Below are 116,772 nucleotides of genomic sequence, written 5' to 3'. Positions count from 1 at the left end.
GATTGTAAAACTGCAGAGGCTGGGATTGATTATATTATATTGTCTTAAAGGTATAGCGGAAGATTTTCGTTTTCCGGGTGGATCATCAAGATTATTGGTCATCCCAGATGTCAATCATTCTGATTAGATGTTGACGTATAACCGTCGTACGTGCTCGCCTCTAGGTTCGCTTGCTGCACATGCGCACTTTCACATGTATGTGTGTTGTGCTACGGTTTCAACCATTCATTGAAGCTCGCGTTCTCGCTGTGTTTTTTTTTTCAAAATGTCTGAGGTTCGCAGGAGAAAAAGTGTCTACGAATTGTATGACAAGAAGAGAAAGGACTATAAAGAAAGAAACAAGACCAGAATGTTTATGGGAGAGCTAAAAGGACAGGTTGGGCTTCGCACGCAAAGTTTCTACTGGAAAGGTACATTTTGTCATGCTATTTGGAGAAATCCATTTAAAATCACTGCTAGTAAAAGTTCACTCTAAAACAAGTACTGTGTAAATATGAAGGAATTTTCCGTATTTATGTTTTACAGGCATTTATCCGTTTTTTTTAATAACATGTTGCATTATGGGTGCAATAACTCCTGCTGCAATCTTTCACTTTTGCCTCTCTTTCACCATCTCTGTTTGAAACCTAAAATTACAACTTGCTTGCAGAGTTATTTTCTAACATGGATGATGTTTAACTTCTAAAAAATGCTGTCAGAACAAGATACAAGTGTTGAACTATTCCAGCATTGACACATGTGATTTAGTAGACAAATCTTCTTTCTGAAGTGACGTGTAAGTCAAATGGATATTTACCACAACATTTATCACATTAAATCTCCAGTTTGTGTTTGTTTTAGATTCCTTTGAAGTCACCACTATGGTGATTAGTGTTCCCTTTAGTTAGGCTTTTGTCCCTTTACCTTCATAGAGCTGATTCTGCTCTTTCAGCATTGCAACAGTGTTTTTGCTTGTAGCAATTACAACTTGTTTCAGTTTGTTGCTTTAGGAAGGAGAATTGTCTATAATGTCATATAAGCTTAGTTGTTTTTATGTTATGCTGCCTAACATTTAAATATGAAATGATAAAAAAAGAATAAAGAACTGAAATGTATAAAAGAGACGCTCTATGCTGATCTAAAAACACATCGTCTTGAATAAGATGGCTGCAAATGTGTCAGCTGTGGTTTTTGCTTCAGAGACATCAACACTTTGGATACAAATGTCAACAATGGTGAGAGTAAATGTTAAGAGAGTTTTCTACAATCCTGGTACCCAGCATGCATTGCGGCATGAAGCTTTGTTGTTGATTGTCACCATTGTTGCGTTTCATAGGCAGATTGAAGTGCCCCTAAAGGTTACGGAAAATGTTCTGTAAATCTACGGACAGTGTTCTATAAATCTACAGAATGTTCAGTTGTTGAAAAAACGGAAGTGTCTGTAAACATAACGGAAAAAGTGCCGGTAATTTTCTGCCAGGACATTGTCCGTTTTTTTACGGATTATTTTTTTAGAGTGTTGATGTAAGCTATGATTAGCGATGCTAGCCCTGGCACAAGTCACGAAGAGAAGAACTGAGCTCCTGCATGCTCTCTCTCTGTCTCTGTCTCGTGCACGCGTTTAACAGGTGTTCCCTCTCGGGAGGAGGGGAGAGTGTTGCGTGCGCATTTTAAAAAAAAAATCGAGGGGCGGTTCTTTTAAATAATTCGGGAAAATCTTCCGCTATACCTTTAAATATATTGTACTCAAGGTAAGTAATTCTTAAAAAGAAAACAAATCATTAATCATCATTTACCTGCCTGTTGTTTTTCAGATCAACTGCTATTGACAGTTTTGAATCGGGAAAAATGTGGAGTGATTCGGAAGAAAACGTTTGCAACACATCCATTACAGGTGGCTAATTTCTGTCCTTTTGAGTTATTCAAGTAAAAACCCGTTTTTTTAATTGTAAAAAAAACTGTTTTTTTTTATTGTAAAGCTGTAAGGGACTTGGCCTTGTCATCCTTGCATATACCATTTGGCAGGGCTCCAGACTAACTTTTTTTACTAGGAGCACAGTGGCCCCCAACTGAAAATTTTAGGGGCGCAACCAGAAAATTTAGGGGCACACACGGTAAATCAACATGCTAACCAAATATTCACATGTCTACTAATTTTCACTGTATTACTAATAAATACTTTAATTATAGATTCAGAAAGTACAATGTGCTGTTTCAAATTCAGTGTCATATCACAAAAAAAGGTCAAATTTGCTGGTCGCACATGTGCGACTGGATGTAAAATTCAGTGGCACACTCTCAAATTTAGGTGGCAAAATGCCACCATTTGATGGCAGTCTGGAGCCCTGTTTGGTATCATTTCTGATTTCCTTAAATCTCCTTAAACAGAGGTGAACCTTACGTTTGCAAGATCACAATAGACAAACAATGGAAAATGATCTAGGTTCAAATAAAACACAATTATCAATGTAAAACATATCCTGTAATGCACACAGGTTGCTTCAGGGGTCGGCAACAGGCAGGAATATTTTCTGGCCCACCGGATTAATTTGAAGTCCGTTTTTTTATTTTTTTTAATCATACTTTTTTATTTTACAATACCAGTTTACAAAAATGGCCCCGTGTATCATTCCTTCATTCGTTTTTTTCAAATCAAAACCAACAAGAAAAAAAACGACTTGTTTTCTATTATTTATTTCCTGAACTAAAATAAAACGATTCGTTTTCTGAATGTGCGCTCAGATCAAAAATAAAAAAATAATGAAAACGGGTTCGGACAAATTTTTATAGAACACCTTAGCAGACATATACCAATGAAATAAATTTAAACAGATCAGGTAGCCTACTAACAGATTACATTTTAATAAGGGTTTTAATAAGGGTTTGAATAGCAACCATGCTTTCCTGTATGTCTCATTCGCTTACAGTCCGACTTTTGAACCTTTTTTTATTATTATTTATTCGCGTATAACACACTAATAAATAATATGTATAACCTGATCAAAAATATTTGCACTAAATGCTGCACAAAACTCTTCCTCTATCCCAGAGGTCCCCAACCACCGGGTCGTGGACAAGTTGCCACCGGCTTGCAAGAATGTCCTGAAAAAAAATGCGTATACGGGCCGCTCTTTCTCGTTCTCTTTCTCTACCAGCGCATCCGCGATCATAGGGGCTGTTTACACTTGGTATTAAGATGTGTTTTCATCGATCGAATCATAAGTGGACGAGAGAGACACATTACGTTTACACCTGGTATTTAAATCCGTCTCTTTTGTCCACTTTCGACCGCTTCTGTGCTGAATACTATGAGGGGGTGGTCTGTGAGACGGTGGGCGAGTCTCTCTGCTGTCATTTAAACATGAGCGGGAGTAATTATGAGTTTATATGGACGCAAACTAATATTTTGTCGGAGTTCGCTGCTTCTTTAGCAAGTAAACATGCTGCACAGTGTTTTGTACATGTATATGTTAGAGCTTTCTTTGAATTTTCAGCGCAATTGATGAAATAGGATCGCGCAACTTTCACACGCTTTCAAAACGAAACTACGGAGATCAGCCGCTTAGTTTTATCAATGAAAGGCTAAAAATAGCGCTGTTCACCGAATGTTCACGGCAGAAGTCAAAAAAGACGTAAAACTTGTGTTTAATAGGGCTTGGGCGCCGCGTTGCATTCTGGGACGTCGCGGCCATGTTGGTGGCCTCGCGAATGTAAACATACAGCAAGTTGAACGAGGAGAAGCGGCGGAGTTGGGAAAATTAAAAGAAAGAAAAAAGATGTTAAAATCCGGAAAAGGATGTGGAATTTACTGGGATACGTTAAACAGGGAAGCAGGCACCGGTATGTGGACAAAATCGGAACTATTAACGGTTAGGATCCATATGAAAAAAGAGTTAATAAAGAGCCTTTTAAGATAACAGCGTGGTTGTTGTGAGAGCACGATTTCACGCCAATCTGTAAGCAAAGTCACGTATGACCTAGCTTCACAACTAGCTTAGTTAATGCAGCAGTTTTTGCTGACAGCAGAGGGATAGCAACAGAAAGATGAATGTTGAAATTTTCCCGTATTTTGGGCGAGTAAACCGGGACAGTTCCCTTATGTTCAATGTTGACTTAAGCTATATAAATTAATATTCAGATGTTATACTTCACTGTCGTATATATAAATGTCATTTATATGTCATGTATACACATTACTGAGGGGTTGAGGTTAATGTTTGGTTTCCGATATTGAATAAAACATAATGAAGTTTTCTGTAATCTGTCATTTTGAATGTAAATTACTTTTAATGTGTTACTTTATTATTAATACAGCAACGGTTTACCATGGTTGAAAAAATAACGACAAATGAATTAAATTAAGACACACAATTGAGAGAAAGTATGTCTATAAACAGAGCGCAGCATGGAGCGCAGCATGGAGCGCAGCAGTAAAGGAGGCAACCAACATGGCCGCCACGACAAGTAATGACGTCACGACGCCCAAGCCCTATACCTCAGATTAGATAAATGGGCGGAGAGAAGGCGGTCGCGTGTGGCTGTTCGAAAGCAACCACATGTGCGTTCCGCAACTCCAAAGCGATCCGATCGAAAGTGGTTTCGACCACCTCTGGATGTGGTTGAAAGTGGTCGAAAGTGGACGAGCTCAAAACGTTTTGAACACCGTTTACACCTGGCATTAACGTCGTCCACTTGTGATCCGATCGACGAAAACACATGTTAATGCCAAGTGTAAACAGCCTCATAGCTGTCATTAGAGTTTGAGCATACTTCTAAAACACAATCGATCAAATAATTGCAGAGGTATAACTTCATGAATCATTTGTGAATTTACCTCGTAAATCATGTCAATGCGTCAGACGTGAAGACGTTAAACTCCGTGACATCGCAAATTACTGAAAAGTAATTGCAGGCTTTTAGAAATAAACTCTTTTACTGCAGTAATATTTTAACTGATACACTTTTAACGTAAATGTCAAAGGAATCTACTGTTCTGGGCTGGGTTTCCCGATAACGATTGAACTTAGCACTTAAAGGGGTCATATTATGACATATTTTTAAGATGTAAAATAAATCTTTGCTGTCCCCAGAGTGTGTATGTGAAGTTTTAGCTCAAAATACTCCACAGCTAATTTATTATAGCATGTAAAAATTGATAATTTGTAGGCCTGAGCAAAAGTGAGCCGTTTTTGGGTGTGTCGTTTAAAATGCAAATGAGCGGATGAAGTGCAAACACTGATCACAATGATGGTGGTTTGTTGTAATTGAAACTCAATTGTGCTGTCAAGTACTTTTTCCTTTCTCTCTTTCTCTCTGCACTATGGCAGTGCTGTGGTTGGATATTGCAGATAAAGGGGGCGGTATTATTGTAATTCGCCTTACTACCTACCTCACAAAACAGGCAAATTCTGAACGACCTAATTTTTCACATGCTTGCAGAAAATGGCTTACCCAAACAAAGTTACTGGGCTAATCTTGATTACATTTTCTACGTTGATAGAAGCACTGGGGTCCCAATTATAGCACATAAAAATGGAAAAAGTCTGATTTTCACGCTATGACCCCTTTAAGAGCGCTTTCTACGAGCTACTTAACAAACATTCGTTGTTCATTTACGTGCGTTTCCCAAAGATGCACGTGAAACGATCGCTCGCAGCTGGGTTTTAAGTGCTACTTACGAGTCGCTATCCATTTGTCAAGTGCTGAAATGTCACCAATAGAATGAATCGAATTTGTAGCAGAAGCTTGTTTAGGCTAATGATTTTCAGCCGATGTGCACTAATATTTTTAATAATATATTTTCATTATTGTTCAATGACTTTTAAAGTGTTTTAATAATTTATTAAATATAATTTTTTGTATTTAGTTAGGTCTCGTCCCACTGCGAAATGCCTTCTGCGTTTCTATTATAGTTTAGATTATTATTATTATTATTATTTGTTGTTTATTATCTATGTTTATTTATTATTATGGATTATTGCATTGTACCGTAAATATTTATTTGGTTTCTTTAATTAGATGCCATTTCCCTTCAAAACAATGTTTAGATGAATTATAGCAGCAATCGGTATGAACCATTTATCAATTTGCTATACCAACTTGTACCAAAATACAAAAAACTTATACCAACTTGTACAAAATACGTTTTCCTTCTTTATTAATTTATGTTGAGTCATTTAAATTTGATTTCTCATTTGAATTTTAAATATATTATATTATATATTTAATATAAAAGAAACAAAGAAGAACCCAATAAATAAATAAACATTTAAAACATTACATTATCGTCATTGCAGGAGTGCAATATGCTGGTTGTCCTGTTGGTGACCTTGTAACTCTGTTGTCTTACTATGTACTTATGAATGAACGATTACTCCAGAGCACTCGTAGATCTACGATGATTTTCAACTGCAACTTAAGTTACGAAGGGAACTTGGGAAGGTTTTGGGAAACAGCCCGTAATTCTAAGATGATTCACACGATCGTTTTTACGATCTACTTAGCCGTACGATGCTTTTGGGAAACCCGGCCCTGTTCTGTTGAACTTGGGGCTCAAGCCCGACCTAATTGGTTCGACCTGCCTCCGAGAACAGGAAGTCAAGTTCGTTTACCGTTAATTATAAAGACTAAATGGGCAGGTAAATTCGTTAAAAAAATGAAAGTAATCCGCCAAAATATGGTTTTACATGTCTATTAAAATAAAGCCATTATTAATTTTTCCTAATGCATAGTTCTTTAATCTTTGCCTCTGTTTAAAACGTTATAAATTTGGAAAAGGAGGATTTTCAGCAATTAGTTTGAACAGCAATTCTGCAACCAACTATGGTTTCGGTTTATGTTGGTTAGAAATTTGAGTAAGAGGCTTTGTCCTATTTAATTTATTATTTATATTTCATTATTTTTTCTGACATTTTTCTCTGTTGACAATACAATGTTAAAATATAATTTATATTGGCACGAACACAATTTTTGTATAACATTTATAATTGTTATAGGCTACTTCATCTCTCTCTTTTCGTTAGAGACATTTGAATGTGAGATTCTGGAAACGAGATCTAACGTTAAGTTTTGCGGACCCGTCAGGTCGGGAAATAAAGGGGGTGAACAGAGAGTGTATTTTAAGTGGTTTACTGAATAGAACCTTGTCGGAGCTGGACAAAAAAACTGTCCAGCGGAGACCTCCTTAAACCTTAGGTGTGTATGTGTGTGTCCCGGATAAATATTAATAAAAAAGGAATACAGTTCAAAAGTCGGACTGTAAGTCTTTCATGAGAGCATAAATGCCTGTAATATGTTACCACTATAGTACTATTTAAAATGATTTCATTGATATATTATGCCTATAAAGGTGTTAAATAAAAAAATTGTCTAATCCAGTAATTAATTTTTTGATCTGAGCACACAATCAGAAAACCGTGGTGGTTAATTTTTTCATTTTTGTTTTTAATTTGAAAAAAACGATTGAACAAATGATTCACAGACTCATGACCATGCTTTTAAAATTTTTCAATGCCGTCTTTTAAATAGGAAATAAAGACAATGTTTCTTGACAAAAGATCAGATAGCCTATACTAGGCTAATTAAAAATAAGACGCAAGTGTGCCAACAGCAGTTGGCCCACCATCTACTGGCTAAAAAAAATATTGGCCCGCGGCCAAAGTTACTTGCCGACCCCTGCTTTATATCATGAGCCTGTTCTAATCCTATCTTCATTCCCACTTGTGACAGATAAAACTGACACGGTTGATGAGGACACAGTCAAAACTTTAAAAGGTAAACTGAGAAGTTAACAAAACTTCCATACATGCATATCTATGCCAATTTATTTTAAACATGGATAGCCAAATGTTCATTCATTATTGGTTAATTGGTATATTCTGTTTCCTTTTCACAGACCGTGTGATAAAGCAGTCTTCAATTACGGTGTCTGAATTGCAAGAAGAAGTGACCCTCCACTTAAACATGTGACATCTAAACTGTTTTGTGTTTTGGTTCAGCTTTTAACAGGTTTATCTTAAGTTGGTTGAAGGCGGAGTGCACCATTATTGAAAGCCAATGTTAACATTTGAAATTACCTAAACAAACATGTCTCTACCCCACTAGAATCTGGACCTTCTTTTGATAGAGCCACCACACACATACGCAACCCGGCAAGGATGTCGGTTAGTAGACACGCCCCTTACTACTGGTTGGCCACAAGTGTGTTTTGGTAGTCGGCCCAATTTCCTTTTCCAAAGCGTTTTTCAAACATTGTGCACTCCGCCTTTAAATTGCACTTAAACATTTTTTTTCAGTAACTTTTTAAGCAGAGAATTACATTATGATTATAATATAATCATTGCTTATGCCTATTCAGTGATTGCATATTCATAGTGTACTTTTCATTAATACATTTAATGTTAACATTGTACAATTTGATAGCTCTGTAAAGTAGCTCTGTAATTGCATTTCTCTGATATTTGTTTTATATTGTTTCTCTTTGGTCAAAAGATTATTAATGTCTCTGTGCTTGCTGGATTAAAATTTACTTTAGATATTTTTGTAATGTACACAACACAATATGAAGTATATTACATTGTTCTGTATTCAAAATCCGTGTATGTGTCTTAATATTTAATGATTTTAATGTAACATTTTAAATATTAAAAACAGCTATATAATAGAATAGTAGTGTAATCCTAATACATTTCTATTAATGTAATGCTAGTATATTTCTAATATACTGAAGTACTATTAAAGTGTTCTTAAAGCACAGTTAAATTAAGCTTTAAATGTATTCTAACTGTATTTTTAAGTGTATGAGAAGTGCATTTCAAATGAATTTTAAAGAAGTACACTTAAATTGCACTAAATATATTTGAAGTTGTTCCAATTTAACACAATTTAAATATAATGCAAATAGATTAAAATTGACTTTAAATATATCTTGAAATGCATTTAATATATTTGAAGTGGGTTCAATATAATACATTTAATATGCATTTAGTATAGTAGCTTTTAAATTAAGTATGTCCCAAAAATACTCTTTAAATATATTTCTTTTTCACCTGGGATGGCGGGTACATGTGTGAAGTTTTGCTTTTAGTTAAAAGATTGGTAAATTCATATCCAAGTCACCCAAAACTGTTTATATTCTGCGTGTTTCTATAGGCTACGAGTAAAACAGCATCAGACGATTCAGTTTTAGCAGCGATCTGAACAATTCATTCAAACTGATTCGTGAACCAATTCAAAACTTTTGCCCATTTGCTTTGTAAAGAATCGATTCAAAAGACTCATTTATTTGCAGCACTTTGTAAGGAATCGACTCAAACGAGTCATCAATTCGCGAATGCCTCAGAAACACGAGACAGCAATTTAAAAATAAAATATAAATTTCGTAATTAATAAAAATACAGTAACAGAGGAACGCTGCACAATGTAAACGAAGTAAAAGTAAACATGTTTCCACCTCGGAAGCGCAACTTGAGTCGAGAAGGGCATATGGGCAGTTGCCCGGGCAACCTGAGCAACCCACCTGTGCACGTCCCTGGTTTTAGGAATGATTTCAAATTGAAAAGCTCATTGAAATGTATCTTTTTGTAAGAAAAGGCATTGGGCACAAAGTCAGAGAGGTGAAGACATTTAATCAAAGAGGGATAAAAACACTGTTAATAGACAGTTGTCAGTAATTATTATAATAACAAAGAATGATAATAAGACGCCAAATCCAGTCTGAAGACTTCATTTTTGTGACAACTGTTTCGAAAATACGATGGTTTAGCACTATAGGGGGAGTTGATCACAAATGAGCAGTGTCTTGGTCGGTTTTTACTATTATGGGGCGGTTTCCCGGACAGGGATTAGACTAGTCCTAGACTAAAATAAATGTAAGAGCTGTCCAAACTGAAAACAACTTGCACTTACATATCTTAAAATACATCAGTGCCCTTTGTTTTGCCTCAAAATGCACATAATAATGTTTTTAGTACTGTATGTTTCTTAAAACTAGTTATATTTCCCCAATTAAACTCAGGTCTAGTCCTGGCTTAAGCTAATCTCTGTCCGGGAAACTGCCCCTATAAGTTCAATAAACATTTATCATACTGACTGATAACGCTACAATTTTGCCTAGTTTTTATTTATAGACAGATTTAATGACAAACATGTGCATAATTAAAAGAGGGTAAAAGTCTTAATAATGATCTGTTTGCCCTAAAAAAACAGAATACACTTTGACTTAATGGCTTTAAGAAGTGCAAAATGTTTGGAGTGAGATCTTGTTGCTTTTATGTTTTCCCCAGCAGGTGTTTCAAGCACTTCAATAATTTCTGTGGCTTTAGCTTAAGTTCATTCTAGATTCATTTAAGGCCAATTGCAATTATATTATCATAAATATATATTACATGTATTTCGTAAAGTAATGTACTTTTAATCAGCTCTTAACTTTACAACAAAAATAATAGCCAACAGCGATAACAGAAATAGCTGCAGAGTAGCAGTTTACATAAGATTACCACAGATTTAAATAAAATAAGTTAATCAAAATGTCTTGATTGAGAGAAATCATGCAAATTAAACTAAAACACAGAGTAATGAAGGGTATATTTTAAGGTTTAGTTCAAGTGTACTTACTTATTTGGGTTAAAACAGCATCAGGTTTAACATTGTGTCTGATTGGATTTACTACGTTAACTCCCAGTATTTTATACCAAGATCAAGGGTTTGATATTGCATATGAAAAACATGTACATAATTAAGCCAAGTTAATCATTTTGTTCAAATAAAAAATTAAAAAAGCAAATTAAATCATCTGCTAAAGAAAAGTCTTCCATATTCAATTCAATTTTATTTATATACTGTAGCACTTTTCACAATTGTTTAATTATTTCAAAGCAGCTTTACATTAATAAACCTGACTCCCTAAACTCCTAGGAGAAAAAAAACCCTAGAGAGCCAGACATAGCTGATTATATAGAGAACTTACTATATATTAGATACTTTATTTTACAACTTTAAAATACAAAAACATTAAGAATTAAAACATTTTTTTTTATGTGTTCAAGGATGAGACGGGATCTGCATCAGATGTTCAGTCAGCGGTCTGTGTTCATGAAGTCTGAAATACAACCTGAAGATGAGAAAGAAAGAAAATGTCAACATTTAATTTTTTGTCATTATATTTATAGTATATCTAGAACCTTAAAGCCACAATATCAGTGGCGGCTCGTAACTGTTCATCCGAGGGACGCTAATTTAAAATAAGTGTTTGGAGTGTCATGTGAGTTGCTTGCGTTTTTAAAATATTTGTTTGTTGCGTCATGTGATCCATGTGCATCAAGTGTTTTGTCAAAATAAGTGCCTGCTGCACACACGTCAAAACCATTTATGATAAAAGAGACGCTCACGTTCACAAAATACAAGCAAGACACTCCCTTAACAGTAAACTTTGATTACGCACGAGATTATGCGATTATAGTTAAAAAAGCATTCATTCATACCTCCTTTAAACTCCATACGTCTCAGGATGATGAAAACAGCATCTCCAATCATTTCCCTCTCCTTCAGTCATTCAGCTTCATCCTTTTCATTTTTGTGTGGATAGTGCCCTGTAGAAAATGTACATTTAAAAGTAAACAATCTTACTATACAACTAACTACACAAAATAAAAAGCATGTAATCTGCAAAATGCAGTTTCCTTCTTGAAAAGGTCTGTTACCTCATTTTGTATACGAGTAGCTCTTCTTCGTCAGACTCAGTTTTAAACCAGTCATGATCTAAGATCTCCTTGAGCGTCGGACGATCACTTGGATTCTTGGACAGGCACCATCTTAACAGATCATAGATTTCTGTACAAGATTTATGAGAGAGCTGATTAGTCATCATGACACACAAATGGCAATAATGATCACGGCATAAAGAGACGCTTTTGTTGTCATTTAATAATACTGCAAAAAAGTCTGTCTGTCTGTCTATCATCTAAAGGGACCCTGGTTTAGGGCTGGGTATCGAACGTCGATACTTTTATGGTATCGAACGAAAAACTTTGATACTTTGAGTATCGAAAAATTATTTATCTTTCGGTGCCAAATTTCGGTTCCAAAAGCTAAGCGGCTGCGTCTATATGAGCCTGTACTTGCATGTAAGGACCTAAAGCGCCGACAATTGGCTGTCCACCACCACGTGACGGGGAAGATTTCGGAAGATACTCACAGTCACCCAACACACGTGTAAAAAGGATACAATATGAGAAATGTACAGAAAGGCTTTGTGACAGTGTAACCAATTCAGTGAGCGCAAGTATTGCCGTGCTGTCTCCGTGAAAGTCAACCAAAACGGCGTTTCTCCTAAAGTGACGAGGGGTCTCAATTTAAAGCACGCGCGCAGCCTGTGTCTCTTAATGCTTATGAAATACTCACGCCTGTCTCTCCGCATCACAAGACTTCATGCCCTCGTCTCCCAAAATGGACGATGCGTTTTAACCTATTTTTTTCAGTCTATGGTTTAAAGTTAAGCAGCCCAACACTGCTTACAAGCCTGGCTTGTTATTTAAAACAAACTAAAATTCAATTTAACGCATTTGCTACTCATTTTAAAAATCCCAAATGTAGGCTATTTAATATTTTGATAATTATGAAGTTGAGTATTACAGTTCTTTGTTTACAAAAACAAACAAACATGCATAAAAATCTTCCCAGTAAAACTTTTTACTTTTTGTCAAAGTTGCAGCAAAATGAACCCACTTATTTAAATTCTGCTAGTTCAAGCTAAAGACCATTTTCATTTCATAAAATAAAGCAGTGTTAGTTATATTCTTAATTTCTTTATTTTTGTTTCCTTATTTTCATAAAACAAAAACAGATAAGTGTGTCTGCTGGCACACCCCTATCCAAAAAGCACAACCAGTTTTATTAATAATGTTTCCCTGAATGAGAAGTGTTACCAGAATTTGTTTTAAATAAGGTGAAAAATAAAAGTTTTGTGTTTAATGTATTTTTGTTAATGTTTAAATGGATTTGAAAACATATGGTTTTGGGAAAAAGTATCGTTAGGAACCGGTATCGAAACGGAGGTATTGAAATTGGCACCGGATCGAAAGATTTTAAATGATACCCAGCCCTACCCTGGTCACTGACAGACAGTACCTCAGGTTAAGATGATGGCACAGTGATGTAATACATCAGCGAGCCACTAAATGACTGTTTAGCTAAACACAATAAAATCTAACATCTTGCCAGACAGACCGTATCCTCTGATAATAATATTTATTGTGGATTTGATCAGAGACTTTGTGTGTGCATGTTGATCAGTCATTTTCACTCACCCTTTGATAAATCCTTCTCAGTTGTCCCGAAATGAAAGTTCTTTAAATCATAGGGGTAATCTCCAAGCACCATGAAGTACAGCACAGAACCTAAGGCCCAGACGTTTGCTGGCACGGCGTGGTATTTCTGAGCCTTGTAGATCTCAGGCGGGGTGCAACATGGAGCTCCTGTACACAAAACATCGTGTTGAGTCATTTTGTAAAAGAAACAACAGTTTTCAATACTCCGCTATATAAAAAAATGCAGCTCACCCGTAAAGTCATCGGTATCACAGACATCATCATGCGTCAGATAATGTCCAAACCCAAAGTCAATTAACTTCAGGGTCATTGTTGATTGCTGCACCAAGAAGTTTTCGAGATGGAGGTCGGTGTGGAAAACTCCATTATCCAGACAATGTTGTACTGCCAGTACTGCCTGACGCATGAGATGTCTTGCTGTACTTTCACTAAGATTTTCTTCACGAAGAACAAAATCCCACAAGGATACGCTGTGCAGTGGGTACTCCAACATGAGCGTGTAAAAGTGTTTAGTCTCGTACCAGTCATACATCTGTATGACATTGGGGCATGAGGGCGCTTCTCCTAACTTAAGCATCAGCGCCACTTCTGTTATAAGTGGTTTGGGGTATCCAGGCTGGACAAAAAATGGTCAACAAATTACAATTAGATAAAACATCTTGTATTGGTGCGTAATCGCTATACTGTCTATTTTCTGTTTAGTTCAATTCATAAAATTTTATGACAACTTACAATCTGAATAGTGCGTTCATTCTTTCGTTTGTTTATTTGCTTGATGGCAACCTGTAAAGAGAAAAACAACAAAAGTTAATTTCTCTTGAGCTGACTAAAGCGGCTCACCTGACACTGCACACATAACTTTAAGGTTTGAGAATCTACAAACTTTAAAACATGGTTTAGATCAAGTGAACATACAAATTTCAGCAAGCATTGTGTTTAATATAAATACGAGTGCATTACCGGAGTGTCATCCGATATCCGGATCCCTTTGTACACTCTGCCACCGCACCCTTCCCCAAGCACTTGATACAAGAGTTGATATTCAGAATCAAAGGGCTCTGAAAAACACACAGAAAATGATGAGGTGACAGTACATGTTAACACTCATATACTCACAGATGAAAGGTACAGCATACATTTCCAGGTACAGAAGAATATGATGAAGAAACTTATTGGTGCAAAGTAGGAGTAATGAAGTCAGTACACTCACCTCTAAGCAATGAGCGATTAGCTCGTTTCTTCTCGCTTGGCGGTTCAAAAGCTTGTTGAACAACATCTATAACTTTTGGCCTGACAACTTTATCATCTTCTGGCGAGGGATCTCTGGGATTTTCAAGGTCTTTTGGTGGGGTAATTTTAAATTTAGTTGGGTTACGAATCCAACCTATTGCGGGTTTTCCAACAAATTTTCGTCTGCGAGTTTGAAATCTCACTGGGTTAGGATCCCAACAAAAACGTGTGCGATTTTTAAAAGCTTTTGACCTGACAACTTTATCATCTTCTGGCAAGGGATGTCTGGGATTTTCAAGAGCTTTAAGAGCTTTTGGCCTGGGATTTTTACAACCTTTTGCCTCAGGATTTCCAACATCTTTTGACCCAGGATTTTTTGCTTTATTTGGGTCAGGATTTCCACCACCTTTTAACCCAATATTCTCTGGAATGGCACCTAACGTCTGTAGCCTGGCATTGGCTGCAGCGATGCCACCAAAACTGGCCAGATCCACATCATCCATGGCACCAGGAATAGCTGGATCGGCATCTTTTTTCACTTTACTCTTCCCTTTTTTACTCCAAGGGTTGTGAAATGAGCGGCTCTTTGAAGCCTTTTGTTTTTGTTTCTTTAAGCCAACACTCTTCGATTGAGAATCTGCCAGATCAACAACTTCCCTGGCATCAGGGATAGCTGGATCGGCCTCAATCTGTGAAGTCGGCATCGACTCCACTTTGCCCCTCCGGAAGCATCCAAAGAAGCGTTGTGTCAATGTCATGCGTTTATCCGGACGAATCTTTGGTTTTGATTGGGGGCCGGCCAGAGCAGGAACATCCATGCCAACAGGAATATCTGAAATAGCCTTGGGCTGTTGAGTTGGCACAACAGTCACTTTTTCTCCCTGGAGGTTAGATTTGCGGCTCTTTGAAGCCTTTTCTTTCTGCTTCTTCGGACCAACGTAGGTCTTTGACTGTGATGCAAGATCAACAACTTCCCTAACATCAGGGATAGCTGGATCCGCTTTAAGCAGGGGAGTCGGCACTGACTCCACCTTGCCCCTCCAGAGACAGTCAAAGAATGCCATTCGTTGTTTTTCCGGTTTGATCTTATTGTTTAATTCAGAGCTCGCCAGACCAGCATCATCCTTTACATTAGGATTAGCTGAATATGCATTAAGCTGTGGAGAAGACCAGAGGTGGGTCAGACAGACAGATGGACAGACAGACAGATAAATGTTTCCATCCAAGGCTTTTTAGCAAAAAAAGCTTAAGCGCATAAACGCAATGTCAATACCTCAAAATACATATATATAAAAAAATAGCTTTAACGCAATAAATGTGATGTCACATGATAGATCTTCATCACGCGCAACCTCTGAAGGGCATAACAGCAAACAATAGGCGCTCTTATTGCAGCCTGAGACTTTCTGTTTTGATTTGCAGAGTCGATCCTCCATATACACAGAGGGTACGCAATCTGCACTGAACTTACTTCACGAAGTGCTGAAATGTCAATCACTTATCCATAAAATGATTCATGTTTATTCTCCTAAATATTACATTTTTTCTCCTCATAATTGGGTCATTTTGGTGAAAGCACACTTATTTTAAATTACCAAGACCACAAACATCAGACTCGACCTGGCTAAGCTTTTATTGTAAGAGCATTAGAGAAATTAGGTAGATAATTTGCTCAAGATCTGATTTTTTGTGATACACCAAAACTAATGTCGCTTTCATCATTCGTGATATCACCACGGACACCATTTTAGCACCATTTGAATAGAAAACCTTTTTTACGTATATTCACTTGGTCGATAACAAAACCTGGAAGGAAACATGTCTATAAATGGACAGATAGTTGTAGTAAATGTAATGATGTAACAAACCTCTGAAGGAATCAGTGTTTCCACTTTATCATTATGAAGGAATGGGCGCCTTACAATATTCCATCCCTTCTTTAATGATTTCAATAATTTATTCTCACATTTTTCTACACCAAAAAAGAAAAACAAAAACAAATGATAAACTATTAGAAAATTCATTATGACAAAAGAGAATGACAAAGAACCGTGGTCAGTAATAATACTTAATAAACACATTTAACAAACTGTCCACCCAGATACTATTTGATTAAATATGTATATGTAATTGAGTATCTAATTCTTTATAACAAATTCCTAAAAATACAGCAATGATTATTGCATTAACAATGCTGTTAAAAAATAAGAGTTTAAAACACACTAGAAAAATGGTCTAAACTTAATTTCTTATTGTAAGATGCTTTATTTTACTGACTTTAATGTAATAAGATATCAGTATCTGCAAGGGCCAACAAAACTATTGAGGAACAAACATGGTACAGATTTAAAGATTGTCAAGAACACAAAATTTCCATCTGACCTGTGGGGCTGTTCGCCTCCTCAAATGCAGGAGTAAACTCCTTTACTCCTCCTCGTGGATGTGAACTCCCGGCGCGTCTGTCTAACAAATGTCCGTTGTTTGGGACAATGTCAGGGACCGCACTTGGTAGGACAAAATCCATTCCACCATCATCACATCTCCATCCCAACACTGCAATTCAATAAATAATGTTATGAAATGAATGCTTTAACCAGTGCTTTAAGTGGCCCAAAAGAGGTGCCGGTACTCTAATTTTTTTTGTTTTTTTGCTGACTCGACTCCTATATTGAAGGGGTTTTATATTCAGCAGTCAACAGACGACCATGTAAAAAATTATAAATCATTTTTTAAATTTGTGTATTTGATTGAGCTAGAAATAGCTACTGAACATAAATAAAATGTGCAAAATGATTTTGAAAAAATACCATTAGAAAGAGCTACTGTAGAAAGAGCTTTTGAACATAAATAAAATGTGCAAAAGGTAGATATGTGAGTAAAATTTTCAGCATGGTTAAATGCTAAAACTAGTTGTTCAGATAGAAAGAGCTTGAAAAAAAACTTTAAAATGACACCAAAACCATGTCTATGGGGTCAATAATAACAAAATACTGGCCATTTGAAACTCTAAAGTAATTTATTTTGTCCCATTGTTTTACATTTTGCGGATGGTAAAACTACTGTGCACGTCGCTCAATTTCATTGAAATTTCGTTTACTTGTAGTTTAGCAATTAAACTAAATGTATATTATAATTTCAAGAATGTTTTCTGCACATCGCCTGAGGAAATCCGAAGTTGCGTCGAGGGGAACCAAACTGAAAGCCGCGACAGCGGAGATTATCACGTAGCCTACCTACAAGGCTTGCGTCTGACCTGCAGCTATCATTCTGGCTTGGTGGGATGTCAGCGAGTCCTCTGATTCTGACGGCGTTCTTTTACTACTCAGAGTCTAAAACAAGGAGGGCATATTACGTGTTCATTGTATTTTCATTTTAACCGAGCAGCTATGGTTGCGCGTTTCACACACAAACACACACCTCTCCAGAGCACGTTGACACTGACTGACGGACGCATGCGCTTTTAACTTGTAAACTCAAGGGTGTATGGGTAATGTAGTCTCTGCTCTCGGTGGGACGAATTAGGAAGCGTACATTAAGGGCGCCCTGAACAGCCGCAGCGCAGCCAAAGGATTAAATTAAACCTCTGATTTTTAAACAGATGTGCAAATGAGCGTTCCGGTACGCTAATAGCACGTTCTGGGCGCACGGAGAGGTGGTGGTACGCTCAAGAGCTATTTTTAGAAGTGGCGGTACTGAGTACCGGGGCGTTCCGTCCCACCTAAAGCACTGGCTTTAACTGAAGTGATCAATATGTGTCTAAAACTTGTCACTTATTTTAATCTATTATTTATTCAACTGTACAAAATAATTCAATAAAGTAATGCCTTCATTTGAAATTATAATTTTTCTTTTTGTCTAAATTGTATTGAAGCCGACAGAGAACATGCATTAATATTATTTTTGCTTGCTTGTTTTCTCGTGATCATGACTTTATTTTCTGGGGATCTCGAGATAACAAAAAGTTGTTATCCTGACAATCCAAATGTCATAATGTAATTTCCTGTCCATAATATTTAGTGTATTTTAAAGTGAACTGCTGATGCATACGTGTAGCTAATAATTACATAAAGACTTATAAGATATATGAATAAGAGCTGTCCAAACTGAAAGGAACTTGCACTGACATATCTTAAAATACATCAGTGCCCTTTGTTTTGCCTCAAAATGCACACAAGTAATGTTTTTAGTAACGCATGTTTGTTAAAACTAGTTATATTTCCTAAATAAATTAAGACCTAGTCCTGGTTTAAAGGGATAGTTCGGCCAAAAACGATATTAAACCCATGATTTACTCACCCCCAAGCTGTCCGAGTTGCATATGTCCATCGTTTTTCAGACAAACACATTTTCGGATATTTTAGAAAATATTTTAGATATTTCCGTTCACTAAATGTAATGTCGCGGGGTCCAGCAACAGTCCACGACCCTCAAGTCCAAAAAAGTGCGTCCATCCTTCACAAATTAAATCCAAACGGCTCCAGGACGACAAACAAAGGTCCTCCGCGGGCAATCCGCGCGGTGCTGCCGCAGAAATATCCACATCCAAAATGTCACCAACTCTACAAACCAGCTTCCGGTAGCGCCGCCATCTTAGACTCAGGAGAGAGGATTAGCGTAGTGTACGCACTTTTCTTAGTGACGTATGACAAATTCAGAGGGCGGGGGCACCGAGCAGCAGCAGAGAAACTCTGTACGCTGCGTAAGCTCTCATCCTGAATGCGCATCACTCCAAAATGGCGGCGCTACCGGAAGCTAGCCCATAAAGCCAACAACATTTCAAATATGGATATTTCCACAACAACACCGCACGAATTACCCACAGAAGACCTTTGTTTATCATCCTGGAGCCGTTTGGATTTAATTTGTGAAGGATGGACGCACTTTTTTGGACTTGAAGGTCGTGGACTATTGCTGGACCCCGTAACATTACAGTTAATGAACAGAAATATCTAAAATATTTTCTAAAATATCCGAAAATGTGTTTGTCTGAAAAACGATGGACATATGCAACTCGGACAGCTTGGGGGTGAGTAAATCATGGGTTTAATATCGTTTTTGGCCGAACTATCCCTTTAAGATATCTCTTCCTGGGAAACCACCCCATAATGTGTGTGAATTTAGGGACCATCTTCAAAGTAATAATGTACACGATTCTATCTTTAATAGTAATTAACAATTATATTAATAACTATATAAGTAAAAGTGTACATAATAGCCGACAACCATATGAAAACATTTGGGTTTGTGACTGTTTGTTGACTAAAAGTTATTCCATTTAAATGCTGTATAAAGTAGAAACGTGTATATTAAGGAGTAACTTTAGAGACGGTCCCTAAATTCACCACTATCAATTTGTCAACTACATACTGACGGATTGATTTCATCTTAAACGAATCCCTGATCTAAGTAAAACCTAATTTGTTCATCCCCTAATTTACCAAAATATACCTCTGCTGTCTTCAAACAATACAACCCGTTCATGTACATACATATTAAGAACCCAAGAGCTTTCATCACATCACAAAAAATACAACTTTTGTTAACTTGAGATAACGAGAAATTAAGTTGTGATCATGAGAAAACAAGCAAGCAAAAATAAAAATAGTACACAACATTGGCTTCAGTAAATGAACAAAACAGTCTGGATAACAACAGTATGCACTGCTACCTATTTATTATGTTATACATCCCTTATGAAAGTGAAACATTTACATCCAACAAAACATGGTTAACGGTACTTTATTAAAACCATTGTTACCACAAAATACCACTGGTTTTGCTAATAGTACTCAATACACCAATAAACATGGTTACTACACTTTTACCACATAAAACCATAGTTAATTTTCGTGAGGGATAATAAAAAACAAGACCTCATACGGCGTAATTCTTATCTTAAATTGTGAGGATGTTTTATTAATTTTGGTCGCTTTTTGTTAAATTAATGGAGTTAAAATTTGTTTGCGTATTCTGCCGGTCAAGAAAAACGGCGGGTAAAATATCAAGTACACGAGCACCACCTGGTGTGTCTACATGTACACGTGCATTAACAACACAATAACTTTATGTAAACTTATCAGCATGAAATTCAGACTTTTTGCTTTAACTCGCATCTTACCTTTTTGGCGTTTCGCCTCATGTGTTGGATAAACATCCACCATCTCCTCCTCCTCCTCTCCTCCTTCAAATAGATTTAAACCGGCAGCGCGCCCGACTTGTGACGAAAGTCCAAAATCAGGGACATAGTCAAAGTTCGGCACAGCATTCGGCAGATCCATATTTTCAACATCAGCTCCTTCCATGTCCTTGTCGGACAATGGTGTTACAGGACGAAACATGATGTGAAAAGATAACTGCAGACTTAACTGTGCTTAGACTCGGTTCACAGACGGTTGAAATCTAAGTAAACTGTCTGTCCGTACACAGTGCGTCAAGCAGTTTAAAGTTGCGAACTTTTTGAAAGTCTGCAAATTCACTTGATAATCTGTACAGTAGCGTTCGGAGTCAACCAAAGGCAAGCGTTCAGATCAGTCAAATGATACCAGTTTCATCTGGCTGAGCGTTTTATAGGCACCGATTGTGATGTCATAATGTCTCTATGACAACGATAAGTTCTACAGTATGGTTGTCATGGAGTTTAATGACTTTGTTCTGTTTACGGTTCAACTGTGATGAGTTACATATATATATATATATTTATGTCCCCTGTGTTGTTTAATTAAAACTATTTACAACATTTGGACGTTTTATTGTGTATATATATATATATATATATATATATATATATATATATATATATATATATATATATATATATATATATATATATATATATATATATATATATATATATATATATATATATATATATATATATATGAATAAAATCTCTTTAATATGTCTTAATGCTTATTACTACTTTTTAAAATGTATTTTACAGTATGTATAGATGCTATTTTGTATTAATATATTTAGACCTATTGTGTTATTCATTTACAACCACTAGATGGCGCTATGTTAATTACCAGTAATGTTAAAAGAAAAGAGTATTAGTCGAGAGTAAAACACAGACATGCTCAGATTGTATGGAGATTTTATTTAAATCATTAAAAAGCATCAAAGGTCATATATTTTAATGCATGATACATACAAAAGTTTTTTGTCATTGTTAAAAAATCCTTCACACATATCAAATAGTTAAACACTGGCAAAAACAGACATTAAGTTAGCTAATAATCCCTCATCCCTTACAGCAGTTGAAGCATCAGCAGAGTTACATATTGCTGGGTTTACTGCAGGGTTAAATTCACTAAACACTTAATATTAATTCCCAAACACATTAAAGAACATTTGACATGTTGACTGATGAAGAACCACCACAGAGACTAAAGGGTCATGGTGGTGGACAAATACTGTATGAGATGAGAGGAAAAGATCTTAAAAAAGGTTTCCACTACCAAAATTATTTTTTCTGCCCAAACCAATTTTATGCAACAATCTCCTATCATTGGTTAGATAACATGAAGCCTAAATTAACCTCCTAAGGATTTGTCTTTTTTTTTCAGATTTCTATCAGCTATTTTTGGGAACCAATAAATATAATAATCAAATATTTTTCTTTGAACATGAAGCAGTGTATTTGTCCATGTTTGTGTATAACATGTTCCAGTTACACAGAATTAAGTATTATGGTGCAAACAACAAAAACATTCATGTATACATATGTGACATCCAGGTCTTAGGAGGTTAAATGTGGCATAATACAACTGTAAATAGAGGTAGACCTTATTTAAAAATTTTACCTTATTAAAGATATCAAGATTATATTTTTAACATTATAGATTTTATGTAGAAATCTCTCAAACTTGCTTCACTGATACTCTGAACTTTATTAAACTACATCTAAACACAGTTTAAAAATTATCTTCATTCACTGTTATATTTACCTTTAAGCTAAAGAAGACTGTACCATATACCATTAATCTATATAAAGCACTGTACCATACCACCAAAAACATGTTGAAGTCATACTTTCTGTTAATGCTATTCATTTTTGTCACCACCAGGTGGCGACTGTAGATCAAACACATGTAGTTACTGTTTCATTTCTCTGCAAAGGTTTGAGTGGAGATGAGCACGTGGACCTGTGTGATAATAATAATAAGAGATTATTCAAAGACATATCGCAATGAGGATAACTTTAGTATAGGGATAAACATTCCCTACTGAAAAACAGCTAAAACCAACCTAACCTAGTTGACCTGGTCTCCCAGTTTGGTTTTAGCTGGTGTAGCAGGCTGGTTTTAGAGAGGTTTATAGAGTCCACTTTTAGCTGTTCAGATCGAAAATCCAGCTTTACCAGACTGAAAGCTTAGAAGAGTGGTCTAAGCTGGTTTACGCTGGTGCTGCACGCCTGGCAACGCTGCATACATCTGGTTTTAGTTTCTGTGAGCTTTTTTCCAAACAAAAAATGTGCACCTGGAGAATCCAAATAGACACATGATAACAAAATAAGAAAGAGCACTACATACTACATAACTATCAATTCAAAACTTATCTGCACACAACAGCACAAAACTATTTCAGAAAAAAAAGTACATTATAACAAATTACTTGTTATGTTGAATGTGGTCGCTTGGGAGTCGGGAATGGACTCCAGTCATTATCTGTTTCAGTTGAAGGCCTATTTTACATCGCAAGGAGAAAACACACACACACGTGCAAACGCTTTATAATTACAAATGCCTTATGTTTGCCAAATAACGTATGCTTATAATGCTCAAGATTGCTGGTAATACTCATATTTTCCCCCACATATCTTATTTTCTTGTTTTTATATATTTTATGCATCAGATTCATAAAGGGGGTGTGGCAGGTTAAACACCACTGTCGATTACATAAATCACTCAAGATATATATCATTTTTTTAATGTCTCAAAAATGGTCTTAAATAGAGACCACTTTTTTATGTTTTTGGTATTACGTCACGTTGGGGAGAAGTGGAGAAAGCCTCAGCCAGAGCCATAGAGATAGATGAGACATTTATTGCCGTTTAATACTTGCATATATCATTTGGAAATCATATATACATCGTAGTGTAGGGCAGATGGGCAAGAGTGTGTTTTTGGAGCAGGACCATAAAACAATAAAACAACATTCTATGCCTGTTCCCGAGAGAGGGTGTTGTCTCTGTCCACAGGGGTCACTGATACCCAGGAACTGACCTGTATTTCTTCCCCTCTCAAAGATCTTGTTGCTGGAAATATACTAAACACATGTAATATTGAGTATATCATATGTTGTGATGATGGAAATACTGTTACAACATGTTTGATATCTTTTTAAAGGTCATGGTGTGATGGGTAAAAAGAGGTCTAATTTCTTTGAGTCTAAGATAAGCGTATATTGGAGATTTAACTTTAAAACATATCCTTTGTCCTCTAAGAGGCGCGTCTTTTCTATAGGTGATCTTAAGTACAGATGGAGGGCGATCCCATTTGGTGACCTTTAGGGCCACGAGAAACTTAATGAAAAAACCATATTGACCATAACTCTGATTTCACTGGTGTATATAAGGAACATTGGCAAAGGACTCGGGGAAGCATCTGTATTTCAGAACTTCCCACACTGTTGTGTGTGTTTGATTGCCAGGTATGAATTTTACTTTGTGACTTTTCTTTATATGCTGATCTTTTTAATGAATGTTTGATTTGATGAATTTGAACAACTAAATAATTGATTTAAGTGTAACCTGCCTGGCATAATAAATTGTTAACTTTTCTTGTATTTTAAGTATTTAAGAGAATATACCGAAGGGGGCCTAGATTAGGAAAATTACCTCTATTGAAAATATGATGTGTATAATTGCCTCACTTTATAGGTCGGATGGAGAAAGGCCTCAACCTAAACTATAGATGGATCCTCTTATTTTCAATGTGTTTTGGAGAAACCTCTGATTTTAATTTAAGTTAGAAGGAGAATTCCTCTACGCCCAGCTGTACCTTAGCACCTTCAGGATTATAACTTATTCTCTATGTATATTTAAATAATTAAGAGAATGAAAACATAATAATGATAAATATAAATTACGATCAGCATCAGAATAATATTTATAATTTATAAATTGGAGTCAGATTATAATTTAACTACCGAGGTAAAATAAATAAATTGAAACCTAATAAATGGAATTATTATTGTAGAAGCGCTGAGGAAAGAACGAACACGAGACCCCTTCACCCACTCTACTTGCATCCGTCGTTGGGCTGGTGGGTGGTACCTTACAGTAGGAAATAATGTGGTATACTGCAAAGTTACCATGCTAATTATTGTTTATGATATATGTGGAGATAAATAAAACTTCGCAAATCTGCTGATTTGATCCATTCATGTCCTGACCACCAGGCTAGAGATTAGAGGTCGACCGATATGGCTTTTTCTCTGGCCGATGCTGCCGATATTTAGAAATCAGGGCAGCCGATGGCCGATATGTTTAGCCGATTTTCTACATGTACAACATAATAATCAAAATGTTCGCATCATTAGCAGATATTCTAAATGTAAAAATGTCACTATTTAAGTCAAAGTATTTTAAAAAATGATGACTGGTCTTTCTGAAGAGTTTTACAACCTCTTCTGCAGCATGCATTTATCAAACTTACCTGACACTCTGCTGTCATCATCTTTCATCAGTTTTTTATCATGGCTTTTATTGCTTTGTAGGATAAAATCCTTATTTGGTAGACCTGATAAATTATTTATTCATCATAAAGTTAACACAGTAATAAATGTCTATGTTTTTTAAGTTGAGACTGTTATTTAGGGCAAATCTTTCTAAACACATTTACATTCTCATTTCTGAGGCGCTATAAGTGACTGACAGTGACGTCTTGTGAGTTTAGTGTTGGGACAGATCTGTTGTTTCAACCGTTCATTCAAACGAGTCAGTTCAAAGGAGTCAGTTCGCGAATCGGACGCGTGGTGTTGTAATCCAGGCTGAGCAGCGCAAAACTGTAAACAAAGTGTTACTGTAACAACACGAAAAACATTTCCTCGGTGGATATGATTTGGTCTTCCGACCTTTCGCCATCGAGTCAGTTGTTTTGTTTTTTTACTTGGGGCTGTTGCCATTTAATGTTACACACACAATCTGTGACATCTCTCTGTTTCATTCAGAATGCAATAATGTTACTCAAATTCACTCTGGTGATGTCTAATCTCATCTGTAATATATCATCAAATGCATTTTGACCTGATGTTAACACTTACACACAAACAGCAGGGTCACACAATCTGGTAGAGAGTAACAACATCTTACCGAAATCTGTGACCTCCCTCTGTTTCATTCAGAATTACAATAATGTTATCCAAATTAAAATTTCATTTATTATTAAAAAAGATTGTAATTCTGAATGAAACAGAGAGAGGTCACAGATTTTGGTAAGCTGCTGTTACTGTCCGTCAGTTTTTGTGAGCCTGCTGTATGTGTGTAAAGGGGATCGCACACCGGCCGCGCTGCTCAGCGCCGCGCCGTTCTAAAATAATGTAACACATCGGGGCTTGTGTGACCCTGCTGTATGTGTGTAAACAGGTGGCGCCTGTCCGCGCAGCCCAGCTGTGACTCAGGAAGTTGTTCAAATCCCTGTCGCGCCACACAGCGCCACTAACATAGTTTAACGTTACATAACATCATATGTGTCCCAAATCATTAACAAGTAACATTGGCTGCTAACGTATATTTTACATTTTAAAGAAGATGCTATCTGACGAAGCTCACGCTATTTAATGTGCACTTCCGGTTTACCATACCTCCGAGTTCTCGTAGGCGCGACGCGGCGCTGCGCGGCTGGTGTGCGATCCCCTTCACAGCTGGGTGGCGCGGACAGGCGCCACCTGTCGTCGCCGGTGTGCGTACACTCATAGAAAACTCTAGCCGTTTCTCAATGTCAAGGAAGGATCCTCGGAAGCCAGAATTTCGAGGGTGCTACGTCATCGACGTCCGTCGAAGGACTGTTCCAATGTCAAGGATCATCGAAATTTCAGCCAAGGACTGAGTCCTTCGTTCGAGAAATATCCCATATACAGGAAAGGATGCATATTTGTATCCTTTGCGCTCTTCACGCGCTGAAATCACCCACAATCCTATGCGCGCAGCACCGAAAGCACACCTTTCAATCACGCAATGACGTAATGACGTGCACTTGTTAGCCTGTTCCATTTAACGTGTTCTCCGAATGCTTAAAAGGAGCCTCGTCTAGCATCTGAAGGAAGTGACTTGTAAGGACTAGTCCTGCCAAGGAAGTATCCTTGACATTGAGAAACGGCTAATGTGTTACATTTTTTTAGAAAGGCGCGGCATTGCGCAGGTCAAGATGCATTTGCGGATAAATACAAGATAAGATTAGACATCACCAGACTGAATTTGAGTAACATTATTGCAATTCTGAATGAAACAGAGAGATGTCACAGATTTCGGTAGGCTGTTGTTACTCTCTACCAGATTGTGTGAGCCTGCTGTATGTGTGTAAAGGGGATCGCACACCGGCCGCGTAGCTCAGCGCCGTGTCTCGTCACGCCTAGGAGAACTCTGAGGTATTGTAAACCGGAAGTGCACATTAAATAGCGCGAGCTTCGTCAGATAGCGTCTACTTCAAAATGTAAAGTATACGTTAGCAGCCAATGTTAATCATTAATGATGTGGGACAAATATGATGTTATTTAATGTTAAACTATGTGAGTGGCGCTCTGTGGCACGACAGGGATTTGAACAACTTCCTGAGTCACAGCTGGGCGGCACGGACAGGCGCCACATGGCGGCGCCGGTGTGCGTACACTCATAGAAAACAATGTGTTAAATTTTTTTAGAATGACGCGGCGCTGAGCTGCGCGGCCGGTGTGCGATCCACTTTAGTGTTAACATCAGGTCAAAATGCATTTGATGATATATTACAGATAAGATTAGACATCACCAGACTGAATTTGAGTAACATTATTGCATTCTGAATGAAACAGAGAGAGGTCACAGATTTCGGTAAGCTGTTGTTACTCTCTACCAGATTGTGTGTGTAACATTAAATGGCAACAGCCCCAAGTGAAAAAAACCAAAACATTTGTGATGTTCTGGTATTTTAGAACCTATTTCGCGTTATTTTAATCACGCGTTTGTTTCTCATGAAGTCTGACTGCTTCATTCATACGATAGACTAGAGCGAGCGAGGGTAAATGATGTCATCGCTCAGTGGGCAACTCCCTTGCCGCGCTTACGATAATGTGCACGGGCGCCCGGCGCGGTCTCGCGTAAACAATTGCTAAACAGCGACCTCTAGTCACAGAATTCGATAGGTCACAGAATTCGGCACACCACCGGTCCACCGGGAAAGTCCCGACTCTCCCGATTGCCACTCCGCTACAGGCTGGAAGTGAGTGCGTTTTGGTCCCTGGTAGGGCTGGGATAAACGATTATTTTTTAAACGATTAATCTAGCGATTATTTTTTCAATGCATCGATTAATCTAACGATTAATTTTATCAGTCCGATTCGACTTCGATTCGATTCGATTCTCGATTATCTCCCCATTAATTAACTAATAGCAATTTATACATGTTGATTTACATATCTGAATGTAAACATTTCAATATATGTTTATTGCTCTTAAAATGTCAAAATAAAAAAAGACTATACAAGTGCAAAATACTGCATTCTTAGTCAGAGGTAGCATTCAATAAAGCGTTTGCAGCTCATACTGTGCAGTTTAGTAACAGTATAAAAATCTCAAGTTCAAATTACTTTATTTTACATGCATTCCCTGCTGGAAAAAACAGCTAATACCAGCTTAAGCTGGTAGCTGGTTTAAGCTGGTCCAAGCTGGTCATTAGCTGGTCCAAGCTGGTCATTATCTGGTCCAAGCTGGTCATCAGCTGGTCCAAGCTGGTCATCAGCTGGTCCAAGCTGGACATCAGCTGGTCCAAGCTGGTCATTAGCTGGTCCACCAGCTCAGCCAAGCTGGTCCACCAGCTCGAACAGGTCCCCACCAGCTCAGCAAGCTTGTCCACCAGCTCAGCAAGCTGATCCACCAGCTCAGCAAGCTGGCCCACCAGCTCGACCTGGTCCCCACCACCTTGACCAGGTCCCCGCCAGCACACCCAAGCTGGTCCATGTCCCCACCATATATAATATATGTATATATAGCCATAGGTCAAAACATAAAACATGCAGAATAAACAGGCAACTTTTAATATGTTACAATACAGTAAAATACAGTATAATAATATAGATAACACAAGCCTTCATTCTACTTCATATTTAAGCAGAACGTTCTAAATGTTATACATGTGTAAGAACAGAATTACATTTGTTTGTGTGCGTCGTCACACTTTTTTATAATAAACAAACTCACAAGTTATACATCTATCAAAGCAAAATACCATATTACACCCTTTAATAGTTTTAAACATGTAAGATCAGAAAACAATATCATATTTGTGTAATACCCTTACACTCCTCTATAGTGAAGGATTGTCTTAAAATTGACATTTTCAATTACATTAAATATCCCTTTCAATTATGTTTGGAAACATGCAGATGTAGCTTTCATTTGTGAAGTTTTTGTGCAAGCATTTCTTTACTATTTCAGTTGGCAGAATTGCTTGTGTGTGACTGCAATCAGAAGAGCACACCAAAATGTGGGGAAGAAAAACCCTTGATCTCCCATTCTGCGAAAGGGGCACATCTTCAGGACAGATTTCCTTTAACAACACTATGCATTTCTCTGAATCATCAGTACCCAAAGTTAAGATCTTGCTCACAATGCCAAATGTTCCATTTTTCAGGCACACCACAGTGTCATTTGACCTGGCTGGTCGTAAGTAATCAATTGAGTGAATGACTTGAGAGTTGACAATGAGGCGGCTATAGATGTTACACTCTACACCAGTAGATACATTTGGAATAATTTGCCTCAAAGCATTCTCCTCCTCAGGACTGAGTGAAGCAATTACAACAGATCCAAGTAAGCAAGTATCACCAACTGTATGAGAATACCTTAGTCTGTCCGTTTCTGTCAAATCTCTGCAAAACTGGCTTGTGCTCTCACTGATTGTTTCTGTGCTGGCTAATATTGGAAGAGTTTTACTCATAGTAAACTTGTTAACAATTTGCAGTGGTGCTCCCTTTGCACTTTTTACAAGTTTTACAAGCTTCCCATTTCCATTTTCAAAGTTAAAGGCTGAGTGTGCCCACAGAGGTCCCCAATTTTTTACACTTAGTGCCAAATGATTTAGTAAGTGGACATTAAATGTCATAGCCTTTTCTCCATACAACATCTGGAAGCGAAAAACAAACTCAAGTAGTAGTAGGTCGGCTGCATTGACATCCTCTGTAGAAATGCTGTCACCCAAAAGTAAGTAAACAGCTTGTACTAGTAGCGAAAAATGGCAAAGATATTTTGATGGCAGAACATTTTTCAAGCAAGGTATTGCATAAAAAAGAAGCCAAGCTCTTCACTCAGCAGCTTTCCAATACTTTCTTTCACTGAGATCCCTTGGAAGTCTGGAAATATACTGAGGGGGCTTTATTTTAGACAACCGTGCATTCACTACACGCTGATTGTCTGGGGAGCCAATGTAAAATTCACTGCCATATTCTTCCAGCCACATTTTTGACAGTTGTTTAGTCACACCAAGTAGAACACAATGCATATAATCTGGCACAAATCCAGAAACCACATCAAAATAAGGTAAATTGACTAATGGGGATAGGCCTTTAACCCCTCGGACAGATTGTCCACCTCTAACAGCCTCCTCCATGTCATGGATCATTTCTGCTGCATTTCTGTCAGCATGTTGCTCTTCACTTACAGGGTATCTGATTGCTCCAGAAATGTATGCTCCTGGATGGTAACAAAACCCACAACCCTGATACCCATTAAACTGGGTGGTGTTTTGCATCAGAGGTCTAGCAACAGAATCAACACAACAACACAGCCCTACAATCCTACTTTTCATCCACGATTTTGCGACCTTGTTCCACCACATTACACCATCGGTGACCAGTTTCTTGGCTTGCTCAATAAATTTGTGTAGGAAAATATCCATCCTTGGCTCTCCTTTCCCATGCCACAGACCAGCAAGTATCATGTGTTTTCTACGATTTCGTTTATAGCCAGTTGTATTGGCCACATTGATGTGCCTGAGGCTTTGTATAAGGGACTTCCATCAGAATTAAACACATATGAAAGGTTATCATTTCTTTCCAGAATGCCACCTGGGCGTGACAGCTCTCTGTACATGTCCCCATCGTAAATGTCTTTTAGTACATTCTCCGATGTTGCTCTTGTAAATCTGAAATTGAGTGAATCTTTAAATTTCTCATTTTCAAGTAGTGACTGAACCTGTAAGTCAACTGGTAAAGTTACAAAGTAACTTTGACTCTTTAGATGTTGGGTACGGTTTGATCTTTGACAGTTTGAACAAACAAAGTGTTTCCTCTGACTGTCTTTTTTGTGACTGCCTAGATAAGACCGACAGAATGAACAGAGGAAATGAAGCTCTGTTTTTTACTGAAATGTTTGAATATCTTACTCAGCATATGCTTACTGGCTGGTAGCACAGTGCTGGAGAAAACAAAGTTGATCAGTTTCAACAGGTCAAGCAGTGCTGTAAATGCTAAATTGTGCTTTAGTATGAATGTTATGAGTAGCAGTAGGAGTTCAGCCTTTGTCAGTGTAAGAAATCTGCATATTGGAACATTTAGGTCTACAGTATCATCTGCACATGGCTGTCTTTCTTCATCTTCATCATCATGTTCTCCATAATCACTGTCTATCTCAGTTTCATCCACTTCACTACATACACCATCACTTTCTGTTTCACTGTCTCCCTCATGCCCTTCAATATCTTTTACACTATTTCCTTGGTCTAGTTCCATTCTTTCTACATTACTGTTTGTCTCACCTTCTTTTTCACTAAGTTCTTCAGTAACATTAACTAGGTTTCCTTCCTGTACATCACCCAGGTTTCCTACCTGTACATCACCCATATAACATATGCCATTTGTCTCACTTTCTTCACAGTTTCTTACACTGCCATACAGCACGTTTCTTTCCTCTAGTTCAGGATGCTGATTGAAAAGGTCAGTATCTGAGGGCTCAAGTGTGTTGCTGGGACTCTCTGATGGCTCAGGTGCATTGTTGTGACTGTCTGATGGCTCAGGTGCATTGTTGTGACTGTCTGATGGCCCAGGTGCATTGTTGTGACTGTCTGATGGCCCAGGTGTGTTGCTGTGAGTGTAGGGATGATTTGATCTAAATCTGGTTGTCCTTGGCAAGAGGTAATTGGCATTTGGCTCCAGGTACCGTTTATAACTCTTCATTTTCTTCATTCTTCCTTTCTTCAAAACAAAAACAATGTGAAATTGTTTTGGATCAATGAACATTGGCCTATACCCTGCAAGCAAGCCTTCAATTGCCATATGGTCATAGCCTTAGGGCCCCCAGCAGGTTTGCTCATTGGCAAAACGTTGGCCCCTTAGCGCTGGCCCTGCACGGGCAGCCCTCAGTTAGCCCACAAGAAGCCCTCACACAGCAAAATCTACAGAGTTAAATAAACACTGATGGATGTATATGAAGAGTTTGGTTCCAAAACGCAATAAATCCATTTTGACAAATTTTGGTAAAAACGTGTTTTCTATACCAAGAAAGTGACAAGATGAAAACAACTATGTTCTGTTACAAACTTTCACATAGCATCTTTAGGTTATAAAAACATAAAAAATTCAAATCCATAAGTTGATTTTCAAAGATTTATTATAAAAACGGATTATTTTTTCCACAAAATGCAATAAATCCATGACAAGTTTTTATTCAAAATGCTATAAATCTATTGAATCAATAGCCTATATAAATGTGCATTCATCTTTGCCATGTTATATTCATTTAGTTGACTAGTTGTACACACTAATTAAAAATATAAACATTAATGTCATTAATCAAAACACTTACTTTGTCATATTAAGATCACTGTCATTGCGGTTACTTGACGTCCTCGCTCTTTCACAGAGATCAGCTGTAAAATGTTTTTGGTCCTGCTCGATTTTCGTTGACTTTGAGTAAAATTATGGAAAGTTTTTCATAAGATCCTCTGGGGTCAATGTGTTAGCATGAGAAGCTTGATGCTGTCTGGAGAACAAGCACCCGTCTCCCGAGTGCCTCTTTAGGGAAAATATTAGATGTTGATGGCTTACGTTTCTTTCCCATCACAGAAAACCATCACAGGTTTAGCGATGCAATTAAAGTATTATTTTGTTTTGTTTGTTGATCACGAAGTACAAAGTAGATGAGGAAAACTAGGACTCCGTGGACTCAGCGCGTCCGCCATTGTTTGTTTACATTGCGTGACTGGTGGGCTGTAATATCAGAAATGGATTTATTGCGTTCTGTAAAAAAGGAGCAGTGGCGTTTGTCGCATTTTGGGAAAAAAGGGAGAAAAGATGACAGAATAACACGGCGGATATTGGATTTTGCGTAAAATTAAGAATTTACTTTTAACTACTGACCTGATATAATACTGATTTTGGCAGTAACTCATTTTTTTCAAAAATGGCGTTTATCGCGTTTTGGAACCAAACTCTTCATATATTGTCCCAATCTTACAGAGTGTTAAGAAGTAACACTGAAGCAGAATTAAAAGCTCTGTTATCCTCTTTCTCGCCATCTCTGTTTCAGACCTAAATTGCATTTTACATCTTACTTGTAGAGTCATTTTCTTAACTTAAGTTTAGATGTTGGCTGTTTCATGCAAAATCACCATTATTGTGATCAGTGTTTGTAAACTTGACTCTTGACTCCTACTGTTCAGTTTTTAAACAAATGCTATTACTTTGTCTGTATAAGACGTGTTTGTTATGACCAAGAAAAGACAACAATGCAATTCTTTGGTGATGGTTACTACATAAAGCCTAAACATCATCATCCAGAAAATGTATTTATAAATGGTATGCTTATCTAAAGTATCCTTTTCTGTTAGTAATGTGATACTATAAGATCCAGCACTCTCATGGCAGTTTGCCATTCTAAAGAATTTTGATACACTGGCACTTAAAAATTAAGCACTGTAAAATGTAGACACACAAACATCATGAATCAGAGTATGAATTGCAACAATGGTGACAATAAAATGAAATCTTTATGCTGCAATGCATGCCGGGTATCAACAAATTACAAATCTCATCCAGGACTCCCAGAATGCACAGCGGCATGAGTAATTAATGACAATTTTTACTATTTTCTTTGTCACCATTTTTGAGATTCATAATCTGATTCTTCATTATATTTTATTATTAACAGAAAATGATATTTCAGATGAGCAAGCAAAAACTAAATTAATAAATCTTTTCTAAAAGTTTTATTTATGATGATTGATATTATGTACAAACCACCACCATGGAAAGTGTTGCACTATTGTCTTTTCTTTGCCATAACAAAATGTTTTAAACACAGAAAGTTATAGCAGTCAAAAAACGAAGTCGGTAAAAGTCAAGAGTCAAGTTCAACCAAAACAAACACTGATCACAATGATGGTGACTTTAAAGGTGCAGTGTGTAATTTTTAGAAGGATCTCTTGACAGAAATGCAAAATAATATACAAAACTATATTATTAGGGGTGTATAAAGACCTTTTTATAATGAACGGTTATGTGTTTATTGCCTTAGAATGAGATGTGTTTATCTACATACACAGAGGGTCCCCTTACACGGAAGCCGCCATTTTGTGCAGCCATGTTTCTACAGAAGCCCTTAACAGACAAACTTTTTTACTAAGTTGTCTCCAACTATGACATGTTTGTCCAGCGGCCGCTACTGTAGCTTCTCTATGTGTTTCAAAAGCAAGAGGTGAGCAGTGGACTGAGCCATTGGTTGCATTTCACAACCTCACCACTAGATGCCGCTAAAATTTACACACTGCACCTTTAAGTCAAACAGTCAACATCAACCTAAGTTAAGAAAATGAGTGTAATTAAGTAAGATGTACAATGCAATTTTAGGTTTCAGACAGAGCTTTTAATTCTGCTTCAGTGTTACTTTTTACACTTTGTAAGATTGGGACAATATATAGCCTACATCCAGCAGTGTTCATTTAAAACTGGGGATTTTGCTGTGTGAGGGCTTCCTGTGCAGGGCAAGCGCTAAAGGGCCAATCAGCAAAACCTGTTGGAGGCCATAAGGTTAGCCCATAAAGGGCCTCTCTCTCTCTCTCTCTCTCTCTCTCTCTGTTGAACGTTTACTCACCACTATTCTCCCTTTATGTTCTACTATGCGTTAATCATAGCCTGTGTGGACCTGTGTCCTGTGTAAAAAGAAAGTTTTAAAACACATATAAGAAAAAAATTATGTTTAGAAATATATTGGTGTAAAATGTGCAGAGACAGCTTTTTCTTCATTTTTTACCATTCTCCCTTTGTAGAAGCTGCATGCTGCTTCCTCAAGGAAAAACTCTTCAGTCTTACGCTAGTAGGCTAAAATGTTATATAAAATATTTAATTTATATACTATTAAAAGAAGCAAATAGGAAAATATAAGAGAAAGTTTTGGGATATTACATTTCGAAGGAACATTGTAACGTCTCGAATCCACACAGCATACAGATGTGATGCGCAGACGTGTAAGTATCGCGAGAGAGATTCAAAACCTGTTGTTTCCGGTTGGTCTCGCGATACTTTAATCACAACCCCTGTGCCGCACGCCCCTCAGCTCAGGTGTTTAAACACGCTTTTTCCCGCGCACAAAAGCTTTTAACAGTTATTTCATATTACACTCAGCAGGTTCATATTCGTGTATACGCGCAATTTGACAGTAGTGATGGTGAAATGAAGCATCGAATCAAGCATCGATACTTCCCTTACTGTTTCGAACCATGATTCGAAGCCTCAACGAGGGTGTCGAAAACAGCGCCATCTTTTGGTTAATGAAACACATAGCAGTCGCTTCTGGAAGAAGCTCCGTCAGTGAAGCAACAAGCTGATGAAATTCAGATGAATATTAATATTATGTGTACAAATAAAGCTAAGACAACATGTGTGTCTAATGGTCAATATATTAAATGCATTTACTCAGTCAAATGTGGCAAAATTTTCAGTATTAATTAATAAGAGCTTATATTCATACGATTCAATACTGTATTTTATTGAATAATGTTCACACTCACAAGTATATGTACATACAATACTATCTATTCAGTATTATGTGGGACTAAAATGTGAATAATGCAAATAACTGCTTAAAACCTCTGGGGTTCGAACGTTCTGACACACAAAGCGAAGCGCCCACGTGACTGAGCAGAAAGTGAAGCTTCGTTTGTCATAGGTCACGTGATTTCTACGTTAACAACACAAGCTTCGAATCGATGCTTCATCTGGCACGCCCCCTTTTGCTCGACACAAGCTCCGAAGCCCCGCTTCAAATGTAACATCACTATTTGACAGAAATGTTCGCATATATAAATTATTTAGACGACGGAACGAAAGATATTGTTAACGTGAAAGACATTAAAGACTTTGAAAGAACGGATTTCTCCACAACTCGCACTTACTGGATTATGAGAAAAGGACAGTTCAACACAGGACAAATTTTTTTACTGAAATGTAAGTCTCTTTTTTATATTTTCATGTTATATATAACGTTATTCATTTTAATAACAGAAATGTCGACAACAGCAGTATAACGTTACATTTGATAAAGTGTTAGACAAGATATCGCGTAAAAGTCATTGAGGCCAGGTTCGTTAATTGACATTAATATAAAGTTAGAAGTTAACGTTACTTAGCAACTGCAGTTAGTTATAAAGGTGCTAACACTATTTACTTAACTTAGACCATTTAACAACGTTTGAGACGGTCTGACGTTTACTCCAAAAACAATAGGAAATTATCGCAAAAAATGCATTTTTACTGGCTTTTAAGCAGGGTTTGACTAAATTACCCCCTCGGGTAAGTTAATGTAACGTTAATGTTCACATTTACTGTACTTACGACTTACAGTATATTACAAGGTATGCAATTTTTATCAGCATGTTCCCTAGATTCGAACCACTGATCTATATAAATGACTGGATTGCGCATAGAACGCTTGACGTAACTGCGTGAGGTGAAGCCAGCACAGAGTTCGAGCCGCCATCTTGGTATACCCAACCGGCAGAGAGCGTCATTAGGTTTGTTCGACTTCATGCGGCGCTGCGCAGACCGATCGGCGGCTGACTTGAAGCAGTGCATTTTGGTTAGTACTTTTGTCCGACTTCAGCTGGCGCTGCAGGCACGTGACTGTGTCATATGGTTTTTAAGTACCGCGAGAGCGTTTCGAGAGTAGCCGGCTAGCTCAGCCGGTGCAGCTTCTCCAGAGCGGCTGCCCGGAGTTGTGATGACGTAACAGCTTTACTTGATTGGTCGCCTCATTGATGACAACGATCACGTGCGTTTCAAGTTTAATCCAACCTTTAGTTTCACTAATAAACATTATAATTTCATGTTTTAAAACAGGAAAAACCACTTTAATATCCTTATATGTTATATTGTGTCGTGTAATAAAATAAAAATGAAAATAACATACTCTATTGGTATTTTAATAATATATGCTTGTTTCCTGTTATTTTCGGGTATACAGTATAAGCAGCAATTAAAATATTCGATATAAAATGTTTCTGGTTGCAACTTTTTATTAAAAGGTTTGTTTTTATCAAATTCAGCATCTAAGTCACTTCATTTGCGATTACAAACAAGGAAACACGGCGCACACGTCACTACGGCAAGCAGCAGGTGTCCGGCTTGACGGCTCCGTCTTCAGTTCCTCCCTCGACCATAGACATCATATAGGTAGACGCCCTATCGACCGCTACTGCCTACTGGCGCGGCGAGACATGGGGCCGCCATCTTAGATCGGTCGCCCGCTCCACTCAGTGTAATCTGTATGGCTGGTGGAATGAGCTATCAGCGCATTTAATTAATCATATCTCAGTGAATACCGAACAGATTTTCACGCGGTTTTTTTTGCTGCAAAGGTCATTCATGGAGCTATGATACAGGACACATGGTTCGGCGTATTTTAACCCCTTATGTGCCGCGAATCCCGTTTGAGTGGAGAGTGACAATGTGATGTAAATTTTTAAATGAATATTTCTCTGGGATTCTTTGGGCTAGAAACCTAATCTTGGTCTTGTTTTAAAGAAGACAATTTAGGGTTTTTCACAAATGAGTTAGAAAGTAAAAATATTAAATATAAATATTTTTATAGCCGTTTACCTTTATTTTAATATATAAAATAATGCAGTAACATTAATTTATAAATAAAATTACATAAAAGTTAATGTTTCACACAATAAATAATGTTAACATGAAGCAATATGTCTCAAGTAGTTGTGATCCAAATTTCAAGTTAAAATCACAATAAAAAGATGTTTGTGTCACAATTTTAAACCAATGGTTTAAACAACAACTGCCACTAGATTTTGCTACACTCTTGTACTCGTGTATACTCACAAACTAATAAATTGTTGTCAACGGATTATTATTATTGCAACAAGGGTTTGAAATATTAAAACTACATTCTGAGAGCTTTCCGATAATATATAGCTTGTCATAATTTTTTAGTTTTAGAGTAGGGTTTTAGTGTTATATGCAAAAACAAATTTGGCCTACCTGTGGACCCGTAACATTTTAGAAACTGACTCTCACTATGTCATAATTTTCCCCAAATGGTAATGAAATATGAAAATTATACTCTTTGAGCTTTCCAACAATATATAGTTTGTCAAGATTTACGTTTAGAATATTAGTGTTACAAACACTAATGTGGACAGCGCCACTTAATGTTCATAGTAGGAATGAATGAATATTCACTAAACAGTAATAAAATATTCTGATTTAAGATATAAAGTGAGTCCAAAATCAAAATATGTGGTGTAGGATATAAGATATTTTATAAATCACACACTATAAATATGACAAAGATGCAGAAACAGATGGTTGCAGTAAAATAAGACTTTTTAATAAGGTGAAGAAACAATTTAAAATGATTTGTAACCCCCACACCCGCACGCACACCCCTGAAAGAGGACTGTTTTGAGCTTCTTTCCCGTGCTCCCTTTCTGTAGTTCAAGAGAGGTGAGTTTGGCAACATGGTGGAGCCTTATCTTTAAAAACACAGACACAAATGACAACGAGTCACTCAGACTGATAGTTATCGATTCCAAACCGAGTCTCCTCAATGTTCTCCCTACGAAGGAAAACATCCTCTGTTCCAGATCCTCCCGCACAACGTGCATGACTGTTGACATCTTAGCTTTTTAAAGCTCGGCGGATCACGCAGCTCACAGCACCTTATAATAATAATAATAATAATAATAATAATAATAATACACATTTATATAGCGCCTTAACAGTTACACAATACTCACAACAGAGAAACTCTTGTAATTATTATTTTACTTTACCCCACCTCTCCTTGCTGGTGCAGTAAACATAGCCTAGCGAACGTTAGCTGGCTACGATTTCAGTACAGTAATATCAATAATCCTGGCTCTTTCTCAATTTTCTGGTAATATTCTATTCACAAAATACAACCAATAATACCGCAATGTTAAAGTACTTGTGAAAATAATCCTGTGTGCTCTATTTGCGATGGTCTGCCGATTAGAAAAGGAAAATGCTCCACAGTGCTCTGGCATCTTATCTGCTGCCATGCAACGAAACTAGGAGTACGACCGGTTTAAGATGGCCGCCGTATTTCTCAGTCCCCAGCGGCCAATAGGGCATCTAGTCTTCTATATGATATCTATGCCCTCGACTGCAAGCGGCAAACCTCGCCGATCGGTCTGCGCAGCGCCAGATGATCTCGAACACACCTATTGACTTCCATTCAAAATCATGATCAAAATTTACCCCCTTTACAGCGTATCAGTTACACAAGGTTAATTTTTAGGATATGTGTACGTTAATTATTTGTTAATTCTGGTGTTATTTGCAATGTTTATGTTTTAATCGGGCAGGATAATGGATTTATAAAAAACCGTTGAGTGTGTCTGTTGCATTTGTTAATGACACGGGTATAAATAAAGTTTTGTTTGACATTCTGTGACGGTCAGCGTTATTTCTCTTAATAAGTTCAGGTAACTTGTAAGTTTAGATAACATAATTACAAAACTAGCAAATTATTGCATGCACATACGGTACAAAGCATGATTATGTATTTAGATTTCAGAATGAGCACGTTTATTGTCATTAATACTAAAAATGCTGCGGTCTGTCTGCTGATCTGATACTGTAATAAAGAAATAACTGATTAAAACGCAAAATGTACAACTTTCAGTAAATAACTATTTACATGGTTTGGACGTTTTTGTTGTAAAAATGTACAGGGTAACTTCACATATAATAACGAAGACGAGTAAAGGGATGTTTTATCATTAAAATCTGATAACGTCCATTGGTTTAATAGAACGTTTGGGTATACCAACATGGCGGCGCGGTGGCTTCACAAGTGTGACGTCATGCGCAATCCAGTCATTTATACAGATCAGTGATTCGAACCCATGACCATTTACCCTGCTAACACAATGCTCTCCCGCTGAGCATTCAGGAGCACGTCACCTCATACTAAAACATTGCTTCATGTGAAAACAATACATTAAATAAGTAAAAGGGCCACCTAATATACTGTAAAAAAAAGCCTGTTGTAATAGAAAAATACCAAAATCTTTCCTTGATAATCATCTTTTTTCAGACACTAAAGAAGAAATTGAAAACGTGTTGGCAAGGGGAAAAAGGGTTCGAGTGCCAAAGCTGCTGGATAAAGATCCACCGGAGAACCAATCATCCGAGAGAAAGGAAGCTAAAGATAAAGCTGTAGGTAAAATTAAAACATACTGCAGAATGAAATCTATTTATCTGACTTTGCTTATTATTTGCTTTCAGTCAGCCCAGAAGGCAAGCATTGAGGAAGGGAGACAGGCATTTTTGATGAATATTTTTAAGAAGAGACAAGCCTTGAAAAGGAACCAACCCATATATCCTCCTCATTCGACACCAAAAAGACGAAAATGTAATGTGGATGATGAAATATCAAGTGAAAGTGATGATGAACTAATTCCACAGTCAAAATTTAAGGAACTTGAGATGAAATACAAATCACTCTCCCGTAAATATCAAGATAATGTTGCTGAGGTGAAGGAACTGAGGAAATTAAACGTTGAACTTCAGTCGTGCTTGGTTTCCAAAATTCGTTCTGGTAAATAGCAATATTATTATTTGTAGTAACTGTAGGCTAGCTGTAATAGCAGCGGAAGTTTAAAGGAAAACACCACCATTTTTAAATATTTTACTATGTTCTTACCTCAACTTGGACAAATTAATACATGCCTACCTTTTTTTTAATGCATGCTCTTTTAGTCTTTGTATAGCACCTTGTGAATGTGTTAGCATTTAGACTAGCCCCATTCATTCCTTAGGATCCAAACATGAATGAATTTAGAAGCCACCAAACAATTCCATGTTTTCCCTATTTAAAGACTGTTACAGAAGTAGTTAAACGAGTAAGTATGGTGGCACAAAATAAAACATTAGTTTGGATCTTAAGGAATGAATGGGACTTGGCTAAATCCTAACACATTCGCAAGGCACTGTACAAAGATTGGAAGTGTACGCATTGAATAATGATAGGTATGTATTAATTCGTGTAAGTTGAGGTAAGACCATAGTAAAATATTGAAAAACTGGTGTTTTCCTTTTAATGCAATTAATGCCAATAACTGTCTCATATATATACACGTTTCAGAAAACAACACTTCAGGTTCTCCGAAATCTCCAGTCTTCATTCAACCTGCTCCAATGACAACTGGTAAGATTAAGTTTGCACTGTAACTAAAGAATGCCAATAAGAGTAGTTTGAAACTTCAGAAGACCATTTCTTTATTTTCTCGCTTTAAACTTTAATGCAGTAATCATTTTCCAGAAATGTTTGTAACAACCATATGTGGACCCCATTCACTTCCATAGTAGGAATAAAGAATACTATGGAAGTAAATGGGGTCTATGAATGGTTTGATTACAAACATTTCTCAAAGTATATTACTTTGTGTTCATCAGAACAAAGAAATTAATACAGGTTTGTAACAACATGAGAGTGAGTAAATGATGACAGAATTTTCATTTTACGGTGACCCATCCCTTTAAGTGGATTTAGTGAAAGTGATGAACATGTAACACGCAAAGAGAGCATTCGGTTAACATCATTATCTAATCTTTGACGGAGCTGCCGTTTAGCGGGTTTTGCATCTGCATTTAAAACCCAGACATTACTGTCAGAAACCAGTATAAATATTTAATTGCATGATAATTTCTGTGAATGTTTTGATTGATTGTATTTATAAGAAAGGCATGTGCTACATTTAGAAATCTACCTGAATGTAAATAAAGAAAAATGTATACATCCCTTTTTATCAATACTCTTTGGCATGAAATGATACATTTTATGTTCCAGAACGTAATGCCTTCACAACCAGAAAACAACTTTGCCAATTAAATCTGTTAAGACTTTATTCTAGTTTATGATTTAATAATACATTATTATCATAACACAAAGGAAGGTCCTGTCCTTTTGATTACCACATGGAATAGGTGAATAGTCAGAATACTGTCTTTCTTGCATTTTCTGCTTTCAGGGTTTAGATCAGGGGTGGGCAACTCCTGGTCCTGAGGGCCAGTGTCCCTGCAGAGTTTAGCTCCAACCCTAATCAAACACAGCTGAAAAATGTAATTGAAGTCTTCAGGACTGTTTGGAAATTACATTCAGGTGTGTTCGATTAAGGTTGAAGCTAACCTCTGCAGGACTGTGGCCCTCGATGCCCACCCCTGGTTTAGATGCTTTTTTAAATTCATATTTATTCATATACTTCCTAAATTGTTTTGTGTTTGAGGTATCATGAAACATTTGAGTAGTTCAGATGCAAAACCCTCTAAAGGCACATGTTTTCTTGTAAATTACTTGGGGTGGGACACTTTAGTAGTTCACAATCCGTTTCGTATTGATTTTTTGGGTCACGATTTGAGAAAAAAAGGGTCACCACCTAGAAATAGGGCTGTGGGGAAATTTGTGGGTGGATAGGATAAAAGATTAAAGGAACAGTATTTAGGATTGTGGCCAAAACTGATATTGAATCACAAAACCTGTGGCTAAAACTGGTACTGCAATCACACAACTGGTGGCCAATACACAAAAGGACAACATAAACATCAGTTGAGGGCTGCAACTCCACTTTTTAAATGACAATGAGTGATATAAGTATTTTTAAATGAAAATTATTTCTTAATTGTCTAGTGACATATCAGGGCCATTTTGTGATTAATTGATATACATTTCTTACAAACTGTTCCTTTAATGATCATTACTTTTTTGTGTTATGAATAAACCTTTTTTTTTTCATTTAAAAGCAGCAAACATTCAGCATCTCCTTTAGCATCACTAAATCTATTTCATTCCATGCCTTAGGGAGCAGCACCTCCTTGGACACCATCAAAACCCCCCAAACATCTGGTAAGACTAAATGTAATTGTGTGGTCAGTAAATGGATTATAAAATCAATGATATAAATAGTTTTATTATATTGTTAACTTTAAAGATACTTTATGGTGTAATAGCACTTTTGGGAGTACTTCGACTCGCCTGAAAAGTCTGCTCCCCTTCTCACTCTCATAATGGGAGAGGGAGGGTGTTACTGCGCCGAGACGAAGTACTCCCAAAAGTGCTATTACGCCATAAAATATAGTTCCTCTTTTAAATCCGCTTAGAAAAGCACTACGTTTTATTTTGTACCACCAAACTTGCTCGTCTTGAATGGGAGGGACGTTGATGTGTTTGGTCGCTTCTAACTTTATCTCTAAATGGTACCATTGAATGAATGGGGGTAAGCTAAATGCTATCGAAGCGTCGCGGCGCGCTCCGGCGCTTGCGTGCGCGCACACGGGTGGTGGAGGGATGTATCAACAGTTCTTAGTTAAGGTAATAACATATTTTAATATTGAAAATGAGTAGACTATTCCTTTAATAGCAGTGCCTAATTGAGAAAAACCTCGGCACATTATACCAAGGGGCTACCTTACTCTATAACTATACTTGTTTAAGTATAAATTTTATTCATATCTATTTATGCACTTTCCTGAATTGTGTTGTTTTTGAGGTATCATGATACATTTGTTATTTCATCTCATGCCTTAGGGAGCAGCACCTGTTTGGACACCATCAAAACCCCCCAAACACCTGGTAAGATGGGTTTAGTTATTTGGTCATTGAATGGATTATAAAAGCAATTATATTTATATTTTTATTATATTTTATGTTAATATTTTATAAGTCTTTTTCTTTAAAGGTCCTGTTCTTCCTATGAAGCTTTAATTGTGTTTACAGTGGGTTTATGTTTCACGTGTAAGAAAGGCGGTATTTTTCACACAATTTACTTATTTGTATAGCGCTGTTTCCACTGTCCTGAAAACGGGCTGATGTCTTCTTGTTCTCTGAAGTCCCTCCTTCAGAAATACGTATAGAGTTGTGATTGTGTAGTTTGTTTGGTGTGTTGTGATTCGACGAGCAGCTTAGTTTAGCTGAGCCTGAACTTTGAGCTTTATCATTTTACAGGTATTATGCTCTAACAGCAACATTACACACCAAGTAGTTTGAAAAATGGGATCAGGAAAAACAGGAACTTTAAAGACAGCGAAAAATCTTAAAGGATTACTACACTTTTCTCAAAAAGTCCTGACAATTTACTCACCCCCATGTCATCCAAAATTTTTGTGTTTCTTTGTTCAGTGGAGAAAAAAATAGGTACTTAAGGAAAACATTTCAGGATTTTTCTCAATTTAATAGACATTATTGGACTTCAACAGTTCAGTTGCAATGCAGTATAAAATTGCAGTTTCGGTGCAGCTTCAAAGGGCTCCAAATGATCCCAAATGAGGCAGAAGGGTCATATCTAGTAAAGCAATTTTCATTTTCGGCTAGAAAAATAAAAAATAGGCACTTTTAAACTACAACTTTGTGTGTTGCACCAGCTGTGTAATGCTTTAGTGCAGTGTTTCCCAATCCTGGTCCTCTAGTACCCCCTTCCAGAAAGTTTTAGATGTCTCCTCATTTAAAACACCTGATTCAACTAATCAGTCCCATTCCAGAATGGATAACATGTCTCCCTAACAAGCTGTTGAGTAATATCAGGTGTGTTATATAAGAAGACAGCTACAACTTTCTGGAAGGGGGTACTGAAGGATCAGGATTGGGAAACACTAGTGTGATCTGACGTAATGCGTAAGCACGCACATTGCGGACAATTTTCAACCAAAAACTGGCCCAAAGGCATTAAAGGCGCAAAAGAGAATGTTTCCGCCGAGTGAGAATCCAAAAACTGTTACTGAGTTGCAGTGTTTCCTCTAGGATTCTTTTCAGCTGTGGCGGCAGGGGGCGCCCATGATGATTATAAATGTACATTATTTTTTTTAAAAAGTAGAATATAGGCTACAGTAAACTAACATGTATTTTTTTTATAATTTTCATGCTGTCATTTACTTTTCCTTATATTTATAGCATATTGCTTTTCTATGTTTTGATCTAAACTGTATTTTTTTTAAAAAACGTTACATAGCTACTTACGTATAGTTCGGATATTTCATTGTAGTTTTAATGTAGTGTGGATTGCAAGTTCGTCCTCGTGTTTAGCGTTACAGAGCTGTTGCAAAGTCATGCAGTCCTGTTTGATAATCCGCACCGCTGTGATTGACAGAACAACCGACCAGTTATCCGACAACAGCAGCAATTTTATTTCACACCCGTACCATTTGACATAAAGACTGTGACCCCGAGCAGGTCACAACGCAAATCGCGCAGTTAAATATAAACCTTTAACGGTCTTCAGACAGATCTTAAACACAAATAACTTGGATGTTAGACCCGCATTTTACTCTTGTCTATTGAGTCCCGACCTGCATCTACAACACAAATGACACGCGAATAGTCTATTATTACACCCGTTAGATCAAATATTATGCGGTTCACCCAGCAGGTACTCCGACCCTGCTGTTTCGTCTGAAAACAGATAAAACAGTCTCACCTTCTGCCTCAAGTTTCTATTACCAACGTTCTTCTCTTCCACGGGAATAATGTAAGTTTCCTTGCAAACAGATTCGACTATTAATGTCTTGCAGTCGCATATAAGTAGTATTCAGTATTTAGCCTTTTGTTTTTTGAATATCTTATCATTTAATGTGAAACTTTGTGAGTGTCGATCTAAAGCACAGAAGATTGACTGACAGCTGAGCGGACAGCTGAGCGGTCAGCAGCGCGCTGCGCTTATAGCCTATATTCTGAATAACTAATGGCCAGATAAGTTGATAATATAAGTACAGTGATTCCAAATGAATGTCCAAAAAAACTCGTAATATGTTAAATCCAAACGTTTAATAATGTCTTTTCTCGCAGCCCTGCGCTGTGTTGGTGTAGATATGCGCCGGTGAACATCATATGCGTGATGACCTTGCAGCTTAAATTACCCTAAATTTATAGTCATAAAGATAAAAGTAAAACAACATTCGAAACTTCAAATGATGTATTTTTATTTGTGTAAACTCACAGTAAGGAGAAAACATTGTGCTTATTTATAATCATTAAAAACATGACGTGCTTTCTGCTGCTTTGGTTTTAGAGCGCGTCACAAAAAAAGAACAGAAACTTTTTTATTCGTTTTGTCAATTTCATAATTTAATAATTATTTAAGTGCAACATATTTCGTATAGGCTTATTTATTTTATTATTATTTCTCAAAACAGAGACGTAGCTTAATCATCCTCTGTTGATTTAAATCTATTTGTGCATGAAACTAAACCCATGGAGGAAATTATGATATTTTAGGAGATTTATTTATAAATGAGTGAACAACGCGAATCCAGAAAGGAATTTATTTCTAGACAGCCAGTCTGGCAGAGCGGACATTTCGGTAGCTTTTTTGCCTTGGGTTTTGTCTAGAAGGTATACAGCAAATGCCGAAAAGTTAAGGATTAGATTTGGAGGTAGGATTATTAGGATGAAAACAGCGGTTCTGGCTAAACTAGATACAAATACATCCTACAATCGTGTGAAATTTTGTGTTTAAAGTTGGGTTTGGTTGAAGGATTAGGATAAAACAGTGCTCATCCAACGAGATTTCGTTTAATGTATCCCTTCTATTCACAACCGCAGGCGTGGCGGGGATGTTTTAGGAGTGGCGGGCCGCCACGGTTGAATGTATATAGCGGAAACACTGAGTTGAGCGCAGACGTAAAAACAGCCCCCTCCTTCACAGCTCATTTCTAGGGAACGCCTTCCAAAACTCATGCACGAGTATTGGAACACGAGTGTTTGTTTACCACCGGCATATGCTGTGTCACTTCAGTGGATTCATTATGTGAAATGATATGATAATAAACACATAAGACGTTACGTCTTACACCTCTCTGTTCCTTCATTGCTCTTCAGCGTTGAAATGTTTCTCCAATAACAACTCTGGTTACATTATGTTCTTCTGACAATGTTGTCCTCTTCTTAGCAAATTAAAAAAAGTCTTTCTTCTGCGTCCTCCTTCTGGTTTTTTCTCTTCCATGGTGCAAATTCGAAGAGGAAAGAAGGAGCGACAATGAAAACAAACCGTAAGTAAAGACAGAGTTTCATGCAATATGCGCATGCGTTGCCTGGTTAAAGTTACTGGAGCATGCACGTCTCTCACAAGGATTGTAATGGCAGTTATTGACAAGCCAGAGGGCCAATCATTGATGCGATGACCGCATCAGCGATTGGCTGATGTTTTTAAGGCACTACCTTGTGCACAGATGACGTATATTAATATTATTACTTTCAGTGCACCTAATAAATAGTCTTTTATAAGTTAGTTAAGACAGTTTCAAGTAATACTGCAAAAATGTATAAAGCAAACATCCTCTATTGCATCTTTAATTTGTATCATTCCACGTAAAACAATCTTCGAACGGTCCTCTAATTCCACACTTGTAAACAGTGGGGTGGTAGTTTTGCATACGTCTTGCGTGACCTTTCGGCATGCTTATGTATTACATAAGGTCACACTGGCGAGTCACAGGGATAGTGCAAGACCAGAAGTTGTGATTTAAAAGTACATATTTTTTATCTTACTGAAATCTACAATAATTCTGATAAATAACACCCTTATGCCTTGTTTGAGATACCGTTCAGGTCCAATAAAGTCTATTAAATTGAGAAAAATTTTGGAATGTTTTTCTTAAAAATCTTAATTTCTTCTTGACTGAAGAAAGAAAGACTTCAACATTTTTGATTACATGAAGGTAAGTAAATTACCATTTTTTTTTGTAATAACAGTGTCATATTGGGCCAAACAATCGGCACATATCCATGGGCTACCCAACTTTATAACTTTCCTTAGTTAAATATAAATGTTTTTTTATTCATGCACTTTCTGCAGTATGTTGTGTTTGAGGTATCATGATACATTTGTTACTTCCTTCCATCCCTTAGGGAGCAGCACGTCTTTGGACACCATCAAAACCCCAGACATGCCTTGTAAGACTGGATTTAATTGTGTGATCAGTGAATGGATTTTGTATCTAGAGTATAAAAGAAAACAAAAAGGCTTAATAACAGTGCTAAATTGAAAAGCAACTCAGCACATATCCAGGGGCTACCTAAATTGTTTTGTGTTTTGTTTGAGGTGTCATGATACATTTGTTATTTCATTCCATCCTTTAGGGAGCAGCACCTGTTTGGACACCATCAAAACCCCCCAAACACCTGGTAAAATTTACTTAACTACCACATCTTACACACTCATCTACCACATATTACACACTCCTCTACCACATCTTACATGTCCTCATCTACCACATCTTACATGTCCTCATCTACCACATCTTACATGTCCTCATCTACCACATCTTACATGTCCTCATCTACCACATCTTACATGTCCTCATCTACTACATCTTACACACTCACCTACCACATCTTACATGTCCTCATCTACCACATCTTACATGTCCTCATCTACCACATCTTACATGTCCTCATCTACCACATCTTACATGTCCTCATCTACCACATCTTACATGTCCTCATCTACCACATCTTACATGTCCTCATCTACCACATCTTACATGTCCTCATCTACCACATCTTACATGTCCTCATCTACCACATCTTACATGTCCTCATCTACCACATCTTACATGTCCTCATCTACCACATCTTACATGTCCTCATCTACCACATCTTACATGTCCTCATCTACCACATCTTACATGTCCTCATCTACCACATCTTACATGTCCTCATCTACCACATCTTACATGTCCTCATCTACCACATCTTACATGTCCTCATCTACCACATCTTACATGTCCTCATCTACCACATCTTACATGTCCTCATCTACCACATCTTACATGTCCTCATCTACCACATCTTACATGTCCTCATCTACCACATCTTACATGTCCTCATCTACCACATCTTACATGTCCTCATCTACCACATCTTACATGTCCTCATCTACCACATCTTACATGTCCTCATCTACCACATCTTACATGTCCTCATCTACCACATTTTACATCTCCTCATCTACCACATCTTACATGTCCTCATCTACCACATCTTACATGTCCTCATCTACCACATCTTACATGTCCTCATCTACCACATCTTACATGTCCTCATCTACCACATCTTACATGTCCTCATCTACCACATCTTACATGTCCTCATCTACTACATCTTACACACTCACCTATCACATCTTACACACTCATCTACCACATTTTACATCTCCTCATCTACCACATCTTACATGTCCTCATCTACCACATCTTACATGTCCTCATCTACCACATCTTACATGTCCTCATCTACCACATCTTACATCTCCTCATCTACCACATCTTACATCTCCTCATCTACCACATCTTACATGTCCTCATCTACCACATCTTACATGTCCTCATCTACCACATCTTACATGTCCTCATCTACCACATCTTACACACTCACCTATCACATCTTACATGTCCTCACCTACCACATCTTACATGTCCTCATCTACCACATCTTACATGTCCTCATCTACCACATCTTACATGTCCTCATCTACCACATCTTACACACTCACCTATCACATCTTACATGTCCTCACCTACCACATCTTACATGTCCTCACCTACCACATCTTACATGTCCTCATCTACCACATCTTACATCTCCTCATCTACCACATCTTACATGTCCTCATCTACCACATCTTACATGTCCTCATCTACCACATCTTACACACTCACCTACCACATCTTACATGTCCTCACCTACCACATCTTACATGTCCTCATCTACCACATCTTACATCTCCTCATCTACCACATCTTACATCTCCTCATCTACCACATCTTACATGTCCTCATCTACCACATCTTACATGTCCTCATCTACCACATCTTACACACTCATCTACCACATCTTACATCTCCTCATCTACCACATCTTACATGTCCTCATCTACCACATCTTACATGTCCTCATCTACCACATCTTACATGTCCTCATCTACCACATCTTACACACTCATCTACCACATCTTACATCTCCTCATCTACCACATCTTACATGTCCTCACCTACCACATCTTACATGTCCTCATCTACCACATCTTACATGTCCTCATCTACCACATCTTACATGTCCTCATCTACCACATCTTACACACTCACCTATCACATCTTACATGTCCTCACCTACCACATCTTACATGTCCTCACCTACCACATCTTACATGTCCTCATCTACCACATCTTACATCTCCTCATCTACCACATCTTACATGTCCTCATCTACCACATCTTACATGTCCTCATCTACCACATCTTACACACTCACCTACCACATCTTACATGTCCTCACCTACCACATCTTACATGTCCTCATCTACCACATCTTACATCTCCTCATCTACCACATCTTACATCTCCTCATCTACCACATCTTACATGTCCTCATCTACCACATCTTACATGTCCTCATCTACCACATCTTACACACTCACCTACCACATCTTACATGTCCTCACCTACCACATCTTACATGTCCTCATCTACCACATCTTACATGTCCTCATCTACCACATCTTACATGTCCTCATCTACCACATCTTACATGTCCTCATCTACCACATCTTACATGTCCTCATCTACCACATCTTACATGTCCTCATCTACCACATCTTACATGTCCTCATCTACCACATCTTACATGTCCTCATCTACCACATCTTACACACTCACCTACCACATCTTACATGTCCTCACCTACCACATCTTACATGTCCTCCCCTACCACATCTTACATGTCCTCATCTACCACATCTTACATGTCCTCATCTACCACATCTTACATGTCCTCATCTACCACATCTTACATGTCCTCATCTACCACATCTTACATGTCCTCATCTACCACATCTTACATGTCCTCATCTACCACATCTTACATGTCCTCATCTACCACATCTTACATGTCCTCATCTACCACATCTTACATGTCCTCATCTACCACATCTTACATGTCCTCATCTACCACATCTTACATGTCCTCATCTACCACATCTTACATGTCCTCATCTACCACATCTTACATGTCCTCATCTACCACATCTTACATGTCCTCATCTACCACATCTTACATGTCCTCACCTACCACATCTTACATGTCCTCATCTACCACATCTTACATGTCCTCATCTACCACATCTTACATGTCCCCACCTACCACATCTTACATGTCCTCACCTACCACATCTTACATGTCCTCACCTACCACATCTTACATGTCCTCACCTACCACATCTTACATGTCCTCACCTACCACATCTTACATGTCCTCACCTACCACATCTTACACACTCATCTACCACATCTTACATGTCCCCACCTACCACATCTTACATGTCCTCATCTACCACATCTTACATGTCCTCATCTACCACATCTTACATGTCCTCATCTACCACATCTTACATGTCCTCATCTACCACATCTTACATGTCCTCATCTACCACATCTTACATGTCCTCATCTACCACACCTTACATGTCCTCATCTACCACATCTTACATGTCCTCATCTACCACATCTTACACACTCATCTACCACATCTTACATGTCCTCACCTACCACATCTTACATGTCCTCACCTACCACATCTTACATGTCCTCACCTACCACATCTTACACACTCATCTACCACATCTTACATGTCCCCACCTACCACATCTTACATGTCCTCATCTACCACATCTTACATGTCCTCATCTACCACATCTTACATGTCCTCATCTACCACATCTTACATGTCCTCACCTACCACATCTTACATGTCCTCACCTACCACATCTTACATGTCCTCATCTACCACATCTTACATGTCCTCATCTACCACATCTGACATGTCCTCATCTATATTCTGTTTTCCCGTAAATAACAGAACTGTGTGTGCACAAAACAGAATTAAGCATTACTGTAAAGTGTTTTAAAGGACAAGTTCTGTATTTTACACCTAAAGTCCTGTTTTCAGATTGTTTATGATGAAATAGAACGGTTTTGACTGAAATGTCGACATATGCGGCTGCCCCGAGAATTTTGTGGTGTTTGTGTTTCACCTCCCACCTTTACAATGGGTTTAATGGTGCACTGGAACAATCCTTCCTAAAATGCATTAAACTTTCGTTTACAAAGACGTGAAACCGAGTGGTCAGGTGTGTTCACTGGTATGCTCACACAAAAATCGCTGCAAAATACGCATTCCAACTTGTGTTTCGAGTTTGCCAAAAGAAGTGCACAAGTTTTCGAAACTACCCAAAGTATTCTAATGTTTTGGCCAAAGAATGATTAATTTGACAAATAAGTAAAGGCCATCTGGAATTTGGTTCAGAGAATGGGCTTTAGTGTTGTAGCAAATTAGGAAAAACTATAAGACTAAGAGCTACAAGAAGAGTCTACAGCACACAAAATTTTAACAGCTGATTTTATTTTGTATATTCCATTTACACTTTACTCCCCTTCCCACAGATTTCAAATCTGCAGCTGTGGCTTATCAAACCTCCGGAGAAAACCAAGAGGTTAGAAAATATAAGAAAAGCATATTATCATAATATTTACTCCACTACATTTCATTATTTAAATACATTACACATCTAGTATTTTTTATTTTTATTTTATTTAAGTACAAAGTACTTTCGTACGTTTACTCAAGAAAAGTAAAAGTACACAATTTTTAGGTAATTAGGTATTAAATCAATTTTAATATGCAATGTAAAAGGAATACACGGTATGACTCTATGCTTTAGAATGTAGTGAAAATTTTTAGTAAAGTAGATTTTTCCCAAGACAAACACTCTGATAAAGCAAAGATGCTTGGAAAATTGAACTGAAATATTTTAGTATACACCTGAATTAAACCTTATAAATGAGCATAATATTAAACATTTTCTGAATTGCTAAAACAATTTTTTCTAAACCATCACTCATTTTCTCAAAAACCTTAAACACAAATCCAAATTGACAAACTAAATTCACAGAACCCCTGACTCTTTGTAAATTGTACAATTCCTTCAAAACCATTTCACCTGTACTCAAAATCAAACTAAGCTTTCAAATAATACACATATAAGTCTATGATATAAAACACTAGAGAGCATCCATAACTATGCCTAAAAAATAGAAAACACAACTTCTGCAAGTAACGCAATTACTGCAAGTAATAGTCAGTTTTCAATATTACTGTAAGCAGCACTTATTTTGAAAGATGTCAGCAATCCAATTGCCAATTTGGCCAATTGCATCGTCTCTGGTGTCCTGTTCCTCATCGTACTCATTCATCTGACTCTCAGACAAATAAAAGTGCTGCTTACAGTAATATTAAACAGTTACTATTACTAGCAGTACTTAAAGTATTCACTAATTCACAGAACTTGTGATTACAGTAATATAGATTTTTTACTGTATTTTTCAAGTGTGTTGTTATATACAATAAACATGTATTTTTTGTAAGCAGATATCCTGAAAGTTGTGTTTTCCTTTTTTTAAGGTAGTGTCTAATGAATGCTCTGTAGTGTTTTATGTTATAAACTCATGTGTTCATAATTTGAAAGCTTAGTTTGATTTTGAGTACAGGTGGAATTGCTTGATTCTGCTAGTAGAGTCAAGTGTTCTGTGAATTTAGTTTGACAATTTGTGTTTAAGGTTTTGAGAAAGTGAGTGATGGTTTCAAAAAATGTGTTTTAGCAATTCAGAGAACCTGTATAAACTATGCTATGCATATGAAGTAACTGTTTTATAAAAGCAATAAGGCCCGCGAAGAAGTGGATTTCATAAACGGCTAATGGGCTTATTGCTTACCCCATGATTTACTCACCCTCAGCCATACATGATATACATTATTATCTTTATTTATTTATTTACTTATCTTTAATTAGAACACAATCAGTCACCTTTCTTTTCTGTGTGTAATCGTTTTTGTAAGAAAAATATCCATATTTAAAACTTTATAAATTGCAATAACTGGCTTTTGGTGACAGCAATTCTCTTGACTTCACGTTTGTCACTTTGTCACTACACATCGTACTACGCTGAAACTCTCTGGTAAAAGAGCATTGGCAGTTATTAGAATTTTTGTAATTGTGACAATTTCCAGTTTATTAACGAGTCACAAAGTTGGACTTGTTAAATGTGAACTTGAAAGATCAAGAAAGAAAATAAAAGTGTTTTCTGTTTTCTTTGCTAAATGTTTAATTTGTAAAATGTTTCTTTACGTAGGTTGAAATTGGTAAAGGTCTGGTGATAAGCATGGAAAAATGAAAAAAAATTCAATTAAACATGAAAGACAGCCTGTTTGTCAAGGAGTTGGCAGTCTGCATTTGGGGGTCGAGCACATTGGCCAACCGAAGCCTTGAGGGAAAAAGTTGCCCCAGCACCAAATCCACTCCTAGGCCCCCTTTAACACCCCACAAATACAGAACACTTGAAAGTAAGTGATGTTTGAACTTTAAATGATTATGTTAAACTTTTGATTTGTAGAAACACACATACTCATTAAACCTTAAGGGGTGGTTTCCCGGACAGGGATTAGCTTAAACCAGGACTAGGCCTTAGTTTAATTAGGAAATATTCCTTGATTTAAAAAACATGCCTTACGACAAACATTACTTGTGTGCTTTTTGAGGCAAAACAAGGGGCACTGATGTATTTTAAGATTTGTCAATGCAAGTTGTTTTCAGTTCGGACAGCTCTTACATTTATTTTAGTCTAGGACTAGTCTAATCCCTGTCCGGGAAACCGCCCCTAAATGTACTGCGAGTCACTTTGGATGAACGTGTGTCCAAATGCTTAAAATGTGAGTGCAAAACATATAAAAAGGTTTTGTGTATATCCATATCTTGTTCTAGGTTGCTTTCAAAAGTGGCTGGAGGGTAAAAATTTAGATGAGGAAGAACTCAAGAACAGAGTGGGAAAGCTGGGGCGATACGTCACTGAAAAAATACAAGACATCAACAAAAGGAAAAAAAAAGTTTAAAATAGTGAAGACTGCAACAATAAATAAGTTTAAAAATATATGTCAGGGAGCTACACTGCGACCAAAATGGTCGCATATGCGAACTTTTGAACTGCCGTTGCGACCCTAATTTTTAATGGGTCGCAAATGTGCTACCTCATGTTTTAGACAATATGCTATGATTTACTATGAGCATTTATTAAAACATAAATGTGGATTTTAAGAATACGTTTTATAACGTGCTCTCTGAGCCATCAACACGTTGGCTTCATTTTGCGTGAAAGCACGTCGTGTCTCTCCCCATCAGTGTGCGTTTGCGTGCTCAGCTGTTTCTCAATGAATTATTAGGTGCGACGCGAAGCAAGCGCAGTGTCTTCCATGTTTCTGAACTTGAGCAGAGGTCTTTCTTCACTGAGGACGCGGGACCCGTATGGTTCTTCTATGGTTTTAAATGGTCTGTCGGGTCCGGTTAGGTCCTAGTTTAATTACTTTGGGTCCCAAGTCTGATTAATATTGAGTTTATAACCCGAGTCGATCGGAAAACGGCCATAAGCGCTACCGCGCTAAAGCTCGAGTGCAGTTTAGCGTGCCTTCGGTTTCTATGGCGATGGTTCTTGTTACGACCACGCGCTGTGTTTTCTTTCTCACATGTTTTTAATAATCTTATTATTAATAAACCATATATTTTCTAAAACCATATCCATATTAAGTTTGCACAGATTGTAGCAAAAAAGCAGTGCTAATGTCAAGCCCATTGCACTAAACGAGCAAAGTAATGTAAAGTTTGTCACCGGGACAGCAAGTAGATTTGAAAATAAAATAAGTGGAATAATATTATTGAAATAATAAGTGGATTAAGCTTTTTAAATCGGCAAGAGAGAAATAGAAAGATAGAGCAGAAGCAGTAAAAGTGCCTATTTAATAGAAATTATTACCATTATAACATCAGTGTTGGGGTAGTTACTCAAAAAATGTAATTAGTTACTAGTTACTAGTTACTTCTTAAAATTGTAATGAGATTACTTTACTAGTTACTGCATTTGAAAAGTAACTTCACTACTTATTACTTTACTTTACTTTTTCTTAATTTACCACATAGATACATGGACATGGTTTAGGCGGGGTCGGCTGATGATGAGTGACTACTTTAAATGACCGGCCAGGGCTCTAGACTAACTTTTTGCACTGGTTGCACTGGTGCGCCTAACATTTTTTCTTAGGTGCACCAGCACAAAAGTTAGGTGCACCCTAATTTTTGACCCCATCGGATTTATAGTTCGCCCAAAAATTAAAATTCTGTATAACTTATTTGTAAATCAGGTTTGTAACTCTCATGTTGTTACAAACCTGTATAAATGTCTTTGTTCTGGTGAACATGAATGAAAATATTTTGAGGAATGTTTGTAACCAAACCATTCATGAGCCCCATTCACTTCCATAGTATTATTTTTTCCTACTATAGAAGTGAATGGGGCTCATGCTTGGTTTGGTTGTTAACATTTCTCAAAATATGTTGCTTTGTGTTTATCAGAACAAAGATATTTATACAGGTTTGTAACAAAATTTATAATTTATTTTTGGGTGAACTGTCCCTTTAACACCGCAAGTTTAGCGCCCATGGTGGTTTCATACAGAATATAAACATGTAGGCTATTTTATAATTTTCATGTTGTCATTCCATTTTCCTTATACGAGTCATGCACAGTCCTGTTTGATAACCCGCATCCGCGCGATTAAAATAACAGTTGACCCGTTATCCGACATCAGCATCAATTTATTTCATACCCGTTTTACATAAAGACTGCGACCGGCCGCACCGCAAATCGTGATGTAAGTAGAAACCTTTAAAGATCTTCATGCAGAACATTGACAGAAATAAGCACAGGACCATGCTTGTTCAAATATATTATCATTTAATGTGAAACTTTGTGAGGGTCGGCTGATTGACAGCTGAGCGGACAGCAGTGTTTGAACACTCATAAGCGCTGCGCTTATATTTATTATTACCTTATAAATTGATGATATGATTGCAGTGATTCCAAAGGGATGTCCAAAAAAACTCAAGTAGAATGTTAAATGTTTAAAGTTTAATGTCTCTTTCTCGCTGCCCTGTGTAAACCCACGCGGGTGATGGCATGAAACGCGTGAGGAGCTTGCATTTTGCATTACCTTAAATTATGGTCATATAAATAAAAGTAAAACAACATTCTAAACTGTAATGTGTAAATTTATTTATGTAAAGTTACACTCGCAATAATAACAAAACATTGTGCTTTTTTAAATAGGTAAAAAGTGTTTTGTGCTGCATCGGTTTGGGAGTACGTCACACAAAAATAAACTCATATAGGCTATAGGCTACTTTTGAATTCGTTTTGTTAATTTGCTAATTATTTAAGGGAAACACATTTCATATAGGCTTATTTATTTTATTATTTTTGTCACCAAAGAAAGACGTAATCATCACGTTCTATTCATTTTAATGCTTTTTGCGCATAAACTAAACCCTTGGGGGAATTATTTATAAATGAATCAACAACGCAAATCAAGGAATTAACTTATTTCTCTATTTAAGACAGTCTGGCAGGGCGGTAACAGTGATACATCAAACACCGAAAAGTTTATAGGATTAGATTTGGAAGTAAGATTATGAAGAAAACAGCGGTCCTGACTCCTGGCTTTTTTCTATAAATTGAGCGCACGCGACATTGCTGTTTGGGTTACGTTCAAATAATTTCTTTAAAAGAATTATGCTCTGGCTCTGACTCGATTGAGGTTCATTACCTAATTCCGTCTTCGGGTTCAGACCTCTCGATCCCTGACCGGTAAGTTAAGCAGGATCTTTCGCCACAAGTGTTGTTTTGCCATGCTGGGCTTACAAATGCTCAGACAGGTTGCTCATCGCGTTGTCAGCAGTTGAAAGACACTTGTCGTGTGGGCATAGTGTGCATTTCACACGAATATTTTTGTACTTTCGAGCAATACGCTGAAAGTAATGTGAATATCGCCCCAGTGGCTGAAACCCTCTGTCTTCATTTCCCGCTCCCCTTTGCACCAGCAGCTACGTCAAATCAATCTCTATGGCAACGGCACACGTACAGGGACACGCATGCACGCACCACTTAAATAGACAGAACTTTACACCCAGGCAAACACTGCTTGGGTAACGCAGGAAAGCGCGTTCCTATAGTCTAGTAAAGTAGTGTAGTTACCAATATTATTAGTGTAATGCGTTACTTTACTTCGTTACCCAAAAAAGTAATGTAGTTACTGTAATCCGTTACTTTGTAACTCGTTACCCCCAACACTGATAACATCAGTCATAACATCAGTCACATTTATAATCTATAGACCTGCACTGTCTATTAATATACTATACATCGTAATGTATTATATTGAGTTTGATAAAAGGGGTCTAATTGCTTCATATATCAGTGCAAAAACAGTAAGTGTTTTCGTGGTGCTTTGACAAACAGTGTCAGCTTTGTTAATGGCAAAGAAAGTTTGGAGTGTTTAGATTAATGAAATATAATGTGAAATTAATATTAATTTTCAATAAATCAAAGTATTGTGTTGTGTCACACATTATTAGTTCTTCGTCATATGTATAGTAGACCATTATTTGTCAGTGGGTAATGATTGCCCTTTTTACCGGTTACCACCACCAAGTAAATTTCAGATCTGTGGGAAACACTGACTGCAACGTTTAAGAAAACAAGGCGGCATGTGGTTTAAAAGATGGCAAGTAAAATAAAAAGCATATCTGTATGCAATACAGTTTCATTATTGTTCATTATTATCCAGAGCGCTTTAATATAACTTGAAAAAAATATGTGCGACCAAATCATATTTTGCGCCAGTAACTGAAAAAGTTGGTAGCGCAAGTGCCACCAGTGGAAAAGGTTAGTGTAGTTCCCTGTATGTTACTGTAATTTCTGTTAGCTTTACTATACGGCAAGTTGTAGACATTGTTATGTTAGTATTAATATATCTATATCTCTTTTTCTTTTAAAAATGTATCTTACGTGTTACACACACATACATGCATACATACATACATACATACATATAACATACATGTGTAACACATACGATTCATTTTTAAAAGAAAAAAGATATAGACAATATTAATACTAACATTACAATGTTAGTTTTATGTTTAAATATATAATTTATCATTTCATTACCCTATACATCGTATATTTAATATATTAATTTATAAATAAATACATTTTTCTTGAATGCATGTGCATGCTTCATTGTTTTATCATATGGTTTACTACTGAAAATAACCAGCTTGCTACACCAGGTAAAGCCAGGCTGGGAGACCAGCTTAAGCTGGTTTTAGCTGGTCTCCCAGCCTGGCTTTAGCTGGGGTAGCAAGCTGGTCAATCTGAAGGACCAGCTGAGCCACCAGCTACCAGCAAATGCTGGTTTTAGACCAGCTACCATGTTCCAAAACACAGCTTGAGCTGGTCAAGCTGGTTTTTCCAGCAGGGCAGTCATCATTTTTTAAAATACTTTGACTTAAATAGTGACATTTTTACATTTAGAATATCTGCTAATGATGCGAACATTTTGATTATTATGTTGTACATGTAGAAAATCGGCTAAACATATCGGCCATCGGCTGCCCTGATTTCTAAATATCGGCAGCATCGGCCAGAGAAAAAGCCATATCGGTCGACCTCTAATCTCTAGCCTGGTGGTCAGGACATGAATGGATCAAATCAGCAGATTTGCGAAGTTTTATTTATCTCCACATTAGGGGTGGGCGATAAACCGGTAGACATAATTAACCGGTAGAAAATTGTCAACCGGTAGAGATTTTGGACTATCGTTTCTATCGAGGTTACGCGCCCACGTCACGCTCCTATGCACGTGGTAGTTAAAACGTAACGTTTGCACACATATTTAAGCACTGCAGTTTTAAAACAAGTTATTTTAAGCCATTGAAACACAGACAACAGATCTGTATGCGAGCATTCTTTCTGTGTGTCAGGAGCGGACAAGTCGCGCAACCGCTGCTCTTTCTGTCTGTGAGGAGCGCGCAAGTCGCGCGACCGCTGCTCATTAAGCTTGTGAACATTTGTCCGCTTTATTGGCCTTAAATACAGATTGGCGTTAAAATGCTCGTCTTTGCAAGCATCCTCATAAACACGACCAGTTGGGTCTTAAGAGAAAGTAAACAGCTAAAAGAGAAAGCGCATGTGTAACAGTATATTAGATCCGGACTTGGTCTTAAATGGGAAGTTACCTAATTTTGCTCCTGTCTGTCACTCGTGTTAATCAAACAGCATTGATAGAAAATCTCTCACTGCTCCTGATTAAATCACTTTTCTACCTTAAATAAAAATATATATATAAGCCTACACATATATGCATAATTATTTATTATCATTCTTATTTCATTGACTGTTTATCTTCAGAGAGCTTAAGTTTTGTTTGTTTTTATCTTCTTTTTATGCTTGTATATGTTTTTGTGAGAATTATGAACATTTCTATGGTATTAAAGATTTAACCTTATTAAAACATAAAAAAAACTCTACCGTGATACATATCGTTATCATGATATAAAATTAATCCTATCGTGATAGAAGATTTTGGTCATATCGCCCACCCCTACTCCACATATATCATAAACAATAATTAGCATGGTAACTTTGCAGTATACCACATTATATATTTCCTACTGTAAGGTACCACCCACCAGCCCAACGACGGATGCAAGTAGAGTGGGTGAAGGGGTCTCGTGTTCGTTCCTTCCTCAGCGCTTCTACAATAATAATTCCATTTATTAGATTTCAATTTATTTATTTTACCTCGGTAGTTAAATTATAATCTGACTCCAATTTATAAATTATAAATATTATTCTGATATTGATCGTAATTTATATTTATCATTATTATGTTTTCATTCTCTTAATTATTTAAATATACATAGAGAATAAGTTATAATCCTGAAGGTGCTAAGGTACAGCTGGGCGTAGAGGAATTCTCCTTCTAACTTAAATTAAAATCAGAGGTTTCTCCAAAACACATTGAAAATAAGAGGATCCATCTATAGTTTAGGTTGAGGCCTTTCTCCATCCAACCTATAAAGTGAGGCAATTATACACATCATATTTTCAATAGAGGTAATTTTCCTAATCTAGGCCCCCTTCGGTATATTCTCTTAAATACTTAAAATACAAGAAAAGTTAACAATTTATTATGCCAGGCAGGTTACACTTAAATCAATCATTTAGTTGTTCAAATTCATCAAGTCAAACATTCATTAAAAAGATCAGCATATAAAGAAAAGTCACAAAGTAAAATTCATACCTGGCAATCAAAGACACACAGTAGTGTGGGAAGTTCTGAAATACAGATGCTTCCCCGAGTCCTTTGCCAATGTTCCTTATATACACCAGTGAAATGAGAGTTATGGTCAATATGGTTTTTTCATTTAGTTTCTCGTGGCCCTAAAGGTCACCAAATGGGATTGCCCTCCATCTGTACTTAAGATCACCTATAGAAAAGACGCGCCTCTTAGAGGACAAAGGATATGTTTTAAAGTTAAATCTCCAATATACGCTTATCTTAGACTCAAAGAAATTAGACCTCTTTTTACCCATCGCACCATGACCTTTAAAAAGATATCAAACATGTTGTAACAGTATTTCCATCATCACAACATATGATATACTCAATATTACATGTGTTTAGTATATTTCCAGCAACAAGATCTTTGAGAGGGGAAGAAATACAGGTCAGTTCCTGGGTATCAGTGACCCCTGTGGACAGAGACAACACCCTCTCTCGGGAACAGGCATAGAATGTGGTTTTATTGTTTTATGGTCCTGCTCCAAAAACACACTCTTGTCCATCTGCCCTACACTACGATGTATATATGATTTCCAAATGATATATGCAAGTATTAAACGGCAATAAATGTCTCATCTATCTCTATGGCTCTGGCTGAGGCTTTCTCCACTTCTCCCCAACGTGATGTAATACCAAAAACATAAAAAAGTGGTCTCTATTTAAGACCATTTTTGAGACATTAAAAAAATGATATATATCTTGAGTGATTTGTGTAATCGACAGTGGTGTTTAACCTGCAACACCCCTTTTATGAATCTGATGCATAAAATATATAAAAACAAGAAAATAAGATATGTGGGGGAAAATGTGAGTATTACCAGCAATGTTGAGCATTATAAGCATACGTTATTTGGCAAACATAAGGCATTTGTAATTATAAAGCGTTTGCACGTGTGTGTGTTTTCTCCTTGCGATGTAAAATAGGCCTTCAACTGAAACAGATAATGACTGGAGTCCATTCCCGACTCCCAAGCGACCACATTCAACATAACAAGTAATTTGTTATAATGTACTTTTTTTCTGAAATAGTTTTGTGTTGTTGTGTGCAGATAAGTTTTGAATTGATAGTTATGTAGTATGTAGTGCTCTTTCTTATTTTGTTATCATGTGTCTATTTGGATTCTCCAGGTGCACATTTTTTGTTTGGAAAAAAGCTCACAGAAACTAAAACCAGATGTATGCAGCGTTGCCAGGCGTGCAGCACCAGCGTAAACCAGCTAAGACCACTCTTCTAAGCTTTCAGTCTGGTAAAGCTGGATTTTCGATCTGAACAGCTAAAAGTGGACTCTAAAAACCTCTCTAAAACCAGCCTGCTACACCAGCTAAAACCAAACTGGGAGGTCAGGTCAACTAGGTTAGGTTGGTTTTAGCTGTTTTTCAGTAGGGAATGTTTATCCCTATACTAAAGTTATCCTCATTGTGATATGTCTTTGAATAATCTCTTATTATTATCACACAGGTCCACGTGCTCGTCTCCACTCAAACCTTTGCAGAGAAATGAAACAGTGACTGCATGTTTGATCTACAGTCGCCACCTAGTGGTGATAAAAATGAATAGCATTAACAGAAAGTATGATTTCAACATGTTTTTGGTGGTATGGTACAGTGCTTTATATAGATTAATGGTATATGGTACAGTCTACTTTAGCTTAAAGGTAAATATAACAGTGAATGAAGATAATTTTTAAACTGTGTTTAGGGTTTAGATGTAGTTTAATAAAGTTCAGAGTATCAGTGAAGCAAGTTTGAGAGATTTCTACATAAAATCTATAATTTTAAAAATATAATCTTGATATCTTTAATAAGGTAAAATTTTTAAATAAGGTCTATCTCTATTTACAGTTGTATTATGCCACATTTAACCTCCTAAGACCTGGATGTCACATATGTATACATGCAGGGACGTGCACAGACATTTTGAGGGGCAGGGGCTCAAGTGAAATAAAGGGCACCTTTCATAATTATGTATATTTTTTTCTTTTTCTTTTTAAAGCTGCGGTCTGCAACTTATTTTATCATATTTTTTGATCATATTCACTGAAACCAACACTATGCTTGGATAGAACAACATCAATTAGACTGTTTAAGAAAAAAATCCGCGCTTCTAGATCCACCTGGAGCCTGTTATTTGTTTTGCAAAAATCCACAGCTCCCGGTTCATTTGGTCCTATCAGTGCAGGCTGGTTCATTTGGTCCAATCAGCGCAGGGCTGTGTAAAATCTGCCTGTCAATCACAGTACCTGCACGCGCCACAGATCCCCATCCCCCTACAATATCACGTGCATCCGCCTGAATTCATAGTTGTTTTGGTTTGAACAGCGTGATGGCGGAGAGAACTTTCAGTAACAAACTTCAGATTTCTCGGTTAACAACTAGAGCTAGGAAAACAACCAATGAAAAGAAGGAAACAAAGATAGAAAGGGACTGTGACCGTATTAAAACTAGGATCAATATCGGACCGGCATTTGAAAGGAATCTACGAGATTTCAAGCTAGATGCAGAGCTTGCCACATTTCTTCTCGACAGGTAATTGTGCTTTATCAACCATTGATTGTATTTCGGAGTGTTATGTAAGTGATCTAAGTATTCTTGCTAAGTATGCGTTCACAATAATACTTTTGCACACGCGCTGACGAGAACAAGCTCTGAGGGAGGTTGCTCGGAGGTAGTGGGGGAGGGACATGAAATTGTAAACATTTGGAAACTGCTCAATCCTCCAGAGTTGCCGACGGCAGCTTTAAACAAAAAGTATATATATTAACACAATTCTGACTTCCTCTTTAAAAAAAAGATTTAAAAAGTTAATTAATTTTATCAAACTCACGCAATTGTTTTATTTTCAAAAGATGTCTACAAAATAATCAGTTCACACAGACACCATGGGCTCCTTAGTATTCTAGGTTTATAGAGAAGCAAAGGAAGCCATTACACAATGTGCATGTTTTGAAAACATTAGATTACATATTAATTACAAATTTGTTAAAATGCTAAAAACAAAGTTGTGACTGCTGAGTTAGCGCTACATGCCAATAAATGCTATATCATATGCTAGCGTTTAGCTGATTAGTTGTTAGTTGTTACTCAAAATGTATTTTTGTCTGATAAGGGCTCAAAATATAAGGTCTGTTTACTAATATGAGCTTCTGGCATGAGCCTCAGAGCTGAGCCAATCAGAGCAGAGCTCAACATTATTATTCATGACCCAAAAATAGACCATTTAATTCAAATGACAAATTCTAGGGTTGTAAATAGACATGTAAAAACGTTTCTGGATATTTTTTGCACTTAATAAAGCAACATACCTTCTATGTAATTGTCAAAGAACAATTTAACATATTATGACAACACATCCTATGGCACCTTTAATCTTAGGTTTCATATTTATTAGGGTTACACATGTAAGAAACAACAAATATAGATTAGGCCTATTTTATTTGTATTTTATATTTTACTTTTTTGTGATGTCAGTGAAAATTCAGACTGGGCAAGTAAAATACTGAACCATCAGATTTCTTCCCAATCTACTCCAGCACTCCAGTATAACACATTATACTTATTTAACAGCCATTACAAAAAACGCAAACCAAAAAGCTTACTACTGCAGTTAGCAATTATTTTATTGTTTGTGCTTTATTATTTTATGAGCAGTGTGTTTAAAATACATACACTACACTGTTTCAAGTTTGCAACTCTTCAGGTTAATATGGGATTGTCATGGAAAACAATGTCCCTGAATCGTTATGTGTAACAACGTGTCCCATATTTTGTGCATAAAACTGTTAATATAAGAATGTTTTCTTCCTCACACACTTACCGATAGCTGCCTGCATAATCATACACATGATCGCGTCTCGTTCATGCTGAGCTTTGGCGCTTGAAGCGCGAATGATGCAGCACGAGTGTAGAGAAGCCAATCGTAAAGCGAAGTAAGTTAGAGAGGCGGGACTAAGTTAAGGTAAAGCCAATCATATTAGCGATGTGAATTTTGGAGGCGGGACTCATCTGTTAACCGTTTGTGTGCCACAAATAGCGCTATTTTTCTTTATATAAGAGTTTAAATCTCATTTAAATGATTCCTGAATAAATTCATGTTAAATTAAATAAGCAACAAGTAAAAAACACAAGAAACAGACAGACATCAGTTGTTATATGAATAAAGATCATATTATTATTATTATTATTTTTTAAAAAGCACCCCAGAAAAAAGGGCACTTTCTCTCCAGGAATAAAAAGGGCAGGTGCTCAAGCCCCCTTTGATGTCTATGTGTGCACGTGCCTGTATACATGAATGTTTTTGTTGTTTGCACCATAATACTTAATTCTGTGTAACTGGAACATGTTATACACAAACATGGACAAATACACTGCTTCATGTTCAAAGAAAAATATTTGATTATTATATTTATTGGTTCCCAAAAATAGCTGATAGAAATCTGAAAAAAAAGACAAATCCTTAGGAGGTTAATTTAGGCTTCATGTTATCTAACCAAAGATAGGAGATTGTTGCATAAAATTGGTTTGGGCAGAAAAAATAATTTTGGTAGTGGACACCTTTTTTAAGATCTTTTCCTCTCATCTCATACAGTATTTGTCCACCACCATGACCCTTTAGTCTCTGTGGTGGTTCTTCAACAGTCAACATGTCAAATATCCTTTAATGTGTTTGGGAATTAATATTAAGTGTTTAGTGAATTTAACCCTGCAGTAAACCCAGCAATATGTAACTCTGCTGATGCTTCAACTGCTGTAAGGAATGAGGGATTATTAGCTAACTTAATGTCTGTTTTTGCCAGTGTTTAACTATTTGATACGTGTGAAGGATTTTTAACAATGACAAAAAACTTTTGTATGTATCATGCATTAAAATATATGACCTTTGATGCTTTTTAATGATTTAAATAAAATCTCCATACAATCTGAGCATGTCTGTGTTTTACTCTCGATTAATACTCTCTTCTTTTAACATTACTGGTAATTAACATAGCGCCATCTAGTGGTTGTTAATGAATAACACAATAGGTCTAAATATATTAATACAAAATAGCATCTATACATACTGTAAAATACATTTTAAAAAGTAGTAATAAGCATTAAGACATATTAAAGAGTTTTGATATATATATATATCTACAATAAAAAGTCCAAACGTTGTAAATAGTTTTAATTAAACAACACAGGGGACATAAATATATATATATATGTAACTCATCACAGTTGAACCGTAAACAGAACAAAGTCATTAAACTCCATGACAACCATACTGTAGAACTTATCGTTGTCATAGAGACATTATGACATCACAATCGGTGCCTATAAAACGCTCAGCCAGATGAGACCGGTATCATTTGACTGATCTGAACGCTTGCCTTTGGTTGACTCCGAACGCTACTGTACAGATTATCAAGTGAATTTGCAGACTTTCAAAAAGTTCGCAACTTTAAACTGCTTGACGCACTGTGTACGGACAGACAGTTTACTTAGATTTCAACCCTCTGTGAACCGAGTCTAAGCACAGTTAAGTCTGCAGTTATCTTTTCACATCATGTTTCGTCCTGTAACACCATTGTCCGACAAGGACATGGAAGGAGCAGATGTTGAAAATATGGATCTGCCGAATGCTGTGCCGAACTTTGACTATGTCCCTGATTTTGGACTTTCGTCACAAGTCGGGCGCGCTGCCGGCTTTATTAAAGTACCGTTAACCATGTTTGGTTGGATGTAAATGTTTCACTTTCGTAAGGGATGTATAACATAATAAATAGGTAGCAGTGCATACTGTTGTTATCCAGACTGTTTTGTTCATTTACTGAAGCCAATGTTGTGTACTATTTTTATTTTTGCTTGCTTGTTTTCTCATGATCACAACTTAATTTCTCGTTATCTCAAGTTAACAAAAGTTGTATTTTTTGTGATGTGATGAAAGCTCTTGGGTTCTTAATATGTATGTACATGAACGGGTTGTATTGTTTGAAGACAGCAGAGGTATATTTTGGTAAATTAGGGGATGAACAAATTAGGTTTTACTTAGATCAGGGATTCGTTTAAGATGAAATCGATTCGTCAGTATGTAGTTGACAATTTGATAGTGGTGAATTTAGGGACCGTCTCTAAAGTTACTCTTTAATATACACGTTTCTACTTTATACAGCATTTAAATGGAATAACTTTTAGTCAACAAACAGTCACAAACCCAACTGTGTTGATATGGTTGTCGGCTATTATGTACACTTTTACTTATATAGTTATTAATATAATTGTTAATTACTATTAAAGATAGAATCGTGTACATTATTACTTTGAAGATGGTCCCTAAATTCACACACATTATGGGGTGCTTTCCCGGGAAGAGATATCTTAAACCAGGACTAGGCCTTAATTTATTTAGGAAATATAACTAGTTTTAACAAACATGCGTTACTAAAAACATTACTTGTGTGCATTTTGAGGCAAAACAAAGGGCACTGATGTATTTTAAGATATGTCAGTGCAAGTTCCTTTCAGTTTGGACAGCTCTTATTTATATATCTTATACGTTTTTATGTAATTATTAGCTACACGTATGCATCAGCAGTTCACTTTAAAATACACTAAATATTATGGACAGGAAATTACATTATGACATTTGGATTGTCAGGATAACAACTTTTTGTTATCTCGAGATCCCCAGAAAATAAAGTCATGATCACGAGAAAACAAGCAAGCAAAAAAATATTAATGCATGTTCTCTGTCGGCTTCAATACAATTTAGACAAAAAGAAAAATTATAATTTCAAATGAAGGCATTACTTTATTGAATTATTTTGTACAGTTGAATAAATAATAGATTAAAATAAGTGACAAGTTTTAGACACATATTGATCACTTCCGTTAAAGCATTCATTTCATAACATTATTTATTGAATTGCAGTGTTGGGATGGAGATGTGATGATGGTGGAATGGATTTTGTCCTACCAAGTGCGGTCCCTGACATTGTCCCGAACAACGGACATTTGTTAGACAGACGCGCCGGGAGTTCACATCCACGAGGAGGAGTAAAGGAGTTTACTCCTGCATTTGAGGAGGCGAACAGCCCCACAGGTCAGATGGAAATTTTGTGTTCCTGACAATCTTTAAATCTGTACCATGTTTGTTCCTCAATAGTTTTGTTGGCCCTTGCAGATACTGATATCTTATTAGATTAAAGTCAGTAAAATAAAGCATCTTACAATAAGAAATTAAGCTTAGACCATTTTTCTAGTGTGTTTTAAACTCTTATTTTAACAGCATTATTAATGCAATAATCATTGCTGTATTTTTAGGAATTTGTTATAAAGAATTAGATACTCAATTACATATACATATTTAATCAAATAGTATCTGGGTGGACAGTTTGTTAAATGTGTTTATTAAGTATTATTACTGAGCACGGTTCTTTGTCATTCTCTTTTGTCATAATGAATTTTCTAATAGTTTATAATTTGTTTTTGTTTTTCTTTTTTGGTGTAGAAAAATGTGAGAATAAATTATTGAAATCATTAAAGAAGGGATGGAATATTGTAAGGCGCCCATTCCTTCATAATGATAAAGTGGAAACACTGATTCCTTCAGAGGTTTGTTACATCATTACATTTACTACAACTATCTGTCCATTTATAGACATGTTTCCATCCAGGTTTTGTTATCGACCAAGTGAATATACGTAAAAAAGGTTTTCTATTCAAATGGTGCTAAAATGGTGTCCGTGGTGATATCACGAATGATGAAAGCGAATTGTCAGATTAGTTTTGGTGTACCACAAAAAAATCTGATCTTGAGCAAATTATCTACCTAATTTCTCTAATGCTCTTACAATAAAAGCTTAGCCAGGTCCAGTCTGATGTTTGTGGTCTCTGTAATTTAAAATAAATGTGCTTTCACCAAAGGGATCTGAGTATGAGGAGAAAATTTGAATATTTAGGAGAATAAACATGAATCATTTTATGGATAAGTGATTGACATTTCAGCACTTCATGAAGTAAGTTCAGTGCAGCTCTGTGTATATGGAGGATCGACTCTGCAAATCAAAACAGAAAGTCTCAGGCTGCAATAAGAGCGACTATTGTTTGCTGTTATGCCCTTCAGAGGTTGCGCGTGATGAAGATCTATCATGTGACATCACATTTATTTGCGTTAAAGCATTTTTTTTTATATATTTTTTGAGGTATTGACATTGCGTTTTTGCACTAAAGCATTTTTTTGCTAAAAAGCCTTGGATGGAAACATGGCTTCTAAACATGGCTGGAAACATTTATCTGTCTGTCTGTCTGACCCACCTCTGGTCTTCTCCACAGCTTAATGCAGATTCAGCTAATCGTAATGTAAAGGATATTGCTGGTCTGGCCAGCTCTGAATTAAACAATAAGATCAAACCGGAAAAACAACGAATGGCATTCTTTGACTGTCTCTGGAGGGGCAAGGTGGAGTCAGTGCCGACTCCCCTGCTTAAAGCGGATCCAGCTATCCCTGATGTTAGGGAAGTTGTTGATCTTGCATTACAGTCAAAGACCTACGTTGGTCCGAAGAAGCAGAAAGAAAAGGCTTCAAAGAGCCGCAAATCTAACCTCCAGGGAGAAAAAGTGACTGTTGTGCCAACTCAACAGCCCAAGGCTATTTCAGATATTCCTGTTGGCATGGATGTTCCTGCTCTGGCCGGCCCCCAATCAAAACCAAAGATTCGTCCGGATAAATGCAAGACATTGAAGCAACGCTGCTTTGGATGCTTCCGGAGGGGCAAAGTGGAGTCGATGCCGACTTCACAGATTGAGGCCGATCCAGCTATCCCTGATGCCAGGGAAGTTGTTGATCTGGCAGATTCTCAATCGAAGAGTGTTGGCTTAAAGAAACAAAAACAAAAGGCTACAAAGAGCCGCTTATTTCACAACCCTTGGAGTAAAAAAGGGAAGAGTAAAGTGAAAAAAGATGCCGATCCAGCTATTCCTGATGCCATGGATGATGTGGATCTGGCCAGTTTTGGTGGCATCGCTGCAGCCAATGCCAGGCTACAGACGTTAGGTGCCATTCCCGAGAATATTGGGTTAAAAGGTGGTGGAAATCCTGACCCAAATAAAGCAAAAAATCCTGGGTCAAAAGATGTTGGAAATCCTGAGGCAAAAGCCCTTGAAAATCCCAGAAATCCCTTGCCAGAAGATGAAAAAGTTGTCAGGCCAAAAGCTTTTAAAAATCGCACACGTTTTTGTTGGGATCCTAACCCAGCGAGATTTCAAACTCGCAAACGAAAATTTGTTGGAAAACCCGCAATAGGTTGGATTCGTAACCCAACTAAATTTAAAATTACCCCACCAAAAGTCCTTGAAAATCCCAGAGATCCCTCGCCAGAAGATGATAAAGTTGTCAGGCCAAAAGTTATAGATGTTGTTCAACAAGCTTTTGAACCGCCAAGCGAGAAGAAACGAGCTAATCGCTCATTGCTTAGAGGTGAGTGTACTGACTTCATTACTCCTACTTTGCACCAATAAGTTTCTTCATCATATTCTTCTGTACCTGGAAATGTATGCTGTACCTTTCATCTGTGAGTATATGAGTGTTAACATGTACTGTCACCTCATCATTTTCTGTGTGTTTTTCAGAGCCTTTTGATTCTGAATATCGACTCTTGTATCAAGTGCTTGGGGAAGGGTACGGTGGCAGAGTGTACAAAGGGATCCGTAAATCGGATGACACTCCGGTAATGCACTCGTATTTATATCAAACACAATGTTTGCTGAAATTTGTATGTTCACTTGATCTAAACCATGTTTTAAAGTTTGTAGATTCTCAAACCTTAAAGTTATGTGTGCAGTGTCAGGTGAGCCGCTTCAGTCAGCTCAAGAGAAATTAACTTTTGTTGTTTTTCTCTTTACAGGTTGCCATCAAGCAAATAAACAAACGAAAGAATGAACGCACTATTCAGATTGTAAGTTGTCATAAAATTTGATGAAGTGAACTAAACAGAAAATAGACCGTATAGCGATTACGCACCAATACAAGATATTTGTTTTATCTAATTGTAATTTGTTGACCCTTTTTTTCTCCAGCCTGGATACCCCAAACCACTTATTACAGAAGTGGCGCTGATGCTTAAGTTAAGAGATGCGCCCTCATGCCCCAATGTCATACAGATGTATGACTGGTACGACACTAAACACTTTTACACGCTCGTGTTGGAGTACCCACTGCACAGCGAATCCTTGTTGCATTTTGTTCTTCGTGAAGAAAAACTTAGTGAAAGTACAGCAAGACATCTCATGCGTCAGGCGGTACTGGCAGTACAAAATTGTCTGGATAATGGAGTTTTCCACACCGACATCCATCTCGAAAACTTCTTGGTGCAGCAATCAACAATGACCCTGAAGTTAATTGACTTTGGGTTTGGACATTATCTGACGCATGATGATGTCTGTGATACCGATGACTTTACGGGTGAGCTGCATTTTTTTATATAGCGGAGTATTGAAAACTGTTGTTTCTTTTACAAAATGACTCAACATGATGTTTTGTGTACAGGAGCTCTATGTTGCACCCCGCCTGAGATCTACAAGGCTAAGAAATTCCACGCCATGCCAGCAAACGTCTGGGCTTTAGGTACTGTGCTGTACTTCATGGTGCTTGGAGATTACCCCTCTGATTTAAAGAAGTTTCTTTCCATGAATCTGCAGACAAATGAGGAGGATTTATCAAATGGTGAGTGAAAATGACTGATCAACATGCACACACAAAGTCTCATCAAATCCACAATAAATATTATCAGAGGATACGGTCTGGCAAGATGTTAGATTTTATTGTGTTTAGCTAAACAGTCATTTAGTGGCTCGCTGATGTATTACATCACTGTGCCATCATCTTAACCTGAGGTACTGTCTGTCAGTGACCAGGGTAGGGCTGGGTATCATTTAAAATCTTTCGATCCGGTGCCAATTTCAATGCCATATGTTTTAAAATCCATTTAAACATTAACAAAAATACATTAAACACAAAACTTTTATTTTTCACCTTATTTAAAACAAATTCTGGTAACACTTCTCATTCAGGGAAACATTATTAATAAAACTGGTTGTGCTTTTGGATAGGGGTGTGCCAGCAGACACACTTATCTGTTTTTGTTTTATGAAAATAAGGAAACAAAAATAAAGAAATTAAGAATATAACTAACACTGCTTTATTTTATGAAATGAAAATGGTCTTTAGCTTGAACTAGCAGAATTTAAATAAGTGGGTTCATTTTGCTGCAACTTTGACAAAAAGTAAAAAGTTTTACTGGGAAGATTTTTATGCATGTTTGTTTGTTTTTGTAAACAAAGAACTGTAATACTCAACTTCATAATTATCAAAATATTAAATAGCCTACATTTGGGATTTTTAAAATGAGTAGCAAATGCGTTAAATTGAATTTTAGTTTGTTTTAAATAACAAGCCAGGCTTGTAAGCAGTGTTGGGCTGCTTAACTTTAAACCATAGACTGAAAAAAATAGGTTAAAACGCATCGTCCATTTTGGGAGACGAGGGCATGAAGTCTTGTGATGCGGAGAGACAGGCGCGAGTATTTCATAAGCATTAAGAGACACAGGCTGCGCGCGTGCTTTAAATTGAGACCCCTCGTCACTTTAGGAGAAACGCCGTTTTGGTTGACTTTCACGGAGACAGCACGGCAATACTTGCGCTCACTGAATTGGTTACACTGTCACAAAGCCTTTCTGTACATTTCTCATATTGTATCCTTTTTACACGTGTGTTGGGTGACTGTGAGTATCTTCCGAAATCTTCCCCGTCACGTGGTGGTGGACAGCCAATCGCCGGCGCTTTAGGTCCTTACATGCAAGTACAGGCTCACACAGACACAGCCGCTTGGCTTTTGGAACCGAAATTTGGCACCGAAAGATAAATCATTTTTCGATACTCAAAGTATCAAAGTTTTTCGTTCGATACCATAAAAGTATCGACGTTCGATACCCAGCCCTAAACCAGGGTCCCTTTAGATGATAGACAGACAGGCAGACTTTTTTGCAGTATTATTAAATGACAACAAAAGCGTCTCTTTATGCCGTGATCATTATTGTCATTTGTGTGTCATGATGACTAATCAGCTCTCTCCTAAATCTTGTACAGAAATCTATGATCTGTTAACATGGTGCCTGGCCAAGAATCCATATCATCGTCCGACGCTCAAGGAGATATTAGATCATGACTGGTTTAAAACTGAGTCTGACGAAGAAGAGCTACTCGTATACAAAATGAGGTAACAGACCTTTTCAAGAAGGAAACTGCATTTTGCAGATTACATGCTTTTTATTTTGTGTAGTTAGTTGTATAGTAAGATTGTTTTAAATGTACATTTTCATCGCTACAGGGCACTATCCACACAAAAATGAAAAGGGTGAAGCTGAATGACTGAAGGAGAGGGGAATGATTGGAGATGCTGTTTTCATCATCCTGAGACGTATGGAGTTTGAAGGAGGTATGAATGAATGCTTTTTTTAACTATAATCGCATAATCTCGTGCGTAATCAAAGTTTACTGTTAAGGGAGTGTCTTGCGTGTATTTTGTGAACGTGAGCGTCTCTTTTATCATAAATGGTTTTGACGCGTGTGCAGCAGGCACTTATTTTGACAAAACACGTGATGCACATGGATCACATGACGCAACAAACAAATATTTTAAAAACGCAAGCAACACATATGACACTCCGATCACTTATTTTAAATTAGTGTCCTTCAGATGAGCAGTCACGAGCCGCCACTGATATTGTGGCTTTAAGGTTCTAGATATACTATAAATATAATGACTAAAAATTAAATGTTGACATTTTCTTTCTTTCTCATCTTCAGGTTGTATTTCAGACTTCATGATCACAGACCGCTGACTGAACATCTGATGCAGATCCTGTCTCATCCTTGAACACATAAAAAAATGTTTTAATTTTTAATGTTTTTATATTTTAAAGTTGTAAATAAAGTATCTAATATATAGTAAGTCCTCTATAGAATCAGCTATGTCTGGCTCTCTCTAGGGTTTTTTTTCTCCTAGGAGTTTAGGGAGTCAGGTTTATTAATGTAAAGCTGCTTTGAATGTGAAAAGTGCTACAGTATATAAATAAAATTGAATTGATATGGAAGACCTTTTTAGCAGATGTTTTAATTTGCTTTTTACTTTTTAATTTAATCAAACTGATTAACTTGGGTTACTTATGCTTATGTACATGTTTTTCCAACCCAGTCTCACGGCATTTCGTGATTTGGTCACGTAATTTAATCTATTTATTCGTGCCAGGAACACGTTTATCTCGTTATTTTCGTAATTCCAGCACGTTTTTTAAACTAATGTATTTCAATTGGGTGCATCTTTCGTGCATATAGCACGATTTTTTTCTGCCAGTCGGGCTGCAGTAGGGAAGCTGTTTAATCAACATTTATTCACAAGATCTTATCAAGACTGCAATATATAAGAATAAATAGGAATCGGCAACAATTAACGATCTATGCCAGCGCAAGTCAATATTTATCTGGTCATTTTCAACTGGTTTTTAATGTTAAAAGTCCCTCGCAGTCAACAGCTGTTTCCGGTGAGGTCAACTGCAGGATCAATAGCATTCAGCGGTGAGTTTAAGAACGCTCAAATGTGGGTAAAATAACATTCAGAGAGGAGTTTTATTAAAACAGCGTTCAACTGCATGTAAGACAACATTCAGAGGTGAGTTTAACAACGCTCCACGGCGCGTGAGATTAAGTATTTTAAGCGTTTTCTGATCATGTAGTGCTTTATTAGACGTGATGCATGCTGGGTGTTAAATCATTTTTATCAAATGATCGTTGATGTTAATAAATATAGATTTAAATATACATTTTACTTGTGTTCGATTAATTAATAAGTTGTTTAATTATTAATTTGTTTATTTAAAGTCCTGTAATAACCGTGACGTCATCGAATGAGACGAAGGTCCATGGCTATTTCAACTCGGAAGTTGAGATGAAGGTAATTCTTACATTTACACAGCAAAAAAAAAATGTTTAATCGTAACAATAAGTTGTGTTTGGAACATTATAATGTATACGGTAGCAATCTTAGGATGCTAAATAATAGAAGTCTTAACTTTGTTGCACCACATATACAGTAGGCTAATAGCAAAATTAGCTATAATTCATTCTGTCGCAAATAAGGTAACTAATCATGCAAGATTCAGGGGAATGCAAGATTTCAGTAGTGATATGTTACCTATATTACACTAGCTCGCAACTATTAAGCCAATTTATGCCAACATGATTAGACGAAGAACAGTGTTGCCAGATTGGTTTGTTTTCCAGCCCAGTAATTATTTAAAATCCACACAAAATTATACAATAAACGGTCAGATATGATCTATAATAAAACAATACAACTTAATTCATAACAGCACCATTATTGGGAATCATGTTTTAATATGAAATTATGAATAATTTAATTGCTCTTTCAGAGATTACATAGGAGCCTACAATTTACATTGCAACTGTAAAATTATTTTCCATTTCTGTCCTTTCCCTAATAATTTAAAAATTCCACCTGCCCAAACCCTTTTTATTGCACATAGTAGCCTACAACCCAAAACCAACCAAATGGGTGCAAATTGCAAAACTTCCCGTTTTACAAGACTGATGAAGAATACTTGTGAAAATGTAATATGTATTAATCTGAAAAGTTTTTTTTCTCTCTCATCAGGTCCTTCAAATTTGCAAATTTGCTTGCTCTTTAGCTTCTACACACACACACACACACACACACACACACACACACACACACACACACACACACACACACACACACACACACACACACACACACACACACAATAAAGGCACTTTTAAGAGCCATGTCTGTCTTTTTAACCTGTCTGTGCTCTAGTGTAGTGTACTTTTTGGTCTCTCTGTAGCTCCCTGTATAATTCTCTTTTAGTATGTTTACCTTTGTATTTGTTTTGTCTGGTCATCTTTGTCTATCTGTTTGTATTTGTGCATATTTTTGTGCATATTTAGTCATGACAAGGCCCATATCTGGTAAGCAGGAAAACTTTCCATGTCTGCTTTGCAAGCTTGTCCACCAAAAAAAAAAATCAGGTCACTTGATAGCCAGTGGGGGAAATCTGTCCTTAAAAGCAGAAATGCTGGGCGTATAAATAATTCTGCCTGTATTGCAGTAAGTGAAAGTGTTCATATTTTAAATGAAGTGCGCATGTTTTTCACATAATATAAGACTAGCACTAGGGATGCACCGATACCACTTTTTAGGAATATGAGTACGAGTATTTGCATTTCAGTACTTGCTGATACCGATACTGAGTACTTAATAATAAAAAAAAAACATGATTTAAATTTACAACAAGGGACTAGTTTTACAGTTTGTTGTAAACTCTGCCTCTTTGGACAACACACGAGGCATTAACCCCTTACACGCTGCTCAAATATAGACATTTCTCAGACCGGGGTATCGATCCATGGTATCGGGGGACTTTTAATGAGTACTTTAGAAAATGTGGTATCGAGGCCGGTATTGCATCCCTAACCAATATGGTCTGGCTTTTACAAACATAGGCTTATTTCATACATGGAAGAATCCATATTTAGCTAAATTGTGTTGAAGAGTATCAATAAGTTGTGTTCGCTGTCAAGTATTAAGAAAGTTATGATGTCAATGGTAGAATGAGTCTGGAATTAACCATTGATTATATCCACCTTATTTTTGATGTAAATGTTTGTGCCACCATCTTTATGGTATCGTATTGCAAGGGACACAAGTGTGCTGTTTTGACTTTGTCTTTTTAATGTTTGTTATGAAATTCAGGAAGACCGGTATAATTTTTACAGTTAGGGGTTGCCATAATAGCTGATACAAACACAGTAAATCTCTACAAAACATAATGTTGTATGTGGCACACGTGCACTCATGATCTTTATCCACACATCCATCCAGTAAAACCTTTCATAGTGCTAGTGAACAAAAAACACAATAATTGTTCAAAAACATCTTCGAAAATAAGGTTACAGTTCAAAAGTCATATGTTTTATAAAATAATCTTTTATGGTTACAGCTCATTTACTTTTTCATTTCAGGTGCGGAAACTTGAGGCTGTCGGATACAAGTCAATTGTATTTACTGGGAAACGGGAAAAAAAGGACCTGCCGGAGAGCCTCGCCATGGAGCTGCCGGAGAGCATCGTCATGGAACGGCCGGAGAATCTCAACAAGGAGTCTGAGGCTGTATTTGCATTAAATCTTGTTCCTCTGTCCTCTAGACTCTCTCCAACCTCTCTTGCTCCTATTACTTTTACAACTATTTTCCTCCACTTTCTTCCCCACCTCCTCTGACATGCTCACTGACACGTCTTTGCCACAGACAAAGACATCTACCTCTTCAAACTATACAATGGCTTCAAACTATACCATAAAGGGTTCCCCAAATCTAACCCTGGAGGGCCGGAGCACTGCAGAGTTTAGCTCCAACCCTGATCAAACACACCTGATCAAGGTCTTCATGATCACTAGAAAATCACAGGTGGGTAAAATTTATTAGGGTTGGACCTAAACTCTGTAGTGCTCCGGCCCTCCAGGGTAAGATTTGGGTAACCCTGGAATAAAGGGTAACTTTTTTCCTGTTACATCTTCCTCCACAATTTGCTCCTAATCAAATCTATCTTCATGTATATTGAATTCATTTACCTAACCAGGTAATTGTTAGCCAGTTTACAGTGTTTTAGAAGCCATTGTCCAAGGGCTGTGGTCAATATAAATTCCTGACTTAAGCTAAGAGGTCTTTGGGAATACCAACCCAATACATTTTGGTTGATTGACAAAAACAAGCACAAATTCATTTGACACTACTGGAAAGAACTGTATATCATTTGACATAAATATGGACTCATGTGATTGTTACAAAGCATGGCATTCATGTCTTATTAACATGTACTTGTCTCTTCATCATTTCAGGTTGTCGATAAAATAACTGGGCAGTTGATAAATAAGGTAAAATATTATTTATTAAGCTGAGTGCTGCTTGTCTCAGTGACTGATTCTGACCTTTCAAAGATAATATCCAGTAATTGCTTAAAGAGTTAAAATAATCATTACTTTTGTGTGCCTGCGTGCGTGTGCGTGCGTGTGTGTGCGTGTGTGTGCGTGTGTGTGTGTGTGTGTTTGTGTGTGTAGGGGAAAGCTGAATTGAAAGTTCACTGGTGACCGTGCTCTGTGTGGTAAGTTATGTTTTATTATCTTGTTACATTTATTCCATTGCAATGCAAATTAGTCCATTCCATAACCAATACAGTGTAGGCAGTGATGTCGGTTGTAAGATAAAGTTCCCTGGACATCCTGGCAGTAAATCAACCTTTGATGTTAGTCTGGATTTAAACAGGGAGTGAGCCTGAATGTGGAATGCTTGAAAGACTATTCCAGAATTTTGTAGATAAATGAGAGATTGATCTACCTTATCTCTATTTAGAATATTCTGTTAACATCTTGGAATTTGTGATTGAAGTGGATACAGTCAGGGTTCTCACGGTTCATGGAATTTCTGGAATATTATGGAATTTTATAGGTCTTTTACAGACATTGAAAGTCAGTCATGGAATATCAGAGATTTTTGTTTGTCGCTTTAAATTTCAGTTTCCATTCATGAAAATGTACTCCGCTTGTTAACTTGTGACGTAAGGAATACATTTTTTCGGGTCCAAGTCTAAGCTGACTACAATTTCAACAGCTGTTTATTGGCACTGTTTATTCATTTCACACATTGAAGCTACATAAATAAAAATTTATAAACTCACATCTGTACATTACATATAGATCATGGTAATTTAGACCCACATATGTTTTGTTTTGGTGCTGGTTTGCTGGTGACAACCAGCATAGACCAGCATGGAAATGATGCTTGTCTATGCTGTTTTATTTCAGCAGTGATGGCTTTTAATATAAAAGAACTGTATGGATATTTTAATTAAAAGTAACTACTACTTTAACAACAGACGCCAGAAAATGTGGAGAAAAATCTGCCAGTTAAGTAGTACAAGTACCTCACATTTGTACTATGTTTTCTAATGACATTATCTGCACTTTGATATTACAGTGGCAAAACCTGGGATGACACATGGGAGACCGCCAGCGAATTCCAACACAAGTCCCACATCCCAACCAGCTTTCAGCATGACGGCCTACACCTTTTTATTATCAAGCACCTTTCAATTGTTTTGGATTGTCTTTGCTTGCTGTTCTTTATTAAAATTTTCTCTTTTAGTGTTTTTTGTTTTTTTGTCTTTTTAAAAACTATTTGTCATGAACATGCAAGATCATAAGGTAGAGAGTTAGTGCTGTTTGTCATAATGAAATTCCCAAAGGCATTATATTTAAAGATTTTTGGAGTGCAGTTTAAGTACAGGTAAGTCTACTTGAACTATGATATGCCAGCCAGGAATAAGTACCACAAAAACTCCCAAAGCTATTTAAATCCCTCTTAAATGTTGCAGTCCTGATTGAAATGTCCAATTATTAGATAAGAGTAACTTTAACATTTATAATTGTTATTAAAAATGTGTTATTTACTTACATTTATTCAGAGTAAAATAATAAAATTTAGTCCTATTCAAACATATTTTATATTTGGCTATACAGAAAGCATCTTTTTTATATCAGCCTGCATGCTACAATAACTTAATTTTATTTTCTAAACAAACGTGAAACATTTTGAATATTTCATATACAGTATATAGATCTGCAACAAGTATATAATATTATTTACCTTCAGGTTTATATCAATGAAACCAATTATTTGCTTAGATTACTGAGAAAACCTTTTTTTCCGTTTCATTGAAGTGTGTGTTTGTGCGTGTATAATAAATATACACATTCATAATCGTACCTACAGTGATTTACACCCGTGCTGATCATTACATCCAGGAAGGACGTGCACGTGATTACCATATATAGACTTGGCGTTAGCAGTACACGCTGTGATTGGACTAACTATAATTCAAAATTAATAAGTGATCCGTTTTGCTGTGGTTATGACGTTGGTTATACTGTCAGTTGTTGTTAGGTATTGCTATGTTAAAAGAGATTACCCGTTTATCGAGATCCCAACCCTAACCCTATAGTGAACTACAATTTTCAGCGCCATGTTTCCCCGTCCCATCGATAGAATGACAATGGCTTATGGGCAATGTAGTTTAAACACGTTTAGTAATGAAACTAAATAAATGCAATCTTTAATGAACAAAATGGCATGTAAATATGTTCATCTTACAAACCCCTATGGCATATTTAAGAGTTAGAATGAAATTTGGTATTTTATTGTGATTACTTTTTAAAATGCTTTTTTAAACAGCTTTCCGTGCATGTCAGAAATCTCTGTTCAACATTATTTAGTAAACATATCAAAAAAAGTTGTCCTAACAATTTTTCTCTTTAATAAACTAATCAGACTTTGCTTTACAGCCATTTGAAATGTGCATTATTTTTGCATTTCCATGGGCTGTTACACATGTACCCCTTCATCATGGATAACAATCTGTGCTGAGTAACATTTTTATCTGAACAATATTTTTATTTCCCACATTTTCCAAATTCATATCTTGATTGTGTTAACTTTTGCTGATATTGTGAGACTATGTAATCACAGAAATACAGAAACAAAGTCAACAGATAAGTCAGGCAAGTCATAAAAATCATGCAATGCAAACAATCACAATATAAAAGACAATACTACTGCATTATTGTCACAAATGTCATTAACATAGGAATTGTTGTAACATCATGTGACAAAGATATATTTAATAAATAACACAGAAAGCAAATTTAATTCTAATTTTGAAAATAATGAGTCCATATCATAATGATTTTCAGGATTCAATTTTTATACAGCACACTACAGTTCAACTAAAGAATATTTTATTCTCAGCCACCAGCTGTTCAAACATCCCATTTCCCTCTGTCAATCTTAGATTATTATTACTCGTCCAAGATTATTTGTTGGTGTAGTTGAGGTGATTAGCTGAGGTTGTGTAATTATTTAGCTATGATGAGTTTCATTATGAATCAATCTGCCAATTAGTAATCGTTTGGTTGGTATAAGGTATGAACATTGTAAGAAATGCAGTCACAATTACACACAACCCAAAAATATATACCTTGATAAAAGCTGTGAACAGTTGAAAACTCTTTTATAAATATTTATTTATAAAAAAATAAATGTTTGAACATGACTTTGCATGCAGATGACGTTTCTTCCGAGGCATTTTGTTTTTATCAATATTTTATAAACTTTCGCATGTGAAGTTTTTCCCAATCTAAATGGCAGTGGAATATTAATAGAAAGTCGGATGAGAAGAAATACCTAAAATCTCTAATGTAATACAGTGGTTGAGAGTTGGGGACATCCAAGCACTTTTGGCTTTATCATTTAAAAGATATTAAAATTTAGATTAATCATTTCTTTACACATTTAACACACACATCTCACATTACCCCATAGGTGGGGTTTATTTTATCAAACAGAGGGTTTGATGTAACACCTGCTAAAAATAGTTTAAACAAATCATAAAATACAATTCTGTCTATATACTAAAGGTGGATGTTGTTTATATATATATATATATATATATGCCTATAATAGATGAATGTGTGGATATCTATCCATCCATGATCCTTCATCTAACCATAATTGTTTTATGCATCAATGCAAATAGATTTTTTAAAAGGGCCGCACAATTAAGACTAACCCCGCTGTGTAAAAATGTTTTCAATCCCAGCTATCAGTTACTAGGAGTTGCTAAAATGTTTTAGTGATTCAAATAATATAAGGTTGGATTTGGTGACTTACACACCCAACTCAGAAATTGAAAAACCATAAAACATTTACTTCCATGCCTCCAAAACAATATATTAAACAAATTCATCTTCTGTTAGAAAAAGACCAGAAGCACAGAGTGTCTGGCCCTGTATAAAAATATGTAACTGTGTTACAATCAATCCCATGTTTGTTTGTGCCCCGCTCACTGTAATTATTGCACTTAATTTCCACCACTGACTAGTTGTAGAAGCATATTGTACATGTATACAGTACATGTCTATTATGTGAATAAAGAGGCTACATAAGGTTATGAAAAGTAGATTTTATTAATTGCTTTATATTGACAGTTAGAAATCTTTCTCCAGAATAATGGAAGGTATCACAGTCTTGTGGATTACAGACCATCACCAGAAAGTCAAAGTCACTGTCGTACTCATCAGCTGAAGCACTGTACAAGAAGTTGATGTTCTCGACTTCCGACAAAACTTGTAGGTAACAGTCTCTTGCTTGGCGAATCTTAAAAGAGGAACACAATAACTTTAATCAGAAACTTAATAAACAGACATCATTGTTGTGTACAGTATATTTATTAGGGCTGCCCCTATAAGGCAACAAAATGTTTGCTGGTCAGAAGAGTCATTGTTTGTCATCAATTAGACAATCACAGATAGCAAGAAACAAATGTTTAATGCACAGCTTCAAACACTGCTAACACACAATTTAAAACATCTAAAACAAACTCTACTGACGTCATTACCTTCTGATATCGGCGAGTATTTGAGATGGCTAAATTGTTAAACGTTTGCTGATGTCAGTGCATGGCCATGAGAGTCAGCATGTCTGCGCGTCCTGCAAACAGAAAATATGATGTCAACATATTCCCCCTATTTATTATATAACTAGTGGAGTATTACACCTGCTAGTGCAGTTGTTTTACCTGCTTTTGAAATGTGTTTTGTGGTCACTGGAATCCTAGAGAGGAAGGCATTGCACTGTTCCACCTCCTCTCCTAGTGTTAATCCACAACCATCCTGATATGCCATACTCCATTTCACCTGGTTAAAATAAATAAAAATATCCAGATGTTTGCCGATGTTCAATTAGTTTTCTATTGCATAGCAACGTTTTCTTACCTCACATTTAAAATCATGGGCTTTGGCATGAAATACTTCATGTTAAAGGAACTTGGGGGGTGTGATTGCTCGCAGCACCTGAGAAGCCCCATGGTAAGGAGCAGAGAGTTCGCTCACCATACAATCACACAAGACAGAAGCGTTAACGCTTGACGAAAAGCTTGTCTGAAACGTGGCCAAAAGACAATCACCGTGGCCGCAACACATGCTCCGGTCTACCATAAACTTAATTGGCTGGCTCTGCCTAGGATATTTGCATAAGACAATCTGATTGGCTGACGCACACTTTGCCGCTTGAAAAGTTGAGAAATGTTCAACTTCTACAGCGAGCAACGCATGACGTCACCCATTAAAAGTGAATGGGAAGCGTTAACGCTTACGCCCTGTGTGAATGTAAAGTCAGATTGAGCTAATCACTCTGCCCAAGTAGCAGTGCTTCGTCTTCTGAGAATATAGTTCCCAGTATGAATATGGTTAAAAGAACGCTGTGTCTCATATGACCTTGTTATTTGTACACGCTGTAACTATACATATCACAACATATAAATAGGAAAACGTTGGCGATATTTTGTCACTTATTGGGAGCAGTATGCTAGCTGGAGCCATTTACTTCTAGTCTTTGTGCTAAGCTAAGCTAGCAGTGGGTGCATCAGACAGAGTTACAGCATGCACAGAAATGAAAAGGGTATGTATGGACTTATCTAACTCTGGGGGATACGGTGAATAAGCTAAAATCCCAAAAAGTCTGTGTGTTCCTTTCAAAAAGTGCTGGAGCTCTGAACAGTTTTTTGCAGCTCTTTGAAGGTAGGGCCTTATTTGCAGGTTACATCCATAAAAACGTAATATGTCTTCTGGCAATCTTTTCTTGCAGGTATAGGGGATGGGCAAAAATCTCCACCCTGTACATATTTAAAGCACAGAGCAGCACTCTGTGCCGACATACCATAACTCCAATCCCTCCTCGTCTATGTTGCTGGCAGTTTTTGGGAGGTCTCTCTGGCTGCTGACCACTCCCTTCCACAAACACCTCTTCCACTGACCTACAATATGGAAAATGGTGAAAATAAGACTCTCCTACACAAACTATTCAATAAGAGGATATTGTAGTCCTATAGTGTAATTATCATCTACAATTTTACAAGTTTGGTAATATCCTCATCCTTAGCTATGAAGATGCCTTCAAAGATGTCCGGTTCCTCAGATCTAAAAAAAGGGGCAAAAAAAATTATGATAACTTATTGTCTAGGTTTACTTGATGCACATTAAAAAGCTAAGTAAGGTAACTATATACAGTAAGATTGTATTTGTTAACAATTAGTTAATGCATTAGCTAACATGAACTAACAATGAACAATCCTTCTACAGCATTTATTAATCTTTGTTCATGTTAATATCTGTATTTACAATACATTTATAAAATTAAAGGTTGTAACTGTTAACATGAATTAATGCACCATGAACAAACATTAATACCTGTACTGACATTAACTAACATTAACAATAATTTTATTAACAATTAATACATGATGAAAAACGATACTGTTAATTGTTTGTTCATGTTAGTTAATGCATTTACTAATGTTTACTAATACAACATTATTGTAAAGTGTTACTATTTACTTCTTAATACAAACACTGTGTTACAAAGTTTGGAGTAGCTAACAGCATTCTTTAAACGATATTACTTGTTGTTTCAGTAGATGGAAACCACAAGCATATCTGGAGTGCATGCAAATGAAGTCTCTTACTTGAATATATTGTCCACCTTGAATCGCAAAGCCAAAAAACGTTTCTGAAAACTGTCTGCTGAGATCTTGCCAGTCTATTAAAAATAAGGAAATCAACAGCTAATAATGTGCAATAAATACATTAGCACCAAGCAGCATTTCAACCTACAATTTTAATATATTATCAATACTGTAGGATAAATACTCACACAACCAAAGCAGACAGTTCGCTGATCCAGCATTCTTAAAAATGCTTGAAAGGACAGTCCTGGTGCCGCCATCTTCATTTCTTCAAATGAAAACAAGATATCTATTGCATAAATTGGGGCAAAATGAAGGGTTGCCGGCCAGTAGCCATTTCTGTTTAGGTATTTTTTACCATTTATACATTACTTTCTACTCTTCATACATTACTAAAATGTTGAAATCAATTATAAAAAGATTTTTAAGATTCTACTATAACAGAACAAAACAAAGTTCTTCAGATTCTTACCATTGATTGTGACCACAGCAACTCTTTCCTGGACAGACCCTTAATGACTCTGGTGAACAACCACAGATTTTGTCAGACATTTTCACAGGTACAAGCCGCATTGAAAAACATCAGTGGAGGACAATTAAGATTATTTGTTTTGACTGAGTAATATAAGATTGTATTGGTGGTGTAGCACATTGCTGAAAAAGTACATGAGATATGCTTAAAATGCTGACTGAAATGGAGTATCCACATAAATTCAACACCAAACAATGAGACAAAAAGGTATAATTAAAATAGTAGCATTTTACTGTAGTTTAACTATTCTGAAAATGATATATGTTGTAAATGTGTACATACACAAAACTTACCACAATGGGAAAGAGCCTTATCCACCACAACAGTTGTTGGTGGCAATGGCTGGAAGAATCCAGCAGTCATGGCATCTCTGCTATGGAGGACATGATGACGTCAAATTCAGCACAGAAGAAGGGACGAGGTCGTCAGTCACAACACTGGATAACAGCTTGGGCTTCTCCCACACTCTGGCAGATGTGCTGCCACATTTTCTTGTGCCACAGCAGTGTTCAGCAGACAGGGTCTCTCTGTCCTCCACCTCTCTGAAAAGAGAATTTGTGTGTGCTCCAGTTTGAGAAAGCCTGAAGAGGATCTCTTGGGGTTCCAGGAGGTGATGCGTCGTTCCTTGAGAAATCGTTCAGTGAATACACTCTGTTAAAATAGTATAGAGCATACAAAAACAATACTTTTATATTTCCCTTTATGTACATATATTTACAGCATTTAATTGTACTTCATGGAATGGCTTTGAGTGTAAAAGGTCCAGCATTCTATCAAATTTAAGAAAAGAAACTACGTCTTTACATTATAACCCACTGTCATATTCTGTAATTTAAACACATTGAAGTACACACCAACAGTCTCTGGAGCAAAGGCCACCTCACAATGAGTGTCAGGAGCATTGGGAGGATCATTGTTCCGAATGTGATCAGCTTTAGAGGATAAAAACATCACAAAGCAACATTTATCTATAATATACAATAAAGTATACATACATACAAAATTCCAACTTGTCCCAAGGCTAGCGGCACAGTCTAGTTACCAGTCTGAAATGGTGCAAGCTCTTTGTTTAAATGTGTCGTTTTTACTGTGTTTTGAAGCTTTGATTGTGTTTACAGTGTGCAATATAACATTCAGTGTGTCTATGTTTCACATGTAAATAACATATTTTTTCACACGATCTACTTATCTATATACCGCTGTCTAATGTCTTCCTTGTTCTATGAAGTCCTGTAAGTAAACAATGTACATTCTAAAAATATATATTTAAAATATAAACAATGCTTACCTTTTTTTGTTGATTCCTGCTTGACCTTGGCCTTGCATAGACAATATTTCCATCAATGTCTCTTTTTCTCCAATGCACCCTTGCCTCAGGTGTCTTCATTGGTGCTGCTGCCTTTCTTGCAGTTCACCAAGAAAGTCATCAAGACTTTGGAGCTCATCCTTTAGTTCTTGACCATCAACCAACTTATCCAAGATCAAGAGATGTTCTTGGAGTTCTGAATGGATGGACATGGTGATGAGCAGAAACACAAACATACAGAAACACTCAAGACAGAGAGCACTACAGAAAGACTGACAAGTACAGTTTAACAAGACAGACACTGACGTAAAATGTAAGTGTGTGCGTGTACATACATTTTACATCAGTATTATTTTCATCTGTGTGGGAAAATTGAAAATTAAGCTCAAATCTATGTGAGATTGATTTTAAACAGTTAAACTTGTATAATGTATACTGATCGTGTTGGCTAAAATTGGCTTTAATTATTTCATATTAAAACATGATGAGCCACAATAGGTGCTGTTATGAATTAAGTTATATTGTTTTATTATAGATCATATCTGAACGTTTATTGTATAATTTTGTGTGGATTTTAAATAATTACTGGGCTGGAAAACAAACCAATCTGGCAACACTGTTCTTCTTCTGATCATGTTGGCTAAAATTGGCTTAATAGTTGCGAGCTAGTGTAATATAGGTAACATATCACTACTGAAATCTTGCATTCCCCTGAATCTTGCATGATTAGTTACCTTCAGAATGAATTATAGCTAATTTTGCTATTAGCCTACTGCACATGGTGCAACAAAGTTAAGACTTCTATTATTTACCATCCTAAGATTGCTACACATTATAATGTTCCAAACACAACTTATTGTTACGATTAAAATTTTTTTTGCTGTGTAAATGTAAGAATTACCTTCATCTCAACTTCCGAGTTGAAATAGCCATGGACCTTCGTCTCATTCGATGACGTCACGGTTATTACAGGACTTTAAATAAACAAATTAATAATTAAACAACTTATTAATTAATCGAACACAAGTAAAATGTATATTTAGATCTATATTTATTAACATCAACGATCATTTGATAAAAATATTTAACACCCAGCATGCATCACGTCTAATAAGCAATACATGATCAGAAAACGCTTAAAATACTTAATCTCACGCGCCGTGGAGCGTTGTTAAACTCACCTCTAAAAGGTTGTCTTACATGCAGTTGAACGCTGTTTTAATAAAACTCCTCTCTGAATGTTATTTTACCCACATTTGAGCGTTTTTAAACTCACCGCTGAATGCTATTGATCCTGCAGTTGACCTCACCGGAAACAGCTGTTGACTGCGAGGGACTTTTAACATTAAAAAACAGTTGAAAATGACCAGATAAATATTGACTTGCGCTGGCATGGATCGTTAATTGTTGCCGATTCCTATTTATTCTTATGTATTGCAGTCTTGATAAGATCTTGTGAATAAATGTTGATTAAACAGCTTCCCTACTGCAGCCCGACTGGCAGAAAAAAAATCGTGCTATATGCACGAAAGATGCATCCAATTGAAATACATTAGTTTAAAAAAACTCTGTGTTTTAGTTTAATTTGCATGTTTTCTCTCAATCATCAAGACATTTTGATTAACTTATTTAATTTAAATCTGTGGATTGAACATTTCACCAATCATGCATAAATTAAACTGATACTCTGCAGCTATTTCTGTTATCACTGTTGGCTATTATTTTTGTTGTAAAGTTAAGAGCTGATTAAAAGTATGTTACTTTACAAAATACATGTAATATATATTTATGATAATATAATTGCAATTAGCCTTAAATGAATCTAGAATGAACTTAAGCTAAAGCCACATAAACGATTGAAGTGCTTAAAACACCTGCTGGGGAAAACATAAAAGCAACAAGATCTCACTCCAAACATTTTGCACTTTTTACACAATAATTGCAAGATTTTTTAAAAATACAAGTTTTTAGGAAAAATAAATGATTTAACTTAAAGCCATTAAGTCAACGTGTATTCTGTTTTTTTTAGGGCAAACATGTGTTAGAATGATAAATGTTTTGTGAACTTATAATAGTAAAAATCGACCAAGACACTGCTCATTTGTGATCAACTCACCCTATAGTGGTAAACCATCGGATTTTCAAAACAGTTATCACAAAAATGAAGTCTTCAGACTGGATTTGGCGTCTAATTATCATTCTTTGTTATTATAATAATTACTGACAACTGTCTATTAACAGTGTTTTTATCCCTCTTTTCTTTGATTAAATGTCTTCACCTCTCTGACTTTGTGCTCAATGCCTTTTCTTACAAAAAGATACATTTCAATGAGCTTTTCAATTTGAAATCATTCCTAAAACCTATTTCACATATCTAAATGTTAGCAGGTGCACGTTAGCTTAGCAGGTATTAGCTTAGCAGACCATCAAAACAGGAGAACTGGTGGGATTAAAACTTTTTTTTTTGCTACAAACTGACTTTATAACAGCAGTTGAGTGTTTTAAATAACCATATGCGAGCTGACGTGGCTTCGGATTGCAAAATCAAACACACAGATGCACCATATATAATCCCAATCGCGTCTATTGTCTTGTTTTATCCATCAAAACATCTTTATGTGCATGTTTTAGCCATAGGTTTTGAGCTCTAGGGCGGCTATGCCGTTATATGGGGGTCACAGACTGAGAATGTGAAGGTACGTCACGCAGTGTTGCATTATGGGCGTTACCGCCATGTCATTTTATTGTGCTAAAACTAGCCCTACATACCAAACCGCATACTTCCATAAGGTGTGTTTGACTTCATGCGGCGCTGCGCAGACCGATCGGCGGCTGACTTGAAGCAGTGCATTCCGTTTAGTATTTTTGTCCGACTTCAGCTGGCGCTGCAGGCACGTGACTGTGTCATATGGTTTTTAAGTACCGTGAGAGCATTTCGAGAGTAGCCGGCTAGCTCAGCCGGTGCAGCTTCTCCAGAGCGGCTGCCCGGAGTTGTGATGACGTAACAGCTTTACGTGACTGATCAAATTTAGCATCTAATTCACTTCATTTGCGATTAAAAACAAGGAAACACGGCGCACACGTCATTACGGCAAGTAGCAGGTGTCCGGCTTGACGGCTCCGTCTTCAGTTCCTCCCTTGACTGCATGCGGCAAACCTCGCCGATCTGTCTGCGCAGCGCCGGATGAAGTCGAACACACCTATATAGTAGGTGAACAGCACTACTTCTCGTACTCTTTGCCTACTATATGTCAGGAATTTGAAACGAGGAAGAACCCAAATGCGGACGTGATGAAACACAGGACTTTATTAAACAAACAGGGTAAAAAAAGGAAAACAAAAACCCAAGAGGGGGCAAACAGAACAGGGCAAACACAAATCAAACAAAATTACACTGAACACTATCACTTAAACAAAACACGAACTGGAACATAAGATAAATATACTGCAAGACTTACTGTAGACACTTATTACCAACCGCATGACACAGACGAACCCGCACTGGACAACAAACACAAGGACTCTTAAAAAAGGGAGAAAGTAAATAACATACACCTGGAAATAATCTCAAGTAAGGGATCGGGGAAAAAGTGACGAGACCCGGGAAATGCGTGGTCAGAATAAACCAATACTAAAACCACGGATCTCCCACATAAAACATTGTACTGTCAGAACCTTGCCATGCTGACTAGATCTAAATACAAACAAGGATCTGGCAGGATTCTGACACTATATAGTATGGAAGTAGTAGGTTTGAGACGCAGTCAGTTTCGGATGCCTGCATTGCCCAGAATCCTCTGCCTCCGTTGCTATGGAGCCTGAGCCAGTCCTCTTTGCAATTGAATGCTTCGTTCTTCAATACTCGTAATTGACATGGATTCTTTCATTGCGTGCAAATCACTGTCTAGGTAATTTACAATGGTTTAACCCTCAAACGGTCCTTGGGGTCGTTTATATCCCAGCCAACATTGCAAGGTGGGGCCCACATGGGCTTCCAATGTGGGCCCTATATGGGTTTGTCCATGGGTTCCACTATGGCCCCACGTGGGTTGCCCACATGAATTTAATACATCACAAAACATGAAGGAGGTGCAATATGAGAAATCAAATTAAAAAACTGTAAAGGTTCAATATATCAAAATACTTTATTGTCAATTTATAACAATACAATGCTAAAATAATCATGACCATTTCAAAACTGCTAAGGCAGGTAATGACTAACAATTTAACATAACACTTAAAATAAGCATTGAAAGAAGTCAAACTCTTAAAATACTTTGAACTCAAAAACAACACAAATATTGCTCACTGTTCTGGAGATGGTCTTCTTCAATTAATCTTTGCTCAAACGTTTTATGAAGAACTTCCAAAGCATCCACAGCCAAACTCATTAAATGTCCTTGCACGTTTGCTTTGATTCATCACTGTGCAGTCCGTGAACTTGTACCGTAGTATTACATTTTCTAAAAACACAACTCAGGATAAATTACAAGTGTAACAGTTGTGAGAGACTCCTGCTGCTCCAGTAGAAACTGTATCCTAATGTGCCTGAGTGTGAATTCTTGTAGTTTAAATGTTTATCATCTTTATAGTTGTAATTTTAAAAGTCTGCCTATTTTAGCAAATATTTTTTAAAATATGATATTATATTATGTGAAAAAAAAAATCACAATTAAAAACATTTGAAGCAGGACTACTTTGTCAAGCGTAATGTGTCGTAGCAGTGAGCAGATCATAATGAGGTCTCCTTATATGAAACACCTGACTCCACTAATCAGACTCCTTTCAGAATGTTTGAAACATTTCTTTAATTAACACACTTATCAAACTGATGAACTTTCTGACATTTCTTATTTACACTCATGCTCAGCTGTGCAAATTAAAATTAATAATTGGCAGGTGAACATTACAAATATCACAAATAAATGTTAACAATAATGCATTTTTATTTAAAATGTTTTATACTGATCATATCCTATCTGTGATATTATTTGCTCTTTGTATAAAAGTGACTATAAACCAAAAGTAATAATTTTAAGAGTTTAAATGTATATAAAATGTATTTTAAGCATGAAATTATTTTGCCCACATAGGTCCCATATGGGTTCCATATTATCATCCAACATAGCCAACCCACATGGGATCCATATATATTGCCCATGTTAAGCCCATGGCCACATGAACCCCATGTTGCCCATATGGGACCCACGTGGGGCCCACATATCAATGTTAATTGAATGTAAAAAATAATGCATTTTTATTTAAAATGTTTTATACTGATCAAATCATATCTGTATATTATTTGCTTAAAAGTGACAATCAACCAAAAGTTATTATTTTAAGATTGTAAATGTATAAAGATGTATTTCAAGCATAAAAATGTTTTGCCCACATAGGTGCCATGAGAGCCCCACATTATTATCCCACATGGGCAAACCTATATGGGGCCCACTAGTCAACCCACATGGGACCCATATATATTGCCCATGTTAGGCCATCCCAGCTAACACACGACGTCCTAGTTACGTAATTTATTTGTCATTTTTGGTAATTTCATGACTTACCAGCTGGCAACGTAACTGTTACGTCCTAGGGAGGTAATTTCATTACCATTACAGTACCAAATCACTACGTCGCCAGTACGGTCTCCTAACGTCGCGAGGTAACCAAGTACGTTCCAGTTAGGTAATACATTCGTACTATTTTGGTAATTTCATAACTTACTGGCAACGTAACTGTTACGTCCCAGGGAGGTAATTTAATTACCATTACAATTATATTAACATTTATTTTATTTTCTATTTAGGTTAGCATGTTAAAACTTTTCAGTCTCAAAGTTTCCCTTAAATAAGTCAAAATAGAATAGATATTTAACCACCATACGAGCTGCTCTTTACATAGGAAACAAAAAACAGCACGCGTCTCCCTCCTTCAGCTGAACTCAATCAGAGCGTGTAACCGCGCATGCACAGCACGGCATCTGACAGGACCGGTCGTTTTTCTGACTGAGAGACAAACACAAAACTTACCAACACAAAACTTTTAAAGTTACGTCGAGGCGACGAATCCAGGAATTTCACTTTTCCGGTCGCCACGACGTAAGTTTGGTCATCATATTACGTCGACGTTACGTAACAGTTACGTATTTGAAATGTAGGGTTCGGAATGTAGTGAATAGTTATAGGTGCGGAAAGCAGCAGGCAGTCGGTCAGAACTGAATGAGATGCTTAGTTGTGAAAAGAAGCACTACAGGACATAGTAAAGGGTTTCTTGCTTTACTAAAGACTTTGTTGAATTACAAACTTGTGTGTGGTTTTTCTGTAACAAATTGAACATAAAGGAAATAAATATATATTAATATGTACACAAAATGTTTCTTATTAACAACTTAAATAATTAGCAGTATTTAGTCTGAATAAGATCTAAGTAGGTCACATAACCATAAGCTACGTTTACATGGACACATTTTGCCTCCATCGGATTAAAATCCTTCCGATTAATAAATCCTATCATAGCGTTTACATGAACACTTAATAATGTGATCGGATTGATGTGCGTGTTTATATGACACAAGATTTACATCAGATTTGATCATTTGACATGCGCACATTGCACAAATATAGTTTCACGCTGTTTCAAGATTTGCTTTGTGCCTCACTGATTATAAAGCAGCAGCAAAAACACCCATTCACGTCTACCCAAAAAGCGTATTTTACTTCACGCGGTGCTGCAGAGACCGTTCGCGAGAGCGAGTCCAAACACACGCGTTTGTGGATCAGAGAATAAATCATGGACTGACCGGACAATGCTGTCTTGTATCACTTTATGGGGAATTGGACGGATAATAGGAACAAGATTAACAAGATAATCACTTCTTGTGACTTCCTTCAGCAAAACAAACTCGAGTTATTTGCGTCACATGTCATTACGGCAATTCTACGTCATTGCACGTGTGAATATGCTCCACACTCCCGTCCTGTAGGTGGCGGAAATGCACCTTTCAGTGCATTTGCCAACCGCCATTAAAAAAAGAAAAGATTGCACATGCGCAGAGCCTCCTAGTTTCAGTTATCCATCCGATCAAGTGTATACATGTCATTTTGAGCGGATTACAAACGGTATAAACCACCCCTAACATAAGCTGCGTTTACATGGACATTTGTAATCCGTTTAAATGATCAATCTGAATAAAAATGCTCCATGTAAACACCTGAATCGGACTAAAAAGTGCCAATCTGATTAAAAATCTAATCCGCTTGTTAGGGGTGGTTTATACCGTTTGTAATCCGCTCAAAATGACATGTATGACATGTAATGACATGCAACTGAGATATAGCACCTCAAATATGGTTAAATATGCAATGTCTATTAACTGTATTGTCAAAAATGCCAAGTTTATGGGACCATAACTTTAAACTGCTGCTGTAAATTATTCTGATTTTTAGTATAATGATAGACAGGAGCACTGAGTGTGACCCTGCTTTGAAATAATAAACGCACCCCAGAGGGCAACTGAGATATAGCACCTCAAACATGGTTAAATATGCAATGTCGATTAACTGTATTGTCAAAAATGCCAACTATATGAGACCATAACTTTAAACTGCTGATGTAAATAAGTCTGATTTTTGGTATGGTGATGAAGAGGAGCACAGAGTGTGACCCTGCATTGAAATAATAAACGCACCCCCGAGGACAACTGGGATATAGCACCTCAAATTTGGTTAAAATGCAGTGTTTCTAACTGTATTGTCAAAATTGCCAAGTTTATGTGACCATAACTTTAAAATGCTGTTGTAAATTATTCTGATTTTTGGCATGGTGATAGACAGGAGTATTGAATGTGACCCTGCATTGAAAAATTAAAAGCACCCCAGAGGGCATCTGAGATATAGCACCTCAAATATGGTTAAATTTGCAATGTCTTTTAACTGTATTGTCAAAAATGCCAAGTTAATGGGACCATAACTTTAAAATACTTTTTTCATGAGAATAGACAAGAGTGTGACCCTGCAGTGAAAGTTTAAATGCACCGCAAAAAGCAGCTCAGATATAGTGCCTACAACTGAGCTGACAATGCACTCGGTTTTTAAAATAATTTGAGAGTGCTATGAAATAAGCAATAAGGAATGGACATTAAAAATTGAGTTGTTGTGTCATTAAGTCTTGTAAAGTATAAACAGCTACAATAAGTATCAGAACCAGAATCAAAATTAGCTTTATTGGCCAATTGTGCACACATGCACAAGAAATTTATTTTAGTTTGATACTTACAGACATATAGTAAACTTATAACGCAAAAAGCAAAATTTCATGTAAAATTGAAAATTAAAACAAATAATATAGATAAGAAGCAAGTGAGAGAGTTATCTAAAGATATCTAACATACAGATATCAGAAGTACTGTGTATAAAACTGTATATAATACACATTGTGCAGATGTATTTGCACAGTTGGCCCTGTTGAACCCTAGTGTGGGATATTGTACTATACAATGCTGCACTTTAAATCAGCAAGGTCGGAGCAAATGTGCTGCTGTGGCTGCTTGGGGTGAAGATGTCTTGTTGGAAACATTTTCTGGCACAGTAAATTTGAGAATGGTGAGAGGCAGTGATAGGGGCTCTTCAAGAAATCTACTCTCATCTCCACAGTTTAAAGCAGCCAGCCTCACTTCTGTAGTAGATTCATCATTTCTAGAGTCATCTGCAAATTTCAAACACACACACACACGCACGCACGCACGCACACACACACACACACACACACACACAAGCACTCACAGGCTCGCACGCACCCGTGCACACACACACTCGCAAGCGCGCGCGCTCACACACGCTCACACACACACACACACACGCGCACACACACACACACACACACACTTGCAAGCAGACACGCACCAACACAAACATCACAAAGATTGGGATCATTCATTAATGCAATCCAAAGATGACACGTTTAACAATTTCATTCTACATTAACATATTTAGTGTATCTTTACATTCTGACACTCAGTTTTCTTTCATAACTCTGTTATTCTGTTTATTTTCAAATGTATATTACTCTCACAGTAACAAAATAAACATAATCACTCAAAACAGCACGAATAATAGATAATTCAATTCAATTCAATTCAATTCAATTTTATTTATATAGCGCTTTTCACAATTTGGTAATTGTATCAAAGCAGCTTTACATAATAGATGCAGTGAAAAGCACAGAAAATCGACAGATAGCACAACATAATAAACGATAGCACAAGCAGTTAAATTTGCTACAGCTATAAATCAACATTATAAGCAAACGTATTACTAATGTAACATATAGAAGTTAAGCCCAAAAAGGCTGCCTCCCCGGGTTGAAAAACCCCCTAGGAGAAAAAAAACCCCCGGAATTTTAGCCGGGGAAGTAAAAAAACTAATAGGAGGAAAAAACCCTTGGGAGGTATATATATCTATATATATACACACATTGAAACAGAAGGAGATTAAGCGGAGATTAAGCGGAGATTAAGCGGAGATTAAGCGGGTTCTGCCGGTGGTCTTTGGTCAGGCATCAGCTGGACATCACGTTGAAGAACAGCTAGTAGATCAGTTGTGTGCCGACTTTCACATGTACCAGAACTGGATCTGTTTGTCTCGTCCTCGGGATCAAGGACGAGACAGGGAGAGAGAAACAAAATCTTATTAGCGTAGGGGCCGTTCACATAGAAAACAAGTGTCACACAGTAATGTGGTTTTAGTAAGCTCGGTTCCGGACAGGCTAACTATTGCTGGTTAAGTGTATTACATATAGTTGATGATTTTAGAAACGGAAACAGAACTCGTTTGACTAAGGCCAGAGGCCCCACTGCCGTCGTTAATGCTAACGTACAGTGGCAAATGGTTCTGTATGACATACTATTTTAAGGTCATGGGAAAAGGCCAAAATTGCAAGCCGGCCATATTTGGCAGTTAAGACTCAATCGAAAACCAATTCAAAGTTTCAGCCTATTACTAAAGAGTATTAATGAGATTTACCATGCTTTGAAGTGTTGACGAAAAAAAAAAAAAAAGGTTTTAATTTATTCATTAATTTATTTATTTATTAGGTTGTACAAGCTAACTATTAGGAGATAAGTACCATTGTTAAAACAACTATTTGAAAGCCTTGTTAAAGAGAAAAGTTTTAAGTCTAGATTTAAAGTTATCTACTGTCTCTGATTTTCGGACGTCGGTTGGTAAATCATTCCATAGCTTAGGGGCTAAGTAGGAAAAGGATCTGCCACCTTTAGACACTTTTGATATTTTAGGGATAATTAAGAGGCCAGAATTTTGTGACCGCAATGCACGTGATGGATTGTATTCTGATAATAATTCTCTAAGATATAAGGGTGCTAGGCCATTTAAGGCTTTGTAGGTGATTAGTAATATTTTAAATTGTATACGATATGTAACTGGTAGCCAGTGTAAAGATGCCAGAATTGGGCTTATGCGGTCATACTTCTTAGTTCGAGTAAGAACTCTTGCAGAAGCGTTTTGAACTAGCTGAAGCTTGTTGACCTGTTTTGCATGGCATCCTCCGAGTAACGAGTTACAATAGTCTATTCTAGAGGTCATAAAAGCGTGGATAAGCTTCTCTGCATCTGATGCAGACAACATATGGCGTATTTTTGAGATATTTCTAACGTGGAAGAATGCTGTGCGGCAGACATTGGAGATATGGCTGTCGAAGGATAAACTGCTGTCGAATATCACACCTAAATTCTTAACCGTGGAGGTTGGCACCACAGTCCAGCCATCTATGGACAACTTGTAATCTGTTATATTATGTTTGTAGCGATTCGGTTCGATAACAAGTATCTCTGTCTTATTGGAGTTTAGCATAAGAAAGTTATGTGACATCCAGTCACTTATATCGCTGATGCAGTCTGATAGCTTAGAAAAATTTTGTGTTTCGCTAGGATGCGAGGAGATGTAAAGCTGTGTGTCATCTGCATAGCAGTGAAACTGTATGTTATGATTTCTGATAATATCTCCCAGAGGTAACATATATAACGAAAACAGAATAGGACCTAAAACTGATCCCTGCGGTACGCCGTATTTAACCAGGGAGTGATGCGACTCCTCCTCATTTACATAAACAAAGTGATAGCGATTGGTTAGATACGATCTGAACGATCTGAATAATGCGCTACGGTCCCTAAGCTGTGCGTGAAAAAGAAACTGCTAAACGCGGAAGCGTCGCGTCTTTTAAGGTGGAACGAAAAGCGTCAATAAGAAGCTGCGAATAAGAAGCTAGATTCAGCCTCGTACGTTATTTAAGATGTGTAAAGCGAGTTTAAGCAGCGGTAGACATCTAACATTATGTGTAACGTAAGATTACTTTCTGAGAGAGATTGAAACTTTGTTGGCGACCGTTTCTCTCTCATTGCACGTTTAAACCAATATTGTGACAAACTATTGACAAGATTCTTAAACTAAAAATTAAGTTTTCATAAAACAGAAAATATTCAAAACTTACCGAACTGCCAGAAATCAATCGCCCTCCTTCAGTTGCAGCCAGGAGTTGTGCTCTCCTTCCCTCTGTGTGATTTGACGTTGGTGCCCTTTCTCTGATTATTGCAAGTACACCTGGCACATTACAGCAATGGCTACAGCAAGGTTACATCTAGACCAAAATATACTGTAAAATTTACACATACAGTATAGTACTGTGGATTTTTACAGTAATGTACTGCTAAATCTACAGCGACATCTAACAGTGTAGGTTTTATGCATGTTTATGACTATTGTAAGTGTCATTCGTTCAATTATGACATTTTTAATGCAAATATTCCATTGTTTGAGATGTCTTTGTTATGCATAATGGTGTCTCCATTTCGGCAACCTAAAAAACTGTATTCCATTGTTCGTATGTTTTCCATATCTATCGTGTGAGGTACTGGAGCAGTTTTTAACGCAGAAGTAACTACCAGGCATGGTAAAACAGTGTAGATTTGCGAAAAACTACTCTACTACCGAGCTAAGAACACACGTCAACAATCATGTTCTGCCGCCAGAATCCTGCCAACATGGCGGAAATATGGCTCTCAATACGTTGCAATGTATTCTGATGTTTCTTGGGATTCTTCTGAATTGATCAGAACCATATGACGTGATATGTAAGTAAGTTAGCCCTTGCTGACATTTATATTATGCCTTCCGTCTGCGTTTCATTTAAAGGCGGAATCCATGATATTTGAAATCACCTAAACAAACACGCCCCTACCCCAATAGAATCTGGACCTTCTGTTGATAGACCCGCCCCACACATATGCGACCTGGCAAGGATGTCGGTTAGTAGACACGCTCCTTACTGCTGATTGGCGATAAGTGTGTTTTGGTAGTCGGCCCGTCTCTTTTTTCAAAGCGTTTTTCAAACATCGTGGACTCTGCCTTTAATTCTTCCCACTCCAGTGTACTGATCGCAAAAACAAGCTCATAACATGAATCTTGAGTTTTAGCTTAAATGATGGAAAGTTTGTGATTGTTGATTGAATATTGATGTAAAACAAAGTACTATAGAATGTTAAAAACGACGCAATGTCGCCTCCCACCTTTGTAGTGAATTGAACTGAAACCAAAAATGTCCGACCACGGTCGCCGCCATGTTACGTAAAAACGTCAGTTTGGAGCCAAGGCATGGCCAGAAAGAATCGTCCGTGGAGCCAGATGCAGTGTCATGAGTAATTCAGTCCCCCTGGCAATTCGGTCTCCCCTAGGACCCCGATTGGTACCTAGCACTAATGCCTGTCCAAAAATGTGTCATTGCGATATCTCGTCTGCGTTAGCGGACTAGCGAGCTAATTATGTTGTACAAAATAGAAGCATACACATTTTTTTTAAATGAAAGTTAACCAAAAAAAATAATATAATAAACTAATATTCATGTTGCAGACACGTCAGTACTTTTGTGACATCATCTGCTTTACAAAAACAATACTTTTTTTGTAAATTATTAACATATCTTACAAAGTGCATTTTTTTAATAGTTAAAGTCTAGTAATAATGGCTTATAAATTATAATTTTGATGTGTGATTCAGCTATGTAGTAATCGTGTTTTGTATAAGTAATTTATTAACTTTTCACAGTACAAAAGTGTAAAGGGTACGTATAATAATCTAAATAATAAAATGACACAAGCAATGTGTAGATATCCCACCTATAGCCTTATTTATATACTACTATATCATTTAAAAGACATCAATTGTAATTTTAACAACGTTACGTCAGTGTCCGAAATCGCTCACTTCTTTCCCTTCTTCCCCATATAGTGGATTCAATTGTCATTTGCTACATAGGGAATAGTGAAAGAGTGAACGGTTTCGGACGCAGCTTCAGTTTTGCTTGTTCAGCCATTTTGAATTTCAATATAAAATGTAGTATTTTACAAACACAATTGTGTTTTGTTATGAGCCCTAATACATTTTTTGTTTAGATGGCTTCATCTTTTTGGATGTACCAGGCAGAAACTCTCTGTGTATTTATTTATCTCTCATTAGATGAATGATATGTGTGCAGGCTTGCAGTGTTTCTTTACTTTAGTTTGTTTTGAGCTATAACTTTGGTGGCACCATGACCAACGGATGTGACCTACTATTATATTTTATTTGTAATGTTATAAGCAATTTGTTTTTAAAATTGATATTTTTTCATTTTCTTAGGCTAAGAATTTATTCAGATATTAAGATATTTATTCATAATATATCTGCCAGAAGAAAATGGGGGAGCGATGAGAGCATCAGTTGTACCCTTCTGGCCACCCTTTTGAAGTGGCCAGTTTGAGCACTTCAGTTTGAAACAACCCTTCAATATAATATATCGCCATGATGGTTTTCACTCTGAAGTGCCCTTCATATGGGGAAATATCCTGTTTTCAACATGTCAAAGAGAAATTGGATACATAGCTAACTAAAGGTAATCGTAATTGATTTTCTCCTTGTCACAAAAGATGTCTGAAATAAACTTTTTAGAACTTAACAGTAGTGTAAGGGCTATTTATTCTTAATTTGATCATTACAATGCAGTAACCTTGTAAAAACAAGTTGAGTATTAGCAGTAGCAGTTAAGTTTGTTAATAAATGTGTGTAAGGTATATAAGGAATAGCACAGGCTATTTTTCCCTTATCAAAATTCCTTATCCATTGCAGTCATTTCAAAACTGCTTGGGTTATGACCCCTGTATCAATGGCACGCCTGCATTGTAGTTACATTTAGTAACTCAAACATGATAGCTATAGGGCTATAGGAAGTGATTCTAATTGGAAGTGATTAAAACGATGTGCCAGTGAATTAATCTTTTTAAAAGTTATTTTTAGATCATTGTTGGTAACTATGTATATGCGGCTTTCTAAGCACGCGCATCAGCAAACACAAAACTTCTGACTTGATCGGGTGCGTTAAATGGGCTTAACATTTTAACACGTTATTTTCCCCATACTTATAATTGATCTTATTGTCACATTAAATTAACAGCCTACATGTTATTAATGCCACGAAACAGGAAATTGTTCTAATTCAAGCATGCAGTGTTCACTGCATGACTGAATGGCCCTGTCCCAAATGGCGCACTTCATGTGGACTTTTGGTCTCGTGGACTTAAACTGCGCTTGCTTGCTTAGTCTATGAGTCCGTAGGGTGTCCCATCTGTCATTTTTTACGCTTTGAAGTGTGCTGATCAGCGCCCCCATTGATACGGTCTCCGGCGAAGCCCGCACTGCAGCAGGCTTCGCAGAAGTCCTTGCGAAAACAAACAATCAGACCAATCTAACGACGGAAGGCATAGGTATGTACACTAGATGTTGCCTTGGCTACGGCAGTTCATTGGACCGAATGCGTCAAATAGAGCCGCCATCTTGAAACAGGGGAATCCCGCATCAGCGTCACTGTAGGCAATGTTGTAACGGAAATAAAATCACCATAAATCATCATGAATGCGATTTTCTTGGTTTTCTTTTGGTTCGTTTCAACAGTCAGACATGTATTTAGCATTGAGTCCAGAAAAAAATAAAAGTTTTAATATTATGAAAATCTACTTTTTCTAACTGCAATGCATAGTGCTAGTAGACCTAACATCAATATGCAGCACAAACGTCCGGCATCGTCCATGAATTCGAAGTACAGGCAGAGATAGCAGCTTTACCTAGATACTTCCTATGGCAAGACCCCTGTTTCAAGATGGCGGCGGTTTTGACGCATGCTTAGAACCCCAAGGCGACATCTAGTGTATATATCTATGCCATTTGGGACAGAGCCATAGGAGTCCTGACCTGAACATGCCAATATTTAGTTACAGCACCACCATCTGGCATCAGGACTGATGCTGAGTCCCAATTCGCCTACTTATACTACGACCTAAAAGTATGTACTGTTTTTGTGAGGAAAATGTACGTACTTTTGAGTGTGTAGCAAAAGAGTATGCACGTTCTGGGACGTACTTCGATGACGTCATGCAACGTGAACGACAACGTGGTTGCCTAGTTACGCACACCAAACGCAGGTCGTTTGTGAGGCGGCTGGTTATGATGTTCATGTGCAACAATGTGTGTAACGAAAGCTACTTATTTTAAAGTCAAAATAGTTAAAGTTTATAGTATAACTATTGTTTAACGTATTTTATGCTTATTTTATACTTATGTATGCAAAGCAAAAATACCGCGATGAAAATGAACCATGCTTTTACTATAGTAAAAGTTTAGTAACCATATTTCTTAATAAAGTTAACATTTGTACAGCCACAGTATTACTACAAATAAGTCAGTGTTGTTAAACTATGATTAGTGTAGTAAAAGGTGTTTATTTTCATAAGGGTTTAAGGTATAAATCTAAGACAGAAACATAAAAAGAAATACATAAAAAGACACATGCATGACACAGTACTACAGCCATGGTACTTTATTTTCACAACATCAACCGAATATTACGACACAATGAAAGATAACTTTAATTAGGGTTAAACATTTGAATTCTTACACTTAAAAGCTGAGGGCGCATCTCCGCTGCTGCGTCTGGCTGCCACATTTACATCACCACAAAGCTCCTCCCTCCCGCACGCAATGGTTTGTGGGCAATATTAGCCGTTTGAGTGTGGATCGATCTGCACTTCGAAATCTAACCGGAAATAGTAGACCATCCGGGTATCTTTGGGATACTCATTTCAACATACTACGTTTTGGGACGTACTAATTCTAGTTTCGAATACTATTTAGGACGGATAGTATGCGAATTGGGACTCAGCATGACTGATATTATTTATCTGCTTACCTTCCCAGCAAGGTTTTGATTGTTTTAATAAAACTTTATTTGTGTGAACAACTTATCCACAGTATGTTTGCTATTCAACAAGATGATGCTTATGAAGTTTTCCATTTTTACACAATAAGTAAATTAAAGGGGACAGAGAATGAAAAACCATTTTTATCTTGTCTTTGTTGAATAATGGTAGTCTACCCACATTCACAAACATAGTGCTAGACATGCTTAACATCTCAGTCTCATAGAAATTCCTCTTTTAGAAATGTCAGCCAGAAAACAGCCCAATCTGAAAAACTGATGCTTATGACATCACAGGCATCTAACTGCCCCTCCACTTTAAAATAATTGGCTACATTTTTAGAGTGGCAGCAAAGTCAGCCAATCAGTAATGAGATTGCAAGTTAAGCCAGTAGGGGGAGCCAAATAGGTGCAAAACCACTTGTTTAAATTCCCCCACCCTAATAGAGCTATCTGAGAGAGGTTTTTAGGAAGCTTACAAACAATTTTTTTTGTCTACATGTCACATCACAGAACAAGGATAAATCCCCCGTTCAATCATTCTATGTCACCTTTAACATTTTAGACATACTGTATCTGAAAAAAAAGCAATGTATTTAAAAATAGATATCTACTATATAATGTAAATAAAGAAATACCCATATCTCTGTTGAAAAGGGGTACCATGGTAAAATGATAACACTGATATGATTAAAAATGATTACATAATTAAATGCTAAATAAATAGCTATGCATGCTTGTTAATTCATTTTTATGAATTATCATTATTAAGTGTTACCAAACGAAAGTATAGATTTGATTTATTTATATCAAGAGAGTATTTAGCAGTCAGGAAAGAGAGTTAATGAAAACAAGTCTTGTTTTCCACTGAAGCTGGAATGTGCAGCTGGACTCCTTCAACATCTCACAGTCAACATCTCAGCTGCTAAGGGAAAGTAAGAAGCGACCTTTCCTCCGTATAGTCAAAAATGGACACATTAAGTGGCTGGATTTTCCTTTTGATTTGTGTTGGTGGTTTATGTCAATTGGCAAATGCTCTTCCAGTGGAGAAACTGTCAAAAGTAAAGGTTTGTGCAGACATGGATTGTTCATGTAAGTTTACACTATAAATACACACACACACAAAATAATTACAAAGCAGAACAGTAATATGCAGAAGACAATGCTAACCTTTTACGTTATGGTACTGTGGATAATGATTTGATAGTTTTGATTTGGTATTGTTTTAATGTAATGTTAGGTTTCTAAGATATATTTAATTTATGTAGCCATGTGTGTCTCATTTAGATGTGATTTCAGTGGCCAAAGCTTTAGATGACTACACCGCTTCAGACTGCAGATACATAAACTTGAGAAGAGGTCAGACGATCTATGTGTATTCTAAACTCAAACCAGTAGATGGATCCGGAGTCTTCTGGTTCGGTAGTGTGCGTGTCTGCACAAAACATTTCTTATTTTATACTTTAAACATCAGAATGGCATGTTTGTCTCCTCAATACAAATCTAGAAATCATGGCAGCTTCTTTCTTTGTAGGTTTACGGTGAACGCTATGTTGACCAGATGGGTGTCCTTGGATATTTTCCCAGTAACTATGTAAATGAGACCCACATATTTGAGAAGAAACCGGTTGAGATCCCAACTACAGTAAGTGTGAAAAACATGAAATATAAAAAATGGTTAGACTTTTCCAGAAAATGCATTCATCATTGTTTTTTTCTCTAGGACATGGACTTTGTCTGCGCATAGAGACAGCATGCTGTTATATTCACCTTTACTTTATTTAATGAATATGTCATTTGTCAAAATATAAAAAAGAAAAATGATCCCACGTATGAATATAGAAACTGAAATAACGGAATAATTAAAGAATATTAAAAGTGTGTTATGTGATAAAATTAGATTTCCTTAAGTACTGGTTAAGTAAACCTAAAAAACCCATTTAAAAATTTGTATACCTGTATTTATGGGTGCTAGATCCTACTTTATGTACTTTTAGGCTATATGGACAGCTTCTTGAATTATTTTGTGTTTAAACTGCTCACTTAATTTCAGTTTTAATTTTAAGTTTCTGTTCTTGTTTCTTGTTTAGCATATCTTACACGATTTCTAGTTTTTCACTCTTTAGATACGGTCAGGTCAGTCTGTATGTGAAGTATGCTGGAAATGAACAACAGTATACAGCATTTAGATACTGTACAGTAGAGGGCAGTGTTGTATTTATATCTGCAATCTACTCTGTTCATTCTAAAGATGTTTAATAGCAGAAAATTTAACGTAATTACCTTGAAGGGCATCCTCTCTCTCTCCACTGATTCTGCTTAACCCCCCCCTCTCTTATTTCTCCAATAGTGACATTACTGGATATGACCAAATTTAATTTGCTCTTTTAAAAGAAATTTCTATGTTTCACTGTCAAGCCATTCAGTTATTTAATGCATTGTGGTATACCAGTGTGATCTTATAAGAATTCGTACATACTTTATGAGTTTGCTAATTCATATGAAGTTAATCATGCATAACCTAACAATAATGAAACCTAAACCCAAACCCCGTCACTAACCCCAGCATCACAGGCTCAAGACAAATCATTCAAAAATGTATGAATGTGGTCTTACAAATTAAATCCGAATTAGCCACCTCGTATAATATGAATATAAAAATGCCAGATAGCATTGGGGACACTTTAGAACTTTATTTATTGTTTTGTATGTGGAATACAGTTTGTCCAGAGACATAATTTGTCCATGCAAAGCAAAAGGCAGTATATAAAAAATTTGTTTTGTTTTTAAAATCATGGTGTATAGTTGAACCCTGCGGATGTGGCACAAAAGAAATCAAGGATGGGTCAAACAATAATGCTGTGAACTATAAGGATTATTTTAACATTAAATATTAAAAACCAACCACAAGAAAGCAATAACATACTAATAAGAATAAGGACGAAGAAAACTATCTGGTATCCCACTTGACAAATAAACATTAGATTGTGTTTTCCCTGCTTTCTCTTTTCATCTAATGCGAGTGTAAATACAGACAGACATGATGTCAGAGAAGTAAACATGGTGAAGTGGTTTATAACAGCAATAACTTTTCAGGTTGTTGATGTTATCGTGTCATGGGACATCTCGATGTGATTCATAAGCCCTTGTTTTGGCACACAGATGAATGCAAAAGCATAGTCTCTCCTCTGGGATACATATATGTGGTCTGACATTTCCTTCCTCATTTAAGTCGAGAGACCTAACACTGGGATGCATTGGTATATTTTTCCTCCATGTTGATTAATTCTTTCCCTGCCAGCGTTTTTTTTAAGTTGCCATCATTTTTTTATGATTTTCACAAAAGTTTAATACCTTCCAGAAAATTGTCTTCTATAAATATATAAAATAAAAGAACAGACCCTCTGCTTTTAAACAAACAAACAAAACAAAAAAGATTCATCATTATCACCTTTCACATGTGGGTAGGTTTCTTAAAAAAGACCCCATTTTGAGCAAAAAGTTAAAATAATTGCATTTTAAAGGACTTTTTTTAGAGATCAGATTCAGAACGATGATCAAAAAAGTTTTTACTGTTTTTGGATCAGTGGACGCTTCAGTGTTTTATAAGTTGGGTAATTGTGTCATTCATGCTGCGATGTCACTGATGTCTCTAAAGGACATTCATAGTAATAACACCAATCAATTTGAGGAGATTTTAAGTCAAAATAACCAGAAAAAGGTCATTATTTTTACAGAAATATTTGAGTTTACTCAACCTTCTTTACTTAAAAAAATATTACACCGGTTCACTTAATATAATGCTCATTTAGACTGTACTTGGTGTTCATGGATGCATATTATAAAAAAAGAGTATTAAAAAAAAACTTCATGACTGTTTCTATCATTTAATGGACTTGCTTCACCACATATACTGTACAGCAAAGTGCATTTTTGAAATGGGTCTTCAAAACAATAGTGTGTTAAGTCCATGTTTACCAAAGCAAACAATGATCACCTGAATTGTAATTTCAATCATTTACCACAAAACAACATCAATCAGAGCCTAAACCTCCTTCTATTATACTTATTAACAACTACCATCAGTTCTTATTGTTTAAAAACATAAATAATCAAATACGTCATAGATGTTGGGACAACGAGTTACATTTGATAGTGTAATGTTTATTATCTAATGGTTACATTTAAATGTAAAAATTTAAATTATAACATTAACAGAGCTTTAATTTTCTAAGTTGTACTTTTAAATAGTTACAACATCACAGAAGTACCGTATCATTGTGTCAGAAATAAGATCTATATGCTGTTCGCTTTCTGTGTCATACAGCGGTGTGTGTCCGTGTATCTGAGTTTATTTACCCAATATCCCATCATCACAGCATGTCACTTCTACCAGAAAGACTCGAAGATAGGTTAAGAATTGATATGAGTTTATTTAACAGTAGTTAGCAACCAAGGCTGGAATATAACACAGTATAGTTCTTTGGCGTAGGCCCCGACCATAGTTCAAATCCGGGGGTCACGGATTCTTGCGGTTCCTGTCTGAGGATGAAGACAGGCCAGAATCTAATCCCCCCCGAGTATGGACGGAACCGACCTGGTGATGGTGGTAGGGAGGGTGGGTTGTAAATGCTGGCATCAGTATCTGCGAACGCAAAGACAAGTGAGTACGAGGCTTATATACAATCAGAATCAGGAGTGATTGATTGCGCCTTGTGAAATGAATGACGCAACATTCAAGTTTCCTGGTAGAACTTACGCTACGCTACGCTAAGCTAACATTTCTACCAGAAAGACTCGAAGATAGGTTAAGAATTGATATGAGTTTATTTAACAGTAGTTAGCAACCAAGGCTGGAATATAACACAGTATAGTTCTTTGGCGTAGGCCCCGACCATAGTTCAAATCCGGGGGTCACGGATTCTTGCGGTTCCTGTCTGAGGATGAAGACAGGCCAGAATCTAATCCCCAAAAATTGATCACGATGATCGGTACCCACCAGTGTTTCTTAGAGGTTCCTGAAACAGAGATAAGACAAATTGTTATCTACTGACATTGACGGATGCCGTAAGAGGCCATGGGATTGCTGCTTAGGCCGTAGAAGGCAGCAATATGCCAGAGAGAGATAGGCTGGAGAGATAGGCTGAGAGATAGCCCGCGTAGGCTTTAGAAGGCAACAATATGCCTAGTGGGAAGAGCCGCGTAGGCTTTAGAAGGCAACAATATGCCAGACAGAGATAGGCCGCGTAGGCCATAGAAAGCAACGATATGCCTAGTGAGAAAAGGCCGCGTAGGCCTTTGGAAGGCAACGATATGCCAGAGAAATAGCCGCGTAGGCCATAGAAGGCAACGATATGCCAGATAGAGATAGGCCACGTAGGCCATAGAAGGCAACGATATGCCAGATAGAGATAGGCCGCGTAGGCCATAAAAGGCAACGATATGCCAGATAGAGATAGGCCGCGTAGGCCATAAAAGGCAACGATATGCCAGATAGAGATAGGCCGCGTAGGCCATAAAAGGCAACGATATGCCGAGTGGGAAAGGCCGCATAGGCCATAGAAGGCAACGATATGCCGTGTCGAGAGAGGCTGTGTGGGCCATGAAGGGCAAAGATATGCCAGGGTTAGATAGGCCGCGTAGGCCGTAGAAGGCAACGATATGCCTAGTAGGAAAAGCCAACATTTTAGCTTGCAATAAGATTCACCACCACCAGTATTGACAAAAGATACATACCATTAACATGTCTGTAAATGTTGACCGTGACGTCAGTAGTAGAGGATATCCGTAGAAGGCTGGCACGTTAGGCTTGAGAGCATAGAGGCCGCGCAGGCCGGAAATTAAACCCTTGTTAGGCTTGATAGCAGAGAGGCCGCGTAGGCCGCAGAAGGCAACGTTATGCCAGAGTGAGAAATGATATAAATGGTGCAAAGCCATGATATAGCATGGTTGAATACGCCACCACCACCAGTAATTGTTTAAGACATACCTTGATTATTGCTTGCCATTATTGAATTGAATGTCATAGTGAATTCCTGCACACGTTGAAATTAGGAGCGCAGCTTCTGATGAAGAGAGACAATTGATGTATGCATGCTTTTATATTGTCATTATAAAAGTAGGGAGAAGATTAGATGGTTACAAACAAATCTGAATGATGCTAAAGATAGCACGGTGTCACTGTCGTGTCTTGTTTCCCCAGTCTTGTACTCTTTATTGAAGTTCTGTAATGTCATCCATGTCTGTAGTTCTTGTAGTTCGTTGGTCCTTGTTCTAGATTGTTTCCCAGGTGTGACTTGATATCTTGTTTACCCACATGAATATATACAGTCCTTGTGTTTCAGTTGTCCTTTGTCGAGTATAGTTTGCTGTCATCACTTTTTAGTCCTGTATTCTGGTCTTCATTCTGGTTCTGCTTTGTGCACTTTTGGGTTTTAAGAAATAAACCATTGCATTTGGATCCGTTGCCTTGTCTTGCCTGCTTCGCCATGACACACAGATGATTATAAAATTCTCCATTTACAATGTAAATTAAGACCCCCCAAAAACTGAGGAGCGGTATCAGTAGGTTTGTGCAGTTGATAGATGGACGTACTCCGAAAGTAATAGCCTTCTAGATGAAAGTTTACAGCTTAAACTTTAACTAACCATAATAGCATGATTAAACGTGACAGGTTTGTGCTAACAGTCTTACATGATATGCACTTAAGAAGTTCTGAATTATTTGTTAAATGAAGATCCTCCGCCACACTGTCATTCCAGAAACGATCGATGTCCGCACCACACATGACCGCGGACATGAAACGTGACAACCTGCGTGCACGCCGCAAGTGCGCACGGCCCAATACTAACGAAAGCTTATTTCTTGTACATGTAGCAATAATGCATGTTCAAATCCTTGCAGCGTTTGCAATTAGAGTTCCTGGAAGTAGATAAAGAGCCCTGATGGTATTGCAGGCACTGAAAATAAAGCACTTATAGAACTGCATGCCCATAGTCTGTGTAAAAACATGTATATAGTTTTAAAATAGCTTGCCTCATGTATGAATCCGGTCCGTGCTGTTATAATGGTTTAAATCCTAGCAGCCGGTGAAATGTGGTTATATGGAAAGTTGATGCATGTTTCGCTATTTTCTTGAGGATGCAGAGTAAGTGGATTGTACGCATCTAATTCCAGACAAAGTTTCTTGTAAAGTTATCATTTAGAATCATAACTGCATGATTTTTGGCTTTCCCAGACGAAAGATTTCCATCGTGAAACAGTCATCATGATTTCTATGATCGTTGCTCTTCGTCGGTGGTACAGTGTCGTACGGTGGGAGAAGTTCAAAGACTGACGTTTTCCTGGTCTTGCGTCCAAGATAGCCTACAAGTTTTCTGACAGTGTCAGAAATTCAGCATGATCACCGTACAAAGCGTTTGCTGCTACAAACTTGGAGTGCAAAAATCCTGTGGTGTATTCCAGGCTTTAAACAGAACATAGAATTCAATTAGAAACAAGTTATTTCAGATGCATTCCAATTCTTCAGTCATGTTGGAATTCATTAAAACAGCATATGACGATTATTATTGAATAGTTGGAACACATAAGATAATCGAACACCACTATATTCGACATAACACCACTCGGAGAAATATTTAGACATTATTTCCATTGTGTTCCATGTTAAAACAAGAAGGAAATGTGTTTGTATTCTGTGGTTATATCTGGTGCAGCACCATTTCGGGTGAAACATACGTTGCCCACGTTCAACAGCACTTAAAATTTGAATTACGTGCTGTGATTTAAAAGCTAGCAGTCACATTACATCTTCAAACCAGTGTCCAGACATCCGCTGTAGCCTACCCATGCGCATGCTCTGGGTGCCTGCGTTGCAAACAAGCACAATGCGCTTAAATGGATTAAACTGACGCAACCTGTCGTGTTCTTAAAGAGGCAAGGCGCGCGTTTTTCGACTTTATAAGTGAGGTCTACTGCATAGCAAACAAACTCAACATGAGGGTGTACAGGCTCAACTTTTGTTGAGACCTCCGCAGAACGCACACCGACCAAAACAACGGCAAGTCCTCAGGAATAATGCAGTCTTCACATGCTATCGTAATTATGGTAAATACCAAAATCCCACTTGGAAAATGCACATGAACACCCCTCATGTGTTATTTTCCACTGGGCAACTCATTAAATATTTTGATGCCCGAGTAGCTGAGATGAGATTACCTTTAACCTTTCCAAAATGCCGGAGAGCAGCAGAACGTAATGGTAATGGTATTATTTACCGTTTCAGTTTCAATAAATCATCTTCTTGCTGTAGCAGATGAACTAAGCAATCTAAAATTGTTTTACCAATATAACGGTCCGGATGTCCATCTTTCATTTTCCTAATGACAACAAAAGCAATGGTAAATACCAGTTCACAAATGGAAAATGCACTTGAACGCAGCCAACTGGTAAATTCTAGTTCACAAATGGAAAAGGCACTTGAACACAACACGCTGGTAAATACCAGTTCACAAATAGAAAAAATTCATCTTTCCCATAGCACGTGAAGGCAGCATAACACAATACACCTTTAATTGTATTAAATACACCACACAACCTCAGCTCCGTCTCCATGCCGTGCTGTAAGACATGGTCATTGCCATCTCTCGGTTGTAAAAGCATGTAATGTGCAATATCAGCCAATCCAGTATAATGAATAAGAGAGCTTACCTTAGGAGAAGATAATCCAGATAAATAGATGGCATGTTCAACGCGACCGAGCTCGGATTTGACCGAGATCTGGAATAAAGTCTCATTTGAGAAGTACAATTATAAGTTGATGCGTTTTCGTACTTTATGCATGTACATAAATAACTGCATATCTTAAAGCGCAAAGCTTTAGATTTTACATTTATGCTGAACCCCGTGCACAATAAAATTGACAATATGCATTACTGTTGCCATTCGACCACACACACTTACGATTTGCTCAGCAGCAAAAATGTGGGCTTGAAAACTTTAAGCTGTATGACCAGGATTTATTCTCCAATGATATATTAATGGTGTGTCCTACCGTAAGATTTAAAGTTCGTAAAATAGCGTATTCCCGTATCCTTACAGTCTGTAATTAGGTTCAGGTGAGTGAAGATCTAACGTGAATATTTGCATTTGATATGAACAGTTTGCATGAATACTGTTAGGCATTAAGCAACTTGCATTGTAGTACCGTAGCAGGAATAGGACGTTGCAAGACCTGTTACATGAATAAATAGTACTTTATATTATTGATGTTTTAGGAAAACACTGAAAGGGACAGTTCAGATGAAGCTTGTATACTTTGCGCATTCCTTCTAATGAAACACGCGAACATTAGACCGCGTCATTTGCCTGTTTGCAGCATGTCATGCATTGCGTACACGCGGAATTTAATGTGTGAAATTTCGCGAGCAATAGTCTCTTCATCCAAGTCGATTCCATGTCTTTGCTTCACAAAACACTCGCGTACGGTTTAAAACCAATAATAAGCGGAGCATTTGGTATTGTAGATGAAAGACAAAGATCCTGTGATGAGGGAGAAAACAAACTTCAGCATTCCCTCCAAAGCCGGCACGGCGACTCCCAGCGTGCAGGTGCAGCGCTTCGCCAATCAATGATGATTAGTGACATCTGCTGCGGGCGTTCAGAGTGTGCGACAGTCAATTAATATTATGGTTACACTTTACAGATCATCCAAATGTTCTTGCACTGTTCATAAAAGAAACGGCCGGTGGTATCCTTCCCTGTGTACTGCAGGGTTACACACTTTAAGGAAGCTTGAAGACTTCCCTTTTTAAGTCTTTAACCTTCTGTGAGAGCTCCTCGCGATGGTGCAGGTGAAACGAAACGAGATGAGAAAATCCCAGGAAAACAGTTCGAATGCCCGATAAAATCACTCATCATTTGAATCGGCGTGTTTACAGGTAACAACGCTTTAGTGTACATATGCACTGAACATCGAGCGTGTAAATGCTGGCATCAGTATCTGCGAACGCAAAGACAAGTGAGTACGAGGCTTATATACAATCAGAATCAGGAGTGATTGATTGCGCCTTGTGAAATGAATGACGCAACATTCAAGTTTCCTGGTAGAACTTACGCTACGCTACGCTAAGCTAACATATCTCCTTCAACCCTTTAAAGTCGATCATCAGTCAGAGATGATCAGCATTGGAGGGTTTCCATGGATACGGAGGGGTGTGTCTTCAGGAGCACAGAGTGATGGCTAGAGCTGTGTTTGTGTGTTTGTGTGTGTGTGTGTGTGTGTGTGTGTGTGTGTGTGTGTGTGTGTGTGTTTGAAAATGAAGGCAGCAGCTGTGCTCCTTCAATTTCAATAGTCCACAAACGAGGAGCTCAGAAAGGAAATCAATATGAATTTGATCAGAAAGCATGTGAATCCATTACAGTCTGCCTGATGTAAATATGCTATTCACCAGACTGTTGTTTAAAGGGATAGTTCGGCCAAAAACGATATTAAACCCATGATTTACTCACCCCCAAGCTGTCCGAGTTGCATATGTCCATCGTTTTTCAGACAAACACATTTTCGGATATTTTAGAAAATATTTTAGATATTTCTGTTCATTAAATGTTATGTTACGGGGTCCAGCAATAGTCCACGACCTTCAAGTCCAAAAAAGTGCGTCCATCCTTCACAAATTAAATCCAAACGGCTCCAGGATGATAAACAAAGGTCTTCTGTGGGTAATCCGTGCGGTGTTTTTGTAGAAATATCCATATTTAAAATGTTATTAACTTTATAAACTAGCTTCCGGTAGCGCCGCCATTTTGGAGTGATGCGCATTCAGGATGAGAGCTTACGCAGCGTACAGAGTTTCTCTGCTGCTGCTCGGTGCCCCCGCCCTCCGAATTTGTCATACGTCACTAAGAAAAGTGCGTACACTACGCTAATCCTCTCTCCTGAGTCTAGGATGGCGGCGCTACCGGAAGCTAGTTTATAAAGTTAATAACATTTTAAATATGGATATTTCTACAAAAACACCGCACGGATTACCCACAGAAGACCTTTGTTTATCATCCTGGAGCCGTTTGGATTTAATTTGTGAAGGATGGACGCACTTTTTTGGACTTGAAGGTCGTGGACTATTGCTGGACCCCGTAACATAACATTTAATGAACAGAAATATCTAAAATATTTTCTAAAATATCCGAAAATGTGTTTGTCTGAAAAACGATGGACATATGCAACTCGGACAGCTTGGGGGTGAGTAAATCATGGGTTTAATATCGTTTTTGGCCGAACTATCCCTTTAAGTTTCTATTGATTGTAGGTTAAAAAATACTCAAAAAGCAGTCCTACAGTCAAGATTAAACACACTAAAAATGCTGCGTTGTTTTTAACCCATGCTGGCTAAATATTGGACAAAACACACTGCTGAATTAAAAATCGCTCAATGATTTAGAGTCAAATTTCTGAAATAACACTTTGCTGAACTTGGCAGATGATCTGATGGGGCAGAGGAGAACAGGCGACAGATGAGGAGACTTTGGGGAGAGCACCTAGGTAATCCAACGTGGGTGAACATGGGGTGTTAATGAGACCGGAAAAGGTGTGTGTTTGGAGTCTTTATATAGGGAGTGATGATTGGTGACAGGTGGTGATTGGAGTGGGTGCAGAGCCTGTCTATTCCATTACATAAAAAATCATGGCATCCATGAAAATGATAGCACAGAAACTGCGTTAAAATTACAAATAACTTGCTTCTAACATTGGACCAAGGCTGCATCTCGCTCCTGGTCCTACTACAGTAGATCTTAGTGCTGCATTCGACCCTATAGATCAGTTGTCCCCAACTTTTTATGCCCCAGATCCCGAAACTCAGCCTTGATGAAAGGGAAGATCCACATATCAAAGGGCCCAGATTGAACCTCCAACTTGAGGCATTTTATTTAGGCTAATTTGAATGACTTAAAATGCATTGATCCAATTTTCAAATACCAAGAAAACTCATAATATTTATAATTTTCACTTTCAGTGTTGCAAAATGAGGGGAATACATGCACCAACAGTGAGATACTTTCTCAAAATTACAACTTAACATTCACAAAGTGGCCAGAACACTGCACACTGGCGACATCTGGCAAAGCTTTTTCTTAGGGTGGCATATATAAGATCTGGCCATGACGCTGTCCACAAAGCAAGGTTCTTATGCGTTTTTTATATTATGTGTGTACAAAATACAGGTAAAAGCACATCATGGTGTCGTGCCAAAAAAATAAATCCTATCAAATTATGACTCATCCATTTCCCAATCTACACTACACCAGCTGCAGATATGCAGTGTTTGCGTGATGAAAATGCTCTGCTCACGCGCATAGTGAAGTGAAACTGATTAATGGCATTTTTATTGAATGCCGAAATTGGAATATAGGACTTTGGTACATAAAAGCAATAATGTGGCTGACTGGCAGCAAGGCAAATTAGTCGCCAGGCTGCCGGAAATTGTGAACCGGACAGTCAGGCCTACTTATTTTTTCTCTTACTTGCGGGATCTACAGGGGAAGTCTCAAAGATTGACTGATCGATTGTTATAGACCATATCATACTTTTAGGGCAATTGGAAGTTTACACTGGAATTTCGAATGGTTCAGATCATACCTATCTGACCATTATCATTTTGTTAAATGGGAAATCATCAAAGCTAATGTCACAAGCCAAGGGCGGGCCACTAATGTTTAAGCCACGCCCCTTCTAAACTTCCACCTCGAGGAGGTCCCCAAAACCAACCCAATGACCAGACAACAACGAGGAACAGGTAAGTATAAAAATATTCTTTATTTATTTAAATATTTAAAAAGTACTGGGGATTTGGGGGAAAGGGCGATTAAAACTAAGGTCCGGCTCTGCCCTCCAGGGGGCCACGAGCAGTGAGTGACGGGGGGTGGGGGTTGCGTCGGGGAACGGGCTCCCGCCTCTGGTTCCCTCTGCCCGTGGCGCGCTCCTCTTCCTTCCTGGAGGCAGAATAAATCAAAGTCAGTGTTTGTATGGGCTTGTTCCTATTCCGTGTACCTGTGGCTCACTCGAGGCGGTTCACCGCCTATCTCGCACAGCTCCTCGCTGGTCGACTCACTCTCCTTCCCTGTTCTCTCCTTCTCCACAGATGACTGCTGGGACACAAGGGCACAGTGGATCGGTTTCCAATGGTTTCTCTCACCTCGTCGCTGACTACAGCTTTGGGTAGGTATGGCTCTCTTCACAGTTCGTTATCTCGACCTTCACGCTGCCTCTCTCTCTCCACAGATGACTGCTGGGACACAAGGGCACAGTGAATCGGTTTCCAATGGTTTCTCTCACCTCGTCGCTGACTACAGCTTTGGGTAGGTATGGCTCTCTTCACAGTCCGTTATCTCGACATTCACGCTGTCTCTCTCTCTCCA

General features: G+C 37.2%; 4 protein-coding genes and 2 long non-coding RNA genes across 10 annotated transcripts in view; 5 read left to right on the top strand and 1 right to left on the bottom strand.

Annotated features, from left to right (window-relative positions):
* LOC141368753 (uncharacterized) overlaps positions 1-8,647 on the top strand; it is an 8,993-nt gene extending 346 nt beyond the window's left edge. The window contains exons 2-5 of the long non-coding RNA XR_012371993.1: positions 51-410; positions 1,794-1,873; positions 7,708-7,752; positions 7,874-8,647. This is a non-coding gene — a long non-coding RNA (uncharacterized lncRNA). The remainder of the gene's footprint in view (positions 1-50; positions 411-1,793; positions 1,874-7,707; positions 7,753-7,873) is intronic.
* Positions 8,648-10,065: 1,418 nt separating this feature from the next.
* Positions 10,066-15,712, bottom strand: LOC129415982 (uncharacterized). The gene is made up of 8 exons (XM_073872847.1): positions 14,515-15,712; positions 14,265-14,362; positions 14,037-14,087; positions 13,536-13,920; positions 13,284-13,451; positions 11,679-11,808; positions 11,460-11,567; positions 10,066-11,089 (listed from the first exon to the last, which is right to left on the bottom strand). The coding sequence occupies exons 1-7, from the start codon at positions 15,596-15,598 to the stop codon at positions 11,546-11,548; spliced, it is 1,938 nt and encodes a 645-aa protein (XP_073728948.1). The 5' UTR covers positions 15,599-15,712; the 3' UTR covers positions 10,066-11,089; positions 11,460-11,545.
* A 19,671-nt stretch (positions 15,713-35,383) lies between these two features.
* LOC129416518 (uncharacterized) lies at positions 35,384-64,344 on the top strand. 5 transcript variants are annotated; one of them, XR_012371987.1, is made up of 13 exons: positions 35,384-36,164; positions 40,294-40,415; positions 40,485-40,797; positions 41,344-41,406; positions 43,057-43,101; positions 43,783-43,827; positions 48,094-48,138; positions 48,325-48,369; positions 52,683-52,732; positions 54,429-54,639; positions 62,452-62,521; positions 62,656-62,881; positions 62,987-64,344. XR_012371987.1 is itself a non-coding variant. In XM_055170847.2 (10 exons), exons 1-10 carry the CDS (start codon positions 36,008-36,010, stop codon positions 54,468-54,470), a joined length of 927 nt encoding a protein of 308 aa, XP_055026822.2. In that variant the 5' UTR covers positions 35,384-36,007; the 3' UTR covers positions 54,471-57,895. The 5 variants fall into 5 exon arrangements, 1 of the variants encoding a protein (XP_055026822.2); XR_012371986.1 differs by having other exon boundaries at positions 62,656-62,886; XR_012371985.1 differs by having other exon boundaries at positions 62,656-64,344.
* A 5,436-nt stretch (positions 64,345-69,780) lies between these two features.
* On the top strand, positions 69,781-74,742 carry LOC129416616 (uncharacterized). The gene is made up of 8 exons (XM_055170965.2): positions 69,781-70,981; positions 71,134-71,231; positions 71,409-71,459; positions 71,581-71,965; positions 72,050-72,226; positions 73,649-73,778; positions 73,890-73,997; positions 74,369-74,742. The coding sequence occupies exons 1-7, from the start codon at positions 69,781-69,783 to the stop codon at positions 73,909-73,911; spliced, it is 2,064 nt and encodes a 687-aa protein (XP_055026940.2). The 3' UTR covers positions 73,912-73,997; positions 74,369-74,742.
* Positions 74,743-74,765: 23 nt separating this feature from the next.
* LOC129416618 (uncharacterized) lies at positions 74,766-79,781 on the top strand. The gene is made up of 5 exons (XR_012371988.1): positions 74,766-75,230; positions 75,440-75,512; positions 77,621-78,529; positions 78,713-78,756; positions 79,629-79,781. It is a non-coding gene; the product is annotated as an uncharacterized lncRNA (long non-coding RNA).
* A 24,448-nt stretch (positions 79,782-104,229) lies between these two features.
* Positions 104,230-105,652, top strand: LOC129416271 (otoraplin). The gene is made up of 4 exons (XM_055170569.2): positions 104,230-104,450; positions 104,646-104,785; positions 104,893-105,003; positions 105,082-105,652. Exons 1-4 carry the CDS (start codon positions 104,327-104,329, stop codon positions 105,103-105,105), a joined length of 399 nt encoding a protein of 132 aa, XP_055026544.1. The 5' UTR covers positions 104,230-104,326; the 3' UTR covers positions 105,106-105,652.
* Positions 105,653-116,772: the final 11,120 nt, after the last annotated feature.

Source organism: Misgurnus anguillicaudatus, chromosome 11 (genome assembly GCF_027580225.2).
Source record: "Misgurnus anguillicaudatus chromosome 11, ASM2758022v2, whole genome shotgun sequence".
Taxonomy (NCBI): domain Eukaryota; kingdom Metazoa; phylum Chordata; class Actinopteri; order Cypriniformes; family Cobitidae; genus Misgurnus; species Misgurnus anguillicaudatus.
Note: the sequence above shows the minus strand (reverse complement) of the source record. Positions and strands in the feature narration are given on the sequence as shown.

What these genes read in the sequence shown, in the direction of transcription:
- LOC129415982 (XM_073872847.1), bottom strand. Translation starts at nt 15,598, where the DNA reads ATGGCATTCTTTGACTGTCTCTGGAGGGGCAAGGTGGAGTCAGTGCCG. An exon ending in ATGAACGCACTATTCAGATT is followed by an intron (nt 13,921 to 14,036) that starts GTAAGTTGTCAT and finishes TTTTTTGTCCAG; the next exon opens with CCTGGATACCCCAAACCACT. An exon ending in CTACTCGTATACAAAATGAG is followed by an intron (nt 11,568 to 11,678) that starts GTAACAGACCTT and finishes CATTTTCTACAG; the next exon opens with GGCACTATCCACACAAAAAT.
- LOC129416518 (XM_055170847.2), top strand. Translation starts at nt 36,008, where the DNA reads ATGTTCGCATATATAAATTATTTAGACGACGGAACGAAAGATATTGTT. An exon ending in ACAAATTTTTTTACTGAAAT is followed by an intron (nt 36,165 to 40,293) that starts GTAAGTCTCTTT and finishes ATCTTTTTTCAG; the next exon opens with ACACTAAAGAAGAAATTGAA. An exon ending in CAAAACCCCCCAAACACCTG is followed by an intron (nt 48,370 to 52,682) that starts GTAAAATTTACT and finishes CCCTTCCCACAG; the next exon opens with ATTTCAAATCTGCAGCTGTG.
- LOC129416616 (XM_055170965.2), top strand. Translation starts at nt 69,781, where the DNA reads ATGGCTGGAAACATTTATCTGTCTGTCTGTCTGACCCACCTCTGGTCT. An exon ending in TAATCGCTCATTGCTTAGAG is followed by an intron (nt 70,982 to 71,133) that starts GTGAGTGTACTG and finishes TGTGTTTTTCAG; the next exon opens with AGCCTTTTGATTCTGAATAT. An exon ending in CTACTCGTATACAAAATGAG is followed by an intron (nt 73,779 to 73,889) that starts GTAACAGACCTT and finishes TCATCGCTACAG; the next exon opens with GGCACTATCCACACAAAAAT.
- LOC129416271 (XM_055170569.2), top strand. Translation starts at nt 104,327, where the DNA reads ATGGACACATTAAGTGGCTGGATTTTCCTTTTGATTTGTGTTGGTGGT. An exon ending in GAGTCTTCTGGTTCGGTAGT is followed by an intron (nt 104,786 to 104,892) that starts GTGCGTGTCTGC and finishes CTTTCTTTGTAG; the next exon opens with GTTTACGGTGAACGCTATGT. An exon ending in CGGTTGAGATCCCAACTACA is followed by an intron (nt 105,004 to 105,081) that starts GTAAGTGTGAAA and finishes TTTTTTCTCTAG; the next exon opens with GACATGGACTTTGTCTGCGC.